At 36.2% G+C, this 141,620-nt stretch overlaps 14 protein-coding genes, 1 long non-coding RNA gene and 2 pseudogenes across 27 annotated transcripts in view; 8 read left to right on the plus strand and 9 right to left on the minus strand.

The window, feature by feature from the left end:
* LOC133676512 (uncharacterized) overlaps positions 1-1,504 on the plus strand; it is a 3,329-nt gene extending 1,825 nt beyond the window's left edge. For both annotated transcript variants that reach the window (XM_062098191.1, XM_062098190.1), the window contains exons 4-6: positions 1-20; positions 279-423; positions 1,133-1,504. The exon at positions 1-20 is cut by the window's left edge and continues 168 nt beyond it. In XM_062098191.1, the coding sequence (XP_061954175.1) occupies positions 1-20; positions 279-404 (146 nt within the window). In that variant the 3' untranslated portion in view covers positions 405-423; positions 1,133-1,504. The remainder of the gene's footprint in view (positions 21-278; positions 424-1,132) is intronic.
* Positions 1,505-4,116: 2,612 nt separating this feature from the next.
* On the minus strand, positions 4,117-10,831 carry LOC133677520 (hydroxyproline O-galactosyltransferase GALT2-like). Of its 2 annotated transcripts, XM_062099599.1 has the most exons (8): positions 10,656-10,831; positions 9,385-10,316; positions 8,144-8,376; positions 7,428-7,718; positions 6,513-6,641; positions 6,206-6,379; positions 4,788-4,895; positions 4,117-4,645 (listed from the first exon to the last, which is right to left on the minus strand). In XM_062099599.1, the coding sequence occupies exons 2-8, from the start codon at positions 10,295-10,297 to the stop codon at positions 4,439-4,441; spliced, it is 2,055 nt and encodes a 684-aa protein (XP_061955583.1). In that variant the 5' UTR covers positions 10,298-10,316; positions 10,656-10,831; the 3' UTR covers positions 4,117-4,438. The 2 variants fall into 2 exon arrangements, with proteins under 2 accessions (XP_061955583.1, XP_061955582.1); XM_062099598.1 differs by having other exon boundaries at positions 9,385-10,831.
* Positions 10,832-12,614: 1,783 nt separating this feature from the next.
* LOC133677124 (uncharacterized) lies at positions 12,615-14,912 on the minus strand. Of its 3 annotated transcripts, XR_009835694.1 has the most exons (6): positions 14,412-14,909; positions 14,201-14,312; positions 13,813-13,847; positions 13,583-13,664; positions 13,044-13,095; positions 12,886-12,920 (listed from the first exon to the last, which is right to left on the minus strand). XR_009835694.1 is itself a non-coding variant. In XM_062098959.1 (5 exons), the coding sequence occupies exons 1-5, from the start codon at positions 14,823-14,825 to the stop codon at positions 12,783-12,785; spliced, it is 798 nt and encodes a 265-aa protein (XP_061954943.1). In that variant the 5' UTR covers positions 14,826-14,904; the 3' UTR covers positions 12,615-12,782. The 3 variants fall into 3 exon arrangements, 1 of the variants encoding a protein (XP_061954943.1); XM_062098959.1 differs by lacking the exon at positions 13,813-13,847 and having other exon boundaries at positions 12,615-12,920; positions 14,412-14,904; XR_009835693.1 differs by lacking the exon at positions 12,886-12,920 and having other exon boundaries at positions 13,583-13,847; positions 14,412-14,912.
* Positions 14,913-24,086: 9,174 nt separating this feature from the next.
* On the plus strand, positions 24,087-29,077 carry LOC133677652 (uncharacterized). The gene is made up of 8 exons (XM_062099770.1): positions 24,087-24,374; positions 24,632-24,725; positions 25,099-25,218; positions 25,311-25,359; positions 25,536-25,635; positions 25,754-25,815; positions 25,991-26,049; positions 28,668-29,077. The coding sequence occupies exons 1-8, from the start codon at positions 24,223-24,225 to the stop codon at positions 28,770-28,772; spliced, it is 741 nt and encodes a 246-aa protein (XP_061955754.1). The 5' UTR covers positions 24,087-24,222; the 3' UTR covers positions 28,773-29,077.
* A 5,872-nt stretch (positions 29,078-34,949) lies between these two features.
* LOC133676437 (major latex allergen Hev b 5-like) lies at positions 34,950-36,505 on the plus strand. The gene is made up of 2 exons (XM_062098081.1): positions 34,950-35,106; positions 35,698-36,505. The coding sequence occupies exons 1-2, from the start codon at positions 35,092-35,094 to the stop codon at positions 36,115-36,117; spliced, it is 435 nt and encodes a 144-aa protein (XP_061954065.1). The 5' UTR covers positions 34,950-35,091; the 3' UTR covers positions 36,118-36,505.
* A 1,642-nt stretch (positions 36,506-38,147) lies between these two features.
* LOC133677293 (E3 ubiquitin-protein ligase UPL5-like) lies at positions 38,148-45,188 on the minus strand. Its single transcript, XM_062099231.1, has 3 exons — positions 43,113-45,188; positions 41,022-41,611; positions 38,148-38,735 (listed from the first exon to the last, which is right to left on the minus strand). Exons 1-3 carry the CDS (start codon positions 44,953-44,955, stop codon positions 38,472-38,474), a joined length of 2,697 nt encoding a protein of 898 aa, XP_061955215.1. The 5' UTR covers positions 44,956-45,188; the 3' UTR covers positions 38,148-38,471.
* Positions 45,189-48,775: 3,587 nt separating this feature from the next.
* On the plus strand, positions 48,776-50,154 carry LOC133676621 (cyclin-dependent kinase F-4-like; annotated as a pseudogene).
* A 736-nt stretch (positions 50,155-50,890) lies between these two features.
* LOC133676664 (F-box protein CPR1-like) lies at positions 50,891-56,568 on the minus strand. The gene is made up of 2 exons (XM_062098378.1): positions 56,457-56,568; positions 50,891-54,394 (listed from the first exon to the last, which is right to left on the minus strand). Exon 2 carries the CDS (start codon positions 52,472-52,474, stop codon positions 51,182-51,184), a length of 1,293 nt encoding a protein of 430 aa, XP_061954362.1. The 5' UTR covers positions 52,475-54,394; positions 56,457-56,568; the 3' UTR covers positions 50,891-51,181.
* On the minus strand, positions 54,682-59,327 carry LOC133677001 (F-box protein CPR1-like; annotated as a pseudogene).
* Positions 57,741-61,144, minus strand: LOC133677406 (F-box protein CPR1-like). 5 transcript variants are annotated; one of them, XR_009835775.1, is made up of 3 exons: positions 59,829-61,144; positions 58,936-59,403; positions 57,741-58,528 (listed from the first exon to the last, which is right to left on the minus strand). XR_009835775.1 is itself a non-coding variant. In XM_062099453.1 (3 exons), the coding sequence occupies exons 1-2, from the start codon at positions 61,049-61,051 to the stop codon at positions 59,364-59,366; spliced, it is 1,263 nt and encodes a 420-aa protein (XP_061955437.1). In that variant the 5' UTR covers positions 61,052-61,144; the 3' UTR covers positions 58,865-59,145; positions 59,318-59,363. The 5 variants fall into 5 exon arrangements, 4 of the variants coding, with proteins under 4 accessions (XP_061955437.1, XP_061955435.1, XP_061955436.1 ...); XM_062099453.1 differs by lacking the exon at positions 57,741-58,528 and having other exon boundaries at positions 58,865-59,145; positions 59,318-59,403; XM_062099451.1 differs by lacking the exon at positions 57,741-58,528 and having other exon boundaries at positions 58,865-59,184; positions 59,318-59,403.
* A 1,486-nt stretch (positions 61,145-62,630) lies between these two features.
* LOC133677101 (uncharacterized) lies at positions 62,631-65,410 on the minus strand. The gene is made up of 3 exons (XR_009835691.1): positions 65,247-65,410; positions 64,762-64,900; positions 62,631-64,021 (listed from the first exon to the last, which is right to left on the minus strand). It is a non-coding gene; the product is annotated as an uncharacterized LOC133677101 (long non-coding RNA).
* Positions 65,411-68,421: 3,011 nt separating this feature from the next.
* Positions 68,422-71,561, minus strand: LOC133677174 (uncharacterized). 2 transcript variants are annotated; one of them, XM_062099038.1, is made up of 2 exons: positions 71,188-71,561; positions 68,422-70,742 (listed from the first exon to the last, which is right to left on the minus strand). In XM_062099038.1, exon 2 carries the CDS (start codon positions 70,721-70,723, stop codon positions 68,597-68,599), a length of 2,127 nt encoding a protein of 708 aa, XP_061955022.1. In that variant the 5' UTR covers positions 70,724-70,742; positions 71,188-71,561; the 3' UTR covers positions 68,422-68,596. The 2 variants fall into 2 exon arrangements, with proteins under 2 accessions (XP_061955022.1, XP_061955021.1); XM_062099037.1 differs by having other exon boundaries at positions 68,422-70,757; positions 71,188-71,560.
* A 1,585-nt stretch (positions 71,562-73,146) lies between these two features.
* Positions 73,147-82,840, plus strand: LOC133677002 (probable LRR receptor-like serine/threonine-protein kinase At1g53440). Its single transcript, XM_062098824.1, has 24 exons — positions 73,147-73,303; positions 74,151-74,164; positions 74,265-74,336; positions 75,619-75,690; positions 76,040-76,113; positions 76,207-76,278; positions 76,493-76,564; positions 76,646-76,717; positions 76,850-76,921; positions 77,003-77,077; positions 77,326-77,397; positions 78,019-78,081; positions 78,161-78,235; positions 78,853-78,924; positions 79,058-79,069; positions 79,150-79,193; positions 79,302-79,669; positions 79,742-79,934; positions 80,066-80,185; positions 80,295-80,410; positions 80,505-80,718; positions 81,567-81,778; positions 82,112-82,262; positions 82,405-82,840. The coding sequence occupies exons 1-22, from the start codon at positions 73,147-73,149 to the stop codon at positions 81,749-81,751; spliced, it is 2,286 nt and encodes a 761-aa protein (XP_061954808.1). The 3' UTR covers positions 81,752-81,778; positions 82,112-82,262; positions 82,405-82,840.
* Positions 82,119-95,666, plus strand: LOC133677003 (receptor-like kinase LIP1). Its single transcript, XM_062098825.1, has 6 exons — positions 82,119-82,262; positions 82,405-82,563; positions 85,912-86,209; positions 86,301-86,434; positions 95,123-95,420; positions 95,512-95,666. Exons 1-6 carry the CDS (start codon positions 82,119-82,121, stop codon positions 95,664-95,666), a joined length of 1,188 nt encoding a protein of 395 aa, XP_061954809.1.
* A 2,801-nt stretch (positions 95,667-98,467) lies between these two features.
* LOC133676957 (probable LRR receptor-like serine/threonine-protein kinase At1g53440) lies at positions 98,468-107,155 on the plus strand. Of its 4 annotated transcripts, XM_062098777.1 has the most exons (26): positions 98,469-98,744; positions 99,851-99,998; positions 100,089-100,160; positions 100,930-101,001; positions 101,080-101,151; positions 101,250-101,321; positions 101,452-101,523; positions 101,627-101,698; positions 101,788-101,859; positions 101,956-102,027; positions 102,684-102,755; positions 102,848-102,919; positions 103,501-103,575; positions 103,692-103,751; positions 103,849-103,911; positions 104,038-104,145; positions 104,270-104,284; positions 104,367-104,407; positions 104,495-104,859; positions 104,931-105,123; positions 105,223-105,354; positions 105,466-105,581; positions 105,663-105,876; positions 105,985-106,240; positions 106,324-106,474; positions 106,560-107,155. In XM_062098777.1, the coding sequence occupies exons 1-26, from the start codon at positions 98,510-98,512 to the stop codon at positions 106,770-106,772; spliced, it is 3,105 nt and encodes a 1,034-aa protein (XP_061954761.1). In that variant the 5' UTR covers positions 98,469-98,509; the 3' UTR covers positions 106,773-107,155. The 4 variants fall into 4 exon arrangements, with proteins under 4 accessions (XP_061954762.1, XP_061954761.1, XP_061954763.1 ...); XM_062098778.1 differs by lacking the exon at positions 104,270-104,284 and having other exon boundaries at positions 98,468-98,744; XM_062098779.1 differs by lacking the exon at positions 102,684-102,755.
* Positions 107,156-117,266: 10,111 nt separating this feature from the next.
* On the minus strand, positions 117,267-118,715 carry LOC133677004 (uncharacterized). The gene has a single exon (XM_062098826.1). The coding sequence runs from the start codon at positions 118,713-118,715 to the stop codon at positions 117,267-117,269; it is 1,449 nt and encodes a 482-aa protein (XP_061954810.1).
* Positions 118,716-128,830: 10,115 nt separating this feature from the next.
* Positions 128,831-132,594, plus strand: LOC133676516 (uncharacterized). The gene is made up of 4 exons (XM_062098196.1): positions 128,831-129,003; positions 129,314-129,467; positions 129,595-129,669; positions 129,795-132,594. Exons 1-4 carry the CDS (start codon positions 128,850-128,852, stop codon positions 130,090-130,092), a joined length of 681 nt encoding a protein of 226 aa, XP_061954180.1. The 5' UTR covers positions 128,831-128,849; the 3' UTR covers positions 130,093-132,594.
* Positions 132,595-141,620: the final 9,026 nt, after the last annotated feature.

Genomic DNA, 141,620 nt, shown 5'->3' on the forward strand with positions numbered 1-141,620 from the left:
TAAAGCTAAAACAGTTGGAGGTGGGTAATGAGTGTATATATTCATCCCTTTCCCTACTCATGACTTTCCATATTGGGAGCACTTAAAGTTTACTACATCCATTTCCCTCAACTAATTTTCCTGCATATACCTCTTGTTTTGTGCAAATCTCTCTGTTATTATACACTGCCTTTTTTGTCCAACAAACCGTATTTGTAGTGCATCGATGTCTAAACACAGTTCTTTTATAGATAAGTTAACTTTAATGTAAAAGTTCAATGGTTTTCATGTGTTTTTAGGATCCGTTAAATTCAATGGTGATACAATGTGATACAAAGCTTCGTGATCTTCTTGGATGTGAAAGCATATCTGCTGTGGGGGTAGGAGAGGTGTTAGCACGTCATCATTTATTCAAACGGTCATGATGTTCTGTGGTGATGACTGGTTAGTATGTTCAACAAGCTCCCATATTGCGTGTGGCTCCTGTGCTTGTGATTTAGTTGGTGGGAAAAAAAAACTGATTATAAAACTTCTTGTATACATGCTGAATTTCTCAATGGTGGATGTGAGTCCCTTCTCTTTTTATTTTTGATTGGGTATATAATACTGAGTTATTTTAATGCATTTTTTGGTCTTTTCTTGAGAGCTGGGCTGGTTTTCTGCATCAAACTATCGGTCTCATGATATCAAGCCTTTTTAAAGCTTGTAAAATTCTCAAAAAGTTCATTTTTCCACGTGTTCTGTTTTCTATTCTGTCCTTTGATTTGACAACTTAAATATCATGTCAGGTTCAGGACCAAACCATAGCCCCTTGGTAGTCAAAGTACAGGTTTCTTGTAGTGTAACTTTCTTCCTGTTAATGATTTCCCTCCAGGTGTGATTTGATCACCCTGCTGCTTAGTTGTAAATCATCATCCGAGTAGTTTAGCTTTAGAATCTCTGTTGTTCCTGAATCCCTTTTGCTTCCCTTTATGTGTTGACGCCTCCTTTTGAATTATGTACGTTTATGGACTCTGTCATCCATTGGGTTTAAGACTTTATGTGTACCTGCTATCTTTTCTGCTCTTAATATGCTGATTAATTTGCGTGCAATTTGATGTATACCAAACAAGTAACCTTATGTTTTTTGTTTTCCCTTTCTTGTTACTTGTAGGTGCATGGAACAATGACCACCTGCTCACTTCTGATAGTAGAACAGATAGTGAAGAACTTATTTAGTTTATCGTTCGTTTATTTTTTTTCATGTCCTTTGTGAATTACTGTGATTAGATGACATGGTGATTTACTCTACTATGATCAGAATGAAAATGTAACAACGGTCAATGGCAGGGGTTATCTTTGTAGTTATGCTGCCATAGCCTGGATGTAGTAGGCTTTCTTGCTAATTTTGTTGTCAGTTTGACCTCCCAATGCCTAACCCCCTCATAGTAGAATGAAGGAAACCACAGTCAAATTGTAAAATCTTATTAACTTGAAAAAGACAAATATGTATCCTTTCATATAGGCTGTTGTTTTCCTACTGCAACTGGCTTTGTTCCTTCTTTTCTTTGTGGTCTGCTTGGAATTACTTACATGGAGGCATGTGTTCTACAGCTTCTGACAGATCGAAATCATGTCGCTATTTATTTGTTCTCAATCACCAGAAAATTTATTCAGCTTTGGATGTTTCCTGCGTAACGATCTCGTTTCAAGTAAAACAGCGAAGCAGAGGTAACTGTTAAGGTGAACGCAGCTGGAGGACAAACTTCTCTCTCGTTGAAATTTCACTTAAAACTGGAATTAAAGGAAAGTCCAAAGCAGAGAATTTTGATTTTGATCATCATAACTTATATCATAGGAGCGGCATCGGTCAAACATCCGACATTGTATAATAATGAGCAGCCTAATTAGGTGAATTTCAGGAGTTGAACTAAGAACTGAATGCACGTGAAAGATATGCCGGATCATTAAACCTGGCTTGGTGGATTAATGTTGGAAATAGAGACTCGAATCCTTTTTACTTAAATCAGGTTTTTAGTTGAACCGGATAAAAAAGTCGGGTTTATATATAAAAAATAACAAAACAATATTATTTTGATAAAAACATACAAGCCACTCGCTTTAGAATTGACCCGTGACCTGAACCCTTCTCTCGATAAGTTCTGGATGAGTTCTGATAACTATTATCTAGACCAGGAAACAAATACCTGACGCAAAGATAGGAAAGCTGTCAAGAGTGGTTTCACTTCAAGTCCGAGGAAATCAGAGTGCGGTGATTCAGACATTTTGTCTTTCGTGCCGGCTTCTCAGGTTTTCAATTCTGTAAGACCATGATAAGAGATTGTCATCTAGTTCGGATTCAAAAGTGCCCAGGTGGTGGTATTGACACCCACCAAGTAGAGCCACCACACGGTATAAAAGTTAAAGAACCAGGCTGAGCAGCAGGGCTTGAAGAGTCGTTTGTAAATAGACCTTAGCCATTACAGAGCACACCAGATTCAGAGCAAGCTCCCAGCTAGCTACATACTGCGTTAAACCATTGATAGCAGAACCATTAAAGAGTACACCAGATTCAGAGCAAGCTCCCAGCTAGCTACATACTGCGTTAAACCATTGATAGCAGAACCTCGAGGAAAGTTGCAGAGAAACAAAAATGATGGTGTTTGAGATCTGACCTTCCACATGTCTCTTCCTATGCATGTAATTAAAGTGGTCAGTCTTGAAGAGAAGTAAAAGGATGTAAGTGCTAGACAACCGTGCTGCAGCACGTTATAGTCTCAAAACTCCCATGAAAATGCTTTTGAGTGGATTATCCTTGATACAATAACTTGCTATAAGAATCACAACCTGTTTTTCTAGGTGTTCAGTTGAAGAGATGGAAACAAATGAAAAAAAGTTGTTTATGAGATAATTTTAAATTGAATTTCTACTTTTTAATACATTTCTTTTGTCTTCACTATCTATGGCAACAAAACACTTTCTAAAGTTTCAAATTCTTATCATAAACAGTGCATCCACTAAAAAGAGCAAGCATTTCGCAATTCAATCATCAATTCCAAGAGTCCAAGTAAAGCAAGGTCAAGCAATACCTCTTCCTTTTCATAGCCTTCTTTTGCTCTTTCGGTGGTTGCTGACTGATAACAATTCTGTCATTATCATCAGGTTGAACAAGGGAATTCAAACATGAAATTGCTTCCGAGCACTCTTTCTCCTTTCCTTTAATCACATTATCCGCTACTCTTTTACTTTTTACTAGTGTACACGGCGCCACTTGAATAAAAAGTATTTTGATTGTAAAAGAAAATATTTATGCCATAAAAACCTATTTTGGTATTATTATTAAATTTAATTCAATGGACCAATCTTGAAATTTTTCAATTCAAATAAAAGTTATCCCAATATAACCAAGTCTACTTAAAGATTTCAAAAATAATCCGGATAATTAATAGAAAAACATGGTTTGACTTGAAAAAAAAAATTATTCTAATTTTTTTTTAATATTAAAATTATAATATATTGAATGGATCTGGATTTCATGACTTAAATAATAAAATCTATGATCCGAGTAATGAACTTCACCAGATTTAAGAATTTTTTTAAAATATATTATTTTTCGCTTAATTAAACAATAATAAAAATAAAAATAATCATTCATAAAATTAAATTAAATATAAACTTGACTACACAAATCAAATGTAAAGATATTGATATTTATTTAAAAGTATAGTAATCTAACCTTATAAAAGAAAAACTAAAATAATTTATAAAGCAAATTCAAAATCAAGAAGGAAGTGTTAAATATTAAATGATGAAGTTTCTATTCATTCCTCAGTGTAATAATTCCTTTAAGGTTATGTTTTATAAAGGTTTAGCTTGCTCTATATGCGCTTGTGTGTGTTGGGGGTGGAGAAGCTGACAAATTTTTGTACACACCAGATAGGAAGTGATACCCAAAAATCTGTCAGCTTCTCCACCCACAACACACACCACACAAGCGCATATAGAGCAACCTAAACCTTCATAAACAAAACCTTATAGGAATTATTACACTGAAGAATGACTAGCAATATGTGCACGACTTCGAACAAGTTAGTCCCTCAAATTTTCCAAACTATATCTGCAACAGAAGCATGTAATGAGTCGAAAGGATTTTCTCACTTATGCACCAACAGAATCGATACTTGTAATAGAAAGATGGGGTATATACAATTTCTCCAGCTTTTAGTTCAGGCCGAGATGTTTTGACCTTGGCTAGAAGCCATTTCAAGTACAAGATGAAAAGTCCGTTCTTCAAAAATCAAAGGCTGCAATTAAAAAACAGCCCTCTCTAGAGCCCACTTAAATGAACAAAATCGGCGAAGGTGACCTGACCAGAGGGTCCAAGCATAAAATAAGGACAAGAATATGAACATGTGTCGACCAGTGTAATAAAGCTGCCGCCATCATCTAAAGGCTCCTCGGAGACATCTGATAAAATATGTCATCTGAAGTTGCAACATTGAGCCCGACCTCTCGCCAACTTGTCCCATAGACAGATCATCTGCCTTGGGGATTGGTAATGTGCAGTATAATAGTTCTCCATGCATCCATATTGACAGAATTTCCAGTTGTGGGAGTACTGGACAGGGGTGGAGCTGTTGAATTGTTCAACCCACATTCCCATACTAACATCTTCCATCTTGAAGAGCTGCAATGAAATTAACATATTTTACAATACAGTCTGACTGCAAAGATAGCTGTCAAAGAATTTCTAAAAGAAAAGGAGAGGAAGGGAGAGCATCCTCCAACAGAAAAAAAAAGTATCAAATAAGATTTGTAGTATCACTAACCCTGAGGCTTTGTTTGCCATGTTGAGCGATGACAAATTTAGCAATATCAGTAGAAATTACATATCCAGGTCCATTAGCGTAAGGAGGGTATACTGCTTCAGGCCATTCCTGTTACAATAGGCAATAACCTTCAAATGACAGAAGTGAAAATAGAAAAACAATTATATCATTCATGTCATACTCATCCAGAAACACAGAGAAATCAAATTTTGAACTCATTAAGAGCAGGAACATTGCGAACCACATCTAGAATACTAGTTTCTTTTCCATTTTACACTCCCAGTCAAAGCAACAATATGTATCGTATGTTCAGGACTATCTGATTCATGAAAGGAGCTTAACTAGAGCGTGGTCCCTAAGACCTGACGTACCAAAATCATAAAAAAGAACTAAGTTTAAGGATAACTCTGGTAGCAGATTAGGGACGATGTTTGAATTCTTTAACTACCACAAAAAAACCCCTTATCAACTCTAACCAAGAAGCACAAACAGCCTTCTCAAAGCTGTCTTCTGTCTAAGGGTGAGCAAAAAAACCAAAAAACCAATTAAACTGAGAAAACAGGAAAAAAAATAACCGAAAAAACCGATTAAAAAAAACCGATTAAACCGATTAAAATTTTAAAAAAACCAGCCGGTTCAGTTCAGTTTCGGTTTTATAAGAAAAAAACCAAAAAAACCGAACTGAAAAAAACCGAGCCAAACCGGAAAAACCGATCCAAAACCGGAAAAAACTGAGTCAAACCGGGAAACCGAGCCAAACCGGTTTTTTCCCTAAAAAACCAAACCGAAACCGGTCGGTTTGACCCGATTTAGGTTCGGTTTCGGGTTTTTTTTATAAAAAAATTCGATTTGGTTACTTTTTTTTATAAAAACCAAACCGATCCGAAAATGATCACCCCTACTTTTGCCATTCTATGCCCAGAACAAGTTTCTGAACCTATACCCATTACATTCCAAGAATATCAAATGCGGTAAAAAATTGTAAAGGAGAAGGGTAAAAAGAAAGACAAAGGTAGGCAACTCTTGCAAATAATGCAAGAATGTAGATAGTATTTCCAATAATGCTCCTTCAATGAGAAAGAAGCTGGTTAATTCATATGGTAACTCAGTCAAGTAATTCAAAAGTGCCATGATCAGTATCACCAAGGTTGTTTCTAGTAAAACAGAGGATGGTGTGCCAGATAAGCAATTATAAATTCTTTCATTTTCTGAATGTTCAGGTTATATGATCTCGTAGAAGAGATTGTTAAGATGTATATTTTGTAGAGATTCTAATAATTTGCCTTTGTCCCCCATTCTCCAGAAATTATAACGTTTTAGTTTGTTTTTTAAGGGAAAAAAGAACAAGACAATTGAATTAATATAAGCAAAGACACTGCTGCCAGGGATTTTAAGAAATCAGAATTCACATGACATACCTCAAAAGTAACTGCCCATTTGCCATTTCTTAGAGGACGATGTAATAGATTGAGATTGCCCATATAAAGTGACTTGGAGGGAGAGGTACGGTCAATTTCTTTCAAGACAGTGTCAACCCTAACAAATGTATCATCATCACATTTCATAATGTACGCAGCAGAAACATTCTGAACCTGCATGAAATATATTCAGATGTGTTAAAAAAATATATTCAGGAGATAGAAATAAATACACAATTACTAGTTCTCAAAGATCCTATTTAAAAGATTCAATGAAAAATGCCAATTGAATGAATCATAGACTTACCCCAAACTCACAAATAGCAATAGTTTTAAGAACCACAAGCTCATATCGATCCATAAACGGCAAAACCACAATATCACCAAAGTATGCTGCCTCCTTTTTTAGCACTGCATTCACCTCCTTCCTTGGATTCTGTGGTTTTCATGAACAGGTGAACAGGTACAAAGATAAATAAGAGTATGAATTCTACATAACAGATGGATGGAAAAAAAGAAAAAAAGAATAGTTAATAACCATAGTTCTGCTTCCTCTGTTCCAAAACAATGGTCCATCTTACAGAATGCACAATATTACTTTAAGTAGATTAAATAATTTGACAATGAAAGACACACACACACTCTTGCAAATTCACAATGCTCCCATGTACATGAATATTGTTTTTCTTGCTCTTCATTGTATTTTCTTGTTTATATTTCAACACAAAATATCTAGGGCAATGATAAAGATAGATCCTTGCATCCAAGCTCTCTGGACTTGTAAAATTATATCAAGCAATTAAATCATCAACAACAAAAGGTGGGGTAAGGTTGTTAATTGTGTCAGTGGACCATCAACTATTACTCAACTTAAATTCCTCAATTTCAAATCATTTAATGCAATTTCAACTTTCTTTGAAATTTTTATTGCAGTCCTTTGATCCAAATTTCCATTAACTTTTTTTGATGTGGCCATACATCAACTAGAGCGTCACTTTTTAGAATGGCATTATTTAAGGATAATGTTAGCAGAAAGAAACAGAAGTTGGATAAAAAGACTTTGGTAAACTTGCAAAGAAGATGAAAGAATACATAAAAGATTCAATAATTGAAGTATGTTTCTCAAATCAGGGAATAGTTGAGTGACTGTTGATACAATTAAACATTGCTACTTAAAAAACAAATAAAATTGAGGGTTAAGAAATCAATGTGGAGATCTTACCAATGCAACAAAAAAACGAGCAACTACATTTGATGACTTGATTGCTGATGATTGCATCCAAGTTTTTCTAACTGCCATGCGTTCTGCAAAGTGATTTGTAGCTGATAGAATCCCAATAAAAACTTGAATTGGCCTCTTTGGTAAAGGATGAGCTTTCCACTTTTCTGACATTTCCAATACTCTTTGAGGAGAGAAGCTTGGATGTGATCTGGGTAGAGAAGTGGCAAAAATTGAATGAACATCCATGTCTCCTTTGATTGCTAATCCCGTTGCATCTTCAAGGGTAAATCCCTAAAGCCACGGAAAAATGTTGTAGGAAATATTTTGAGCTTATTATATAATTGAACAAAACATACTACTACTCTAACAAACATAACTATTAAGATTATGCACTGCAAAATCTACAGGGACTATAATGAAGAAATCCAGTGGAAAGCAAAGGGAATCAAGAAAAGGGCAAGCTTAAAAAGATGATGAACAGGTATAAGGTTAGTTCATGGAAATCTTCATAAAAAAAATGTCAATGTCACAAATATTTTGAAATTGCTATTTCTCCCAAGTGGGTGGATAGAACAGCTAGAAAGCCCATTGTGCATCAGATATGCAAATATCATTTTCCAAATCCACAAGGCCAAGGTTCACCATTTGAGTTGGAGAAACAGAAAGAATTGTCAAAGGGTATAATAATCACTTTTTTCTCATCTATATCAACTTACCGGACGATATGGAAATGAGGTCACATGCCGCCCCCCAACACTAATATGGTATCCATCAACACCAGCACGCAAGGTCAGGACAAACAATTTTCCCTCCACGAAAGGAAATGGCCAGGTCACTTCAGGTTTCTGTTCACGCCCTATAAATCTCTTAAACCACGATGTTGTCTTGGATTCTTTTGAGTCTACATTATCATCCCGCATCCATTTCTCACATCTCAAATGTTCATCAACTGCCGAATACATGCATTAGAAAAATTATACAATTCAATTTTCTAAAATAGAGTAGGGAGAATCAAAATTCACAAAGAACTTCAGGGTGCGGGCTTAAATGTGGTTATTAACAAGGAAGCTGAACAATTAAGAACTTCAACAAATATTAGGTAAGTATGACAATAAAGACAAATGCTTCAGAAATCATACAGTTTAACACAAACCAGACCAGCAAAAACTCTTCACCAACTCTGACCCACCTTTATGTCATTTACACCCATGAGGAAATTAATCTAAGCTTAATGATACTCTAAACCTACTTTTCAAATCTAGTTCACATTCATTAACAAGTTAACCATAGGAAAGCTAGAATCCGTCTGCAAAGTGCTAAATTATAAATTCTGGCAAGTGCATCATTTTCTAATTTCTACATGCAAAGGAAAGGTGGTGCAGAAATTGGCATCAATATAAGAAACAATGTCATGGTGCTTAATAAGAAAACAGAGGAAGAAAACAAAGATAATAGTTAGATCTGAATATTGCATCTCAGTTGAGACATTTCTTCGACTATATATTAACTAAAAACCATGTACTATCGAAGTAGAAACTAAAGCATAACTAGATAGGATCTTACCAGCATCCTAGCATAAAATCAAGGGGTCAATGGTCGAGAACCAACCTGATGTAAATGGTCATCAACACAAATTTTAATCTGAACTAGGGCTATATGCAGTTTTCACTTATGCCCCTAGCACTAACTGGATTGTCTAGAAAGATTTAGGAAGGCAATCACATCTCTTTCACCTCACACAACTTATGTGAAGAAAAGTGTAGAGAATGTCTAACAAAACATCAATTCTAGGGACTTGAGTCCCCTCAATGTAAGCGCCCCCCCCCATTGCATCATCTTTCTTTAATAAAAGTATACATTAAGTAATCATCTTTCCAAGTTGCATTTAACTTAGCATACATAAGCAAACAAGGAAAATGAGTTAACCAAGACTATTAAAAAACAAGGTAGCTCTTACCCAGCATGTCCTCATCTTTCTTGGATGGCAAACCATCACACCTCTGAGCTGTCCCCCATTGCATCCTATAGCAGGTATTATGCTCAATGACAGGATGCCGACTCCAATCTCCCCTCAATCGAGGATTTAAATGTAGAATCTTCGGTGGATCCTCCCCCTCCACTGACTTCAACCCCTGCAACTCAATCATGAACTGTGAAATCATAACAGTGCCATCACCATTCCTCAACCTTGTAAGCTGGGGTACATACTCCTGGTGTGCATGATGGGGTGTTCCCACAATGGTTATAGATGACCCTGCTGCTAAACCACATGGAAGAAGCATCAACTTTTCCCCTCCAGCTAACTCCTCGCCACTCATGGATACCCACAGAGGACATGACTCAATCTTCCCCTCGTATAAAGAACTCTGTCCAAACTCCTTCCCATCATAATTTTCCACTTCTTCCCATGCCTTTAATCCAAGCAGCCAAGCCTCATCTGCCATTCTCTCAAATGGTGAAAAATTCCTAGTTGCATTCCTTCGCCTCATAAATTCTCCTGTTATTCGACCATAGGGATACTGAATTGGTTTTATAGTTTTTGTCCCCCCTCTTTTCTCCTCTTCCAAAGGTTCCTTACTGGGCATCATCGGTGCGTTTTGGTTTCGATTATCTTCTAATTTCCGGTGAAACGTATCCTTATAAACCGAACTAAAAAACGATTTGCTTAAATCAGAATCTTCAACATCTTTTACCATGGAAAACGAATCCAATCCAACATAACTATCACCCCCACTCACCATTGCTGCAATCTCTAAAAAATGTCGAAACTTGAATGCTAAAAACACCAAGTACAATGCTCCTATAACCAACAACAAATGCGACAGCTTGCACCTCCTAGTACTAGAAGGTTCATTCTTTAACCTCTTCATCTTATTCCCACCCAAGAAGCTACAATGCAAGCAAAAATAAAACACTCTATAAAACCCAAAAACCTCCCATTTCTCTAAATCATCATAAAAAACAGAACATGCTTAAAACTTTCTAAAATGAGCAAAACTAAAAAAAAAAAATCCTAATGTACCAATTTCTCTAAACAACCACAAAAAAACCCAGATTCCAAAATACGCTAAATAAACTAAAAAAGCTCAAAATCTTCTAAAAAATAGACCCTTTGCACCAAATTCAACGGAGAATCCAAAAATATCCGAGAACAATTTCAGAAATCCATCAAAGAAGCCAGAAAACCAAAAGTGTACAAAAAGAAAACCAAATTCTTGAAAACTGTACCTTGAGATCAGAATCGAACAAAACCCATCAAAGTTTGAGATTTTTTTTTTAAGGAGATGGAAAGAGATTACTTGATCGATCAAAGAAACCGAGACCAAATGTGAATGCGGGCTTAGAAAAGGAAATGGCAGAGAGAGAGGGAGAGATACAGTTTGGTGGGGAGTTTGCAATCTATAACGTGTGTATGGGGGTGCATTATTAACAGCACGGCAACAAAAGAAACTAATTACTGGAAAAATATGAAATTACATATATTACCCTAAATCTTTCAAATTTTTACTTGTTGGATCAAGTCGAGTTACAACATTTTTTATATGGTTGATAATGATGATTTAATTCATGGATCAGATTTTATTTTATTTTATTTATATTATATTTATTATTTACCTGATATAACATTTAAATATTAAAATCAGTTTTGAATATTTACAAAAGGATTTATTATTTAAGTAATATATATCAAGTTATGAATGAGTTGATATTTATTGGATAAAATAACTATAAAACAATCTCATTAATTCAAGTCAATTCCGGTAAAACTGCATTCCTTAAATCTTTCTCATTTGTTTTTTTTATAATTTAAAATGATTTTTTTTTATTTTTCATGGTAGTAAATAAAAATAATAAATTACATGAAAAATAATACATTAGATTATGATATCAAGATTACGAGATTAATTAAGGATTTATGCAGCATTTCATTGTTATTTTGAATATATTTTTGAACCAAAAACTTGATTGATTGGGCACTAAAATTTTGCGTACATGGACCCATATTTTCTTCTTATTAAAAAAATTAATTAAAGCTTGATTTATTTTTGAGAAAAGAGAATCATTGGTGTTTAATGCCTACTTATTAAGATAGTTATCAAGTCTTGTAAATACACTATCATCTTAAAAACTAAGTATGAGGTCTTAAATATATAAATTTCATATCAAAATAATTCATATGTCTTTGATTGCTTTTTAAAATAGTTTTTTAATTAAAAATATATTAAAATAAAATTTTTATATTTTTTTCAGTTAAAAATATTTTTAAAATGTACTTAAAAATAAAAGTATTCTCAAACACTCTGTTTATTTTTGCGATGCAATCTGCAGTTATATGAGTTTATATTTAATTACAGATTTAAAAGTGTTTAATTAATCAAAAAATACTACAGTTTTGTGTGGTCTTACTAAATTTTTTTTGAAATATTAATTAAAAAACTATAATTTATAACTTTTCTTAAATTTATATTTTCAAACCGCAACCATTATAATGTCAAAAACACACTAAAAAAAAAGATTTATCAATATGCTATTGATATTTTTAAAATGCAACTCTACATCCATTATACTTGGTATTAAACTAAGATTTTATTTGATAGTGTGGTAAAAGTTGTTTTCAAAATATATTTTTTCTTATAAATACATCAAAAATATATATATTTTTAATTTTTTAAAATTTATTCTTAATATCAACCCATCAAAACAATCCAAAACACTAAAAAACATTAATTTATAACAAAAAAATCAAAATTTAATAAAAAACTATTTCAACTATAGCCCCAAACAATATCTATAAAAGAAAAGGACATGAAAATTACACTATCCAATGGAATTGGACCTACAATATTACCTTGCATATAAAAACTCCTAATATATAAAGACGAATTTATTAAGAAAGTATTTAATATAGTACTATGGAACCCTATTTGCCTCTCTCTCTCTCTCTCTCTCTCTCTCTCTATGGAAGTGGCCTTACTTCCGCTTTCGTTTCTACTTGGAATTCCCCCCCACTTATTGGGAAGCACATCACTTGTTCATCAAAATGTTTTTTTTTTTGTTTGTTTATTATACCGTGGACATTCCCTTTTTTCATTAAATTAATGTATAAAATATGGCTTTTGTGCCATGGATCTATTCGGTTTAGGACCTGGTTTACGAGGTGGTTTCACATGTCTCTAGGCCTGTGTGTTTTTTAGTCTAATATGCTGTTATTTTATTTTTTAATTATTTTAGAATTAATCTAATCAAATCTCATACAGAAATTCTGAGCATCTCTGGGCACACTACCACATGGTACAGTACTAACTGAAACAGGAGATGCTGTGATTGCATCATCTTACAGGGTTTATGCTTCCCCTAATACATCCCTGGCATTAAGAAGATCAAGATGACAGCGAGCAAAACCAGAACAAGCACAGCTTTCTTCACCTTGTCTCTGGACAATTTACAGGAGCTCATCTTTTCCACAATGCTCATGGCGAATCCCATCATTTTCTGCAAAAGAAAGAAAAAGGGTGTCTATGATACGCCAGAAGGAGTCATGATCAGTATCCTTAATTCCCTTACTTCTGATTTGCACCGGATTCAGTGAATAAGAAAATCGGGATTGCAAATTACCAGTCTAGAAGGCTCAATATGAAGAAGTGGTTCCATGAACATCTCCACATTCCTGTAATATATAGTACTGTCATTCATGAGATGGACAAATGGAAAGCTCATGCATCATCAATATTATTAATTAGCTCATGTAATATTAATTATACAGTAAATCCAACCATTATTGCTAAAGCTAGTGATCAGATTTTTTTTATACTATATATTGGCTCAATCCATATAATAATTAATTTGTCACATATAATTATGTACAAATACCAAATATAAAGTTAACAAAGACGGAAAAGTGTATGATTGAAGACTTAAAAACGAAGACATAAAATGAATATATATATATATATATTTTGGAATAAATTTCTATATTTTCAAATAAAAAAAATACAATGAGACGTATCTTTGCCATCTTTTTTATCTTTCAATTAATTTTCTATCTCAAAGATAATAACTAAGTGATTAATTTATATATTATATTAAATGAGTGTTTCTCTTTTTTGAAATTTGAGGTTAATGGATAATCTTGTGGAGATGTTTTGATCACACACCTTATGACGATCCTCCCTTGGTATACTTGGAGAATGTAGAAGCTGAAACCCTTTCCGAAAGGCACATGTGTCTTGCTCCAGTCTACAAATTACAAAATAAATTAACCAAACATTAAAAAAAAAAATGGTAAGAAAAGCTTCCCTTGCAACTCCTCAAAACTGTGATAATTTCCCTGTGAAGAGATGGCAATGACAACATATATAGCCAATTGCTGTAGTTGGTTGTGTACCTTGTCCCCTCCCCAAGTCTCCACTTGGAGCCCTCCTAATTATCAAGGAAAAAGGAGGAGGAAGAAGAAGAAGAACCTCATTTGTGTTCCTAACATATTATTTGATTCTTAATTTCATCCCCAACTGATTAATTTTATCGATTTCTCATCCCAAACTTATTTGAATTAAACAATGTTTCCCTCCCATGCTAGAATACCCAGGTGTTTTCTGAACGTGTTTTGGCTATGGAAAGGAAGCATTGCTTAATTTTTAATAGGTTTTGAATGAGGAATTCATAAAATTAATCGGTTTAGGATGGCAATATTGAGAAAGAGGTAAAATATTAGGGATGTTAATGAAGTTTTCCCAAAAAACCAACAAAGAGAGATAAAAGGCAGTGGCATATACTTAGTCTCCAAGCTACGCCAACATTCAGTCCATCATGGAAGGTAGGTTGCACGACAAATTCAAAATTGTTTCCCAAGAATTTGATCAGAATTTTGAAAAAATTCAACACTTGCTGCAAAAGGAAAACAAAAGGAATCACATATATATCATTTGTGTGATGCTACAACTCTAGGTAAAAGAATTTAGCAAGTTGGAAACTTAATGGGCATGCCTGTTTCCCTTGGAAGGGTTGGAAGAAGGAGAAGAAATTGCAAACACATCGGCATTCATCACCAATTATATCAGACAATTCCCTGATATTTTTGTTCTTGATTGATGTGTAAAGCTTGAGAACTGTTTCTACAGCTGGGTTATCTTCCTCTCCTGATCCTGATGATGTCTTACCATTGGATGGCACTAGTGGCAATAAGTCTCTATGCCTTGAAGAGAAGCTAGTTTCAATCAAAGGTTGGTGCAAGAATTGTGGATGGCATTTCGCAACACAAGCACAAATTCTTGTACGTATATTTTTATGACTAGTAGTAGGACTGTAGGAATTCCTTGCTTGTGGGGTGAGTTTTGGAGGTGAATTTGAGACGAATAGTCTAGTTCCGTTTAACAAGGTGGGGAGAGAGACAATGGCCATTGGAATGTTGAAGGAATGAAGATCATAAGCATGTGGGATGCATCATAAACATAAGTTTTGAGGATATAGAATTATTTTGAGGAACCTTTGGAACAAAGAAAGGTTAAGTAACATGCAAGAAAAGAATTCTTTGTTTTTTGGGGGTTTCATTGCAAGAAAAGAATTTGAAACAATACTTTCAATTGCTTCAAGCAGTAATCTAAGGAGGTTCCTTATCTTCTCAAGAAAATAGTAGATCGGAATCTACTCAGATATCTTTCATTAATGAAAGTATGGCCAATGAGCCCTCCTTCTTTGTCCATATATACTCCCATCTTCTCCCATCCTTAGATACAGCTAATCTGACAACATATATGCCTATAGCCAAAAATGAGTTCACCAAGCTCAGCAGCATCCACCAGCAACTATACATTCACTGAAATGTCATCTAACATTCCTAGTGATATATCATCACTGACATTTTTGCTAGACTGCCTGTCAAGTCAATGTTGGCAATATTCCTTGGCAGTCTAGAATTTGTTAAGTAGCATCCAAATAGCAAATTTGAAGAACCCAAATCTTGTCCTGAAGCTTGACTCCAAGCTTTATTGTGTTGAAGATGAAGAATGGAGCAAGGCAAGAAGCTGGCTGTCATTGCCTTTTTCATTAAGCATAGAAAACGTAGAGATTTCTGGTTCATGCAAGGGCATACTTAATTTGCATTTCGGACCAAAAGTGCTATCGAGATATCTTTCTCTTGAATCCCTCTATTGGGGTTTTCAAATTACTCCTTCCATTCTCGGGTTTCAATATCGCTACAGTTGAGAACTCTTTCGGTTTGGTTATCTTCAAGAAGAAGATGATTACAACTTTACAAGGTCATAAGATGTGTTCATATAATGATAAGCCATTCATTGACATCGACTCATTTGAACGTGAGGCCCTAGAGTCTACTCTTTGAAAGCTGATGGGTGGAAGGACATTGGACGTATTCCATTATTCCATCTGAATTACAAAGCTGCTATTTGGCTTGGCAATGATTTTCTTATCCAGAAAGCAACTAGCATGATCGGAAGGACGGGGTGGTATTTGATAGTTTCATATGACATGAGCAGAGAAGAGTTCAAGGAGATAACCAGAGTCTATTTTGAATTACAATGAGGGAATTCACATGGAGACAAGTATATATGCTTGATGAATTGATATCAGCCTTCTATCTTTCAAAAGTTGACGAGGCTTACATTTGGTCCATGAAGGATTCATGGGAATTGCGGTTTGTGATTAAGCTGCCTCAGAGAGTTGAGGGCTATAACTACATATTTTTGAAGCCCCTGCTTACTTCGAAAAATGCTGAAATTCTGATAGTGGCAGGTGAGAAGGCAAGCATTCTGCATGATCCCAAGAATGATACCTACAGAATGATACCTTGCAGTAAACCATACGTAATTAAGCAGTCGGATTAGCGTTAGCAATTAGTAGTCAACGTTGGGTTATTTAATTTGGGATTTTGGATGGATTTACCTTGTAATTTTTACTTTCTCATATAAATTTTGTTTTTTGATTGTCTTGTCTATGAAAATAAGACATAAGTTATTAAATTACGTAAATTTTGTACATAATCTTGTGTGATTGATTGCATTTATTTTTTATATATTTTTATATTTTTATGCCTTGTAATTGATTTGGGATTTTAAGCTGATTCTACTACAACTACTTTAACATGATGCTTATCAAGGAAAGCTTCATTCCCAGCGGATTCGAACTTGAATGTAATTAGAGAAAACTCACCCCATTGAGAAGGCAGGCTGCCCCCCTTTTTTTTTTAAGATAATATTCTAAATTTTATTACCTTTACCTAATAAGAAGACAGTCAAAGAAGTAGAAAAAAAAGGAAACAACAGAAACAAGACAAAAAAAAAAAAAAAGAAGCCATAAAGGTAAGGCTGCTGCAACGAAAAAAAGGGAATGAAGACCAGGCAAAAGAAAAGATGGTAAAAGTCAGCTATGAGTTATTCTGTTATTCCAGAATTTGATCCTAGATCCAATCCAATATTCCGGTGTAAGCAAAAGTGTTTCTATCAATCTTCAACCATAAGATCTGGAGTAGCTAGCATCATTAAAGATTACATCATTCCGATGAAGCCACAGACTCCAAACAATACAAGTAAAGAGAGGTTGCCATGAATGTTTCTGAATTTTCCTGGCACCAATGTAGATCATTACTAACACATATCATCAGCAGTTTTTGGGAAGCAGCCACTAATACCCCACCAAGCTAGGAATTCCATCCACAACTTCCAAGCAAAAACACATTGAATGAAAAGATGGCTAGAAGTTCCAATACTTCTTTTACAGAACACACATCGAGCTTGCAGAAGTGAAAGCAAACTACGCCGAAACACTTTTGCTTTGTTAGCCGAATCAGAAAAGCCTTGATACACACTCTAACAACACACAGCACTGTTAGCAAGTGGAAGACAAACAATGTCCCACCATATGCAAGTGGGAATACCTAATCTCCCACTTGACACATGGTGGAGGACACAAACGGTGGGCATAAATCAAGGCATGATTTATGCCCCTTCACTCCCATCTTGTATATATATAAGCTCAGTGAAGAGCTGCGTGTGTGTGTGAAAAACACAGAGAGAACAGAAGAAAAGTGAGAGCAGCAGAGAGAGCTTGAGTGAGTAGAGTTGAGTTAAGAAGAGTTTTTTCTCCTCCTCCTTTGTTTGTATTGTTTCTTTGAAGTGATTAATACAAACCAGTAGCTCCGTGGAGTAGGCAGGTTGCCGAACCACGTAAATTGATGTGTGTTTGAGTTCTGGAATTTCCCAACAACTGGTATCAGAGCTTGTTCTTGAAAAAGAGGGTGTTTGATCCAAACTCAAAAATCAAAGTTCTCAAAACGTGTTTTTGACATTACCATAGCGTAGAGGAAGAAGAGACGAATTCACTGGTGAAAACCCGGCGAAGAACCGACGTCCTGCATGCCCGCACGCGCCAACACGCGCCGACGACAGCACTGCCCACGCGCGACCACTCGCGCCACGCTCTTCACGCGTCGTCTTCACCCGATTGTCTGCAACTGAACCGGGTTGACCCGCCACGCAAGCAGCCAGTCATCAGCCACGCAAGCAACCCTGCACAGTCATCCGCCACGTCATCCGTCCAGTCAGCAGACACGTCATCAACTGCCACGTCAGCAACAATTACGCGTGCTTTTGCCACGTCAGCAAACGTGGGTCCCAGTTGGCCTACGTGGATGCCACGTCATCTTGACACGTCAGCAAAAGTGAGTTTTGATCCAGTGCTTCGCAGACACTATTCTGGACTGACACGCGGCTTCATCTGCACCGTCCGTTGATCCAAAACTTTGACTGTTAAGATCTGAGCCATCCGAAGTCCGATTGGGGTGATCTCAGTGTCGTTTCCAATATTTTTGGCCGTTCCGGACACATCTGTAAGGTCAGATTTGACAAATTCAAATCGGAGATACAGTAAAAATGGCAGATGAAATAAAGGCTGCGGGAATTGAAAAATTTGATGGATCAGATTTTGGATATTGGAAAATGCAAATTGAAGACTATTTATATGGGAAGAAACTTCATCTTCCTCTGTTGGGGAGCAAACCAGAAAATATGCCAGAAGAAGATTGGTTGCTTCTTGATAGACAAGTTTTGGGTATTATCCGGCTATCCTTATCAAGAAGAGTTGCGCACAATGTTACAAAAGAAAGATCCACTGCAAGACTAATGGAAGCTTTGTCTGGGATGTATGAGAAGCCCTCGGCAAACAATAAAGTGCACTTGATGAAGAAGTTGTTCAACCTGAAAATGACAGAAGGCACCTCCGTCACGCAACATCTCAACAACTTCAATACTATCACAAATCAATTGTCATCTGTAGAGATTGAGTTTGATGATGAGATCCGTGCACTCATTTTACTAGCTTCACTTCCAAGCAGTTGGGAAGGTATGAGGACAGCCGTGAGCAACTCAGCTGGAAAATCCAAACTGAAATATGATGATATCCGAGACTTGATTTTAGCTGAAGAAGTGCGAAGGAAAGACTCAGGAGAAAGTTCAAGTTCAGGATCAGCTCTCAACATTAACACTCGAGGGAGGAGACAAGATAGAGGTTTATCTAGAGGCAGATCCAAATCAAGATACAGAAGTAAAAGCAAGTTCGGACCCAGAAAGCAGGTTGAATGTTGGAATTGTGGCAAACCTGGTCATTTCATGAGGAATTGCACAAAACCGAAAAAACCTGAAGCTGACTCTGCAAACGCTACCACAGATGAGGTGCAAGACGCTTTGATTCTTGCTGTACAAAGTCCAATTGATGATTGGATTCTTGATTCTGGTGCTTCATTCCATTGTACACCACACCATGAGATGATGCAAAACTATGTTGCTGGAGATCACGGTGTAGTCTATCTGGCCGATGGACAACCAATGAAGATTGTGGGTATAGGAGAAGTGCAGATCAAGACAATGAATGGATCTACATGGAACTTGCAAAATGTAAGGCATGTTCCTGGACTAAAGAAGAAGCTGATCTCAGTCGGACAACTTGATGAGAGTGGTCATTCAATCCTTTTTTCTGGAGGTATGTGGAAGGTATCAAAGGGAGCAATGGTTTTGGCTCGTGGAAAGAAAACCGGCACCCTGTATATGACCACAAGATTTGCAGACATTATTGCCTCTACTGAAGCAGAAAATCAAGCACAGCTATGGCACTGTAGACTCGGCCATATGAGTCAAAAAGGGATGAAGATACTTCAGTCGAAGGGAAAACTGCCAGAGCTTAAAAATGTTGATCTAGACATTTGTGAAAGCTGTGTTCTTGGAAAACAGAAGAAGCTTAGTTTCTTAAAGGTTGGCAGGGCCTTAAGACCAAGAAAGCTAGAACTAGTGCACACAGATTTATGGGGACCGTCTCCAGTGGCATCTCTTGGAGGTTCTCGGTATTACGTAACTTTCATTGATGATTTCAGCAGAAAGGTATGGGTCTACTTTCTGAAAAATAAATCTGATGTGTTCGAAACATTCAAGAAGTGGAAGGCTATGGTTGAAAATGAATCAGGTTTAAAGTTGAAATGCTTAAGATCTGATAATGGAGGAGAATACATTGATGGAGGTTTCAAGGAGTATTGCGCTGTTAATGGTATCAGAATGGAAAAGACCATTCCAGGCACACCACAACAGAATGGCATTGCTGAAAGAATGAACCGGACCATCAATGAACGAGCTAGAAGCATGAGGCTGCATTCAGGGCTACCTCAAACATTCTGGGCTGACGCAGTTCATACTGCAGTTTACTTGATCAACCGTGGACCATCAGTTCCTTTGGAGTTCAGATTGCCCGAGGAAGTATGGAGAGGAAAAGAGGTACAACTTTCTCATTTAAAGGTCTTTGGGTGTGTTTCCTATGTGCATATAGATTCTGATGCTCGCAACAAGCTAGATGCCAAATCCAAGAAATGTTTCTTCATTGGCTATGGAGATGAAGAATTTGGATTTCGGTTCTGGGATGATCAGAACAGAAAGATTATCAGAAGCAGGAACGTGATCTTCAATGAGAAAGTTTTGTACAAAGACAGATCAAGTGCAGAAACAGATATGACTGATTCAGATACAAGTCCACAAAAATCTGAATTCATCAGATTAGAAGGGCTTCCCGATGTTACCGAGCAAAACAAAACTCAAGAGTCTTTACAAGAAGATTCAAGCACATCTGTACCCACCACTACACAAGATGATGCAGAGCCAAGTGAACCAATTGTTTATGTTCGCAGGTCTTCAAGGACTGTAAAGCCCCCACAACGGTTCACACTTCTACTGAATTATATTTTGCTGACAGATGGTGGTGAGCCGCTAAGTTATGAAGAATCCTTACAAGATGGAAACTCAAGCAAGTGGGAGTTAGCCATGAAGGATGAGATGAGTTCGTTGCTGAAGAACAAGACCTGGGAGCTGACCACACTACCTGAAGGAAAGAAGGCTTTGCAAAACAAGTGGGTCTACAGAGTAAAGACTGAGCATGATGGAAGCAAACGGTTCAAGGCAAGACTTGTTGTAAAAGGGTTTCAACAAAAGAAAGGGATTGACTACTCTGAGATATTTTCTCCAGTTGTGAAGCTTACAACAATCAGAGTTGTTCTGGAGATAGTAGCAGCAGAGAATTTACATCTTGAACAATTAGATGTAAAAACAGCTTTTCTTCATGGAGAATTGGAGGAAGACATTTACATGCAACAACCAGAGGGGTTTGAAATACCAGGAAAGGAGAACCAAGTCTGCAAGCTAAAGAAAAGCCTATACGGTTTGAAGCAAGCTCCAAGACAGTGGTACAAGAAGTTTGACAACTTCATGTGTAGTTCGGGATACACAAGATGCCAGGCTGATCACTGTTGCTATGTCAAACATTTTGACAACTCCTACATCATTCTACTATTATATGTGGATGATATGTTGATTGCAGGATCCAACATTGAGGAGATTGACAAGCTGAAACAACAATTGTCAAAACAGTTTGAAATGAAGGATCTGGGAGCTGCTAAACAAATACTTGGCATGAGAATCATCAGAGATCAAGACAAAGGCATACTAAAGCTTTCACAAACAGAGTATGTCAAGAAGGTTCTCAGCAGGTTTAGTATGGATAATGCTAAACCAGTAAGTACACCTCTGGGGAATCATTTCAAGCTCAGCAAAGACCAGTCACCAAAAACTGAGCTAGAAAGTGGATACATGGATAAGATTCCATACGCCTCAGCTATCGGCTCTTTGATGTATGCTATGGTATGTACTAGACCAGACATTGCCCATGCAGTGGGAGTTGTAAGCCGATATATGAGCAATCCTGGAAAGCAACATTGGGAGGCGGTGAAATGGATCATGAGATACTTAAAAGGTTCATCAGAGACATGTCTTATCTTCACAGCTGGTGATTTGAAACTTGAAGGTTTTGTAGACGCTGATCTAGCAGGAGATGTTGATAGCAGAAAGAGCACTACAGGATATGTATATACTCTAGGAGGTACTGCTGTTTCCTGGAGTTCTACCTTGCAAAAGATCGTCGCTCTTTCAACAACCGAAGCTGAATATGTTGCAGTTTCAGAATCTGCAAAAGAGATAGTATGGCTACAGAGTTTCCTGAAAGAATTGGGCAAGATGAATGAAAAGGGTACTTTGTACAGCGACAGTCAGAGTGCAATCTTCCTTGCCAAGAATCCAGCATTTCACTCCAGGACGAAGCATATTCAGATCAAATATCACTTCATCCGACAATTGCTAGACGAGGAGCAACTACTGCTAGAAAAGGTCTGCGGAAGCAAGAATCCAGCTGACATGTTAACCAAAGGAGTTACACTTGATAAACTGAAGTTGTGCAAAACTTCAGTTGGTCTTCAAGGATAAAAGATGATTTCATTGTTTGTCTCCAAGTGGGAGATTGTTAGCAAGTGGAAGACAAACAATGTCCCACCATATGCAAGTGGGAATACCTAATCTCCCACTTGACACATGGTGGAGGACACAAACGGTGGGCATAAATCAAGGCATGATTTATGCCCCTTCACTCCCATCTTGTATATATATAAGCTCAGTGAAGAGCTGCGTGTGTGTGTGAAAAACACAGAGAGAACAGAAGAAAAGTGAGAGCAGCAGAGAGAGCTTGAGTGAGTAGAGTTGAGTTAAGAAGAGTTTTTTCTCCTCCTCCTTTGTTTGTATTGTTTCTTTGAAGTGATTAATACAAACCAGTAGCTCCGTGGAGTAGGCAGGTTGCCGAACCACGTAAATTGATGTGTGTTTGAGTTCTGGAATTTCCCAACAACCAGCCGAATCGAATCAAATCAATTGAAACCATTACGAGTCTACCAGAGGATATACATGTACTGGCTCTGATCATGTTATGCCACTTAACAGGCTAGTCCCTTTTTGCTTTTCCTTTCGCCATCGAGGTGCTTATGTTTTGAACTCTACGGACACTTCAACCATGACAGGATTTTCCTCGGTTTTGAACAAACTCCAATTACTGTTGTTAAACTCAGCAAGTTCAAGTTTTGTGCTCAGGGAGGGACTAGTTTCGTAGTGTGGCAACTGGAAACTTCAAGGGACTTGTCAGAGAAAAATTTACGCCCTTCTTCGAACCTCAATCCTTAAAATTGATTTACAAAAAGGATCACCCTTTGACTTAATTATTATTATCCGATAATAAGTAACAAGTCATGTATCAAGCAGGTTTAGTGAGCGGTATTTTTTGATTTTGGGTGCTTTTTTAAAATAATTTTGATGTGAAAAATTATCAAATTTGATGCTTTTATGTGTTTTTTAAAAGTGAGTTTGATGTGAAAAAACATCAAATTGATTTAATATTTTTTTTATAATTTTAATGTATTGATGTTAAAATTTTTAAAAAATATAAAACAATTATTTTGATATATTTTTTTTAAAAAAACTTTTTAAAAAATATTTATACTAAAATACCAAAAACTTCCCAAGCTATACTTTACTTGGATTTCATGAAAGATTAATAAAGAGCATGAAACATTCATTTTTAACTAATTAAGTAAACTCTCATATCTAATGAATGATATATTGAATAGATCAATAGAAGAATTATAAGTTTTTACAAACACTTCTTGCACGAGTCCAAACCACAGTTGCCTATTTTAGGGCTTGAATCATTAGTTTATCATGTTATTTTATAGTTCAAAAAGTCAATTAGAATGAATATTAAAATTAAAAATTAAAATAATATTATCTTAAATAAAATTAAAAAAAAAAGTTAAAGTTAACTTAAACAGGTTTTTTATAGATTGAGTTAGGTTACTTAAATTATAGGTGAGTCAATTAAAATACTTAAATTTGATCGGGTCAAAATCAAAAACAGTTTAAAATAAAATTTTATTTGATCAAATTTTGGATTAATGAGTCTTGTCAAATGACTTAAGTTTTATTTTTTATTTTAAATTAATTTTTTTAGATTGTTTTGATATGTTAATGTCAAAAATAAATTTTAAAAAATAAAATAAATATTATTTTAATTCATTTTCAAATAAAATATATTTTGGAAAGTAAGCGCGGTTAGAATACCAAACAAATTTTTTTAAAATTTAAAATTTAAAATTTAAAAATATAAAATAATCTTAAATTAAAAAATTTCAAACTTTTTTAAAAATAAATTTTAAATAAAAAAAAAAAACACATTGAAACCCTGCGTTTTGAATCTCAGCTACTCTAAAAGACAACAACACCCCTAATCTATTCCAACAAAGACACTCACATCCCTTCTCCTTCAATCACAAACAAACCAGAGACCAGAACTAAAGAGCAAAAGACTGTACATTAGTCTCTCGAAAGATCAGGACTTTGTGTCTGATTTTGGTGGGTTCCGTCCACTCAAGAAATCAATGGCAGAAGATCTAGTGCTAGACACAGCTATAAGAGATTGGGTGCTGATCCCATTAACAGTAGTGATGATTCTTATTGGGATCCTTCGTTACTTTGTTTCAAAGCTTATGCAATCTCAGCAAACTCCGGATGCTAAAATTGTTAAAGAAGGGTTAGTCATCAAAAACCCATGTCACATAATCTCTGTTTAGCGTTAAAGCTTGTTTCTTTTTGTGATTTAGATTGTTTTGTGCTGGTTTTGGTGAACTTTGGCTAGTTATTGAATGCCCATGTCATAAACTCTCTCTTTAGTGCTAAATTCTGGTTCTTTTTGTGATTTTTCATGTTTTTGTTTACGTTATTGAAAACGTATGTCAGAATTTGTTTTATTTGTATTAAAGTTTGTTTGTTTTTGTGATTTTATTGCAGGCAAGTTGTTGTGAGAGCAAGGAATTTGCGAGCTGGAGCTAACTTTATACCTGCTAAGTCGTTTCGAGCTCGAAGGGCTTATTTTAGCAATGAGGTTTTGATTTATTTTTATTGTTTTTGGTTTGTTTGGTTTAGGGTGATTGAATGTTGGATTTGTTAATTGTTTGTAGAAGTATCTAAATTGGTTATGTTTTGTGGTTAATTTTGTGAAAGAGATTTGAGATTTGGTTGTTTTTTTTTAAGTACATTTTCTTTCAATTTCCAAGCAGGTCTGACATGATTCGAATTGTATTTTTTTTTAATGTATTGGAGGGGTTTAGATATATGATATGTTGCATTGCTTTGCTTGTGCACCTCAGATTTGGTATGTGAGAGCTACATTTAGGGTCATAATTCTGATGCTAGCTTGAAATTTTCCATTTCCAGTAGGTAAGATGCTAACGTAAAAGTTAATTACTCTTGATTAGGAAAATGGATTGTTGCATGTTCCCAAGGGCCAGGGTCAGAATCCACAAGCACAAATGTTCTCTGACCCAAATATGGCCATGGATATGATGAAGAAAAACCTTTCTATGATTATACCCCAGGTATTAACAGTTCAAGAGCTTTTTGGCCTTGTCTAATGTCTTTTCAAACAAGATAATTTAGCATATTGATTTGTGATTTTTTCTTCTTCCAGACTCTTACCTTTGCATGGGTCAACTTTTTCTTCTCTGGATTTGTTGCAGGTCAGTCTTTTTTTTTTTGCTTTTTGATTCTTAAACTACGTTTCATGTCCTTCATGCCAAAATATGGTTTATCTCTATATTTTATAAGTAATTTATGAGTATATGACCTTTGTCGATCTTAAATTCCTTCTGGATTTGATCTTTACAACTTTGTTATGATCTCTTATTCCATGCAGCCAAGATACCATTTCCACTGACTCAGAGATTCAGATCAATGCTGCAAAATGGGATTGATTTGAGCACTGTGGATGTTAGCTATGTTAGCAGTCGATCATGGTATTTGTCTATATGAGAAATTGTATTCTGAAAAATTGCTGAGAAGCTTTTTCTAGAGAATTCTGGACTTGTGCTTAGTTTAATATCTCTATTTGTCCACAATCCCTTTCTGTTGCAGGTATTTCCTTAATTTGTTTGGATTAAGGGGTTTATTTAGTCTCATTCTGGGTGAAGAAAATGGTTAGTATTAGTTCATAAATCTTCGTAGTTATATCTGTTTTGTCTGAGATCTGAATTGCTGCTTCTCTTGCAAAATCATTGGTGCCAGAGTCTAGAAGCATAAATTGGACTTTAGCATACTTTAGGATTTCTGGATATATTCTCTAGATGCTCAAATACGATATTTGTAATGCAGCTATGGATGATACCCAGCGGATGATGCAAATGGGTGGTTTTGGTTTTGATCCAACCAAGGTACAAACTTAACTGGCCCTCTATTGATCATTTTAGCTTGCAAAACCGAACTGTTTAAATGGTTAAACATTATAGATATTTTCAGTCCTTTTTGACTACTATCTATAATGAGTATACCATACATGATCTTTTTGAACAGATTTAGTTATTAATAATAATGTCCTTAATACATCGATTGCAGTATGACTGTTATTGTGTCCAAAGAATTGCCCTTGTGTATTGATCTGCTGGTTTCTATTTTACTGTCCTAAATCTAGACCATGTAGATTGATACTGCCAAGGTTGTACTAATGGGAATAGATGGATACTGTCACTGGGACTATACGGCTTTGTAGTTAAGTAGTTGCCATTTATTTAATTGTGATCCCATCATTGTGTGAAAAAGGCAAAGGCATGATACATCTTTATGATTCTATCATGAACAAAATCTTTAGATTCAGTGGTTTTACTAGCAACTCAGATTTGAATAGAGATGATTGGGAGTTGAATCAATCTTTCCCATTGGAATTGCTATTTAGATACATCTTAACAGCTAAGTCTTTTTATTTAAATGAGTAAAAGAAATTATGAAACTGTTGGACCATATTTAAATTGGACAATTTAAACCTCTACAAGTACAACTAGAATTTTAGACCTGGTGATTTAATGGTGCTAGAGGCAACAAGTGTCTTCCAACTACGAACTAAGCAAGACTACCAAGTTCTTTTATGAGTTGTTGATGGCTGATGGGGTTTCAAGGGTCCATTAGAAGTAGACAGCTTCCATATAGACTTGTTGCAAGCACTGGTGCTGGTGTTTAGGTAACAGGTATCCATTGTCTACCAAGTACCAACTAAGCAAGACTACCATGTCCTTTCATGAGTTGTTGATGGCTGATGGGGTTTCAAGGGTCCATTAGAAGTAGACAGCTTCCATATAGACTTGTTGCAAGCACTGGTGCTGGTGTTTAGGTAACAGGTATCCATTGTCTACCAAGTACCAACTAAGCAAAACTACCATGTCCTTTCATGAGTTGTTCATGGCTGATGGGGTTTCAAGGGTTCATTAGAAGTAGATAGCTTCCATATAGCTTATTGCAAGCACTGGTGCTGGTGTTTAGGTAACAGGTATCTGGGTGGGTTCCTTATTGTGTCCTGCCTGTTGTCAATGCTGTCCAAAAATACTATGATGCTGTAGGTCATTGGCTGCACCATTTCATTATTATCACTTGCAGGCATTGCTTATCATATTGAGTTCTTAAGTGGTCCAGTTAGCTCAACTGTCTGTTATGCAGCTTGCCTTTTTTTTTTCCTTGATACTTTTTTCTTTTCTGGGAAAAGCCAAATAGCAGATGATTTGGAATTAAAGGAAGTCCTTATATGATATATCTTTGATATAGGTTCTTAGATTTCTCTATGATAGAAATAGCTATGGATCCCCAGTTATATTTCAGAAGACTATAACTTCGTCAATTGAAGGGCTTCAGATTGCACTTGAACTTGTCCTTGTGATTAGCATTGTGTATAGAGCTCTTTTTATTATTATTATCTGCCCCCACTTCCTACGAAAATAGAAGGCTTTTTGCTAGCACTATGCCGAGAATGGGTTGTGATTAGACTGATTTGACTGGTGGGTTGTAAAAGGAATATTGCAGGCAGGAATATTCAAGACACTGAGTAAAGGAGATGACAGCCTTGAGGTTGCCCTTGGCCAGCTTAATTTTCTCAGTACTGGGCCTAGGTTTGCCATTGTGGGTTGGGTTTGGTCAGTTCTGGATAACTGCATGTCTGGATCCTCTTATCATTTTGCACCAATTGAAGCGAACGCCAAAAGAATAACATTGGAGATTCTTTACAGAACCCCCAATCACCTTCACCCACTGCACACACCAAAAAGAAAGCATAATGTGGGATTTGATTCATAATAATGAGGTCAACACTATAAAGTTAGGCCTTGCTTGGTTCAGGTCAACGCTGTAATGTTCATTCTCTATTTGGCTAGCCTCTCTTATGGCTGCTGCCATCATTTCCAGCTGTCCATTTTGCTGCCTTGGCCACTCTTTTGCTCCTCAGGTGGTGCAGTTATGATACTCTTATGAAATGGTCATAGGTATACATGATTAGGCATGTGGGGCATCCATGATGCCTGCTTTAATTTGTTTTAAATTTTCTAAGCATGTCACCATAATTACTAACCTGCTTTTCTGAACAGCATTGGCTTCTTTTTCTTTGTTACTTTAGAAATGTCTTGTGCATGATTAGGGTTTTGATTTTTTATTGTTGAGAATCTTTCTTAAGGGACCCCGACAACATACTTGATCCCCGTTTTCATCGGTTGAATTTTAGCCAGGTAATGGAAGATCTGGAAAGGTGTGAATATATTGCATTTTCCAAAGGGATTGGAATTGTTGGGACTGATTTGTACTTTATAAATCTAAATTAAATTTTATGGGCAAGAATGTCCACTGGCCTTGCCTTGTAATCAGTTAAATATATGGTTCAAGTATGAGATGTACCAAGAAAGAATTTTGTACCATACAACTTCTCTTTCATATTTTAACTCGGTGAGTATATATCTGTACGTATAATGTTAAGCAAAAACTATTGACTACTAATCTTATCTATCTGTATTCTCCTCAGAACTTGAGTGCTGAGAAAGATGGCCTTGACATAATTCAGCATGAATGGGCCCTACCAAAATTTGAGCAGCGTGCTGAAGCAGTGTTGAAAAAACTTGTTAGCTGAACTTCGGCAACAAGCGCCAGCTGCCAAATGGGTTTATGCTCAACAAGGCTTCCTTGTTCTTTCATGGATTCTTACTGGAGTTTTGCTTGTTCGCTGTCAGTGCGTTGGCTAACAATTATAAGAACCAGCGAATCCATCATTGTAGCATTTAGATTGAATTCGAATTTTATTACAGCCATTGGAGAAATTTTCCACACTGCTGGTGGTAATATCATACTTTCCCTGTAAACGCATATCTTTCAGCTTGCTGTCCAAGAACATTTGAAACATATTAATGACTTGACAATGAAATCAATTACCAGGTAGTGTGTTATGATGCTAGGTTTTAGATAATGCTTGATTTTTGTATCTTTTCTTTCTTTTTTCTACGAGTGGACGAGCCAGTGATGCCTTTATCTAGTGGGTTGAGCAATCCTATGGTGTTTGTTTCCTTTTCTCCAGGGTTTACAGTAAATTGCATTATTACTTGATAGCCATCATATATGGTGGGAACTATACAAGATTCAAAAGATAAACAGATTCAGCTTAAGCTGACATTCTGTGTTGGAAACTTCTGTCACTTCGAACCTTCATTGATGTATCCTGTCGGAGCTGCCCCCCATCTTTGTTAAACACTTTCTCTATTGACCAGGTGGATTGCTAAGTTATAGCAGAAAATTTAGCAGCATAAAGCTGTCCCTGGGCCACCCTCAGAGTGGATTTCCCTCTCAAGTTCCAAATACTGAAATTTCATATCTAGAGGAGCAATTATCTATTTCTGTACTGTACTCTGTGCTCTCCCTTTCATATCAATGAGATTCATTTACAAGATTTGCTTACAAATTTCAGTTTAATTTTAGAGAAGGAAGAACTATGTGTCTCTGAACCTGGCAAGGTTTGAAACTTCAAACCTGTACGTCCTGAGATGCTCCTTCTGGGCTCTTGCATGCTTGGACACGGTATGGGCTTGTGTTACGCTTGTTACATACATGCTTAAAAACATTGACATGCTGAATCTAGATGGCAGTAAAATGTTACCTCCTGCTATAAAGTTTCCTGATATGGCGGCATTGAAAGCTCCTTTTACACCAACCTTGTTGGAATCTTAGCAGCCAAAATACAAGACATAATTAATACGATGATCTTGGCTTAAATTCGATACATAATTGGTCTTCTACAATGTGTTGTTTTGACTCCTAGATTTATAGTGGGTTTTGTTTTGAAAATGTTTTTTTTTTTTTTTTTGAGGAGAGAGGTGATCATATTCGAAGCTTCTATACTACTTAGGTTCTTGATTCCTGATCCCTAGTTGAGAGGCTTAAGAGCTGAAAATACATAGCCATGCGATACTACAAATGATGTTAGATCAAATCCGATATATAGCTAATCTTTCAAGAAGTATTATTTCATGTTTACATCATCTTCTGTGGATTTTATCTAAAATCTATAAGCTATGATCTACACCTTCGATTATACTGTATATACATATGATCATTAAAGTATAAACAATCCAACAGGTGTTTAGGTATTAAAGCTGAAACACTGTTTATCTAATTTTTTTAAAAAATTATTTTGATGTGCAAACACGCAGGTATATATTATACCAGTGAGTGAAACTCCCGATCTCTACAGAAACGCATCAAATGCAAGCCTAGCGTAGCCTAGCCTAGATGGTGCACACATGCAGACGACGACCTTTTAAATGGTGAGAAGCATAGTCGAAGGAATGTTGATTTATGGCCCCCACAGAAAGCTTGATAGAAATGGTTCACCTGTCAAGAACCTAAATGATTCACTACACAGTCCACAGCTTCCTCTGTGTACAAATCATGGCCATTGGGGTGTTGATGTAATCAATAACAAGAAGCCATTAGGGTTAGCCCATGCTGTCCCATGTCAAGCCATCCAATGTGCCATGTTCCTACCTGCTCAACGGCTCATAATCTCATGGGGTCACGTATTTAGGATCCCTCTTAAACCTCCCATCTCTTCTTTCTCACTTTACAGTGTGTCCATGTACAGGCAACGAGAAGATGACACACGCACCGTTCCTATCTGTCGTTCTCTTTTTAGAAGAAAATTCTTTATGGGCCAATATATTTTTAAATTAGTTTTATACACCAAGTGTTTGTTTGCGTAGATAAACCTGTTTTTTAAAGTGCTCTTTAATTTTTTTTCTGAAAAAAAAAACACTAATTTAATTTTTAGTTGTTTTTGGATTAAAAATACATTCTTAGCATGCCAAAAGTTTTTATTTTCCTTGTCCTTTTCTTTTTCTTTAAATTTAAATATGAACGATAATTAATGTTAGAAACAAACCAATTCATAGCTGAATTAATCAACAAACATTCTTTCTTGTATTTTTATAATTTGATTACTTTCTTCTCCTATCAACATTTCAAGTGTGTGTGTATATATTTTGATCATTATTTCTCACATTTATATGTGTGTTTATTTATTTATTTATTTATTTATTGATATAAACACATTTATGGTATTTTAATTACCACTAGAAGTTTGGAAGTCTTGATCAACATGTACATGAATTTAAATTGAGATGCGATGCACATTTATTTTGTTCTTTTTTCTTTTCTGGTAAATTACCTTTTCATCGTGTTGTTTTGAATTTTGGATGTCTAGCTTTTTTTAGAAAAAAAAATAGATTGTCTTAATCAACATACAAGTTGGACCTATAATATTTTTAACATTGAAAAGAAAATATATTTTTAATTAATTTTTAGATAGATTAATTATGTATCCATAATGAATTTTTTAATATATTTTTTTCATAAATATAGTAGATGATATTAAAATACAAGATTTTTAACCTAAAAAATGCCATTTTTTTTAATTAATGTGGGTGTTCGGACCAGATTGAGTGCACTTCGACTTCATAATCCTTAAAATTAATGACTATATAAATCTCTAATGGTCTTGAAAAAATTTAAAATTATTAGAGATTAAATTCAAAATCTGATGCATTAAAAAACTATTATATTTTAAAGACATGGAATGGAAGGTTTTTTTTTTTTTTTTTTGGTATTGGAGGAATGAGATGGCATTGTACGAAGACATGATCAGATCAATGACTGTGATCAAGCGTGGCAAATCAGACGGCTGAAAGTGGGTCCCAACATCACGAGAGTCCTACCTGGAAAGCATGTAGACGTTGGCCCACCAAAAGCTCCATCTTTAGGAAGGTCGGTTTCCAAGGCTATATATATATATATATATATATATATATATATATATATAAAGAAGGAAAAAAAAGAAGCAAAATCATGGTCCATGGTACTTCTTTCTGGTACTATAATTCAAATCTCTTTTTTTTTTCCTTTTTTTTTAAGTTAAATCTCCATCAATCTCTTAATTTCAATCAAATCATACTTAAAATGAAACCATCAAGAGATAATAAGGTTATATTTATTTATTTATAATCTTGACATGTTTTTTGCGTTCAATAATAATTTTTTTTTATTATGAATCTTTAAATTATATTTAGTAATTGTTTTAAAACAAAAAATAATAGCTGAGATAGTAAAGACATATTTTTTATTTTTCATGTTTTGAAAGGAAAAAAACTTATTTCAAAACTATTTTAAAAAGAAGTTTATTTTTATGTATTTGTTTTTTTATCTTTGCGAATACGCAAGTTTTTATTCTAATTAAAAACATAAAGTAAAATGAAATTAATATATAAAAACAACTTGAGAACATCACCATGAAAAGAAAAAAACCAAGGCACCAAAATTGGTTCAATTTTGATTGTGGGGGCCATCCAACAGGAGTCATTTGGATGGTAATGATCATAGCCGGTGATTGAAGGCCCCACTTCAGGCACCGGCCTAGACACCATTGCTGGCTTTTGTTGGGCTCCACGTCGATACTAAAATATGAAAATGTTTGTGGTTTGTGGAAAGTGAAAAAGTGAAAAACCTTAAAAATGGCAAATTATTTGACCACAACAGTAAAAGGCAGGCCCTTAATTAGTGTTTTCATGCCCTAAAAGTGCCTTCAATTAGCCTTTCTTTGGCCTAATACTATCATTATATCTGTAGATACCAAAGCTGCCGCAAATATTTGTTGAATATATATATATATATATATATATATATATATATATATATATTAATTTTAAGTATCAGGTTAGGGTATTTTACGCGTATCTTAATTAATTTATAGAGATTTTAAAGTTAATAACCATATAAACTTCTAATAATCTTGAGACTTGTGGCATTCAAATTGATAATTTTTAGAAGCAAATTCAAAATCTGACCAATTAAACCACATCTTCATAATTAATATTTGTTGAATATTACTTTAGAGAAAAGTACACTTAACTTTTTTCAATGAATCACATTAACATATGAGGTATGTTTTTTTAAATCATATAAGAATAATACTTAGAATTTGTTTGGGTAACAATAGCATGACTGCTGTTGCAATTTTATTTTTGAATAAAAAATATTATTTTAATGATTTTAGTTCGAAAACAAGGATATAATTGTGCTCGTACATGCATATTTTTAATATAACTTGTTATTAAAATTAAATTGAGAATAATATTTAATATGTGTTTGGAAATACAGATATGGTTATGGTTATATTTATATTTTTAAATTAAAAAATATTATTTTAATATTTTTAGTTTGAAAGTGAAGATATCATGGTTGATACAGAAACTTGTTTGAAGATATTCCTTACTCTTGAACAAAAAAAATCTCATTAATTTCTATATAATAACTGATATCTATACTAAAAGTGATTAAAAAGAATCATATATATATATATATATATATATATATATTTGTTTTCATTATAAAAGTATTTCAAGTTAGTTTAAATATGTCAAGATTAAGTTATTTTTCTATCAATTTTTAAACACATCATTCATATATATTTAAATTTATGATAGTTGTTTTCCCTTATAACCTTCATATAAATTTGAATTCAAAATGGTGAAATGATAAAATAAAAGGTAAGCATAATTAGGGTTCGACTGAAAAACATTATGCATGCATCAATATGCTAGCTTCCCAAATCCTCATTCCAATCTATATATGCAAAAAAAAAAAAATTAATAAAAAAAAATAAACGAAAACTCGTCTCTTTAAGTTTAGTACTTAATTAGAATAATTGGGAATAATTAAACAAAACAATTATGGACAAGATCTGCATTCAGCTATAACGTGGATGGCTGAAGATCTTGATGTTCACAAATGGCAAAACTATTTTAATTTGTACTCCATTAGTACATACAAATATATTGCTTGGCATGTGATTATGTCAAAATATGAAATAAATTTGTCATTACTTGTACGCCACTGGTTTTGATTATCATGAAGATTAGCACTAAGGAGCCTTCATTCTTGGATGAGACACCATTTCTGTCTTTTTTAGGGTTTGCAATAGTGTATGCATCATTTTTTTTATTTCAATAATTACAGAGTTTATTTGATTATTATTTTTTTTCTTTTTTAATATTTTTTGGTAGAATCTTGCACCTTCTTTGCATTATATATATAAAAAAAGTGGGGTTTGATTTCTAATTTTTTAAGATCATGAAAAACAAATAAATCTTATATAAACAACTTTTATTTTATCCTAGAGTATTTGTGTTTGATATTGAATATTAATTTGTACATGAATAATGGATCGAATACAAATATTAATCCAAACACATAAATTGAAAAGTAAAATAACATAAAGTCATATCGATTTAGATATCAACACGATTTAACAGCAGCGAATATTCCACTAAAATATTAAAAGATTAAATAAAAAAATACAAGGTTAATTAGAATATTACCAATTAACAGAAGATCAAATAGAAATCCTACACAGAAACATGAATGCATCATATGGGATTTAAGCAGTAATTAACCTACATTATGCCCTACTGGGGAAAAAAAAACACATAGGAACCCACTCAAAAGAAAGATATGATGCTGATATGAGAAATGGCCTCCACCATATGGCATTGCCAATTCATTGTTGGATCAAGTATTTGTCAATCCTAGCTATTAAAATCATATAAAAAAAAACCCTTATCTCAAAATTAAAAAAGAAATAAAATATTTACAACTAGCAAGACATGCCACTGTGTCTTGACAGCAATATGAGGTGTCTATGTTGAAAGATTCTTCAAGTGAGCATGCTCCCTATGATCTCATGATCTCATGCTCTCATTCTCTTATTAATCTATACATTTCACTCCTCTATAAATAGCTCTCTCATTGATCATCTCTTCACTTCACTAGCTCACAAGCATCCTCTTGTGCCTGCACCAACCCTCCTTACTCCTTTTCTCCAATCTTTCTTCCTGTTAGCTTTTAACCAAATGGCTACTGTTGAGGTAAAAATCTCTTCTAAAATATTTCTTAGTGGAATGCTATTACAACCCATCTTGATCTTGCTCAAGTGATATATCACTCAGTCTCATTTTAGTCTTACAATAATATCTGATATTCATCAACTTGTATTAATTGATTAGCCCTTTTGTATAATATTATCTTATTGATCAAGTTATAATTTGTTGTTTACTACTTTTATGATCAAATAAGTTTCATAACCTGTTCTTGTTATATTGATGATGATCAAATTTCTACCTCTAGCTCAAGTGATAGACCAATCCAATATTGTCTATGCTAGATTTCATCCGATCCTTCTGTTTATATGAGGATTAATTGCGATGGAGAGGATTGAATCTTACAGTTTATTGCAACTTCTTTTCTTGATGATCAACCTTCAGGTTTCTTTATGTTCTAGCAAGAATTCTACATATTCTAAGCTTTTGTTGATTGTTGTTAAAGGAAACTACTTCTGTAGATAGAATGGATGATCAGCAGATGATTAAGAAAAAATGAATCTTAAAGAACCCTTCTTCTAGCTTTCTTCCATTGGATTATACATTTTGGGATAAATATCAGTATGCTTACTGTTGCAGGTTGCAGCTGCTCCAGCAATTCCAGAGGCTGAGGTACCTGAGGTGACCAAGACCGAGGAGACAACCACTGAAACTGCACCACCCGCCTCTGAGCCAGTAGCCGAAGAACTAACAGAAGCAGCACCCGCTGTTGCCCCGGCCGCAGAACCTGAAGCTGAACCTGCAGTTGAGGTTGAAACCAAGGAGGTTGTTGAAGAACCAGCAAAAGCTGAGCCTGAAGAGGTTGCAACTCCAGCAGTAGAAGAAACTCCTGAGGAGACTCCTGCAGAAACTGTTACTGAGGAGCCCAAAGAAGAGACCAAGGAGGAGGCAGCACCAGCTCCTGTTGAGGAAGAGAAACCAGCAGCAGAAGAGAAGCCAGCTGAAGCACCAGCTGCAGAGACAACCAGCACAGAAGTTCCAGTGGAGATCACTGAGTGAATAGATTCTATGAAGTGAATGATAGTACTGGTGGGGGTCTTTGTTTCTGTTAGGTTGCATTGTCAAAGTCCTCATGAGGTTTCTGTTTTGTTTCATTTCTCTCTTTATTGATTTATGATTATGGCTAAAGAAAAGGGTTTTGGGTGGGATTATGGGATGTGGAAGCTACAGAGTCAATATTAAGCACTTGGATCCGCATCAGGTTGCCAGCCCAGGTCAGAATACACAACAAGGATGGTCGCTATTGAAGTGTAATGGTCATGAGCCATGACTCATGATGATGGCATGGGGTTTGGATCTATGTGGGTTCCAATAGGTTCTACTGGTTTTGAAATGGTGTGATGATGTGATCTCTAGGCTTGATAATAAAAATTATAATTTATGTTTAGTTGATGAGCACTTGCTATTGCTATTTTTCTTTGCTTCTATTTATTGAAAAACATGGCTTCCCAAGGTTTTAGTATAAAGTCCAATGCATACATAGATCTTGAATGTAGGTGTGAATCTTCCCTCAGTATCTGTTTGCAGCAGTAGATTTCTAGGCCAGTTGGGATCCAATCCTTCTCATGGAGGAAACATGGAGAGTTGAGTAGAACATGTTGCCAAATCAACTGGGATGTTCTTCCTAGCTGTGGAAGTTACAAGATTTGCTTTGTGTATTTGGTAATTCAGCTGGAAAAGCTTTTCTAAAGTACCTTTGTATTGAAAATCGATAAATTGTTGCTTTTTTAAGTATTTTTCTAGTAGTTATATGTTATTAAAATAAATAAAACACACCTAAAAAAAAATTAATATAATTTTGCTTTGATTCGAACACACTTCGAAATTTTTTATTAAACATTACCAAGCAATGCCTTGTGAAGGCATAAAACCTATCTTCTTTAAAAAAGGTTCGAGTCATGATGTATATATCTAAACACCAAAAAATGAGAATAGGCTAGGTTTATGAATTTATAATCTATAATCCAGTAGATTATAAGTTTATATTTAATATATCTAAACACTTAAAAAGTAAAAATAAGCTAGGGTTATGAATTTATAATCTATAATCAAGTCGATTAAAAAATAAAATTATACCATTCTCACAGCATCTAAATAAAAACTACATTCACATATAGACAGACACCCATCGCTACATTCCATGCAACATCATTGCATCAAATGGCATAATTTTGATGAAATAAGCAGCTTCTGTAGCTTTTCAAAGTCGTTTTATAGGAAATCACAAGGTCCCAATTAATCCTTCCCGTCCTTTTAATCTACTTTTTTCGACATGACAAATTAGCAAAGGCAATCTTGATTGCACTTGTATGACATCATGGCATGTGAACTTGAACCTGTGAAGGCCAAGACAAGTTTACACTGGCTTATTTCCAATGGAAAGATGTGTAATGTCAGGTGGCTCAGGTCCCTTCCATGAATGGCGACAACAACTTGGTGCCGCAACGATGAGAAATATACCAGTCAATTTTAACTCCTGTAGGATAAGCTTCATCATGCAATTCAATAATTGGAAATGACATATCAAAGAAAAACTCCACGCGACTCGCAAATCCACAACAAGATTCATACAGGATCAGGCATGACAAAAGGCAAAAGACAATGTCAGATCGATTGTGATAAAGAGAAACCTAGATGCTTGATTGAATCTAAAAGTGGGAATGTGCAGTGGACCTATATTTGTAAGTGCTTTCATGGGAAAAGGTTGTTCCATCATGTGCCTTCACATGATGAAGATAGCCTTTCAGATGACCTGATAATCTGTGAATCACAAAGGATCATTAGCAAAATAAAACCCTAAGTTGATAGAGCTCAAATTAGACGAAAGCTAACACTGTTCCATCTCAGCTGATTTGGGAAAGAAAATACGAGGGGAGAAAATCGGAAGCACAGGAAGAGTAGTTCGACAGATACGAAGCACAAATATAGATGCTGAATGGAAGAATGACTTACAGATTTTTCTCAAAGAGAAACCTTTGAATCTTCCACCATTTTTGGACTTGCAAGAGAGAGAAGAGAGAATAATCACCTTTCTATGAACTTGGATGTCATTGCATAATCTGTGTACTTACATGACATGAAAAAACAGCTACTGTTACTGATGAAGGAAGTCCATTGGGAGGATAGAGATTTTCTTCCTTCTAGCCCCCAGCATTATTTATGCTATACATATATTAACAGTTGGACAAAAAGAACAATGACATCTCAACTTTACTGGAGGAAACATAAATTAACTACGGGACCTTACATGGTCTAATAAAACTGACAACATAAACCTATCTGTACAAACTGACTTGAAATCTATGTGCAGTTAAAAAAACCCCTTTAACATTAAAGTGGATGTAACCAATGCATCACCAGGTGCCGAAACTGCATCCAACATGTTCTTGAGTGATGAGACGGAGGCGATCTTGCATAATAGCCATGGAGGGATAAGGTGGGAAACACAATCGGTAAAAGCATGTATGAGATGAAGGGAGGTGATTGTGAGGCTCTGTGGACTTGTAAATGTAAAGTCGCGAGGCCAGACCGCGGAAACCCTCAATAGGTAGATACTTCACTGAGGTCCAAAAGAAGAGCAGAACCTTTCTCTGATCTGGTGACATTTCCCCAATGATCTGCAAAATATTCAAGCACAAGATAAATAAAATAACAAGCAATGCTTTTCCTCTGACAGAACTCTACTATTAAGTAGCAGAGGTGGGACTATCTCAACTGCAGCTGACTGGTAAAAACTCAAGGTCCAGGAGTGCAAATACAAGCACATTCGCATGAATATTTTTAAGATCAAAGATATAACTAATACCGCGAAGACTTCAGGAATAAAACTCGGTATATTGCATGCTAATCTAGCTCTCTAGGGGGCAAAAGGCTTTAATACCTTCCATTGAGTGCATGTGTATTTACTGGTTTCTTTCAAGTCCCTTGAGTATCATTCGTTGAGTATGTGAATAAAAAAATAATGCACCAACCAAGAGACAGCCATCCTACTATTGCTGATAAATCAAAGTTCAAGGGAAACCCACATCCTCAGTTTTCGATGAGTAACAAATTAATAAGGTCAACTCCACACTAGTAATGGGATAAAGGACTTACAAGAAACACAGGTATAAATAGAGAAGAGCACCTATTAAAGACCTAAATGGACATGACAAACTTGCTCAAAAGCAGTGCCTTGACAATGAGCATCACTCCAACCACACATTGTTATCAAAGATACGCTTATAAGGCTGATTTTCAAAACACTAGTAATGGGATAAAGGACTTACAAGAAACACAGGTATAAAGAGAGAAGAGCACCTATTATAGACCTAAATGGACATGGCAAACTTGCTCAAAAGCAGTGCCTTGACAATGAGCATCACTCCAACCACGCATTGTTATCAAAGATATGCTAAGGCTGATATCCAAAACAATATGTATCTTATTTCTGCTTTGCACAGGTCACTCTGCAAACAAAGGAAGTAAAACAACAAAATCTACCCTCATTCCAACTCTCACCATGGACTGCTTGGGTTTTGACTAGTTTATTTCAAGTACCTGGAATATTATTTATGAGTACAACAAAACCTAATGGATCATACCAAGAACCAGGCATTCTATCATTGGTGGCGCAACAAAACTGAAAGGAAACCACACACTCAATTTTATCACCTAACAAATAAATAAGATCAACTCCACAATGTTGATGGGATAAAGAGACCATCCAACACAAAAGAAAAACCCAAAAACTTACAGAGAATTCAATCATGGATATAATAAGCTTGCTCAAAAGTAGTGTTTTTTGACAAATGAATCCCCCCTCCCAGGGCCCACCCATTCCCAACCACAAAATGTAATTGAAAATTAAAAAAAAACATAATTCAAGGTTGATTTCCAAGATAAAATATTTATTTATTTTCCATGTATCCCTCATTTTGTTTCAGTTTTCAATTTGTATCCGTATCTAAAACATTTCTTCCCCAACCAACCACACAGACATGCACAGAAAGAGTAAAAAAAAATATTGAAACAAAATCTACACTCGTTCAACTCTGTCTGTACCCCCTCCCAAACCTGGCACGCTTATTAAGGTAAGTATGACATCCTAACCACACCCCCTATGCTCTAATTCCACAGCAGCAACCTTCTGCCCTTTCATGCATAAGTGCAATCAAAATAACATGAATGTTCAACACTTTGGCATTTGTTTTCATTTAAATGCCTGCATGAATACCATGTGTTCAAACTTCAACACAAAACTTCGTATAATGACATAACTTAAAAACTCTTAAATGTTATCTTCAAGAACCCAAACCAAGTTCCTTATGTTCTTCCTTATTCAACCACGACATCATCAGTATGCTGAGGAATTCATGACACAACCTTGAGCATTTGAGATTCAAAATGAGTTGTAAATTTGACAAGACAAACATGGACAGCACTTTGAATTGCTTTGGTATTTTTTGTATGTCTAGAACTTAGTCATACATCTTTCAGCTTCAAAGAAATTGACCAAAGAGATAAACTGACATGCAGCTGTAAAATGGTGAACTGCCACGCAACCTTGCATGTCCTATTTTCCACAGCCTCATACAATAGAAAGGATTGCATTCACATAGTATTTAGGCTTTACTTAATTAGAGAAACAGCAGTACACCTGGTAAGGATACGCAGATAGGGATTGTTCTGCCATGGTAGAAAATAATGAACCAAAGATACTTCCAAGAAATATACAAGGAAAAGAGCAACAGTGTGCACTCTGCAGATAGGTATTTTTCCAAGGAAATATATTATCCAGCACATAAAGATTATAACTCATATCATGAAATCCAGATATATGGGAAGAAAGAGCAAAGTACATGGTAAAAGAAAGCAACTTTATAGTTGAGATATGACAGGAACATAAGAATGCAAGGACATACCTTCCAGAACCAGGATATCTGAGGATCAGTTTCCTTGTAGCCATTGTACTCAGTGTGTGCCTTCCAATCTTCCACACAGATAGCATTTTCACTTCCATATAGCATCCAATCAAGATCCTCAAGCTCTAAACTCTGGAAGAAGAGCTTTGGTTGCCCAGAGTTTGAAAGAATATCAGCAAAACCACGTGCAAATCTAGATACTGGTTCAGAGATAGATGTGACAAAGCGATGCTGAATGAGAAGATCGACATATTTCTCCCGATTCTTGCTATTTACAACGATACTCTTCCCACCAGAGCAAAGTTCCAAAACTTTCCTGGATCCTAGTTCCTCAACTTCTCTAACGAATGTCAGACTCAAAGCATCTGAATCAATGAACTCAGGATCCATTTGCAGAATCTGTTTGCAACTGCTATACAAGCATGGATCTGCATCCCGTATGTCTTCCAAAGTAATATGCATCCCGGCCAATTGCAAGAAAAATGCCCGATCAAATACAATGCCGACTTGCACTTTATGCATCAAAGCTAAAGCCATCACTCGACCAGAGAATGTGAAATAGTCAAGGTGCATGGGATTCACCTTGGATGCTGCATATAAAATGAATACAATGAAGTCCATATATATACTTTTGTTTGTTAGTGGTTATCCATGCCAACAATTGAATCCAAGCAAGATGATGCAACTTAATTCAAGTCCAGAAACAGAAGACAATAACAAACCTCAATTATGATTCTTCAAAGAGGTATTTCAGAACTAACCAATTGCAATTTTAATGCAGTGGAAGAATTAGACATGTTAATCCCCATAGGAACCAATAACATATTAGTGAAACACGGAATTCAGGCAACAGAGTTGGAGAAACATGGGAAATATTCCTGTATAATAACCCTAGGGACTCAGGTATTCCACAATAAAATATTTGTGACACACAAGGTTCAGGAATTTTCCCTTTAACAAACCTATGCTAGTGAGCCTATTGTACAGGATGTAATGCCCTTATCCCACGTCCATCAGGAACTCACATGGTAAACAACTTTTCTACATGTAAATGTTAGAGAAAGAACACTAAGAGAATGCAGTGAATGATCTCTCGTACAGTTAAAATCCAAGCAATATTAGTGAAATATCTTTGATTAAGTCACTGAGAAGGTTCCACCACGTTAAGCCACCCAGTATTACATCACGTGTAGGAAAACTGTCGAACTTCTAAAAAATGTTAATTCAATCCTGACTATGCCTAAAATTGAATATTAAATGTCACATTCTCCAGATTTAGGCGTAACACTTCCAGATGTCCTCCCACTAACATATATCAAAACAATGAAGAATAATAGTCCAATGGTTGTAAGTGATTGATACAGCATCGACACATATTAGTGTCAACTCATATAAACTGTTGGAGCTCTCCACCACCATTTAGTGAATGTTTACTTTCCAGTGTAAATTAAAACAAATACTCAGCCCACAATCTGAAACATTAGACACACGGCAATGAAAACGTATTGTTTACATAGTCAGTATCACCTGGGAATAAAAATTCAGTTGAGAAGAGAGAAAATCCAACTTACAGAATAAAACATTCACGAACCTAATTGCAACTGTTGTTCAAAAAAATATCCTACTCTCAGAAAAACATGAACGGTTAATTACATGAAGTTTGGGTGAAACAATTCCAGATGAGCTCATCTCACCCACTAGCAACATAAACTAAATGAAGTACAAGTGCTTCTTGCATGGTTGTAGGTGATGGATACAGCATCATTACACATTATATGTAAGTTCCTATAGATTGCAGGAACTGCACATTTTGGTCATCTGAGTATATTTTTATTATCCAGTGAGAATATATGCAACAATGTTCCAAACTCTATGCTAGAGTGACACATTAGACACAAGGCAATCCAATATATTGTTTAACCATTCGTATCATCAAAAACTATATTCAATTGAGAAAAGAGAGAACCCTGTAGCATTGTTCATGTAAGGCATTCATGATTAGGGTTTTCTCGTTTTGTTACCAGGATTGGTAGCCCTGTATCCAATCAAGAAAAGAGAAAACCCAATAGCATTCAGGCAGCAGAAGCTTACCAGGATTAGGATAGAACCTTCTGCGATCACTTGGGCATGCCACAAAAAGAGCATTTTGAGGATCAAATAGAGCTTGTGTGACCAAGAAAAACCACTCCCGCAATACACCAGGACCAGTAGCTTCCTCGTTTTTAAATTCCAGAAATAGACCACCACGCAGTGCATCTGAGTCGGCATGCACTATGTACTCAAATGACTCTGCCAACAATTGTGACCGATCAATGAGCATCTCGTGAAGCTCCTCATAATCTTCTTTCACCTCAGGGAACATCATCATAGCCAAATGCCTCCTAGACTCAAAATCAGTCACATCCTTGTTCCGAAGAAGCCACTGATGATCTTCAGTTCTTTTTGCATATCTAACAATCAGCACACACAAGGAAGCCTTTCTAAGTCTCAAAACTGTCCAAAACTTTTCCTCAGCACCCTTATAGAGTTTAGCAATGTTATTCAACTCCTTCAAAATAGCCAAATATTGAGACCAACCTGTATGATTCAACTCACCCTCTCCATTCATTTTCAAATGTGAAGAATCCTGCATTTTCTCAAGACATTTCTCCATAATATTCAGCAAATCAAAAAATATCACATGAAGATGCTCAATCTCCTTCGCATACAATGGATAATTAAATGCCCTCTTGTTTAACGGCATCGAAACCGGACCCCTACATGCCCCTTGCTCTGAAATCATACTATGCAACGGTACCAAAAAGGCTGAAAAATCCTTCACATCAGCTACTGATGGCCCCACACTCCCCTTCAAATCTTTAGACAACTTACTCCCCAGCTCACTAACAAACGGAAAAATCTCCTGCATAACAACAGCTCCCTTCCCCTCCTCCCCTCCTCGATATCTCCACCCACACGCACCCCCACCATTCTCCAACAACGAACCAAGACAACTCCTACACACAATATACAATGGATCATCACTCCCAACCTTCCTCAACAAATTACAAAACTCCATCACAATCGGAACACACTGCAAATGCAAACTCTTTGGCAGCGAAGTCCTACATGAATTCAAAAAATGCCTAATCGAACCCTCCGCGCACTCCTTATTCCCTTTAACACTCGAAACATAGAGTGTAACCAACGCAGCTGGCGCACTATTCGATAAAAACACATTCAAATGTCCTAAAGCATCCTCATTATCATCTTTCGGTGTCAAGCTAAAGAACTCATTCATCAACTCTTTTATATGCTTTGAAACATATGGATGAAAACCACACGGCAAAATAGACTTACAAATTCGACAAATGTAGGAAACCATATCATTGATCAATTGACAAGTACGGGGATGCCTTGTGCTACGCATTCGGCCAACTAAATGAAGAATCGAATCCTTCTCGATAGAGTAATCGGAGAGTTTGTTTTCGTATTGCAATTGCTTACCTTTGTAGATTAGTCGTTGCTCGATCACCGGAATTCCGGTCATCACGCGAATCCGTTCATGGAGTGATTTGACGGAATCAGTCAAATTCGCGGTGATCACAATGTGAGTGCCGTCGGAGATCATTCTGATGAAGAATTGGAGCCTCGATTGAGACCGACGGAGAGGGGAGGGAGTGGAGGGAAAATCGGTGGTTGATGATGAGGCGGAGGCGTCGGAGACACGTGTGGGGAGCTGATTGGTGGAGGAGATGGAGGGAGGTTGTTGCAGGTTATGGCCGGTGGATGATTCGGTGTCGTCTTTACGCATCCTGACGGAGATTAAGTCAGATAAAACGGCGTCGTGGTCATCGACATCGTCTAGTTTGCGTTTGGAGGAGCCGCGGTGATCAACGGTGGAGGAGCGCTGCTGAGGGAGGGAATCAACGGCGGGAGATTGGGGAAGTGACATTTGATGAACGGTGGTGACTGTGTTCTCCCCGACCTGGAAGTTTTTAAGGTAGGGGAGAAGGCATGAGATCGTTGTCGTAGAGGATAAGACGGTGTGGTTTTGATACACGGAGAGAGTAAACGGCGAGGGAAGGCTTGAACGGAAATTGCGTCGTCTCTGGCTCGGTGGGGTTTTTTCTGTGTGTTTTTTTTAACAGCCGTCATCAACGAAGAGACTGGTAATCTTACGCTAGTATTATTATCATCATCTATATTATTGTGTGTGACGTTCTTCTGTGGCTAATTACCACAGTAGCCTCGAGAGCGATGGCTAGCTGTGGTTTGGCTCATGGGGTTTCTGTTAGGTTATAATATCATTACTACTTATTAAACCCGATCTAATATAATCTAATTAATAAGCTAACTTAAAATTTAACAAGTTAATTTAGGAGCCGGTCGGGGTAACCTAAAATTAACTGATTTTGGAAAGATGCCCACCTAGCTGCCTGTTTTTGGCAAGAAAATTCATCATGTGCCCCTAGACCAAAAAAAGATTAAAGAAAATGAAGCTTTATTTTTCATGGAGAGATAAAGTAAGTGGACCTTTTTGCCCTATGTTTAGGTGCCTCGTCTGCTATATAATTTGTGATTTACACAAAGCGTCCAACTAAGCAATATTGCTTTGCATGGAAGTAAGGAGCAATGGCGTCAATTTCTCTTCCAATAGCAAACACCAAGAGGGTAATTCCCAGCTATATCGCACACCATATTTCTCAAGAATTATAAAAGATTAAATAAAATAAAATGACGATTAATAATCCATGTGTATAATTGTTATAAGGGACATGTTCACAAACACAAAAATATCCATGCCACGGGCTCGTGGGGTCGAGTTTAAAAAAAAATAAGATAAAAGTTAATTTAGTTAAATTTTCAAATGAATTTATAATTCAAAATCTAGTTTGATTTTTAAAAAAGTTTTTTCCTTTTAAAATAATATTATCTTAGATTTTTTTTAATAAAATTAAAATAGTATTAGATTAACCAATATAATTTATAACCTGGTTTAGGTCATGAAATAAAATGAGTTTAATAACTTTATTAATAGAAACTGCAAATCATTGAATTATGACACTAACACTTTAAATCTGCAAATTTCATTATATATAGTCTGAGAGGTATAAAAACAAAACCCATTAAAATTAAGAGAATGGGCATACTGCAAGCCATCTCCAAAGGATAAGAGTCTATCGTTGCTTTCTCAATAAATTAATTAATTAATTAATTAATTAACTTATGAATGTGAGTTTATCATCGTGGTCTTAAATTTTATAGTATTAATTAAAAGATAATAAGAATAAGTAAAAAATATTTGTATTTTTAGCCCTTATATGTCAAACTAAACCGGTAGCCACCCTACTCCAAGGGCCAATAGAATTTAAACAAAAAAAATAATTTGATATTCAGGTCATTAACTTAACTATATCTAATAAGATCGGTTAATTTAATAATCTGATTTAAATCAAAGGCAACAATAAAAAAAATGATTAAAAGAAAAAGTAACCCTACCAAAAGTCTTTAAATTAAGTTAATTTTCAGAATCTGTGAAATTCCAAACTGAGGTTAAACAAGAAGCTCAAATCCAAATCAACTAAATATTGATGGATGAAATTGAGTATTAAAAAAAAACTAAAAACTTTAGCAAAGCAAAAAAAAACAAGGATAAAATCTAATAAGAAAAAAAAATGATTGAAAGTGAAATCATTAAAAAAGTTACACTATAAAAATGATCATAGATGACATAAATAGCAATTAAGAAATGAGATTAAATAAGACAAATTTAAAAAATAAAATGAGGATGAAATTAAAAAAAATTCATTTTTCATGAGTTATTCCAAATAAAAACAAATATCAACCAAAATATTAGGAACTAAATAACAAATAAAGAGAAGTAAAAAAATCAAATGAGGATGAAATTGAAACAAATCTTGGTTTCATAAGTTATTTGAAATAAAACAAATATCAATAAAAAAAATTAGGGATAAGATAAAAAATAAAGAGAAGCCAAGAGGCTGATTTGAAAAATTGCAGGCAGGACATGATGCAATAATAGAGGGAGGGAAAGGGAAAAAAATAAGGAGAAAAAATAGCCGCTGAAGTCAAACCGAAGCTCTATTTTCTGCACGTGTCGTTTCTACATGAAGAAGACACCGAGACAAATCTAATGACGCTCATAATGATATTTTTAGTTGCTAAAATCAGCTGCACGTACCATCCGAAGACAATATAACATTTGACATTTACCCAAGACACACCATCTTTTTTTAATAAAAAAAATCCTTCTAATTTTTTAAAAGACAAAAATAACCTTCACTTTACCTAATAACAACAAAAAAACCCAATAGTATAATAACCAAAATACCATCAAATACAAGTCATGAAAAATTAAAACCCAAGGATAAGGAGGTATTTTTACTATGCAAATAAAAAAGATAAGACAAAAACACATTTTCTAGTTGGCCAAAATATTTTTATATATAAGGTTAAATTGATTTTTTTACTATACACTTTAAAAGTAAAAATATAAATTTACCCTTAATAACACAAAACAACGAATTAATCTTAAGGATATTTATAATAATTTTTTGTGTAATTTTAAAATAAATACCCTTCATGAATTTAAAAATATCAAAATAATCCTATAAAAAAGACAATCATTTTTTAGCTCATCCTTTAGCTAAAAAGATTTTTTTAAGGATAAAATAGGAAATTTAATTTTTCTATCCACAAAAAGAAATGAATAGGAAACAATCAAATCCACAGTGTTTTTTGTTTTTTTAATGTGCAAAAGGAAATGGTTCTTCATGGAATTTGCTGAGCTACTTCCAAGTTGCTTCCTCTTTCCATTAAAATCTATGATAAAATATAAAAGATTCTCTTGTCATTCTTTGCTTCCTAACTTCCCCCCCTGTAATCACACAAGTCAAAAAAAAGCTTGAAAACTACAGGCTAGCTAGGGCTACTATTCTATGATTCTATGCAGTTACCTCTCAACATTTTCCCTCCCTATATTTGATATTCTCAAATCCATGATAGAACATAAAAGATTATGCCAATGCATGCACATGTTAATTACTTAATTAGCTTAATTATGCAAAATGCTCATTAATGTACTTTTTGTCTTGAACATCAAAATAGTATTATAGTCTTGAAACACTAATCCAACCCAAGTAAAACCAACTCAAATTAAAATAAAATAAAATCTTAACCTTAATTCTCCTATAAATGCCAATCTTAGTCAAAGCGACTTTAAGTGTTTTGCTATAATCTAGGAAGTTTTCTTGAATCGGTCCCTGCATCTATCCGTATACACACTTGGCCCTAGCCCATAAAATAGAGAGATACACTAGCCCATGAAATAACATAACATATGCTTGCATCCAACCAGTCAAACTCCTCCTTTCCTTGTCACACAAGGATTGGGTATATATTGCTACCACGAGGTTCTTTAATCAATCCAAGAAGTAGCCATCTGGGGGATTAATTCTTAGTCCTTCACGAGTTCCTTTAGGGTTTCTTGATTGTTGAAGCGTTTTGTGGTCAGTCTTGTTGCATTTAGTTAGAGATTTACACAGAAATAGATGGTTGGCTTTGTTTTCAGGGTTTTGTCCAAATGGGGTATAAATTACCACCACTAAGTTTATTAATCAATCCAAGAAGTCGCCATTCGAGGAATCTTTAGTTCTTCAAGAGTTCCTTCAGGGTTTGTTATTTTTTAAGCACTTAGTGGTAAGTCTTACAGCATTTTTCTTGTAGTAACAGTTTGGATCTTATAGTGGACCATGGAAAGGTACAGGTTAATTAAAGAACTTGGGGAGGGAACATATGGCAGTGTCCTGAAGGCGATTAATAACGAGTCTGGTGAAGTTGTTGCCATTAAGCAGATGAAGAGAAGATATGATTCATGGGAAGAATGTTTGAGTTTGAGAGAATTGAAGTCCTTGCGGAATTTGCATCATCCAAACATTGTGATGCTTAAGGAGCTTGTCCGCCAAAACAGCATCCTGTATTTCGTTTTCGAGTACATGGAACAGAACCTTTATCAGGTAATTTCTGACAGGAAAATCCTGTTCTCAGAAGTTGAAGTTCGGAACTTGTGTCGTCAGGTGTTTCAGGGTCTTGCTTACATGCATCAGAAAGGGTATTTTCACCGCGATCTTAAGCCGGAGAACCTGTTGGTTACTGAAGACGTTGTTAAGATTGCTGATTTTGGTCTTGCAAGAGAAATCGATTCGCAGCCGCCGTATACACAATATGTTAGCACCCGCTGGTATCGCGCTCCTGAAGGGATGCTGCAGTCAGATTGTTACAGTTCTAAGGTTGATATGTGGGCTATGGGCGCTATCATGGCAGAGTTATTCACTCTCCGTCCACTGTTTCCTGGTACCAATGAGGGAAACCAGATGTACAGAATATGCAGTGTCTTCGGCACTCCAACTATAGATTCATGGGCTGATGGAATTCATCTTGCGAGGACTCTTAACTACCAATTTCCGAACTTTGATGGTGTCCAGCTTGCGGCATTGATCCCATCTGCCAGTGAGGAAGCAATCGACCTTATTTCAATGCTTTGTTCTTGGAATCCTTGCAATAGGCCTACTGCTGAGGAGGCCTTGAAACATCCTTTCTTCAGGAATGACCATTACATTCCGCCTTGTCTTCACTTCACAGCCGCTGCTAAGAGACAAAATCATTCTGATGGATCAATAGAAGAATTAGAGCAGAAACGCGACATGGGATATTGCGGAGCTCTATATGATTCAAGTCTCAATTACAACTTTCCTTCCTCCAACAAGTTAGACACCGGTTCGAGTACAGTTGCAAGTTCTATAGGGTTAACCAGGATGTTTCCCTTTCTAGCGAACAGTTAGGGTTCGGACCATAATCTATCAACACAAGCAGAACAATTGTTCGTGGAGTTTCAGATGCAGCAGATTTGTCAGCAAGCTCGACCGTTCTTACATGCAATTTGTAAAGCAGCTCCAGTCAGTTCCTATGAAGGCTGGAGTAAAAGTCCTCTTAGAACGTTGATATGTTCATACATTTTCAACCTTGGCAGAATCTGTGTCTGAATGAAAAGACAAGATTGAGAGACAACTATTTTGAGACGTTTGGAAATAATAATTTCAAAGAAGGCATTGACTTTGAGTTCTTCTCTTAGTTCTTCAATTCAGTATATGATGTTTTAGAATTGATTTGCATGCTCTTTAATCTTTGGATGAAATTCAAGTAACTGCATTGAGCTTTCCTTCAATAATTGTCATCAGTTCAGAATGTTGTAGCAGAGCAATTTCAGGGGCCTAATTGATTTGTGTATGATATCTTTTTTAAGTATATTTGGTGAGATTAAGTTTTTGTTTGATAAGTCTAAATCCCCTGCTTCTGCTGGGAACCTGAACCAGCAAGCATATAGGACTGAGGATCGGTTCAAATAATTAAGTTTAGACCAAAAATACAACCAAACTGTTTTTTTTTTAATCGAAACTGAACCAAATAAACTAATCAAACCAATCGGTTTGATTTGGTTTTACATTTTAAAAAATTGACTAAGTCCAATTTAATTCATGGAACTTTTTAATTGAGCTATTTTCTACTGATTTTTATTTAATTGATTTTGATTTTTATTTTTTAGTGGTTTTTTTCGGTTGATTTTTTATTTTTAAATCAAAATCGATCCAAATTTTTTTTAAAAAATCTAATGCGAAATCATTCAAAAAAAAAATAAAAATCAAAATACCGTTCAATTCAACTAATCTTGGGTCGGCTTTTATGGATATTCCACATAATTCTGTAACTTGCTCACATCTTGCAACATTCAATTACGTTATTAAGGTTTGTTCTACAAAACTAAGGAAAACTTGTCATGGTTCAAGTGTGTGCAGAGTTCAAAACACAAATTATGAAAGAATAAACAGAAAGGGAAGCTGTATTCTAGCATATTGGAATTGCACAAGCATCTGAACATGTCATCAGTAGAAGCTGAGGCACATGCAGAGATTGGCCTTGACATGAACAAAACTATAACCACCACCACCATTCAGCATTCACAGCAAATGTAAATAGCCAAAAACAATTACCAACATTAAAACTTTGAATTGTCTTACAATCTGGGATAAACGAAGGAAAAGAAAGAAGATTTACAGGCCCTAATTGGCTATTTCTTCTCCTATTCTTCTCTTCTTGTTTGTCTAGTTCTCACATTCCTGATGTATCTTGCCATCAAGTTGTTTCTGCATTGGAGGGAGAGGAGAGACAAGGCTTCCAACAAAAATAAAGGGTTGATATAGCCATGGAGCCCCATGAATTTGGACATGTTCATATGTTTTTGGCTTTAGATCATACCATATGAGACTTTGATCAGACAGCCCTTTTAGGAGAACCTTATGATCATCATTGTTATCCTTTACATATGCTAAAGGGGCCAGATCATATGGAACAGTACTGTAGCATAGTGAAGAAGACTGTTCAAGCAAGAACAATTTAACCCATGAATCCTTCATTCCATATTCCTTCATCACCCATATCTCAACATTATGGACACTACTAGAGGCTAAGCTGAGGCATTGTCTGAGGACACCCAAATTCCTGTAGTAAAGAGAAGACTTACTTTCTAAGTTAGGCAGTGGCACTGTGCAATACTCTTCTCTTTGAATATCAAATGCAACAATATCAAATCCATGCCCTTGGATTAGCAACCAATGAAAAGCGTCACGGACTAGCACAGATTCTTTACTGACAATATAATGAAGATAACCAGGTGCAACAATTTCTCTCCATGAATTAGCCTTCAGGCTATAAACCATAGCTTTAAGGATAAACTTATCAGGATCAGGCATTCCAGGATTCTGCTGTACAATTCTCAAAACCCTGTAGTCGTCGTTGAACGAATCATGTCCAAATGCATATTGAAATTCAAGAGAGTCAAGAACACCATAGAGAGGACTCCATGTTGTAACTTGAATAGGTGCGAAGGGCAGGATATGCAATTTCTTTGTTAATGGGTTCCACAAGGCTATCTTCGGTGAGACGTAATACTTCCCTGATCGTTTGTACTCGACGCTGTCTTCCATGTCTGATTGACAAACGCAAAGCAAACCATTGCAAGACCCCAATATTCTGGTCCTGTAACCGAACGGGCCTCCAAGTTCGACGCATTCACTCTGCGAACCAACATCGGTAACTGAAAAGATCTTTGGCGTTGAGAAGCATGTGTCTTGAAGAATGAGGCTAAGTTTGGCACCGCTGCTATCATGGACAAAGTTTCTGAGGTGAAGTTTGATGAAATATTCACTCTCGATCAGGGAACACCATAGCCTGGAGACACACTTGAAAAGCAACAGACTCTTGACAGGTAAATAACTTAGTATGTGAGCTATGACATCCTCCGGTAGTTTCACGATGCAACTGCATTGATTCCCTCGGGGTATTGAAGGGGAACCTTGCCTTGTAATAAACCATGGTGGATTTTCGTTTTCTTGCATGTTGGATTCTTACCGGGAATCAAATTGAACTCAGCTTTTATGCTTCCTAGGACCTAAATCAATTTCCTTGAGTCGGTGTATCTCCTTGTAACACAAGGGGTGTCTCCTTGTCACGCAAGTTTGTCAAATCTTTTAGCCCCTTTATTCGGTGACTTTTGTGCTCTTTGCCTTTAAGAGAAAACTCAAGTTGCATAGAGCTTTTCCATATCATTGTCAACAGTGCAGAATGTTGTTACTTTTTAACTTGCTGTAGAGTCGTAGCGAAGCAACTTCGGGAGCAAGATTGAGGTGAGTATAGTGTTGCTTTGTAACAGCAATAACAGTCCTATTTATGGAACTACGCGATTAATGAAGGTTTAAATTCTACAAAACTAAGTTTAATAAGATTGATATTGAAAGGGAATTGACGAAGGTGGTGAAACGAAAAGAGTTTGAGAAAAAACCTAGATTCTGGAAAAAGTCTCACAATAAGAGTGAAAAATTAAATAAAACTTTGAAAAATCAAAATTGTTCTGAAATAGCTCACAAACCGAGCTAAATAGTTAGGGTAAGGAAATGTTTGGTGAAAAATTGTGAAGCTTAGATTTTTTTTTAATTTTATTTTCTCCTTTTAATGAACCCTAAAATGATTTCCAAGCTAAACAGCAGCTTTATAATAAAGACTTTATTAATATAAAAAAAAAAATTTAAAAATAAAAAAAATTTATTTTAATACATTTCTAAATAAAAAATACTTTAAACAGCTATCACTATTATAATTTCAAACATGCCAACAGCAATCTAGTAACAGTCCCCAGCCTCTACTGGGACTTGAACTTGCAGGATATAAATAACATAATAATTAAGGGTTTTCACAAAACAAAGGAAAACAAAAACATCACAAGTACCTAACATGATTGGAGGTAATTAAGGGACAATCTTTTCCTTTTATCCCCTGTTCTTACATTCTTGAAGGGTCTTGACATTTATTTGGGAGAGTTGGAGAGACTCCGTTTTTGGTTTTGTTAATGTATGTGCCTTCAGCGAGTCACTGACTTGGCACTGAGAATCAACGGTAACAGGCAGAATTGCTGCATGCGGATTTCCGTGCCCTTCACATGGACAAAAATATAAACACTACAATTCCTTGCTTGTCATCCAACAAGAAATCTAGGCAACTTCGTCTCTTCCTTTTTACCTTGTTTCTCTTCTTCATTTTCTTTTTATCACATTCTTGATGCGTTTTGTCTTTAATTTGGGAGAGACTAGGCTTCCAGCAAATGTATAGGCATCAAATAGCCGTTGATAACAAGGAATTTCTGCATCTTCATATGTTCTAGTCTTTAGATCATACCAAATAAACTTTCTTGAATATGTATGCACTTTTAGGAGAAACTCGAGATCACAATCCTTTGAATATGCTGAAGGAGCCATATGTGTAAAAGTGAAGGAGAATGGTCAGGTGACAAAAATTTCGCCCATGAATTGTTGATTCCATTTTCTTTCGTCATCTACATGTCCACGCTACTATGGACAAACATAGAAACCAAGCAAAGGCAATGTCCTAGGACACCCAAAATCCTGTAGGAATCAGCAGATCCTCCTAAGCCAGGGAGAGGCCTTGCGCAAAACTCCCCTCTTTGAATATCAAATGCAGCAATATTTGATTCATCCCCTTATGTTAACGACCATTGAAAAGCATGTGAAGTAGTACATATTGTTGCCTATTCCAGAATCCCTTTTTGTTGATAATATAGTGAAGATAACTAGGCACAACAATTGCCGCCCATGAGTTATCTATAAACCATAACTTGAGGGATATGAGTACCAGAGCATCCCTTATAAGATCCTTCTGAGAAATCATCAAAACCTTGTAGTCATCTTGAAGTCAATCATGTCTGAATGCATATTCAACGTCAACGCAATGATCATTCTGAAGCCCTGCAAATTCAATAGGTGCTTTTGGTAGGATATGAGATTTGTTGGTTAATGGGTTCCACAACCACAACGCAATCATGGGTAAGTTATGGTCTTTAGTGGGGTGTGGATTCTTTGATAGTTCCATACAAAGCAAATCGTTGCAAGAATTTATATATAGAATTTTCTTTCTCCTTACCAGCTAAGGAATCAAATAGCTGATCCAAGAGAAGGAAATAAAGAAACACTTGCAAGGAAAATAGCCAAGAGTCTCTAGAGGTTTAAAAGACAGAAAAGCAAAAAGACAACTATTATACAGCAAAATTGACGACAGTAGCAAGCAAAATTGTAAATAGCCAAGGCAGCACCACAGCAGACACTTGAGATCTATGAGCAAGCCTTAGTTGAGAAATTAACAATCTTCCTGATTTCATATAATTGAGCCCTAGATAAGCCTATAACATTTGGATATTTCACCAGCAGATCGGTAGAGACAAACACTGACGATCAGACCTATACTCCAAGCCAACCATTTGTGAATCCAAATCAAAAAACAATCTTGAATGCAACAACAGATCAATGAACCATCCTTGCAAATAATATATATTTCTTGTATATATACATTCCATATGTGATATAAAACTAAAAGCTTTCACAATGATGAATCGATATAGCCTACAAGAAGTAGCAAAAATCAAATTCTATTTGATTCCATCAAATGTCTTGAAGCTAAAAATGCAAGTGTTTGCTGCCATCTCCGAAAAAAATCTTAATCCTGAACTTATAACTTCTTTCCATAGACAAGAACCTAGAGAAAAACATATTGGCCTCCGGTAGCAACGAAGAAGAAGGAAAATCTTGGCTATTTCTTCTCTTCATCTCTTCTCATTGTCTGTCTTCTTCTCCAATTCCTGATCCGTATTGCCACTAATTTGGCTGCCATGATTGACTGGGGAAACAAGGCTTCTGTTGAATGTATATGCACGATATTTGTATGGAGCGCCCGGAAATGTAACAGCTTCAATTATTTTCATCCATAGAAACCTAATTTTGCTTTGTGCTAAGAGACCTTTCCTCTCATCTTCAGTAAGGCATATCACCAATCCTCCCCCACGATTGCCTCTTCTCATTGTCTGTCTTCTTCTCCAATTCCTGATCCGTATTGCCACTAATTTGGCTGCCATGATTGACTGGGGAAACAAGGCTTCTGTTGAATGTATATGCACGATATTTGTATGGAGCGCCCGGAAATGTAACAGCTTCAATTATTTTCATCCATAGAAACCTAATTTTGCTTTGTGCTAAGAGACCTTTCCTCTCATCTTCAGTAAGGCATATCACCAATCCTCCCCCACGATTGCCTCTTCTCATTGTCTGTCTTCTTCTCCAATTCCTGATCCGTATTGCCACTAATTTGGCTGCCATGATTGACTGGGGAAACAAGGCTTCTGTTGAATGTATATGCACGATATTTGTATGGAGCGCCCGGAAATGTAACAGCTTCAATTATTTTCATCCATAGAAACCTAATTTTGCTTTGTGCTAAGAGACCTTTCCTCTCATCTTCAGTAAGGCATATCACCAATCCTCCCCCACGATTGCCTCTTCAAACTATAAACCTTAACCTCAGACTCAAAACTCCTCTTCCCCTACCTCCAAACTGCGCCATCCTAAAAACCTTATAATCATCCCTCACACAATCATGGCCAAATCCAATCACATACACACTATAAGATTAAGTCCCAAAATACCTTTTCAGATCAATAGGCAAAAAGGCACCACACAATACTTTCTAATTGATGGGTTCCACACAGCAAAATCGTCAACAACATTAGAAACACAAAGCAACCCATTACAGAACCTAAGACTTTGATCCCATGATTATAACACATCAAAGGATGATTCAACTCTTTTAAAGTAAAACAACCACTTGAAACTAAATTTTGATCAAAACCCATGTAGTGAACATGTGAAGTAGTTCTAATGATGATGTACAGATTGGAACTTGTGTCCAAAGAGTGCTTTAAATGCAATTTTAATGAAGTTTGGACCATCAATTAAAGCACACCACGGTTTAGATACAGACCTGAAACAAGGAAGTTTCTGTGCTTGTAATCTGCAGAGGATTTCTGCAATCATTTCAAGAGGGAGACTTGACTTGCTGAGGCTGAGAAAGTCGCTGTTTTTTAAGGCCTTTGTGCTCAGTAAGAAAGAAAGTGTGAGCTTCAAGGGTAGTTATTAACGGTAACTTGGACAGTGAAGGGCAGTGAAGGGCAGCTTTGTCACTTTGATTTTTGTTAAATGAAGTGTATTTTTTGGTATCTAATGTTTCAGTGCTATTACATTTTAGTCCTGTTCTTAAGGAAATGATTCTTGCTCTTTTCCAATAATAATAATAATAATAATAATAATAATAATAATGAATAGACAGTCACAGTATTCTAAAATTATTAATAATTACAGTAACTTAACCCTACCTTAAAAAATATTAGCAATTTAGTTAAATGGGTGTTTAGTTAATTGGTAAAAAATCGCCATTTAACGTTCAAACATATTATGACGAAGTCTCACTTAGATCTCATACAGGAAAAATTAACAGAAACGGAAGGTTATCCTTCTTTTAGTTTTAGAGTTGAGTGTTTGGGAATGTGTTCATTTTTGTCTTTAGACATGTTTTAAAAATATATTTTATTTAAAAATTTATTAAACTAATAATTTTTAGTATTTTTTAATGATTTTAGTATTTTAATGTTAAAAATAAAAAAATTATTTTAATATATTTTAAATAAAAAATACTTTTTATCGTAATACTAAATACTAAGTATTTATCATTTAACATAGTCAATTTCCCTTTGAGCCAATGAAGGTATAATATTTAAGACATTATTTGATATTGCGATATAATTACATTTAAAAAATTTTGAATTTTTTTAAATTTTAAATTAATATTTTTTGAAAACTCAATAAAAAACCTGATTTTGATTTTTTTTAAACTGGTGAAAACTACATTTTGATTTTGAATTTTTTTAAAGATAAACATGAATTAATAACGTGATGTGAGTGGTCTTGTATTGATAACTATGAACAACGCCCATGTTAGTTAGCTTATGTGGATTTTTTACATCCACAAATGCTCAAAGTTTAAATATAAAACATGATTAATTATCTAGGAGGTGGTTCAATAATAAAAATTTAAGATTAAAAAGTTTGTTCTTTATGTAATTCCAAGTTTGAGTCTTGTAGTTGCTTATTTGATGGCCATTGGATGTTTACATAATTGTTAATTTTAAAACCTTTAAAATTAGTTGAGACATACACAAACTGATCTGGATATACAAATTAATCTTAAAAAAAACATAGAGCGTGACCCAAGGTGAACATGAGGCTTTTTTATTTTTAATTCAAGGAAGGAACACAACCCCTGAACAATGACACATGTCAATTTGTTACTGGTAGTTAACCTTAAGCTTTTAGATTAATGACAAGTTGATTGATCCACTTGCAAGATGTCCAATACGAAAGCTCACTTTATTAATGCCTAAGGAAGCAGCAACCATCACAAATGGCCCATGATATTACTTTGGAAGCATCTTCTTGACACTTCGCTTAAAGCAGCAGCCTGTAAGCATTGTAGCTAGGCAAAGAAATCGCTTTCCACTTTTGGCATCATTGAGGAAATGGGAGCTTGCCCTAGATGGCAAATAAAGGCTGAAGCGGGTCTGATGAGTAGTACACAGAGTATTTGTATAAGAGAGAACCATTCCCTATGGAATGAAATGCGTTCGAAGAAATCTGCAGCATTCGCCAAAAAAAGCTTGCATTTTGTTCGAACAAGCAATCATTCCATGAATCTTGAACTATTGGGGTTGGCAATTGACATTGTTCAAGTTTGGATTGTCCTTGCATTGATGCTCGAAGAACTGTACACTAAAACCATCTAAGCACATCGAATTAAACAGCTTGAGAAGGAAGTAACCAAGTTCAATTATAGGACAAAACCAGATGTTTCCCAGAAAGTTCATGATTCCATTTCCACATCACAAGAACAGAAAGGTTGCTTCACAGCCAGGCCAGTGGATTTGGATCTAATGGTCCTAGTGAGTCCTTTGATATCTTGCTCAAATCCAATAGCCCTAAATGACTTCCCCCAAAATGAATCTACACGGCAAAGTACAGGTGAATTGTTATTTCCACAGCAAGTCTCCTGTGAAATGTTCCTATCATGTCCAGTCATCTACCAGATGCCTTGTGAAATTTATAAACAGTCATGATATATCAATTTCTTTTCAAAATATTTTTTTATCTAGAAAAACATTAAAATAATATTTTTTTTTATTTTTTAAAAATTATTTTTTACATTAACACATCAAAATAATAAAAAAAACTAAATAAATATTAATTTTAAAAAATAAAATTTAAATTTTTTCAAACAAACTTTTACAACGCAAAAGAAACGTCCACCCCCGTACACTTGCGGAAAAAAAACACCATAAATTTGTAGGCTAATGACTTCATTTTATCATTTCTGAAAAGTTTCCTACAACTTCAAAAAGTACATAGACTACCTTCTCTGTCTTGAAATGCTATACATGAGTTCCAGAGTTTTTCTTGCACCGGTAAGGCATAAAGTATCTGATTTTTCTTATCAGAATGCCCTCAAACCAAATCTAACATTGTATAGTACTTTCAGCATAAGGCACAGTATACACTGCTTGGAGCCTTCTTCTCCACATTTTCTGTCTTCAAACTGGCATGTGTAGTCTTCAGTATCAACCCTGGGTCAAACAGAAAAGAAGAAAAAGGAGCAAGAATATCTGGCGAAACGGAAGTAGCTATCAGCCCTCTGAAACATGAAAACTTAAAAATCTAATTGCCTTGATCTTTACATTGCTTAATCCAGACAGCAGAATAAAAGCATTAGTTCAATGGCCAAGCTAAAAAGCTCACCTTCTTCCATTTCGCCTTTGTGCGGTATCCTCTTTCTCTGGTGGTCCTACAACTTCAGCTTGAACCCCACAGACAGGAAATTATCCCTGAGAGACACAACTGACATAAGGTACTAAATAAAAATAAACAAATGACCACATGAAGCCTTTGACGGAACAATACAAAATAAGAACTTAAATATACACAAACTTGCATAAAAATTATTGCTAGAGAGCCAATCAAAAACTGTTATAATGGCTTGTCACCCAAATTGAAAATGTTGACTGACTTTTCATCACTTGCTACTCAAATAAACATAACCTGGAAAAATTATTTAACTTATAAAGAGAGAAAGCAACACCATCCATCCATGAGTCCACGACCATGACTACAAAGTTATTTTTTTGTGAACCAAAATTAAAAACTTAACAGACTACCTATGAACATTACTTGGATTTCTATTTTATTGATGACGATAGGATTAAATGGCTTCAAAAGAATCAAACACATAAAAAAATTCACACTATCTTACCTCTTCTTCCTATCTGCCTTCCTCTTCTCCTTTTCCTCATCTATCTCTTGCTGCTTCTTCCAGCCGTTTCGATCACCATCATTGATCCTAACAAGGCTTTCCACATACATTTCAGAACCATATGACTTCGGTCCACCACGGATCTTTACAACCTTAGCATGCTTATTTTTCCAATCATACCACACAAGCTTTTCATCATTCACTTCCAACAACACCTTACCACCATCCTTAGAATAAATCAAAGGTCTCAAAAACATAAAAGCACCAATCCACTTGATCCCTTTAACAGAAAACATCTTGCACCAAGATTCTTTCGTGCCATACTCCCTCATGACCCAAACATCAACACAAGCATGCTCATAATTACACATTACACACAAATTCCCTTCCAAAACCCCAACATCAACCTGAAAGCTCATTCCTTTGCTCTCATAATTGGGTTGCGGTAATTCGAAAAACTTATCGTTCCTAATATCAAACCCAAGAACACAATCTCTAATACCAAGTTGACGCCTTTGAGGGACAATCCAATGCAAAGCATGACCAGCAAAAACACCATACCCTCTCCTATGCAAAACATGAAAAAATTGCTTGCTTAATAACTTGAGACAAATTGGCAAATCTTCAATTTTCTTCCACTTATCATTCTTCAAACTATAAACCCTAACTTCATATTCACAACCCAAACTACCACCACCACCACCACCACCACCACCTCCGCCGCCACAGCCCTCATCTTCTCTAACGAATTGTGCCATCCTCACCACTTTATAATCATCGCCAACAGAATCATAACCAAACCCATAATATACATACCCCGTAATCAAATCTCTTCTGGGAGGCTTAATTTCTACCACGAAACATTTCTTCCACTCCCTCGTAGACAAATTATACACCGCAAGATTCCTCTCCGAATGTCTCAAAAACACCAACCCATTAACCGAACCAATCACCTCCGTGCCCCCAGCTGCGTAAAGGGGGTGGTGCTTAACCTCCACAGCGTCTGAAAGGGTGTCAAAATCGACAGTGAAAAGATCCCATTCTTTGAGGATGACACTGTGATTCGATTTGGCGGCGATGGAATGGTATAGATGGACCTTGATGAAATCTGGGCCGTCGATTAAGGAGCAAATCGGCTTTGATAGAGATCTGAACCGGAGGAGAGATTTGACGGGAAGTTGTTGGAAAATATCGGTTATGATTTCGTGTGGGATTTTCGACATTTTCTTAAGGTATTTTTTGAGGTTGGAGAGAAAGAAATTGTTGCCCCGGCGGAGATGTTTGTTGGGCTTCCGCTATCTAGAGGAGAGGAGAGAGTGGACAGCTGGAAGGTAAGCAATCACACGTGACAACGTCTTGACGTGTGGGCCTACAAAATCTGTTGTGCTATGGGGCCCATAAAAAAGGGGCTACGTGTATCGTTGCAGAAAAGCTCTGAACTATTATCGATTTATATTTTTTATTTTAATTGTTCAATTTTAATTGTTTTTTAAATTTTAATAGTTAAATTATTACATGTTTTGATTTTTTTTTAAGTTATGTTAATAAATATGTTGAAAAGTGACTGAAAATAACGTGTATAATAACAAAAGTGAAAATAATTGATAAATAAAATATTAAATAATATAAAAACCAAATGTTTATATAAAGGAATAAATAATTGGAATAATAATCCTAAACAAGAATAATAGAGAAATAAAACTAATTTTAGCTTGCATATGATTTGATTTCTTCATTTTAATTATTATTGGATTGGGGGATTCATGAGAAGAAGGATTTTATTCTATTATTTATTCCTTCATTTGTTTTTAACATTGTTTAATGTATAATTTCTCATTTATTAATTACTTTTACTTTTTAATTTTGTGCATGTGATTTTCATATATTTTTAACATATTTATTACCGGAATCTGAAAAAATGATGTAAATATAAACATGTAATTAATAGCTCAACTATTAATAAAATAAACTCTTTTGGGGGTGTAAATCTAAATGAGCAATAGTTCAAGGGTTTATTTTGATTTTGTTTTTTGTTTTGCTATGCTTGTGATTTTCATGTGCTTTTAATGAGTTTATTAATGGAACCTAATAGAAGGGTTATAAATCAAAATATGCCATAGTTCAACTACCTATTAAGATAAAAACAAAAATCTTAAATGAAAACGGGAAATAATAAACATAATCTTAGCCACGTGTCCCGTATCAACAAAATCTAAGGTTGTTTAAAAATAATTATTTACATGGGACACTATTTTTTAATTTTGTAGCATAATTGTTTTAATGTAATATTTATTTAATTATTAATATTTATAAATATTTTTTTTTTAATTTGGGAATATTAATGTTAATTGGATTCTATTATTTATGTAGTTTTATTTAATAATATTTTTTAACTATGATTTTAGATCTATGACCGTTGTTTAAGATAATACGATTAACAATTAAGTTTAAGATGATGAACCAGGAAATACACCATGTGATTAATTAGATAATTAATTTGGATCGAGGTTATTACCAACACTATTTTTTTAAACATTTTTTATGATAATTGTGGTAAAAAAAGCTGTAAAATCAATTGACAAATAAAAAAATATAAAAATAAAAAACGGTCAATCATACAATAGCACTCATCCATATAATTTATATATTTCAGTAATTTAGGCCGACTAAATAAATTTACTATGTGAAAATAAAAAATTATATAAATTTTTTTTTTTACCCAAAATCCTAAAATAATCTAAAAATTATTTTTTCTATACTCTTTATAGCCACAAAAATATAGAAAATAAAAACATTTACAAATAAACCTTACACTGAAATATAACAGCATTAAAATTTTATATGAAATAATTACATGGCTATTTATTTTCTCCCACTCAAGGACACAATTTATCACAGACCCAACAATAACAGACACGAGTAACAATGTGCCACGAAAGGAGGCTATTAATGAATTCTACACCAACCACCCTCCATCCAATTTTTTCAAAGAAATCCTTCCTTCGAAATGTGCCACGTCACCTCTCTCTGCTAATTATTATAGCTGCTTCAGGACGTTGAAATCACTGGTATCCTTGAACGTTTATGCAAGGCATGATTGATGAAGATCAATTCTTTTAAAGCATCATCCACATCCTCCCTGCCATGAACGTTCCAGTTTTCCAGGCAAATGCTTGCTAAGAACCTTGATCACTGGTTTACTAAACAGGGTACTTAGAATTAGGTCATGTTGAGCCATGGATCCTGACTATCTTTTGTGATTCTTAAACAAACCATTGGTTCCATAAAGAAAATTACCCGCTATCTGACCACTACTAAGCCAAAGCACTGTCTTGTCCGACCAAAAAAACACGATGATAGATTAACTCTCAAGCAAGATAGCTCCGAGCAGCAACAAGTAAGATAGCATCGTATCGCTATTAGAATAGACGTTCTTCTTTGTGGTTATTGTTGAGAAGGCAACTAATGCAGAAACAGAGGATAAGAAGGTGATAGAATGGAGGCTGATGCGTGGAAAAGAAACCTTTTTCACCTTAGAATAGTGCAGATCATACATGAATATTCCCACCTGGACTTCTATCAACTTAAGCCTTCTTAATTTGGTATATATTCTTTTTGGAAATCAAATCGTAGGTTTTCTTTTGATCATCAATGCCAAGAACTAAATTTGTGAACAGCATCCTGAACAAAAGACGAGCTTCATAGAGATATCTATCCTCATACGCTGTTGGTGCATACAAATTCGGAAGCGATGTTCTAACAGAAGCGTGGCTGGAAGAATAATTGATTGTCTGTGTAGTGCTCAAAAGTCTGGGAACTTGCTAATTAACCTGAAAGCCCGTATCCTTTCTCCATACTTGATTATTCCTGAAATAAAGACGGGAATGGCTACTAGCATGATGGCATTCCTGCTCCGTAACCTGAACAAGACATAAGAAGCCACACCGACTTGGACTGCTAGCTCAAGAAGGTGCCTTTGCTATAATTCGTTGTCTTCCATAGAATAAGCTGTGACAATTAATCAAGGACCACCAAGCTGAAGAAGTAGGGTTGGAAGCCGAATTATTGGAATCAACTTCGGATTTGCAGAGTTGGCTTGGCTGAGAGCAAGGATACCCAATGATAAAGTTGCCACTGCTGAGGATTGATGATTGTCCAGCTTTTGTAACATGGTTTTAAGTGTTATTTACCCACTGCAAATATGGACGTTATTAGGATAAAACAAATATATTTTGAGGAGTAATAGAAAGATCTCAAGAGTTTTAGGTAGTAAAATAATAACCTTTCCAAGAACTCTTCAAAGAACTTGTTTAATTTAATGTAAAATGAAGAAAGGAGTTGTTTCAAAACATTGAAGACTTATTGTATATATAGTATTGAGCAACCAAAAACTGTTATTTTACCGTTATTTATCGAGAAGGTACAACAATTTCTTCAAAAACCATAATTTTTGGACCAAAAAAATATGAAAAAACCACTTTTAAAATCGAAATTTCAGTTAAAATATCGATGTTTGAAACATGTGGTTGAAACTCAACTAGATGTTTTAACGAAAATCTCTTATAACCAGTAAGAAAATAGCTATATATTCAAAAGAAAAAGAAAAAGAAAAAGAAAAAGAAAACTAAAACCAAGCAGCTAGATCTGTTTTTTTATAGACCTTTTGCTTTGCCAAATAATCCGCGACAGATATTTGTCCTTTTTTAATCTTATTAACACATCTGGTTGAAGTTTCAACCGTTATGTTATAAAACACAGGTTTGAAAACGTAACTTTTCAAACCTTTCATTCTTCATATATACTTTGTTCTTCAAGCTTTTAAATGATTTTCATTTTGTTTTCTACTTTGTTAGCATTACAATCTAACCCTTGGATTCAATTTTTCTTAAACCTTAAATTTAACGGCAACCCAGTTTGTGATAGGTATACTAACCAAACAGCAGTACCAAGTCAGAATCCGATAGTATTCGAAGAAAGAGATTGCGTAGCTTCAATGCACGAAGCCCACATCCGCTCCATAGTTCCTCAACAGTTTGAGACAATCATGCATGCCCATCTTTGACCACAAGACCCTAAAAAGAAAACATTTTCAAAAATAAATAAATCTACCAAAATCATTATATGTATATAAAAGAACTTAATTAAACTAGAGAAATCAAATACGATACAGATGTCGTTTTTCTTCTTTCTTTTTTCCTGTTGATATGCAATATATATTCATTTTATGCTTATCATTAGTCAGTTGTAGGATGTAAGCCCTCGAGTTTTATGCTTTCTAATACTTTCTTATCATCACCGCAAGAGAAAAGAATGGTTCCTCGATGTGCATAGTGTGAAGCAGCCATACACCTTGAGAGATTTAGAGTTCAAAACATGTCAAAAAACAGTTCAGATACACATACAAACAGAGACACATACTCACAACTTTGCAGCCCAAACGTTTGGTGAATGTCTGCGGACTCTGCTTCCCTTCAACCAGCTTATGTCGCCAGCCAATCCTGGTGCCACAAATCTGTGTTTTAGTTATAGAGATTGTGATTTATTTATGGAGATTGTGCAACTCTATAAACTTGAAAATAAAATTCCTACTAGTACCCAAAATGAAGTCAGTCAAACGTTCTTATATACTTGATAGAAGATACAGGATAAAGTATTGCTCTCATCACAAGCCAAAACTCTAGGCAAGGTGTATATAGTGGTTAATGTTTCAAGATAGAATCAACTAACACATATTATCAGAAAAAGAATGAACTAACACAAAAGAAATAAAACGTTTTTGGTTGAAGAGATATATGAAATAAATTTGTCTCAAACAGTTTTGAAGTGAATTTTTGTAATTTTAAAATAAAAAAATACAGGAAAATATATTCCCTCTCTCCATTATCTCCGTCTCTTTTGTCTAGAGATTGTTTCCCAACGTTATCTAAGCATATCGTAGAGGTTATTGCAAAAGAAAAATATATAGAATAAATTACTTTCTGTATTCACAAGTTACACCTTTAAGAAAAGCCTTCGGCATGAACGAAAATAGAAAGAACAGAGTGTTGGGAAAACAGAGGTTTTTCCTCGGATTGACTAAAGTATACAGTTCTCAAATTCTTTGCTTTAATTCCTATCAGACTAAAGAAAACAAAAACTGTTTCAAAAGAGATATATAGCATGATTCACAACATTCGGATGCGTTACAAACAAGTCGTTTAGGATATTTATTCTTAAAATATTTCTCAGGTTAACTTTCATGTTCTTTATTCGAAGATTAATTTGCAAGTTCTCTACCTTAGTCTCATCAGCGCTCGCAAATATTCTAAAGTTTCATAGACAAGAGCATCAATTGCCCTCCTTGGAAACTAAAGTAAAATTATTCCTCGAGCAATTAGATTGAATGAAGAAGAATCTTGTAGTTTTTTATTTTATTTGATTTCAATAGATTTTTTTATTACTTTATGTAAAAGCGTCCCCCAATTTGATGGCAAGGATTCTTAGACACAAATAAGTTGATGTGGAGCTTAAAATTGAAATTAAGAAATAAAATTACAAATTCCTCCCCCAATTTTTTATGGGATTTCAAAAGTTCAAGGTTAAGTAATTTTACCCTAAACCATGATTATCGATCTGACTCAACGCTCGACATCAAGTAATATCACCTAAAGCTGTCCCCCATCGAGAATATAGTGTTTCGAGCCCTTATGCCTCAAAACTGTGCTTTTGTTTTTTAGAGATTTTGCGACGCTATAAACTTGATAATGTAGCATATAAATATAGTAAATTGTTTATTCTCATCACAATTCAAACCTTTATAAAGGGATCTTTGCAAGAAAAAATATAGAATAAATTACTTTCTCTATTCACAAGCAAAAGTTTATGAAAAGTTTATGCCATGGATAAGAAAATTAATAAAATTAATCATTTTTTTAGGATTTTAGTAATTTTTATCATGGAGTTAATACTAGTTATCGTGTTAACACTACGCTGCAAGAATAATTCAAAGTTAATTTTAAATTATTTCATTAAAATCCTAATTTTTAATTTATGTATTTTTTTATCTTTATGAAACATGTGTTTTTTTTTTTTTATTAATAGCATGATTTTTGAACTACAAACACCTAAATTTCATCTTGTAATAACATAAAAATATATTGGAAACCATAGTAACCTCCTTCTCAACCTTAAAATAGCCTTTAATAAGTCTAAAAAAAAATCAAATAAAAAAACTTAATGAACATGAGTTGTTTTAGAAATATTGCTGGTTCCATCGCTGCTCGAAAATCTTGTAAAGAATTCCTGTAGAACGATGATATTTACTTACAAGGTACAAAAGAGAGGAAATGTTGGACTTCCAGAATAAATTACTTTCCCTTTGGTCGCAAGGTAAGCCTTTATTCTGCAGGCATCGATCTACTTAGCTCCTGATTTTCATGGCAACACTTCCTGTTTAATTTGGAATAAAATCCTTTGTACGTACACATATAATAAGTAGAGTACTGCAGTCAAACAATATTCACTGAGTCCGTGCGTGAGTGTATGAATTTGTTTTCATTGTTGAAGCCATTTTTATTATTTAATGTTTTATTTTAGATTTTAAGTTTAATTTCATATTTAATTTATTAATTTATTAATTTAATTTAATCTAGGATTTTGAGTTTTCTACCATGTAAAGATTGATTTCTGAACCATTTAAAGTGGTGTGAGATTTTTAAAGGGACAGATTGATTAGTAGATCTTTTCTACGATCAACTTTTGCAAGTGTTTATGTTAAGCCTCGTGGCTTGTCAAAATACTCCCGGATTTCCGGCGAGAAAATGAACGGAGATGATGTGTGGACGTTGAATTATCCATTGTTCATGAATGATTTTTTTATTTTTTTTTTGTTAAAAGAGTTAAATACACTTGGACGCTAGCCCAAATTCACCTCCTTAGACAGAGGCTGGACGCATTTGGGCTCAGGTCTAGGCCCATCTCCTCTTACTTCTTTCATATTATTATTTCTAAGTTTTTTAATAATTTAATTTGTTGAATTTCTTTTTTGTGTTTTTTTTATTTAAATTATAAATACAATAAAACATATCATCCTTCTTTTTGCGTGTACCTTTATGTTTTTTTTTGTTTTTTTATTTTATTCAAGATTTTATACATGATATATTGTTTTATTTATTTGTAAAATTAAGATCATATTCAATTAGTTAATGTCACCTTTTCATTATTGAAATTTTGTGGAAATATCCAATTAAGAAAATTTTAATTTTTAAAAAATCATTCTAGTTCAATATATATAATTTAAAACCTCAAACAATAACTTTTTTCTCTTAAAAAAAATATGACCATTAAATAATCTTTAATGATCAGCTTGGAAAAAAGAAGAAGGAAGCGAATATGCTTGATTTATTTATTTTAAAGTGTTCTAATTATGGGCTTTTCTGTTTTCTTGGTATTTGATTGGTTGAGCTCCAACCCTTATCTGTGGCTTTATGCCTTCTGTTCCCCCAAATCAAATCAGACTGTTGCAAAAACTTTTATCAAGTAATTTCTAATACACTTCAATTTTGCATATCTTCCTTAAGATTTCTGGGTTTTTTTTTTTTTTCCTTCAAGGGAGTGCCAAGCCTGATGCAGGCAACAGGGCCGCATTTTTATTTAAAAAAAATTACAAAATTTCACACAAGAAAACCCCACACCAAACTACAGTACTAATGATGAAATGAAATAAAGACAATATTTCAAACATGGAAAAAGAGCAACCAACTGAAAATTTATAGTAGCAAGACTCGAAACTATGGATCTTGAGCTTCCCTGGAACTGGTGCTTGCACGTGGCAGACACTGCTCGCTTAAACCCAAATGCGCCATGAGAAGGCACACACGAGTGAGGAGCTCCCCGCCACGTGTAAGTGCTTGACCATGCTCTTTCCATCCACAATTAGATGCTGCATAAGTCAACATCTCCACCCATATTTTACTTATCATCCTCCACTTTTCTTCGTTGGTCCACTTCTTTTCTGGTGTCTCCAGAAATTGTAATTCCTTGGCGAGCTTGCAAGCATCATGTAGGACTGACACGTCGCTTTCATGTTTTTTTATTTCATCCATAAACTCTTCGGAATCCCAATGAGTAGGTGTTCTTTTTTCCGATCTCCAACACCACGAGAATTCGGTGAGTTGAATGCCGGTTTGCTTGTACCTTGCCTCACCAATCCCTTTAGGCAGCATATTTGGACGTTCACTTAGAAGATACAACATGTAATTAGACAAGGATCTGCTCATTTTGCAAAGTTGATTATTTGCATCAACTTTGTTATTAGATAAGGATCTGCTCATTTTGCAAAGTTGATTATTTGCATCAACTTTCTTATTGTGAATATCATCATGATAGCAAATATCAGTGGCAATGTGCCATAAAAGGAGGCTCCCATGAAAGTCTATTTCAACCACAGCCCAACGAAATTCTTCCAAGCATCCCATGCTTTTCAGCACATGATCACCTCTTTCTGCCAATATCTCCTTCAAATCATTCATGACAGGATCAGGTTGAGGCATTTCATGACTATATCTCGAACGTTTGTCTATGAGGTATTCCCAAATTAATTCTTTTAATTCGTCACTGATAACCTCCCAACTTTGAATGTTATCCTTGCCTATCAACTTCAGAAAACAAACTTTGGGTGTTGGTCTACATACCAACGAATTTATGACCATCTTCCACAAAGCTCCGTTCTTGGTAATATGAGCATTTGTTAAGTCGTGTTGTGCCATGTCTCTTTCCCACCTTTTGTTGTTGTCAGAATAGATAGCTTTATGAACAGCCTTATAGAGAGCATTGGCCCAAGGCTTTTTTAGCAAGCTAAGCCGAAACATAGCCCATTCAGATAAGAGAAGCATTATGAATCCATATATCTCAAGAACAACTCCTCCTCCCAGCAAGATGTATGATATAATTACCTCGGTTTCTGTATAGGCACACTTGTTCGCGACCATCAACGAGAACGCGACCAATGCAGAAGCAGAAGACAGGAAACTGATGGAGCGAAGAATAGTACGCGTTGAACAAACACTTGTCACCTTTGTAAAAAGCACATCGTACATAAATCCCAACTCGACTTCTATCACTTTGAAGGCTTCCGTGGCTTTCTTCTTGCTACTCAGGATACGATAGCTTGCCATATGGCTAGAATGGCCAAGCGCGAGATCTGCATAAAATATCTTGAACATTTGAAACAAAAAATGTGCTTCATGGAGATACACAGCCTCAGGTATTATGTTGTTAAATTCTAAACCTTTAGTCAAGTCTTCCTCAGACATGTCAAAAAAGCCAACAGATGGAAATTTCTTGCCAAATTCGCTCTGGAAAGTATCCACTTCTTCACTTTGGATGTCCCTAAACTTCTTGGAGCTTGCTAGCCAGAGAACCAAAACCCTGTCTCCATACTTGGTAATTCCAGCAACAAAGATGGGAATGGCTATATATATGAGTGGATCCTTACCCCATGATTTGAACAGGGAATAAGAAGTTGTAGAAGCTTGAATTGCTAGCTGGAGAAGGTGCCGTAACCACAATTCGTTGTCTTCCAGTGCATAAGCAGTAATAGTGTCAGGGCCACCAAGGTGTACAAGGAGAATTGGTGCCCAAAATGCTGGAATATTGTTTGGAGTTGGATTGATGCGATTTGTTCCCGAACCTCCTTGGCTACGGGAAACACTACTCAATGCATAAGTTGCCACCCAATCCGCGGACAGGTATGCTATCCAGACAAGGCCTCCAAGCACGATTCGAGTGTGGTACTTCCGCCGATTTCCAATGACGATGAGCAAGATTTGGAGAAAGAGACTTAACAAAATCAGTGAGCGAATCTCCCATTCATTCCACAATTCTTGAGCACGTTTGGACAAGTTGTTGATATCCATCCTGTTTCCTTTTGTTCTCCTTCAACACAAGGTGCTACGTAAATTAAAATTTCCAATAATGAAATCAGCTTTAGTTAAGATTCCAACCAAGCCAGAAACAATATTCAACTAACGCAACAATGAACCGAGTTCTAGATAGTACGAATCACAGAAACAATCACAAATTATTTGAAAAACAATTACATTACTGCAAATTATGGAGCTTAACTAATTGGCCATCTTCAGCTTCTTGCATACATAGTGGTTTTAGTTACCTCAGCTAATACAAAAATCACTAAATTAAAAGCATAAATATCATTGGAATTGATTTGTGCTTAGAGCTACTCTAATGAAATTAATTACACCCTAAAACTCATGTTAATTGGATGGAAAAAAAAATAACAATCTACAAACACATGTATAGCATATGCAATTCATGATTTTTCAGGCCAACTCACTTCTAGAATTAATAGCCAAAACAATACCTGGAGATTTTATGTGGGAGGGCAATGATGGGAACCGTGCTGCTTAGTTATAATTTGTCCGTCGACTTGAGTTGGTTTTAGAAGTGCTGGTTCAACAAATACTTTAAAAGTACAAAGTTTTGATATATTCCTGTAGAACGATGATTACTTACAAGGTACAAAAGAGAGGAAATGTTCTTCTTCCAGAATAGTTACCTTTCCCTTGTCGCAAGGTAAAATTTTATTCTTCAGGCATCTACTTAGCCCGTGATTTTCATGGAAACACTTCCTGTTTTTGAAGAAAATTATTTGTACGTACATATATATAAAATACGTGAAGAAGTTTATGGTGGAAGCTTTGAGAGAAAAAGAAGTTTCAATGGTACTAGGCAATGGAGGATTTGTATCCCTAAGTGATATTGTTCGGATAGTGGATTGTAGCTGCACTTTTTGCTCTGTTAGTCTCACGTTTCTTTCTTCTAGCATTTGGAAAAGAAGTAGGAGATGTTGGAGATAGGTGCGTGAGTACAGAAATGGAATACATTTGTTTTGGTTACCAGAGAAAGACAAACTTCTCGAGAGAGAAATTTGGTGTATTTCTATACTTTTAATATGAGAGGATAGACGTACGGAGGTGAGGATATACAATATTATGAATTTTTTTTCTAAAATTGTTCTTATAAATTAAATTTTCAAAACTACAAGTTATGTCCTTTACTTGTTAATAATGACCATTAATTTTGTATGCATCATTCATGACCATTGGATTTGATTTAACAAAAATAGTAAAAAATATGAAATTCATAATCATAAAAAATAAAAATAAAAACAAAAAAAGAGAGAAGTTAAAAAATATATATATATTGTTGAGATTTTCAAAATTTTTGTCAATTAATATGAAATCATTGTTGAAGTATTACCAAATAATTTAAGATAATGATGATCATCGAGATTCTTGTTGTGATATATACAACATCACATGACAGAGTTGTTTTCTGAAATTGAAGTGGGATTTTAAGTTTGATCATACTTTAAAATTTTGCATGTTTTACAATTTGATTCTAAATTTCTGATTTATTCAATGAAGTTTCTAATTTTTCATCAAACTTCAATACTTTTATTATAATTAAACTTTTAATAAATTCAATTAAACCTTGAAAAATTTTAATTGAGTCTTTAAATATATAATTTTGAATTTTATTTTTTAAATTAAATTTTCTTTGCTAATAAAATTTTTATTAGTAAAAATATATAATTAAAATTTTTAATTTTATATATTTTAGTTCTCCACAACTACTCCTTAATAATTTCCTGGATGTTTTGATATATATATTTTTATTTATTAGACAGCAAATCTGATCATATCCGAAACTAAATGCAATGATAAAAGTCCTCAAGCTCGACAGAGAAACACATGTGAGGCACACCCTATCGGCATGACAGCGCTATCAGACCAAGCGACTACGCCTAGCAGGCAGGAAAAAAAAAATCACTGGGGTCTGGCCTTGGTGAGAGCCAATAGCGCGTGAAATGAATAAATAAAAGATATTACTTCAATATTCGTTTCTTTAATCATTTCTATTGCGCACTTTTCCCTTGTCTTCGTCTTCTCTCTTTTTTCTTTGTGTTCAAATCAGAGGCAATTTAAAGGAACGAAACACGAGTAGTATAGAATCCAAAAGGCATTACTGTATCCACAAGCAATTGTTACTTTGGTAGCTTTCCTAAAGAAGGCTTCCTCTTCAGTCGCTATCCAATACTTATCAGTACCAAGTTCCCCACCTTGACGTAGTGGAATGATTTCATTCATTTGATGAAAACTTCTGGACAAAGAATATAATAAAAGTAGTTAAAGATAACAAAATATTAGTTTCCTCCTTGTTGAGAATCTCTTTTTCATTAGGTATGTTTTTATTCATGTGTTTATATAAATATACGCAGTGGCATCCACGTACATAAACCCAAACTGGAGGTAGAATTATGTCGAAACCAACAGGTTCTGAATGGTCAGTAATGCTCATCAGTATACTCTTTCTTGTTAACTATCTTCTTCTCTGGCAACTTGGCTCTGGGACTATTACTTTTGATGATGGCATCGAAGATGTCGTACGCAGTGGATCCCTTCCAGATTATGAAGGTACAGATTAATCTCCTTCTTATTCGTTCAAAGATGTATCAATACGTGTTTAATTTAATTACTAATTATCGATGTGGGATAGGGTGGAGGGAATCAGATAGAAGGCCATTGATTTTCTCATGAATAAATTGATTACGAAAGGAAAGCTGCACGAATATGTAGATTACGGGATTTTTTTTACACTGACCAATAAATTCTAACCCATCTACGTAGGTATATAATAAGGTCGATTGAGTATTTTTATATTAATATTAGAAGATCCTAGTGGGATTTAATAAGTTTTTTTCCTCTGTTTTTCAAACCCTCTGCAGTAAGTGCTCTTCAACTCCTTTCCAAGAATTTGCTGTCCAAAGACACAACGCAGTTAACTCTCACGCATCCAATTTGTTCTACCGAACCGGATTCCGAGATCAAGTGCTCCTGCAACAGAAAAAAAAATCAATCGGTTTGTTCGGTCACTGAAATGTATGTACAAAACTTGATAAATTCAAAATCTGATTGTCATTAACAAAAACAAACAATATAAAAATGAATGCATGAAACCTGTTTAAAACAATCCTTTCTATGTGAACCACTTCAATTTCTTGGACAGAAACTTGCCAAGCAAAAACTTGGATGGATCTATTGACCCTTCAATAGATCTCTTTGAAAAATTGGAAGCACTGTAAGTATCATAACTCCACATATATTTCTCTTTTCAGTATTGAAACTGAAGTTTTATGTGTTAAAATAAAAACCTACAGTCGTCGCCATTGATGAAATTGACGTTTGATCATATTGCCACACCATCTATCTTTTCAATAATCAGCTTTCTGGTGAGATTCCTGCGACGCTGGGGAATTTACAGCATCTCAAGATTTTGTATGTAAAGCTTTGATTCCTTGTTCTATATTTATAAATGATGGCATGCATAGGCTATGTTTATTTCTAATCATGGTACAATGACTGTGCTAAACATCAGGAACCTTTCAAGCAATTCGTTGACCGGTTCTATACCTCCAAACCTGACAAAGTTGCACAATCTGATTTATCTGTAAGTCTGTCATGATTGCTTCCAATTAACGGTATTGCAATTCCTTAGAACTCATGGTAGACAACCCTTCTAATGATGACTGAATTGATACATCACAGCATAGCAAGACAAAACAAGCACCCTCCATCCAATTTTTCATATGCCATTAGATGATTGCCATCAAATTTAAAGGAAGAACGAATAATATTAAAGAGATAAACTTAGATGAACAGAATGAAGAATTGTAGCACACGCCACTTGATTGTATATCTAATATTTATTTAATTAATAAATGAATCTAAATTGGAACGAGTTGTTGTGGTGAAAGTTTTTAATATTTATTCTTCTTTTGGCTTTGGTATAATATTTATTTAATTTGCTATAAATAACAAATTTTACCATTGTTTGAAAGTATTATAAACTTATTCCGAAGATTCTGTACACTATTTTAAACTTTTAATTAAAATAATTGAGAGTTTTGCTAATAAATAGTTATGTATTTAAATTTTACAAAAATTTAATTTTAAAAATAATAAAAATATTTTGTTGATGATCTATTAAAGTTTCAATCCAAAACGAACAAGAGTTTATTAAAAAGTAATATATAAAAATATTTATGAAAACTAGCCTAGTTTAAAATTTTGAATTGAAACAATTGTTTTTTAATAATATATAATCCTAAGACATTGATATTATAATGCAATCTTTTTCTAAAATTACCTGTAGATTTTCCAAAAATAAAAATTTTATTAACTTTTTTAAACAATTCCACAAAAATCGGGAATATCTATCAAGATTCGCGAAACAGAGTATATAGCCTCCACATAAACTGCATAAAGACCTTTCTACATTACACTTATGCTAATAATTTTGAATTGCTATTTTCTTAAAATTTCCATTAACCCCAAAGTTCAATAAAGTATTAACTGAAAGTTCTTATCTTCTGAGATGTGTCTGGTGATTTCACCTGAACAGTTCTCTATCCAACAATGATCTTGATGGTACAATCCCTCAGAATCTGACGGGTTTACAATCGCTTTTGTTTTTGCAAGTCAAAGCTATATACGCAAGATATTTTTTGGTTCTACATATATCTGTGTGTGTGTGTATTCATTCTGATATATGTGGTAAAAATCAGGGGTCTTTCCAACAATCAATTGACCGGGCCAATACCAGACAGCATACGATTCTGTAAAAAGTTGATAGAGATGTAAGTATTTCTTCTTACAGATTAAAACAGTCTTGCATCTATATATGGACAGCTTAATTCTTACCCAAATATCTGTGCATCTTCCTGTCACAGCCATCTTCGCCTCAACTTCCTCAGTGGTACTATAAACGAAAATTTGGGGAAACTCTCTTCACTGATGTTTCTGTAAGGGAGTTCACAACCAGTTATTACGTTACTTGGATACTCTATAGTCTTGTTAGTTTTGGCTATGAGATCTTTCTATATATATATATATATATATATATATATATATATTATTGCATGGTTTTTACTTCTTTTTGGCCTTTATATATTTAACTTTTGTTTTTCTCGATAGTTTGTCATTAGCTTAATGGCACTAGCACCAGTTAATAATAAATCCTCGACTAATTACATTACTTGGATATGGTTCTATGTGATTGCACAGAATCATTCGGATTTTTCACTGATATTTTCATTCTACATGATATTCGTGCCTTGATTGCTCTTATACATTATATCATTCTATTTGCAGGGATCTTTTTATAGTAACAAGTTGTCAGGCATTATTCCAAAAGAATTAGGAAAGCTGTCTTTTCTCATCTCTCTGTAAGAAAAATCTATTTACTGCTTCTTCAAGTCTCTTTTTCATGAGTACTACAAATTTATCTACTTATTTGTCTGTTTCTCCGGAGGGAAAAGGAACCTAGATGACAATGATCTTCATGGTGAACTTCCGAAGGAGCTTGGAAACTTAACCAATCTTATACAGCTGTAATTTTCCCGTTTTACTCTTGTCATTTTGATCATAGATTGCTTTAACTTTAGATGAGGTCCCATGTGAAAAATTTGGAACGTACGTATAGCCACCTAAGTAGTGCACAAGTTATGCGACGATAAAGCACAATCCATTTGAACTTAAGATTGACAAGAGGCTATTTAGTAAGAAGCATTTTGGTTTTTACCTAACAGCCCTAATTTCTTGTAGATACTTGACAGCAAATAAATTTACTGGGACAATTCCTACGACATATGCGAAACTGACCAATCTTGAAGAGTTGTGAGTTTCTTGCTTTTATTTTCTCTTGCAATTTAGTTCTACGCTATGATACAATTAAAGGAAGCATTTGGGTCAATGCAGTGCAGTGGGTGGAAACTATTTGTCTGGTCCAATACCTGATTATTTTGGAAAATGGGTGAAACTCACCAAACTGTAAGTCTTTGTTAATTATTTTTTTCCTTACATATTCAAGTTCAATGTTATGATCTATAGAGGATTTAATTAAATTTATCAAGCAAAACAATTTGGTGCATTGAGCTGACTGTTTCATTGTGTGCTTGTCAGGGTTCTGATAGGAAATAATTTTGAAGGGAAACTGCCACCACAAACTTTTAGTCTGCCAAGTTTAAAGAGATTGTATGTGCACTCATGTGATGCCGGCATGTTATTTAATTTTAATGTGAAGATAGACATGAAAGTGTTGTTTAATGATTCCAGGTGGGTCAGTGATGTAAGCAATCCAGGAATCTCATTCCCAGAAGAAGTACCGGAACAAAATTCTCTATTTTCTGTGTGAGTGTTTTTCTTCAGATTTATTATGGAATTAATCTGGTAAAATCTAGATTAATGCTCATGGATTTGATCATAAATCTTTAGGCGTTGAGGTTTTCCAAGTCCATGAGCACTTCAATGACAAATATTTTATTTCATATGAGAGTAACATTGTAAAGATCTTTTCGACATTGCTTCCGTCTTCTCAATTTCTAACATTTAATTGGTTACAAATATAGAGTCTCTTACTTCTTCTATTGTTTGTGCAGGGTCCTGAGAAATTGCAAAATTAACGGCTCAATACCCAAATACATTGGCAATTGGTCACAGTTAAAATATCTGTATGTTTACCCTTTTAGAAATTTCCAGTAACTGTTCCATCTTAGGTAGTTTATTTTTCTCTACTGTGTTGGATTAGTCTGCTCCAAAATGGTTTAACTTTTTCTTTTCATAAGTAATAAATTGCATTACAACACCATAAAGAGAGGCAAAAAAAAGTGACGATAACAAATTTGCAAATATATGGGCCAGCAGTTGTTTGAATCAAGAGAAAATGCATGACCAGAACACCATAGCAACAAATTAAGGATACAGTTTCATGTCTATACTATACACTTTTCTGGAAGATCAAAGCCATGCCACACATTCACGCAAAACATGAGAGAAAAACACAGAAACCTAAATATAAAGAAAATCTACATGCAATGATCGATGAAAAGCTTGTCAAATCTCTAAGACCTATTCGATGGCTTATTCATCCAGAAAACCATAACAGCTAAAATGGTTAAACTCCATCGTATAAGCTCAACACTTATATGCATTGATCTCATTTGTTGTTTCTTTTTCCTTCAGCTGACTGTTTGATCTACATTCCCAATTGAGTCTATATGCTTCAAAATTTAATATCAATTTCGAGTACTATTAGAACTAATATTTGATATGCGTTTTGCTTTGTCTCCCAGAGATTTGAGCTTCAACAACTTAAGTGGTAGCGTTCCGGAAACATTTCAGAGACTGAATAAGTTGTACGTGTTTAAGTTGTTTATAGATATATTGTATAGCTGGCAAACCATTGTTGCTGATGGGTTGAAGTTTCCTGCTTAGATTTTTAACGAACAACACGCTCAGTGGGCTTCCTAACTGGACCAATAACTCAATGACAAATGTCTATCCTACAGCGTAAGACACTAGATTAACATCCGATTAATGCAAGCTTTTCTTCAACCGTCTACATAATTTCTTTTTAATTACTCCATTGCTGAAGTCGGAAATAGGATATAATTATACCTTCTTTTGTCAGTGAAAACTATTCTTAGGAATTTATCAAACAATTGGATTCATTTTTTTTCTTGACACTCTTCAATAGATAAGGTATGACGATTAAAAATTAAATTAGAGATACAAATTATCATTTTTCAGTGTGTTCTTCAGCTTTTTTTCTTAGCTCATCATACCTTGATTAAGCATACAACAATTCTAATTTTAGGTGACATTTGTTAATGTATAACACTTGGCAGTTTAACAAGGTGACATTTGTTAAAAATAAGTTTAAGTGCTAAATTGTTCTCATATCAACTTAATTCTAATTTTTGTCTTTTTATTATTATTTTAGGTTATTTATGCCTCTCTACTATGTCTTTTTACTCGTTAAATCCCTTAATTAAGATGACAACAAATCATGGTTAGTATAGAATAAGTGGCATGCTAAGAAGTTGACACGTGTTAAAAAATAATTTAGATTAATTATTAACTGAGGAAAAAATTTCAAATCAATTTTATGAACTGTTAACTTGCAGGGATCTTTCGTACAATAACTTCAACGTGACATGTGAAAATGTAACATGCTTGGGATTGCAGAATGTAAACATGTAAGGGATGGACCAAACCCTATCCATTTTGTTTTCTTTTTGACAAATCTATTGACTTTCATAAATCACTACTGAATATTTCTCATTGATATTTATTTCCTTGGTTTAATTTCATGATCTTGGTGCTTTTCAGTCACCCGACTAGGTATGTGGTACCATAATTTTCTGCGATAAGAGTGATGTTCTTGAAGCATGTCTAACAAATTTCTGTGTGTAAACTCTTAGGTTTTTCATAGATGAGATGCGGAAGAAAAAATGTGGTCGAAGGCGTAAGTTCATTCTTTTTATTAGATAGAGAATTTCTCTCTTCTAATTATACTGGCTGAGTTTCTTATGGTAAATAATCATGTTTGTACTGAGAATAAGTTTTCTTGCAGATAATTCCTTGTTTATAAATAGTGGTGGTGAGGAAGTAGATGACGGAAAAAATCGTTATCATAACGATACCTCATTATCAAGTTTTAATCTTAGTCCATCTGAGGATTGGGCTTATAGCTATGCTGGGGACTACCTCTGGGCAAAAGTCAATGCCAGTACTTTAGTAAGAAACTTGACGTGTGAAATTACTAACTCCAAGGCAAACATAGATAACAATTTTCGCCTTGCTCCCGTCTCTCTAACGTATTATGGCCTCTGCTTGCGTAAAGGCAAGTACATTGTGACACTTCACTTTGCTGAAGCATTATATTCTAAGAGTGAAGATTACAGCACATCAGGAAAACGAGTGTTTGATATATATATTCAGGTAAGTATTTCACTTGTCCAGAAAACTAATTTACGTGCTAATGACACACTCTTAAGGAAGTCTTGGTTGCAGGGAATGATTGTAAAGAAAGATGTCAACATAAAGGAAATCCCTGGGAAAGAACATGAAGAAAGACGACTACAATTCAAGGTTAAAATAAATGATGGTTCGTTAGAGATCAAGTTCTTCTGGGCTGGCAAGGGATCTCTATACAACCCACCTGCTCTCAATGGACCTCTCATATCAGCTGTTTCGATCACTCGTGGTAGGAAGCGCAAACTTCAATACTATTCATTTTGTCTGCTAAAACCCACGATTCTGTTGCTCACTTCACTATCTGTGTGAGAATAGTTTATTGCTTGGCTGACAACCATTGTTTTCTATATGTTCCCCAAGTTCCCAGAAAACTGCATGGTTGGGAAATTGCGTTGATTGCAGTAGGCTGTATTTTGTTTCTGCTGCTGTTGTTGGCCTTCATGTGGAGAATGGGCTGGATAGGAGACAGAGAATTGCGAGGTAAACACGAAGTGAAGAAAATCTATGAACATAATTCGTTCTCTGTCTGAATAATTCTTAAATAATTGTGGTTTGATCCACTTAACCCATGTGTTATTGCAACATATAGAAACCAAAGTGAAGATTGGAGAAAGAACTTTCACCCTTAAGCAGATCATTGATGCAACAAAAAAATTTAGTCCCAAGATGGAGCTTGGTAGCGGACGTTCTGGGATAGTATACAGGGTAAAACAAATCTCTTGTTCCTTAATTGTTTTCTTTTAAGCAATAACTTTTATGTTCTTTAACCTTTCTTCACTTTGATTTGGCATAACTGCAGGCTCAAATATTGCAAGATCTGACTGTAGCAGTGAAGAAGCTATTCGCTGAATCAAATGCAGTCGGTGAAATAGCAACTGAAGTTTATGTCAAGAAAGCCAAGGAGTTGAAACACGACAACATTGTTAAATTGCTTTATGTTTATTCAAGAAGGCACCTACATTTACTCATCTACGAATTTATGGAAGTTGGCTCGCTCGGACAAGTTTTATTTGGTAATTTCCTTTATCTCTCAGTATCGATCCATTTTGGCATTTACAAATATTGCTTCTAATTTGGTAAATATGAACAGTAAATATACTAGAAAAGATAAAAATAAAGTGTTTATACACAAAGTCATGGTCCATTAAGAAAAACTTTTGACACTTTTGAGTTAAAGAATAATATTTTTTTTTTATAAGTATTACACGTCCAGCTGATATACCGATTTAATGTGAAACTTTATGGTAATAAGAGAGTATCTAATAATATTTTATAGTTATTTTACAGTACTTCATTAAAAAAAAAAGATACAAGGAGCAGGTGAATATATTTATTATTTTTAATAAATCATAGATTTTATTATTTTATTTTATTTTATTGTGTTTTGTCTTATTTTTCAAAGTCAATCAAAAAAATAACCAATAAAATATCACATCTAAATGATTTTAGGATGGATGGTATGTTAATTTTTAAAGTTTATATGGTTTTATATTCCCTTTTATTTTCTCTATACAGCATTATCTATGGGTTTATTTGGAATTGCGGTAATAATAATGATTTAAAGTGATTTTTATTTAAAAATATATTAAAATAATTTTTTTTTATTTTTTAAAAATTATTTTTGATATTAACACATAAAAACGATTTAAAAAGAAAAAAAAAAATTTTTAATAAATTTTTTTTAAATTTTTTAAAAATGTAGTTTGAACCGGCCTATATATTTCATTCAAGTGCTCTGAATCTTTAGAATTTTCAATGAATAGTTTGATCTTTCAAGCACTGCACTTACATATTAATAGTCAACTATTTTTTCACAATCAGAACATGGCAGACTGCTGACTATTGACTTGGGGATTTGCAGGTACAAATTCCACAGTGCGAATTGATTGGCCGAAAAGATTTATAATATGCAAAGGAATAGCGAAGGGTTTGAAGTATCTTCATGAAAGGAATCCTCAAATAATACACAGAAACATAAAAGCCAATAATATCAGATTTTGGATTGGCAAAGCTTTACGAGGAGGAGGATCCACATGTTGCGGTTAGAGCAGCAGCAGCAGGAGGAGGAGATCTGTAAGTAAAAATTGACTTGACCATTTTACATGGAAAAAAATTGGTTCCAGTTTAAACTATGATTTCGTTGTTGTAGCAATCCATACATGTCACCAGAGTATTTAACCCAAATTGGGTTAGCTTTTCATTATTTATTTATTTATTTTTTCTTATTTAACTTAGGAATTTTATTTTTTCTTACCGAGTTTAGGCTTAAGAATAGAATTAATAGGATTACATAGGTTGTATTTGTACAACAACTTGGATAAATTAAATTAAATTAAATATTTTGAATATCACCACGTAGTTACGATTTTATATTATTTGATCTATCATTTCTCAATGCCTTTTCAGTTCATACATGTCACCAGAGTATGCAATCCGGAGAACCATGACAGCGAAAGCCGATGTCTACAGTTTTGGGATCCTTCTCCTTGAAATCGTTAGTGGGAGAAATAATGCTGAGTACAGAGAAAAGGAAGAAACTGTTGTTCTTCTAGATACGGTGAGAGCTGGATCGATTATTGTTCTTCTAAAATATGATCAGAAGGGATTAATTAACAATTTTTAGTATTTTTTGTACATTAAAAGTGTATAGTTATGACATTCCTTTTGGGCATATTTCTTACAAGTTCAAACAATTTCAGGCCGCTAATTTACGTGCGCGGGGAACGCTAGGAGACTTGGTTGACTCAAGGTTGGGCCGTAATTATGACGGGAACCAAACGAACATTGTTCTGAATTTGGCAATGATGTGCACCGACCAATCACCTTCTCTCAGGCCTACAATGTCTCAAGTTGTGGCTGTACTTGAAGGCGAAAAAACCCTTAAGAATATTTCTGAAGAGATCGCTCCCTCGATCTCTCCTGCTTGAGTACCGGATGGTCAATATATATAACTGGTGTGTTTTGCCATGTTTCCATATCTATTGATTCTTCTTCTTCTTGTTCTTCTTTTGTTGGTTTGTTTTCCTTGATCCTCCTTTTGATTTAAATCTTCCTAGTAAAGATTGAAGGAAAAACATGTACTGGTTCTTAAGAATTATGGCCCTGGAAATTAGAGACCTTGTTGATATTATGTGATATTTAGCAGAAGCAGTCTTCTTGCACTCGTGTATCCGAAAGGATTGCTTAAAAATCAGTAGCTCTTAGTTTCCGGCTTACACAATCAAGTCTTGAAACTCAACTTAAATCTTGGGAGACACTAGTAATTACATGAAGTGCTCTGCACGTGATTCACCTTTTTTGTTTTTAATATTTTGATAAATAAATTATTAATATAAAAGATTATTTGATAATATATCAAGTTTTAATAAAACAAATGTAAATTTTAATAATTAATTTTATAATAATGGTTATTTCTGCTGCCAATTCCACTGAATGTCGACTTTTGTATCATTTTGTTTTCTAATTTAAATCTTACATTTTGAAAGTAATCTTCATTTTAATTTTTTTTTATTATTGCTATTGGTGTTAGATTGTATATACAATACATTCTTTTATACATATTTTTTTAAAAGTTTGTATATCAATTAGAAATAAATATATACAATACATTCCTAAAGTTTTATTGGGTTCTTTATTTATTTAAGGTGCCAACAATATAGAGAAACTTTTAGTACAAAAATTATTTTCTTTTTGTAACTCCCAACTCTTAAAAATCATGTCAAGGAATAAGAATTTCATAGAGAGAATCCAAATATAAGTTATTTATACATTTTAAACTATTTGTATTTTATTAATTTCAAATTTTACTTATATTTGTTTTTCATTAAAACATATTTTGAAATTGCATTAAGAACATATACTTACAGCAACTATTCTTCTATACAAACCATAAAATTAACTATATTCTTTTATATATCAACATTTTCATAAACAAATATTAGTTAAATTTGGTAGATATCAAAATTAACACGTTTGGTTAGCTGACATACTCTTTCTGTTGTATTAATCTCTAATCATTTACCCATTAGTCCAATTCTCACAATAATAGATCAAAGGAAAGTTTCTGTACGTAGTGCTCGATCTCACACCAAAACTAAATGCTTTCTTTATGAGAAAATAGTGATTTTACCATAACAATGCTTCGGTGAAGAAAAACATGGGACGAAAGTGAAGGTATATATCATCAATAATTATAATCTTTTTGACGTGGGCAGGCCATCACGTGATGGTTTCAGTGAATCCAGTGAGGACTTTGGGGCAGTACGTAGGAGCAGGAGGAACTTACAAAGAAATTCCGATTTATCTAGTGTGACCTACGTACGTACTGTAATTTGAGATCACTTTTATATTGTTGAAAATAAAACGTGTTTATTGCACGTTTTCTACTTTGATAAAAGTACTTCTTAGAAGATGAAATGTTAGTCTATTCAAATTAAAGGAAAAGTAAAATTGATGTGAAATTAATAGAGCGCTAATCTACTTCTTAGAAGATAACTGTATATTATATTGTTCTACTTTCAAAAATTTCACAGCCAAGACTTTTCATGTGAGAATAGCATAAATAATATATTCTGAATACAAAATGGTTGAGCTATTACAAGTGCAGAAGGCTATATTTGAGCCGAATTTATACCCTACATAAATTTTAAAGATGCATTATTTCTTCTCAATGTTCACTTTCCGATTGGACCCAATAAATGCAGGGTAAGCTATCAGCTTTTGGCCTTCATACTGATGCTTTAATTAGCTTTTATTAATCTTTCTCTGCTTGACAATGCAAAAGATCGACATAATGGAAAGAAAAGATGCCGAACATAAACAAAGACTTGACCATAAATTTTAAAGATGCATTATTACTTCTCAATGTTCACTTCCGATTGGACCCAAGAAATGTAGGGTAAGATATCAGCTTTTGGCCTTCATACTGATGCTTTAGCTTTATTAAATGCAAAAGATAAACACAAGATGCTGAACATGAACAAAGACTTGACCATAAATTTTAACGATGCATTATTACTTGTCAATGTTCACTTTCTGAATGGACCCAAGAAATGGGGGTTAAGCTATCAGCTTTTGGCCTTCATACTGATGCTTTAGCTTTTATTAATCTTTCTCTGCTCGACAATGCAAAAGATCGACATAATGGAAACAAAAGATGCTGAACATAAACAAAGACTTGACCATAAATTTTAAAGATGCATTATTACTTCTCAATGTTCACTTTCCGATTGGACCCAAGAAATGTAGGGTAAGATATCAGCTTTTGGCCTTCATACTGGTGCTTTAGCTTTATTAATGCAGAAGATTAACAAAAGATGCTGAACATGAACAGAGACTTGACCATTAATTTTAAAGATTCCATGGGTTCTGTTGCTACCCAATTTTTGACCCATGTTTTAATAAATTTTCAGAAAAAATCCAAAAATAGCGAAAAGCATTGAAAACCCAAAAAATACATTTTTTAATACATTTGCATCGTTTTTAGCTTTTTCAGCGTCGTCTAAAAAGAATTTAAATTTTCAAAGGTCTTTCGAACGCGTTCAACTTTTAACGCGTTAATTTTAAAATCATTGATTTTTCTCATTGAGTCGACGTTGATATTTGCTCGCTTTCAAAAATACAAAAAAAATAAGAAAAATCAAAATTTACAAAAAAAAAGAGGAAAAGAGAAGGAAAGGAAAAGTTGAGGGACTAGTTTGAAAACCTAGCAAAATTTTTCCTATAAATACCATGCTATACTGAATTTTCAGAAGGGGGGGCAATTTTGACAAGTAAAAAGGGAAAGAAAAACCCTAAACCTATCTCTTTCACACCCAGCCGCCAGCCTTCTCCTACCCCTACCCCTGTTTTGATTTTTTTTTTTTTTCTCTTCTTCCCTCTCAGCCGTCCCCTCAATCTTCAACCCTACAGCCCCCACATTTTGCTTTCCTTTGGACAGAATCCGGGAGGTAAACCTTCACCCCCGGCCAATTTCATCTTCTCCACTCAACCTCCACACCGTTCCCCATCTTCTTTTCCTTTTCCAGCCAACAACACATAGCCAAGGACCCCCCTTTGCCGTTTCAGCTCCACCAGACCTCTCCACCCTCACAGCAGACCACCACAACTTCTACCCACAAACCAGCCACAAGCCTCACGTCTGCCCCTGACATCTCCTCCCTACGTTTCCTTCTCTTCCCCAAATCAGTTCTTCCCTCTCAACACAGAACAGCCTTTCCCTCATCAACAACCGCCTTCAGCATTTCCTTCCTTCAGCAGCCCACAGGCGGCTCCCCCTCACAGATCGTCTCCTCAGACCCACGGTCTCCCTCACCGGCCAGCAGCAGTCCTTCTTCCTCCACCAGCAGACCCCACGGACGACAGCAACAAGGCCAACCACCGCTGCCACCAACAGGAGCGAAGACCACCGACGCGCCACCAACCCCGACAGCTTCTCTTCCGATCTTCAACCATCCAGATGGCAACAAGCAACGGCGGCGTTGGCCCCAGATGAAGAAGGGAAGAGTAGAAAATCAAGAGGAAGAAGGGAGGCCGAGACAGATCTAAAAAAAAAGGAGAACCGGAAACTGTTTGTGTTGGTTGGGTTGCTTTGCAGGTGATTGGGAGATGCACCGCCGGTACGGACGGGAAGAGAAGAAGGAGACGATCCCGATCCAGCAGCTTGCTGGTCTTCGCCGGCGGCGGCGCGTGGGTCAACGCGCAGCCGCTTGTTCAGACGGCACCAAGGCTGTGCAGCACTGTTCCCGATGATTTCTTTGTGTTTTTGTTGTAACTTTCAGATGATGTGTATATTTAGATATTATTATATTTGATTTATTTTGAATTTTTGTTATCTGTTTTACATGTAAAAATGGTGTATGTAAAAAAAAAAAAACAAAAAAAAGAAAAGGAAAGGAAAAGAAAAAGAAAATATAATGAAAGTGTATAGGTGTGTTTGTATTTGTTTCATGGATGTTTTATTTTTATTTCAGATAAAATTGTAAAGATTAAAGAAGAATTTAATATTTTGATTGGATCACGGTTAAGATTTATTAACTTACATGTAAGTTGTATTTCTAATATCCGATGAAAAGACAATTATTAAAACTTCTTTGACACGTCAAAGCCACGAAGCAGCTTACCTCAGGTAGGGTGTGTTAGGGGTGCTAATACCTTCCCTAACCACAACCAGTCCCTTACCCGCGAATCTCTGACAAGACCAGTACAACCGGGTTTTCTAGTAGCCCTCGAATAAATTACTAGGTGGCGACTCCAACGAACCAATCAAATCAAACAGCAAACAACGATAAGATCGCCAGCCGACGCCGCGCTGATTTTTTATGACGTGCGACAGAATGGCGACTCCACTGGGGAAGGTACTGTTTCTAACAATATTGGACTAAGCTTTGTGTAATTGATGTGTTTAAGTTTTTGCATTTTTATCTGGTTTATTTTTGTTTTATCCATGCATTTTTAGAATTGTTTCATGCATCACTTGTATTTATTTTTGAAAGCACACACAAGCTTCTAAGTTAGGTGGTGAATTAGCGATCTGCCCTATGACTATTGGTCAGGGTTCAGATGCGTGAAAAACCGAACTCATATCTGAGTGCCTGCTTGGTAATGGTGGGTAGACGTACCTTAACTATTCCTTGCAACGCCCCCATACTGTCTTTACAAAGAACGTCACTGGGCAGATATGAGACCCTTTTGAGACCAGGTAGAAAACCTACCCATGATCACATAATGAATAGAACCTGTCCTTAGGTTGTATGTGCTATTTTTATTTGCATCAGGGCAAACCCTTTTTGAAGCATCTTGAACTCAAGACTTGTGGGTGACTCAATGGCCGTCATTCAGAAAATTTTCATTGTAGAGTTTGGGCAAGAATCAAGATTCTTGTTTCACCATACAAGAGTTACGACCATATGTCACCCCTCGAAGGGTGAGTTCTTCATATAGATTACATGTTCATACATTTATCATGCATGTACCGGAGGAAAAATAGGTTCCCCCATCCAAGCTGTGCTACACGTGATTGAAGATGGAAGCAAAGAAAGATGTCAGAGAGAGGCACAAAGTCAAAAGAAAGTTGAGAGCATCAAAGGGGAAGTAGCTAGGCTCAGATCTACCTGAACAAGTGTAGAGCATCAAATGGAAAGGGAATGTCTGTACAGTCTTCTAGGGGAACACTGCTCGTCCACGTCCCATTGAAGCTGCACCTCTTCTTTTTAGTCATGAACAACGACAACAATGCCTTCAGTCATCAACTAATGACAACTTTTGTTCTTCGTCAATTGCCCTGTTAATTATTCATCGCCTCCACATCTTTCAATGGCACCAAATAACTACTAGCCTTCGGTGCATGGTGCATTAGCCTTCTTTGAAGTTACCCCCACTGTGAGCTCAATTCCAGTTCAGCAGCACAAGATGCAAAAACAAAAAAAAAAAAAAAAAAAAAAAAAAAAAAAAAACCGAGAAAAAACCCATGATTAGACACTAAACGTCTATGTTGCAGAGCTCTCTCTGTAGAGATTTATTTGTGGACCTGCCAGTGGGGAACGCAAGAGGGGGTGTAGTAATTTCATATGCTTTGAAACTTTCTCCCACCAGTGGCACCAACAAAACATTGTGGCGGGCAGAAGAGTCAGACCTGGTCTGAAAATATTAGCAGTCGTCAAACTTCAATGTGGCAGAGCTCCCTCTACAAAAATCCGTTGGTGGATCTGCCAGTGGGGCATGCAAGAGGGGATGCAGTACTTCCACACGCTACAAAACTTTGTCTCATCAGTTTCAGCACCGAAACACTGCAGTAGGCCGAAGAGTCAGACTTAGTCTGAAAACATGAGCAGTCATCGAACTTTGACGTGGCAGAGCTCTCTCTATAAAAAAACCGTTTGTGGCTCTGCAAGTGGGAATTCAAGAGGGGATGTAGTAGTTTCAGACAATGTGAAAATTTATGCCACCAGTTTCAGCATCAAAACACTGCAGTAGGCAGAAAAGCCAAATTTGAGCTAGAAAACAAGAGCAAATATAGAACTTCACCGTGGCAGAGCTCTCTCTCCAGAAATCTGTTTGTAGATTTGCAAGTGGAGAATCCAAGAAGGAATGAAGTAGTTTCATATCACCTACAATTTTCTCCTACCAGTGTCAGCATTAAAAAGCGGAAGTAGGGAGAAGAGACAGACCTTGGCTGAAAAATAGGAAGAAGATTGAAACTTCAACAGAGCAGAGCTCCCTCTGCAGGTGTCTGTTTGCTGCACCGTCAGTGAGGAATCAAAGAGGAGACAAAAGGGTTTCAGATTCATCAATTTCTCTTCCAATTGAGACAACGCGTGACCCCGCACGTCGGCAGTGACAATGCTGCAAGTCTCCGGGTGCTGCCAAGATTACCTAGCTACTGGAAGGTTTCCAACAATTCTCATACAACCGCAACAACATTGGAAGATTGACATGATGTTGTGAGGATTGCCAAAAGAATTGAGCGAGCCATGAAGAAGTGAAAGATTGAAGGTTCTGCCATGAATTCCAGAACAATGAAGAGAGATGAATAAGAAGATAACTCTAAAGGTGGAAAACCTTATTCATGTGGTTTAGCCAGGTCTCACTGTAGCATCAACTACTTAAATGTTTTTGCCAAGATTGACATCCCACTACCACTCAAGTTTGTCTACTACCATCTGCCAGATTCTAGACTTTTTGCCTGACTCCGTTAAATCACATGCAACCACTGTTTCCTAAGTGGTATAAGCCAGGCGAGATGTGAAAATCATTACGGGTTCCTCGGCCATTTCAGTTGAACAAATGCAAGAGTTTCAAGAATCGAGCTCAGTTTGTGAAAGATGATGTCATCGATCATTTTGTCACCAGAACATCCTCAAAATGACGAGTGATCGGAATTGCTTGGCAAAACACAGATATTGCCAGAGAAGCTGATCTAAGAAGGGGTTAAACTGTCAATCATCTTTGTTTTGGATTTTGCCCTTCTGCATTTTGTTTTGGGATCACATCTCACCCTTCAACGAAACATGTCTTCTCTTTGTCTTCTTGTTGTTTTGAAATCAACCGATGTTTCTTTCAAAGGCTATTTTGAAAAATATTTTGATCAAACTCCAACATGCAAAGTTTAATCCTGAACATTAAAAGTATTTTGATTGCAAAAATGTCTCGATGCCTGAAAATGACATGAGGTGACCAAACAATTTTGAACTCATACCTCCTGAAACTAAACCACACATCATATAGCTAGTTTTAGCAGTATGCATAATGACATGTAGTGGATTCAATAGTTATGGACTCGTGAATCATGATTCTTACAAGTCCAAATCATTACACTGGACGAGGTCAAAATTTATCGGTTCTAACCGACCTTGCTTGAAATGAGAAAAGGCCATCTTTGTTATCCCTTCACTTTCTAAAGATTATATCCCTTGCAGTCCCATGTTGAGCCTGATAAAATATTTTCTTTCAAAAAGAAACCTTGACTAGGATCACACCCCACACTGGGGGCAATGAGAGATATGTTATTAGGAAGGATGAAGACACTGATAGAATCAATGATAAAAGAAAGGCTTAGAATAAAAGCCCAATGATTGAGAAAGGGAAGACAAGAAAAGCCATAGATTGAGGGCCATCCAAGAAAACTTTGAGGAAGGTTAGGTAAAAGCAAAAAAAGTGAAAATGAAGGAGAATGCCTATCAATTCTAATAGGGGCAAAAGGGGTTTCAATTGAAGAAAGACACAACAAATGTCAAAAGTCAACACAAAAAATCAAGTTTCATGTCTTTTGGTGTGTCTAGGATAAAGCCTTTAGTGTCTTCCAAAGGATTAGATTGATTATTCATCAAAGAAAAGTTGGATTAGCACTATGACTTATGTTAAGAGAAGTCTGATCTTTGATATTAACAAGGTTATATGTCACTTTCTCCACAAAGACAACAATAGAAAAGGAGTTGATGAATAGTGGATGTTGATCCTAGGTCTTTAAAACCCTCAAACACCTTTTGAGCCTGTGAATTTCCTTTCTTTCATAGCCATGAACCATAGCCTGCATTACGTGCTTTTAAAAGCCCTTTTTGATCAAGTAAGCAATTTGAACTGATAAATGGCGCTCTCAAAACTTGAAGAGCCTTTCCATAAGAGTCGTGGCTTCATGGATTAAGCTACTTGTTATTATGCATGCTAATAAAATTGGTGCTAAAAAAAGAAAACAATCTTTCTTGATGAATCCTCAAGTTTTGACTTGAGCCTTTTGTTTCTTGAAATTCACAGAAGGTCACCTCATCATAGACCATCAAAAGATATACCGGAAATCAGAGTCTAAAATGGATACAAAGAACCATGAAAAAAAAAAACATTTTAGTCTTACAACGGGTCAATTTCTGTTTTCAAAATACATGACAATCAAAGGACTGTATATTTCGAATAACGTGTGTTGGATCTTTGAAAAAAAGCTTGATTTTCAAAAGGTCTTTTCAAAAAAGGACATCTCTGATTTCATTTCAACAAACTAGACTTTGAATATGACATGATCTTTGAAGTATGAGAGTTGATTCCAGAATAGAAAGATTGTCAAACAAGAAGAATATCGATCGAGTTTGCAAAATCCTTAACAAGAATGACGTCAACACTTCTTGACACTCCTTGAAAAGTTGACCACCTAGGGGCAATACAGTGGACCCTGAGAAGGAAAAACAAGCAGTATTCAGATCAGCTATGAGGCAATGAAAGATGATTAAATGATGAATCAATGCACTGAGGACAATGGTGTTTAAAGAAAGCTAATCAGCAGAACGAGCACATTCAGATCATTACCGGGGGAAATGTTGTTCAAAGATATGTCCATGATCTAGTGAACCCCGTCAACAATCAGGAAAGCAAAGATATACTTGAAGGATGTGGGCATACAATTGCATTTGAATGAATATCGAAAAGATGTGCACACCACCAAGACTGACGGTGGATCAAAGCTGCACTTAAAGGAGAATCTCATATTGTCATCTTTTGAAACATGGTTATCGACAGATGTTATCACACAATTGCATTGAATGAATGTCGGAAAGGCACCCACCCCGAAGACTGACTGTGGGACCATCTATTTTGAAGCCAAATGCGCACTTCACCATATGAATATGGGGGATAACATGAACATCATTGATGATGTCAAGACATTTCTTTCCACTATCTGATTTGACAAGCTAAGAGGAATCCATGAGAAAGAACATTGAGCATACAATGATGAGTCTTTCACTGCAAGCTATGAGATGCATGTGTGGACGACTGGATGATTTCCATGAAGACTGGTGATAACATATACTTGAAGAGTATTGTTTCAACTTTAGGCAAGTTCATGACTGGTTGACAATCTTGATGGGTGTTGGCATGATGCACACAATCAATCAGAGGATAATTCTCAGAAGAATCCAAAAGACAAAATCCTTCATGATGAATCAAGCAACACCGCACTTGGGGGCAGAGTCAAGCTTGATAAACAACAAGAGCAGTAACCGTCGAAGACAGCCCAGGATGGGCACTGCACTTACAACTGAGTGAATGGCTAGCACATGAATGAGCCAATGCATCGAAAGAACCAATAAAGCTTTGGAATGCAAACAAAGGCACCCTATGACGATGGAACATCGAAGAGAGGGGGACCTATATTTCAAATCAGGTAAGGATGCATGCATGTCATCTAACGTTAAAACATTGCACATATTTTTTATTTTTGTTGCAGGAAAAATCCTCAATGTAGTTTAGCAAGATTGGGGAACAAAAAAAAAAAAAAAACAACAAAAGAAAAAAAGGGAGAATCATTGAGCTGATAATAACAGAGAATCATGGTTGTGACCTTGAAACGGGAAGAAGATGAGATAAACCTCTCTGTTAGGAAAATCTCAAAGAAATGAAAAGATCAACCTTGCAATCAGGAAGCATTGAGTTTTCGAAGTCCTGCGATCAGGAATTATCAAGAAGCACCAAGTTTTTTCGGCCCTTCTTCTATCATCCCTTCAGGACTTCGCCAGGTAAGTCCCATTTTTCACACTTGTCACATCACATCTTTCATTTGGGTAGGTCACCCATTACAATGAGACCATTCTCCATGTTTTTTATCTGGGTAGGTCACCCATTACAATGAGGCCATTCTTCCACTTGGGTAGGTCACCCATCACAATGAGACCACCATCTTCCACTTGGGTAGGTCACCCATTATAACGCGACCACTTCACATTTTTTCTATCTTCCACCTGGGTAGGTCACCCATTATAACGCGACCACTTCACATTTTTCTATCTTCCATCTGGGTAGGTCACCCATTATAACGCGACCACTTCATATTTTTTCTATCTTCCACCTGGGTAGGTCACCCATAACAATGAGACCACTTCATATTTTTTCTATCCTCCACCTGGGTAGGTGACCCATAATAATGAGACCACTTCATATTTTTCTCATCTTCCATCTGGGTAGGTCACCCATTACAATGAGACCACACTTCATATTTTTTCTATCTTCCATCTGGGTAGGTCACCCATTACAATGAGACCACTTTTTACACATTTTTTTAGTTCCACTTGAATGAGGTCGCCAGATGGGATCTCATGTAGCTTTGGTTAAAGGGAATTGCCAGATGGGATTTCAGGTTGACCGAGCTACCACACTTTTTTCTAAGTTCCAGTTGAATGAGGTCGCCAGATGGGATCTCATGTAGCTTTGGTTAAAGGGAATCGCCAGATGGGATTTCAGGTTGACCGAGCTACCACACATTTTTTAGTTCCACTTGAATGAGATTGCCAGATGGAATCTCATGTAGCTTTGGTTAAAGGGAATCGCCAGATGGGATTTCAGGTTGACCGAGCTACCATATTTTTTAGTTCCACTTTAATGAGGTCGCCAGATGGGATCTCATGTAGCTTTGGTTAAAGGGAATCGCCAGATGGGATTTCAGGTTGACCGAGCTACCACACATTTTTTAGTTCCACTTGAATGAGATTGCCAGATGGAATCTCATGTAGCTTTGGTTAAAGGGAATCGCCAGATGGGATTTCAGGTTGACCGAGCTACCACATTTTTTAGTTCCACTTTAATGAGGTCGCCAGATGGGATCTCATGTAGCTTTGGTTAAAGGGAATCGCCAGATGGGATTTCAGGTTGACCGAGCTACCACACATTTTTCTAAGTTCCAGTTGAATGAGGTCGCCAGATGGGATCTCATGTAGCTTTGGTTAAAGGGAATCTCCAGATGGGATTTCAGGTTGACCGAGCTACACACATTTTTTAGTTTTGGTTTAATGAGGTCGCCAGATGGGATCTCATGTTGGTTCTGGTTAAAGGGGATCGCCGGATGGGATCTCAGGTTAGCCCAACCACGCAGATTTTGATTTTGGTTCAAGGAGATCGCCAGATGGGATCTCAAGTTAACAAAAAAAAAAAAAAAGAGAGAAAAAAAAGAGAGTGAAAGAAAGAAAGAAAGAAGAGGAAGAAAGGAGAAAAAAAAAAGGAAAAAAAAAAAAGAGAAAGAAACAGTTAGAGTTTTTCTTTACAAAGTTTACTACGCAAAACATTGAGGAGTTTTGTTTCGTAAGCATTGTAAAGAGGGGGCATCTGTTGCTACCCAATTTTTGACCCATGTTTTAATAAATTTTCAGAAAAAATCCAAAAATAGCGAAAAGCATTGAAAACCCAAAAAATACATTTTTTAATACATTTGCATCGTTTTTAGCTTTTTCAGCGTCGTCTAAAAAGAATTTAAATTTTCAAAGGTCTTTCGAACGCGTTCAACTTTTAACGCGTTAATTTTAAAATCATTGATTTTCCTCATTGAGTCGACGTTGATATTTGCTCGCTTTCAAAAATACAAAAAAAATAAGAAAAATCAAAATTTACAAAAAAAAAGAGGAAAAGAGAAGGAAAGGAAAAGTTGAGGGACTAGTTTGAAAACCTAGCAAAATTTTTCCTATAAATACCATGCTATACTGAATTTTCAGAAGGGGGGGCAATTTTGACAAGTAAAAAGGGAAAGAAAAACCCTAAACCTATCTCTTTCACACCCAGCCGCCAGCCTTCTCCTACCCCTACCCCTGTTTTGATTTTTTTTTTTTCTCTTCTTCCCTCTCAGCCGTCCCCTCAATCTTCAACCCTACAGCCCCCACATTTTGCTTTCCTTTGGACAGAATCCGGGAGGTAAACCTTCACCCCCGGCCAATTTCATCTTCTCCACTCAACCTCCACACCGTTCCCCATTTTCTTTTCCTTTTCCAGCCAACAACACATAGCCAAGGACCCCCCTTTGCCGTTTCAGCTCCACCAGACCTCTCCACCCTCACAGCAGACCACCACAACTTCTACCCACAAACCAGCCACAAGCCTCACGTCTGCCCCTGACATCTCCTCCCTACGTTTCCTTCTCTTCCCCAAATCAGTTCTTCCCTCTCAACACAGAACAGCCTTTCCCTCATCAACAACCGCCTTCAGCATTTCCTTCCTTCAGCAGCCCACAGGCGGCTCCCCCTCACAGATCGTCTCCTCAGACCCACGGTCTCCCTCACCGGCCAGCAGCAGTCCTTCTTCCTCCACCAGCAGACCCCACGGACGACAGCAACAAGGCCAACCACCGCTGCCACCAACAGGAGCGAAGACCACCGACGCGCCACCAACCCCGACAGCTTCTCTTCCGATCTTCAACCATCCAGATGGCAACAAGCAACGGCGGCGTTGGCCCCAGATGAAGAAGGGAAGAGTAGAAAATCAAGAGGAAGAAGGGAGGCCGAGACAGATCTAAAAAAAAAGGAGAACCGGAAACTGTTTGTGTTGGTTGGGTTGCTTTGCAGGTGATTGGGAGATGCACCGCCGGTACGGACGGGAAGAGAAGAAGGAGACGATCCCGATCCAGCAGCTTGCTGGTCTTCGCCGGCGGCGGCGCGTGGGTCAACGCGCAGCCGCTTGTTCAGACGGCACCAAGGCTGTGCAGCACTGTTCCCGATGATTTCTTTGTGTTTTTGTTGTAACTTTCAGATGATGTGTATATTTAGATATTATTATATTTGATTTATTTTGAATTTTTGTTATCTGTTTTACATGTAAAAATGGTGTATGTAAAAAAAAAAAAACAAAAAAAAGAAAAGGAAAGGAAAAGAAAAAGAAAATATAATGAAAGTGTATAGGTGTGTTTGTATTTGTTTCATGGATGTTTTATTTTTATTTCAGATAAAATTGTAAAGATTAAAGAAGAATTTAATATTTTGATTGGATCACGGTTAAGATTTATTAACTTACATGTAAGTTGTATTTCTAATATCCGATGAAAAGACAATTATTAAAACTTCTTTGACACGTCAAAGCCACGAAGCAGCTTACCTCAGGTAGGGTGTGTTAGGGGTGCTAATACCTTCCCTAACCACAACCAGTCCCTTACCCGCGAATCTCTGACAAGACCAGTACAACCGGGTTTTCTAGTAGCCCTCGAATAAATTACTAGGTGGCGACTCCAACGAACCAATCAAATCAAACAGCAAACAACGATAAGATCGCCAGCCGACGCCGCGCTGATTTTTTATGACGTGCGACAGGTTCAATCATATACATTATTAATTTTTTGATAACGACAAAAGATCAATTCATTTTATGATGTATCAGCAATTTAGCAGAGCCGTTAGCTGGGCATAGAAAAGACAGAAAACCATGTCAAGTCTTTCACTTAATAAGGCATGACCTTTATTACTTTTCAATGTTCACATTCTGATTGGACCAAGAAATGTAGATTCACTATCAACTTGTGGCCTTCGTACTGATGCATTAGCTTTATAAATCTTTATCTGCTTGACGAGGCAAAAAATTGATGTTGAACACGAACAAAGACTTGACCATAAATTTTAAAGATGCATTATTACTTGAATTCTTGATCCTCTTTGGCAACAAGCTATGGATGAGGAACTTTCTGCTTTGCGTTAGACAGATACTTGAGATTTGGTTCCTCTACCTCCTGGTAAGAGTGTTGTTGGTTATCGTTGGGTGTATAAAATCAAGACTAATTCTGATGGGTTTATTGAGCGATACAAAGCTAGGTTGGTTGCAAAAGGATACTCTCAACAGTATGGTATGGATTATGAGGAGACATTTGTCTCTGTTGCAAAAATGACTACTATTCATACGCTTATTGTTGTAGCTTCAGTTTGTCAATGGCATATCTCATAACTTGATATTAAAAATGCTTTCTTGAATGGAGATCTTTAAGAAAGTTTGTATGGCGCCTCCTCCTGGTGTTTCACATGACTCTGGGTATGTATGTAAGCTCAAGAAAGCGTTATATGGTCTCAAACAAGCACCTCGTGCTTGGTTTGAGAAATTTTCTGTTGTGATCTCATCTCTTGGATTTGTTTCTAATAGTCATGATTCTACTCTTTTTATTAAGTGCACTGCTGCAGGTCGTATCATTCTGTTTTTATATATTGATGACATGATTATTACTGGTGATGACATTGATGGTATCTCAATTTTGAAGACAGAGCTGATTAGACAGTTTGAAATGAAGGATTTAGGTTCTCTTCGATATTTCCTGGGTATTGAGATACTCATCTAGAGATTACCTTTTTTCTCAATCAAAATATGTTACAAATATTCTTGAGCGGGCTAGACTTACTGATAACAAAACTGTAGACACTCCTACTGAAGTTAACGCAAGATACTTTTCTTCTGTTGGTTTACCTTTGATAGTTCCTACTTTATACCGTATTATTGTTGGGAGCTTGATATATCTCATCATTACTTGTCCATATATTGCATATGTTGTTCATGTTGTTAGTCAGTTTGTTGCTTCTCCTACTACTGTTCACTGGGTAGCTGTTCTTCATATTTTGCGATATCTTCAGGGTACTGTTTTTCAGAGTCTTTTACTTTCATCCACCTCTTCCTTGGAGCTGCGTGCATACTCTGATGCTGATCATGGTAGTGATCCCACATATCGCAAGTCTGTTACCAGGTTCTGTATCTTTTTAAGTGATTTTCTTATTTCTTGGAAAAGCCAGAAACAATCTATAGTTTCTCAATCATCCACTGAAGCAGAATATCGTGCCATGACATCTACTACCAAAGAGATTGTTTAGTTATGTTGGTTACTTGCTGATATAGGAGTTTTCTTTTATCATCATACTCCTATGTATTGCGACAACCAGAGTTCTATTCAGATTGCTTACAACTCGGTTTTTCATGAGAGAACTAAGCACATTGAAATCGATTGTCATTTTACTCGTCATCATCTCATGCATGACACCATTACTTTGCCTTTTGTTTCTTCTTCTTTGCAGATTGCAAATTTCTTTACTAAGACACATTTCATTTCTCGTTTTTATTTTCTAGTTAGCAAACATGCTTGTAACTGCCGCATCGTGAGTTTGAGAGGAGATGTTAAATAATATTTATTTAGTTTTATTTATTAAGGATAGAATAATATTTTCAGTTTAACCTATATATAATTTTTTTGTATTTAGGTTAACCCTAAGCACTTATAATAAACAGATTATTGAGAATTCTAATCTCCTTTTTCTGTTTAATTTGAATTATTTTAACCATCACTAATATTAAAAAAATATCAAGATATTACATTATTGTATATGTTTTCAGATTTTTATCCCCTTGCCCTTAATGCTATTCCCCAACATAAACACTGTGGTTACTTTTTTGAGGGCCAGGAACACAGATTGAAAGTTCAAAAGCAGTCTTGCACTAGTCTTTTATAAATCATGATAGTACATTCTTGGATGTGGGGAATCTTTTTGTCCATAATAAGCCAATATCTTCCACATTGTAGATTAACTGGGAAAAAAAAAAAAAATGGGAGTTCCTTTCTTTCTCTCCGTTCTTCTTCTTCTTCTCCTTTGTCAACATGGCTTTGGATTCAGATTTCGGAGCACTGCAGTTCTAGGGTATGGGAGAGGTGATGGATATCCCAGTGAAGGTAGATCTTGTGCTTATTCTCGCGATCGTCGTTGTAGGGATGCAGTTCCATACCAGCGTGCTAGGAACGAGTTCAATTGCGGTGCAGATGAAGGCTTACCTTGTGAAGAAGGTGAGTAATATCGTCTGACTCCAAAAAAATTTTAATTGTTCAAAATCTAAAAAAAAAGTTGAAAATTGTTTTTTTCTTGTTTTCTCTTGTCGAAACCTTAAAACCTTGTCACCTCATGGAAAGAGAAAGAGAAGGTTTTTGACTTTCCCTCCACAAGTTCATGGCTAGAGATGATTTTAGATCTTTAAATATTCTAACTTTTGTAAGAAAAGTCAGTACGTATATATATGATGGAGATTCTAAATGCTTTCTAAATTTATATCCATTATTGTTTGCAGAGTTAATGATATTTTTTTATTTAAGTGTATGAACTTTTATTTTTTCTACGTATGTATGTGAAATTTTAATACATATTTTTCTAATAAGTGTTTTAGGTAGACTCTATTGAACACATGTGAACAGCATGCTGATGAATCGATCAGCCGTGTGTGAAAGAGTATTCCACTTTACTTTCAATCGAGTGTATATATTTTTAATTCTTCTTTTATTTGACTGTACGGACTTTTATCTTTACTATCTAAGTAGGTACACTTTTAAACAATTATCAATTGAGTATTTAATTTTTATTTTAAAAACTAACAAATATCTACTTTGCATGATTATTATGTAGCCCGTGTTAGACTACGTTAAATAAAATTAATAATTAATAACAATGATTGAAAAAGAAAAAATAGGAACAAAGGCTGATATATCCAGACAAAAAATTAATTAATAAAGACCTATAACATAATTAGGTTTGTTTTATAGGGTTCAAAATAATCATATATATTAGATAAAAATAGTACAACTATCAACTCAAGTGCAAGTCGGGTAATTGGTCAATTGACCCATCAACTCTATAACGATATGTTAGGCGATGCACTATAGCTTATATTGCTAATTAAGTACATGGAAAAGCTTTATTGAAACCAACTACAATGACCATTTATAAATTTCAAGATTTATTTTACCGACAATACACACTATTTTGGTTCAATATAATTAAAATCTAAATTCAAGTAATAACTTTTGAAGAAAATATTTGCGTTTTTTTTTCCAGGCATATTTTTATCTATTGAACTAATTAGCCCAAGAATTAATTATTTGTAAAACTATCTGGCATGCAGTTTATGCTCTTAGAGCAGTCATCTCCAAGTTGGGGTTACCAAAACCCTCAATTTCTCGTTCTTACTGCTCAGAGTCCGATGATAATAGCATTTCCATCCAATGTGACTGCGATAAAACGGCCACCAATATTTGTCACATCACTTCTGTGTAAATATTTTCCTGAACTTGGAGTACAGGTACAAATAAATTACTTGGTCAATGATTCCAAACTTCACTGAATTATTTTTTGGTTGGCAGAGTTACATTCAGCATGAGCTTGAGTGGAAATATTCATGAGCGTTTATGTGAGCTCACATACCTGGAAAATATGTACGTATATGTTGTGGGGTTGATCTAAAACCACCGCATACTATTTTTTTCAGCAGTAGAAAAAACAAGAAGAAATTACAGGACTTCGTTTTATGAAATATACCATTCAAAATAAATGGGCGATTGTTTTCCCTATTTTTTTTCCTTTAAAATGTAACTAGTTAAATAAAAGATATTAATATATCTACCATGCCCGCTATGGCTCGGTTTAGAAATTCTTAGCTATGACTTTCGATGTGGTTGGTACTATTAACAGCAGTTTGATTGTATTTTGTAAAAAAGTTTTGATGTGACTTCAAATAGTTGTATGTAACACTAGATCAAAGCCTGAAAGCAGGTGATATTGCCTCAAAATGGTTTGCCATTTCTAGTTTTTTAAGCCGACATCATATAACCTACAAAGTCTTTCAATGACATAGATGTGCTTCTAGCGTGTTTTTCTTGTCTTTAGCCGCATAATTTTTGGATAGCCTTTGAAAACTCGAAAGCTAAAACCCTTGGTTTTGTACCTCTTAGTTTTTCACTTCAAAGTGACTTTCAAAACATTTTTGAAAATTTTACCAAACATCTCTTAATATTATCCCAATAAGAATAATGCGACTATAAGAATGTTCAAGAGCTTTTTTGCTTATGTTGTTGTTGTGTCAAAGGTGATCTCGATCCCATAGATTTTCTCATGAATTGATCCTAAACGTGCTTAAATTTGGGCCAATTCAGCATTTTATAATTTTCAAGGCAACATGTTTATTTTATGGGCTTACCTCAACAGTGATTTTTCCAACAACCAACTTCATGGTACCATTCCAGAGTCCCTGGGGAACTTGACTCGGCTAAAAACTTTGTAAGTGATCCAGCATTGATCGTATCTTTTATTTTATTTTTCCATGTGATAGTCAAAAACTTATCTGATACTTATCAGAAATCTTGGACTCAATCAATTATCTGGGCCAATACCGCCAACCTTAGGGAAGCTGGTGGCTCTGGAAACACTGTAAGCTGTGTTGCCCTTTATCTTGTTGTCTTTAACCTTCTCTAAATTAATTAAATACTAATTGACTGAATGGTTACTGTCCTGCTTACTGACCATAGTGATCTGCATAAGAACTTCTTGACTGAATCCATACCCACATCTTTGGGTAATTTTATAAACCTCAGTACTCTGTAAGTAACGCCTCCATCATAGTCTCTTCTGTTACTTACTTACCAATGTTGATTTGTATAATTGTTGCAATATTTTTTTAATGTTCTTGCAGTTCTGAGGCTTATTTTTAATTTTTTTTTTTTTTCCCAGGTCTTTGGAGAATAATATGTTATCAGGTCCAATTCCTAAAGAATTGGGCAACCTCTTAAATCTCACTACACTGTAAATAATCTTAACTCAACCTGCCCGATTTCCTTTAATTTATCTTGTATTATTATTTCATTTCTGCTCGTTATGAATCCCTTAATTTCCTTGATTTAATTAGGAGATTGGAAGAGAATCAACTCTCTGGTTATATTCCACCAGAACTTGGAAATTTGAGTAATCTTGAAGAACTGTAAGTTGCTAGAGATAACAACTTATCCTATGTTAAAAATATATCTAAAAAAAAAGTAAAGAAATTCAGGAGTCATTGTTTTGTTACAGTTCTTTGCATTCCAACAATTTGACTGGACGATTGCCAGAAAGTTTTGTCGATCTTACATCTCTGCGTCTCTTGTAAGTGCATTTGTGCATGTTTTTTTAGCCTCATTCCAACAATTCAGGAGTCATTTGGTCCCTTTTGCTTAATAGAAACTCTGCTGGTCTTCGCAGTAATGTTGCTGGGAACAAGTTGAATGGTGCGATACCACCGTTCATCGCAAATTTGACGAATCTCTATTCCCTGTAAGATTATTTGCACAGATCCATATTTTAAAGTTAATTTTAAGCGTAAATCATTCAATATATATATATATATATATATATTAACAGAGGTATATCAAGGAAAGACTTTTATACAAACTTTATTTAATTTTAAAAAATTATTATTAGTTAAAATATAAAATTAATAATATGAAACATTTAATTATGATGGTGAACTAGTGGCATCATTGTGGTGGCATGGTAATTGTGGTGGGTAGTATGGTGCTAATAATATTTTCACTATCCTTGTATGGTAATATTTTCACTTTCCCAGCCTAGCTAGAATGAAATAATGTTTGTCGATCTAGATAATTTTTTTAAGCAGGAAAATTAACAGCTAACAAATAATGATGATAATATTTATAGTTATATTAAAATAGAGGGTGGTAGCGAAGAAGTGACAATAAAAATGGTGATTGTGATGTCCATGGTAATGATACTGATATTATTAAAATTGTGGTGGTCTTGATTATGATATGAAGGTGATATTAATTAGTGGTGGGATGGTGATTGTGTGTGGTGATATTGATAACAAAAAACTTTGCGTATAAAAATATCAAAAACCAAAAACAGGAAATAAAAACCAACATTTTTATTGTTCGGAGAAGAAAATAAAAGCAAAAGTTTATTGATCACAGGTACCTCATGGGAAATGATTTTGAAGGGAAGCTGCCTCCTGGAATTTTTAATATGCCCAGTCTTCAATATTTGTAATTGCTGTTCTGTCTTGTACTTCTTTATTTCCCTCATCAAATAAAGATTTTCTCTTTCCTAAATGTTTCTATTTTTTTTTCCCCTACAGGTGGGTGAGTGATCTTAATAACTCTGGTTTCTCTTTCCCTGAATTTGCAAATCTGACAAACATATATAACCTGTGAGTGATCTGTTCTTTGTTGCTCATGATCATTTTAATTAAGGGCCTGAAACTTTATAACCCCACAGTTAGAATTTGAGAAGAATGGAAAGAAATAACAATTCCTTGAGGTAGGTTTAGTTACCATCTTAGAACAGAATAGCAGGGATATTGGAAGCAGCAGGGATGTTTCCATGTAATTTCTGTTTTGGAACTACAACAATTCACTCCAAAACTGTTCCACAGACATATTTATTTTATGTTTCTGTTTCCCCAGCCAAACATGTTTCTGTTGAGAGATAACAAAGGGTAGTTGTATATGATTATATTTATAGTATAGGATTTTACATGTATATATATGTGCAAACTCCAGTACAATCTTTATATAAACATAGGCAAACTGAAATAGGAAAAAGTCTCTTTCAGGAGAGATAGGGCTGGCTGCCTTGGTTTGTTTCCTTCTAGGCCTCAGTATTATGCTCTATTATCCGCTAATACTATCTTGACATGGTTGTGACACTTGACAAATAAATTATTTTACATGCACAAATCACAGTCAATAGATAAATCCAAACTAAAAACATATTAAATGTTTTTAACAGGATACTGAGGAATTGCTCACTTACTGGTGGAATCCCCGAATACATTGGTAATAATTGGACATCATTAAATTACCTGTAAGTTTCTTTTTCGTTATATAAATCAGTAATGATTTTTTTTTCAATTTCCATAGTTTTTTATAGTTTTTGTTTTATCAGTATGCAATGTTACTGCTTTGATGTACTTCGTGCAGTGACTTGAGCTTTAACAGCTTGACCGGTTCGATCCCACGATCTTTGGATTTGGATAGACTGTATGTGAATTAAATTCTTCAACTCAAGTAAATCAAACTCAACGTAAGTTGTTTTTTAGAATCCATTATGAGATTGGGGTATTTTACTTTTTAACAGGTTACTCACAAACAATAAGCTTAATGGGCAAATTCCTCCATGGATTCAGGACATAGATGAAGTGTAAGTTTCCATAACCTCAAGTTTGAGACGATGCATCCATTTTACATGTACAGGATGTTATTGAATAATCTTCATCCAGCAAACAAAAAGAAAATGTCGTCTCTTAAGAAAATTATTATGTTGCAGGGATTTGTCGTATAATAACTTCACAGATTTCAGCATAGATAACATTCCAGGTCCGCCCCACCCTAATTCAACAGAAGTCAAGATCCCAGGCCCTGGAAAGCCAAATATGTATGTGCTGTGATTTTGGTTTCTCTTGTGTCCTCCGCAATTTTCTTTCATTGCAAATTTCAACTTGTGAGTATGTGTTCTTATTTCCTTTGAACTTGTTTACATGCTGCTGTTGTTCAACTAGTACTGAACCAAACAGGTATGCTGGTACATTCTGTATTGTAGGAGTGCTTGCTGATGAGTTTTAATTTTCTCACAAGCGTGTTTTCTGTTCTTTATAGGGATTCTATACTTGCATTGAGCAAGAACTGCACATCAAAATGTATGTTTTATACGTCTATTCATGGAATTTAAATTAAGATTATAGGATCTGAGTCTTTCAGCTTCTAATGGAAATAATGTTTTGCAGATCATTCCTTGTTCATAAACTGCGGTGGGGCACGCACTCTCGCTGAAGGGAATCAATATGATGAAGATAATGCAACAGAAAATTTTTACAGCATTCCAGGAAAGTGGGCTTATTCTTGTGCTGGAGGCTTCATCTCAACAACCAGCAGCCCAAGCGATTATGTCAAAAACATGACCTGTGGAGTTTCTGTTTCAGAAGAATCATTATATAAAACAGCTCGGCTTTGCCCTGTTTCTCTGACATACTACGGGTTCTGTCTGCATAAAGGAAATTACACGGTGGAACTTCACTTTGCTGAAACTGTTTATACGCAGGATGAAGACTATAGCAGCTTAGGGACTCGTATTTTCGATGTATATATTCAGGTAATTATTCTGCGCAACAGCTTCATTGTGCTAGCAATTTCCATCATGTAAGGTACTCGTTCTCTTTACAGGGTGAGAGAAAACTGAAGGATTTCAACATAAAAGAGAAGGCCAAAGGTACAAATGAAGCGTGGAAAAAAAAGTTCCCTGCAATTGTGGATGACCATCCATTGGAAATTCATTTTTTCTGGGCTGGCAAAGGATCTCTATTTAACCCACCAGCTCTGAATGGACCTCTTGTATCTGCCATCTCTGTAACACCAAGTAAAAAAAGCATATATCTCTTAATTTTTTTGTTGCTTAAATATGTTTTATCCCTTCACATATGCAAAAAAATTACATTTTGATGTCTGATATACACAGACTTCGATGTTCATGATCGGAAGCTGTCTGCTTCTCAAATAGCCGGGATCACCATAGGTTGTGCATTTGCTCCGTTACTTCTATTTCTTTTCATATGGAAAATGGGATTTCTAGGGAATAGAGAGTTGCGAGGTGAGACTATATGAAAATCTATATCCATTTTGCATTTTATTGCTTGAAAGATTGTTACTGGGTAATGTGTCTGTTAATGCAATTCTCTGATGGTTTTTTCATTGCAAATAGAAAAACAAATAGAAGTCCAGAAAAGATCTTTCACCCTTCAACAGATAATAGATGGTACTAAAAATTTCAGCTCCAAAATGGAGATTGGTAGAGGACGTTTCGGCGTAGTATACAAGGTTATATTTATTGATAATCAGTTAAATTTGTTAAGTTGTCATGAAACAATTGTATCTTACATTTTCAGTATCAATTTGCAGGCTGAATTGCCCTATCAGATTAAACTAGCAGTGAAAAAGATTTCTCCGCAATCAAAACAGCAAGACAAAGATGAATTAAAAAGTGAAATCGGCAACCTGATGTCCTTGAGTCATGAAAATCTTGTTCAACTGTTGGGTGGCTATTCCAATAAAGACCTGCATCTGCTATTTTATGAATACATGGAATCTGGTTCCCTTCATCAAGCCTTGTTTGGTAATATTTTCACTATCCTAGCCTAGCTAGAATGAAATAATGTTTGTCGATCTAGATAATTTTTTTAAGCAGGAAAATTAACAGCTAACAAATTCCTTGAATTTACAGAACAAAAAATTACAAACTCTGAGACAGAACTTCATTGGAGAGCTAGATATGATATTTGCCTAGGAATAGCAAAAGGTTTGAAGTATCTACACGAAGAAGAAGAAAAAAGGATCAAAATCAAGATTGTTCATGGGAATATAAATGCCAAGAACATTTTGCTTGATAAAACTCATACCGCAAAGTTATCAGACTTCGGATTGGCAACAATTTACAATGAGGAAGATCCATTTACAACCATCAAAGCAAGGGGATCGCGGTAGGCAAAAAAATACATCCTCAAAAAGTTTTAATCTTATTTATCGTTCTCTAACTATTAATTAATCTCTCAAACTATCACAGAGTATACATGGCACCTGAGCATGCATTGGGGAAAGCCATAACAGTTAAAGCAGATGTGTACAGTTATGGGGTTGTAGTACTTGAAATAGTCAGCGGGAGAAGTAATACTGAATATATTCCAAACCAGGAAGCTGACTTCCTTTTAGATACTGTAAGTGAATTTTGGCAGGATTACATGCGCCCTAGTGACAATTCTTGTTCAAAAGCAGTAAGGCAATCCTGTTTTGCAATTTCAGGCTGGTCGTTTACACCAAGCTGGAAGGATTCGGGATTTGGTTGATAAGAAGTTAGGATCCAGATTTGATAATAAACAGGCTCTCACTCTTTTGCACTTGGCCATGGAGTGCATCAATCAGTCCCCTACTCTCAGGCCTAGCATGTCCAAAGTTGTTACTATCCTTTCCAATCCCAAAGACAATGCTCTCTCATCAAATTCCGAAGTTGTGTGATCAAGACTGGGTTGATGACGTTGAGAATTAATACATTTCTCAAGTATGGTGGATGCTTCTTCTAGTAAAGAAAGTATATCATGTCTTGAATAATAATCTAGAATTGTCTACTATAAGTCGATTGCCTAGTGATGAATTCTACACTAGTACTAAAAGTTGTATAATAAGAAATGTCTAGAACATGCGTGGATCAGATACTGTTGTCTATAAATAGCCATGCTTGTATAGCTATGTGAATGTGCCAGAACGGACACCAAATGCTTGCTTCAAATTCTAATGGTGTGCCATCTTCTAGGCATCTAGCTTAGCAACCTTGAGCATCATCCTTGTTTCCTATATAATTAACCTAGATGTTCCCCTCTCTTCTATTCCTTTTAACTAAATCTTCAACTATAATCTGTAATCCTAAAGAGCAACTCTACATCTACTCATCCTATACTACTAATCTCAAAAGATAAGTAGTGTTGGACGCTTGGCTTTTTACTTGTTTCTTCTTTTATGTAGAAATGTGCATATTTTTGTGTCAGGCTGCCTGCAACTTCCAAGCTCGCCCAAAACGCCTTGTTGGCATTGGCATGGATTCGATCAAGAAGTCACTCTTATTGCAAGAGTTGATTCTGAAAAAAGTAAATAAAAAAACCCTGGTTTGTATAACGACTTACACTCTTCTTAAGTGATTGATTTGTTCCTCTTATACAAGATCCAATCAATGTTTTGTTGCTTTGAGAGATGGATTTCGTTTCACTAGAGATGGATTTCGTTCCTCTTATACAAGCTCCAAAACGCCTTGTGTGCAATTCTGGAAGGATATCTTGATTGGTTGATTGGGAATTCAGCGTCAAAACTTGCCTTCCCAGGTCTCTTTAGGTTTGTAGAGAACAAATAGTATACGGTGGCACATATGCGAGAATGGAATGGTGATAAATAAATAGTCAATTACAAAATAAAAATAAGTAAAATTTTCTAGATTTTTTTCATAAGTTCCCGGTTATTAATAAAGAAAATTTTCCACGCTTCCTAATAAGTATTTGTTAATTTTTTTTTTCTAAAAAACATAGTCAAGTTCAATGTTATAGTCTATAGAGGATTTAATTAAATTTATCAAGCAAAACAATTTGGTGCATGCATTGAGCTGACTGTTTCATTGTGTACTTGTCAGGGTTCTGATAGGAAATAATTTTGAAGGGAACTGCCAGCCCAAACTTTTAGTCTGCCAAGATTAAAGAGATTGTACGTAAGTGCAATCATGTGATGCCGGCATGTTATTTAATTTTAATGTGAAGATAGACATGAAAGTGTTGTTTAATGATTCCAGGTGGGTCAGTGATGTGAGCAATCCAGGAATATCAGATTCGTCCTTGTTGAGAATCTCTTTTTTATTAGGTATGTTTTTATTCATGTGTTTATGCAAATATACGCAGTGGCATCCACATACACACAGCACGAAACGCAAACTAGAGGTAGAGTGATGTCGAAACCAATAGGTTCTGAATGGTCAGTAATGCTCATCTGTATACGTTTTCTTCTTAACTATCTTCTTCTCTGGCAACTTGGCTCTGGGGCTTTGCAAGCGACGCCTCCATTGGCCACCTCTCCCAGCGCCGTGACAGACCAGGGGAACTGTGCCCCCCATGCATGGGTAGCGATGGGACAGGGCAGGGTCGATCCCGCTCCCCCTGTCCCTATAAATACTGTCCCGAAAGAGGAGAAAAAAAGGGGAAGGGGGACCGAGAGAGAGAAACAAAAGGGTTTTTGAGACAGAAAGGAGGAAAAGAAAGGGGGACCGAGAGAGAGAAACATAAGGGTTTTTGAGAGAGAAAAGAGGAGAAAAGAGAGAGACAAGAGGATTTTTTTTCGATAGAGAAAGGAGTGAAGAGAAACGGACCAAAACAGTAGAAACTAGAGGGAAGAAGAAAAGAAAAACAGGGGAGAACAGAGGAGGGAAAGAGAAGGAAAGAGAAAGAGAAAAAAGAGAGGGATAGAGAAGAGAGGAAGGTGATAACAGAAAGGGGAGAGGAAAAAAAAGAAAAGAAAAGAAAAGAAAAGAAAAGAAAAAAAGAATGAAAGGGACAATAGAGAGAAAGGAGAGAGAACAGAGATGAACAGCGGGAAGCATAAGGTAGAGGGGCAGTTTATTGTTTATGTTCGGGAAGAACAAAGAGAAGGAAATAAAGGGGAGTCTTTGCTGAGAAAGAGAGAAACAAGGAAAAGAGGGAAGTATAGCAGGTGTTGTCACATAAGTGGCAATATCTCAACAATCACCCCCTTTGCCATTTATGTGGGCAATTGTCTTTTTGCTTCTTCAGCACATGCTTGCATCTTGCAACTATTCCAAGCTTACGATTCTGAGAGCATCTTTGACCAAGTTTACAGGTACTTGCTAAACCTTTCAATCATCAGAGTAACCAAAGCACACCTTTTCTCACACAAAATGATCACTACAACCAGATGGTCTGTCACATCACATCTAAAGAGTGTTAACGCTTGTCTCTGGGACAACATTCCCCTTCGAGCGTATCAATCATGCTCGATCTGGAATGATTTATCAAGCCTCACATCAAGGCTTACAACACCCCCTCAAACGAAAATTTCTATTTCCAAGTGCGACAGTCATAGAGTATTTCAATGTGATCATGAGCTCACCACTCTTCCAAGAGTCTACTCATCCCGGAGTTGCGTTTGCCCTTTGTTCCACTCAGCGGAGACACCTTAGATAGAAGGTGTGCGGGCCATAATATGAGCCCAAGTTCAAACCGCCACATGAAGACGAGTTGAGACACCTCAGATAGAAGGTGTGAGAGCCATGAAAGGAGCCCAGTTCAGAACGCCCCAAAGTCGATGTAATGGCTAGATATGAATGGACAAGTGTATAGCCAATAGAGTGGCTATGATGAGTATCAAGACAAATATGGATCAACCTTTAATGGGCTGCCCCCATGGTTAAAGGTGGAGAGCTACCTGGACTCTTAGAACTAAGAGCGAGAGACTCACGGAGAAGTAAGGCGTGGTTCCTAGAGTGGAACAGAGGGCAAACGCAACTCCAGGATGAGTAGACTCTTGGAAGAGTGGTGAGCTCGTGATCACATTGAAATACTCTATGACTGTCGTACTTGGAAATAGAAATTTCTGTTTGAGGGGGGTGTTGTAAGCCTTGATGTGAGGCTTGATAAATCATTCCAGACCGAGCATGGTTGATACGCTCGAAGGGGAATGTTGTCCCAGAGACAAGCGTTAACACTCTTCAGATGTGATGTGACAGACCATCTGGTTGTAGTGATCCTTTTGTGTGAGAAAAGGTGTGCTTTGGTTACTCTAATGATTGAAAGGTTTAGCAAGTACCTGTAAACTTGGTCAAAGATGCTCTCAGAATGGTAAGCTTGGAATAGCTGCAAGATGCAAGCATGTGCTGAAGAAGCAAGAAGACAATTGCCCACATAAATGGCAAAGGGGGTGATTGTTGAGATATTGCCACTTATGTGACAACATTTGCAGTCTCTTGACATTGTCACAGAAGGAGGCTACAATGGTGGCTTGTTGGTGGCAGCCACCAACCATTGACTAATGTCAAAGTTTGGTAAGTTTGGTAAGTTTGGCAGCCACCATTGTTGGCAAAGAAGCAAGAGGAGTTGTCATTGAAGCCTATAAATAGACACCAAGAGTGCAGTACAAAATGAGGGAGTGTGAGAGAGAGCAAGAACAAAAAAGAGAAGAAGAGAGAAAGAAAGAGAAGGGCTGCTACCAGCAGCCTTGCTGCCCTATGCAGCTGCTGCCCTATGCAGCTGCCGCCCTATGTAGCAATGAGATGGGAGTTGAGTGGATGTGATCCTCCTCCGTGTATTGTATTGTTTCTCTATCTCTAATAATATAGACTACTTCCGTGGATTTAGGCGATTTGCCGAACCACGTTAAATATTGTGTGTCAGTGTGCTTAGCCTCCTTTGAGCAACTATCATGAACACCACCGTTCCGCATGGGGAGAAATCCCAAACAGCAGGAAATAGGGAAGATAACAGAGAGTAGGGAAGAACCGTGACCTCTCACTCTCTGGTCTCTCCCTCTACTGTTTGAAACAAAAAATAGTTGCCGCTGCCCCGACCACCTTCCACCACCGCTGACGACCACAACCATGCTTTCCCGCTCCAGGTAACTTTCTCCCCTCCCCTGCCATTTTTTATTTGTTCATCTTCATTTGCATGCAGAACGTGAGCAATTCACGTTCTGCAGCAAATGAAGTTTAATTAGCTAGTTACTGTGCTGTGCACAGTAACTATCTAATTATATTTTGGCTAGTTACTGGGCGCAGCACAGTAACCAACTCTTTTGTTCTGTCGGGCTGGAACATTAGCCCAGCCCACGCGGCTGGGCTGAGTCCAACCTTGCAGCTGGGCCAATACAGGCCCAGCCCGTATAATTGGGTCAGGTCCGACCCAGTTCATTTTTTTTTATGCTGGAACATCAGCCCAGCCCATGCGGCTAGGCTGAGTCCAGCCCAATTCATTTTATTTTTTTCTATTTTTTTAAATAAAAATCTATATTCTCGAAGAAATTGCGATTTCTTTTATATACATTAGAACTACTAGGTTTTAACCTATAAGATAAGAACCTCCTTACTAAAAAGGGCTTTTCTTGAACCATAGACAGACCAACAATTACAAAACATGACAAGACCTTAGTTTTTTATCAGACAATAAAACAATGCAGCTTACCTTAGGTAGGGCGTATTCGGGGTGCTAATACCTTCTCTTTACGCAATTAGTCTCCGTACCTGATCTCTAAGACTAGTTAGGGTTCCTAGTACCAAAAAAAAAAAAACTAGGTGTCGACTCTCATTCTATTTTTCACTGATAAGAGACAAGAATTTCTTGTCTCCCTATATTTGCTGGAATTGATAGACATACAACACCTGATGAGGGTGGTGGGCGATCACCGCGACGCCGCATACGTGCGACAGAATGACGACTCCATTAGGGACCTTGTGCACTAAGCATTGTTTTGTCTGATTTTTGTGGTTGGTTTTGTGCATGTTTGTCGTTAAGATGCTTATTTTATTTACATGCTTTAATTTTTGTACATATTTGTTCATACATTGTATAGAATTGTTTCATGCATCATTCTTTTCATGTGAGAGTTTATACAGGAAAACTTTAGGTTAAGTGGGGGACTAGCAGCTTACCTTATAACTTTTAGTCTAGGTTTAAGTTTGTGTAAACCCCAACTCTTCATTGAGTTCTTAGACTGGTAATGATTGGTCCATATACCATCCCATTATCTATTGAGCCGCCATATTGCATTTACGAGGGCGATCACTAGGACAACAAGAGGCCCCTTTTAGAGCCTAAGTAGTCAACCTACCTTTTGTCTCACATAAAAGAACTAGAACTTGCCTTTAGGATGTATGCTCCCTACTTTTTGTTTTGCATCAAAACAAACCCTTCTCGAAGCATTTTGAACTTAAGACTTGTGGGTGACACAATGGCTGTCACTTAGGAAATTTTCATTGTAGAGTTTAGATAAGAATCAAGATTCTTGTTTCATCATACAAAAGTTACGACCATATGTCACCCCTTGAAGGACAAGTTTATCATATAGAACACTCATATGTTTAAACATGCATGCTCATCAGTTTGGAATAAAGGTCCCCCCCAATTCTATTTTCCACTTCAGAATTAAGATTGTCAACATCCGTCAATGTCAAGAAGGATTCGCTCAAGCCTCCAATCAAGAAACATAGCTTGTGGTAATAGGGTTCTTTGCTCTACCATGGACTCAGCTGGTGACCTATGCAGAGATGCCATCTATGAAGTGCTGACACGCTTATTAATGGAGACTGTGAGGAAATGTAGGCTTTTGTCTAAGAAGTATAACAAGTTGACCTACGAATTCCTTTTCACAAAGCTACAAAGCCAAAGAACCAACATTGTCTCTGGTTTCCTTATCCAAAGCATGAACAGGAATGAATATCAGTTTTCCTTTGTTTCAACTAACGGTTTGACTACCCATGCACAAATACCCTTTGATTTTTTCCAAAGCACATGGAGATTGTGTCATCAACAAATCAAGGAATTCTACTTTGTCGCGCACATAATAAATCATGTTATTATGTGGGCAACCTTTCTATCCAACAATGGCAAAAGATCCTGAATCCAAAGACACGATTTGATACAATAGAATATAGCCTAATGGTTGAAAGGTGAAAGCCTTTACGATACAAGATTGTGAGATTCTCGGAGCCTAAGTTTCATTCACATAAAGAATTCTCTTTGTACCACTGCATTAGAGTCGAGTTGTTTAAATCAGCAATTTGGAAATAGAAGTTGTTGGATGAAGTGAAGTAGCCTCATGAAAAGTCCCTTCATCGAATGACAAAAATATCTGTAAATGGCTCACTTCATTGGCTCACTTGGAAGAGAAACGTCTTTGTATTTGACGTAAAAAAGGAGAGTCATTGTTTGTTCCCACTTCCTCTGCCAGCCTCTGAGGGCAATGATGTTAGACTTACTGAATACCAAGGAAAGCTCGTCATGACTTGCATCGATAGGGAGAGAAATTTGATGGAAGTATGGATCATGGAGGATTATGGCAGAAAACAATGAAGTAAAAGGCATTCGATAAACATAGGGGTTTTAACAAGGAAAAACCCCCCATGTAAGTCCTTTAGTCTTCTGCAATGCTGATGTTGTGCTGATGGGAGAATATTTTCCTGATGTGATATTCTTCAACTTTAAGACTGGACACATTGATATGCTACGATTAGGGAAGGGTCTGCTCCATGGATGCTTCCCATTTCAGCTCACCTTTACCACCAAGAAAAAAGCACAGTTAGTCCATTGCCCTAGGGCCTGATTCTCTAGATGGAATAATCCAGATGAGATGTGAAGAATTGCAAGAAATTTAAAGATGAAGTCAGAAGGTTAGTGAGCAAGACATGGGCAGATTTTGTGAAAAATGATATCAACGATCATATCATCATTAGGCCATCATCAATGAATGATAACAAGACATGGATAACCGATGAAGAAGTTGTTTAGAAATGTCATGTTGTCAATTTTATTGCCCATCATTTTGTTTTGGGATCACATCTCACTTTTTAATGGATTATGCTTTATTCTTAGTCTTATTATTGTCTTGAAATAAAGAGATGTTTCGTTCAAATTTTATTTTGGCAAAATATTTTGATTGAACTCCAATATGCAAAAATTAAAAGTGTTTTGATTCCAGAAAAAACTTGATGTTAGTTAAAATAGCAAAAGATGACCGAACTAATCTTGAGCTCACACACCATATATATAAAATTGAACCACACACTGTATAGCTAAGTTTTAGCAGTATGTTTAATGACACGTAGTGGATTCACTAGTTATGGATTCGTGAATCATAACTCTTTGCAAATCCAAATCATTACACTGGATGAGGTCAAAATTTATCGGTTTTAACCGACCTTGCTTGAAATGAAAAAATGTCATCTTCTAAAGACATTATACTTTTTTCTTTTCTTTTTTTCTCCTTTCGTTCTTTCTTTTCTTTTGTTTTTTTTCTTCCTCTTGTCTTGTTATTTTTTTTTAGAATTTCCTAATGGTAGGGTTCCTCTCATTTTTCTTCCAATGCTAAGTTAATGTTGGTGGCTCGGTCAACCTGAGGTCCTGTTTGGCGACTTTCTTTAACCAAAGCTAAAATCTATGTTGTGGTTAGGTTAACCTGAGATCCTTTCTAGCGATCCCCTTTAACCAGAACCAAAGTCTGTGTGGTTGAGCTAACGTGAGATCCCTTCCAGCGATTCCCTTTAACCAGAATCAAAATCATGTGTGTAGCTCGATCAACCTGAAATCCCATCTGACGATTTCCTTTAACCAAAGCCACTTGAGATCCCACCTAGCGACCTCCTTTAACTAGAATCAAAGAATGTGTGTAGCTTGGTCAATCTGAAATCTCATCTAGTGATTCCCTTTAACCAAAGCTACCTGTAATTCCATTTGGCGACCTCCTTTAACCAAAACCAAAGAATGTTTGTAACTCGGTCAACCTGAAATCCCATCTAACGATTCCCTTTAACCAAAGCCACCTGAGATCCTATCTGGCAACCTCTTTTAACCAAAACCAAAGAAAATATGTAAAAAATGGTCTTATTGTAATGGGTGACTTACCTAGAAAAAAATGATGGTCTCATTGTAAAGGGTGACCTACCCAGTGGAAGGATTGTCTCATTATAATGGGTGGCCTACTCAGGTAAAAAAATATAAAGAATGGTCTCATTGTAATGGGTGACCTACCTAGAAAAAACAATGGCCTCATTGTGATGGGTTACCTACCCAAGGGAAAAAAGGGAAGAGTGGTTTCATTGTAATGAGTGATCTACCTAGGTGGAAGAATGGTCTTATTGTAATGGGTGACCCAGGAAAAAATATGCAGAGAATAGTCTCATTGTAATGGGTAACCTATAAAAAAAAATAATGGTCTTATTATAATGGGTGACCTACCCAGAAAAAATTCATTAATAAAATACGATTAGATTGTAATTATCAACACTCAATTTTGGAAAAAACTCTTTTTTTTTTTGTGCATAACGCTACATCATTTAATCATCCCTCAGTTATACCATAAAAACTATCTCAATAGATTACACCTATTGCACACCAGAAGTATCCAAATCTTAACATAGTTATCGTATCATGGAGCAACTTGTAAAATTAAAAGAAGTCTTGTAAAAGCAAAGGTTGGAAGCTTTGAGAGGAAAATAAATTTCATTGGTATTAGGCAGTAGATGCTTTGTATCCCTAAATGCTATTGTTCGGATAGTGGATTGTAGCGGCCCTTTTTTCTGAGTTTTAGTCTAATGTTTCTTTTTGTTAGCATTTGGAAAAGAAGTAAGAGATGTTGGAGATAGGTGCGTGAAAGAAATTGAATATATTTATTTTGGTTAATTATGAGAGATGGAGACGAGATTCTCGAGAAAGAAATTTCATACCTTATGTACTTCCAATATAAGGGGATACGAGGGATCGGGATGACAATATAAAATATTATGAAATTTTACTCTAAAATTGTCCTTGATTTTTTTTTCTTCAAAACTACAAGTTATGTCCTTTGCTTATTAATCATGGACATTGATTTATTATGTGTATGCATCAATCATGACCAGTGGATTTGATTAAAAAAAACTGTGTAAATATAAAATTCAAAATCATAAAAAAAAAAAGAGAGTAGAGAATTTTTTTTTCCCAAAGTAATCCGGCTACAATGTTGAAAACTAAAGCAATAAAAAGGAAGTTAACTTCATGATGGATCTACAAACACTAAATTTGAACCTTTTGGCCACTAGAATAAAAAGATACGTGAATTTGAATTTTACATTTTTAAAAAATTAAATTAAATTTTTGCATGGATTGGTTGTTCATAAATGTCTTTTAAGCTTAGATTTGTATTTAGAAAGATAAAAGAATTGTTTAAATACAGTTTTTTTAATGAAAAAAAATGCGAGTTTTTATGTTAAGCCTCGTGGCTTGCCAAAATCCTCCCGGATTCTGGCGAGAAAATGAACGGAGATGATGTGTGGATGTTAAATTATCCAAGTGAATGTAGCATTGTTCATGTATGAATTTTTTTTTTTTCCTTAATGAAAGTTAAATAGACTTGAACGCTAGCCCAAGTTCACCTCGCTAGACAGAGGCTGGATGCATTTGGGCTCAAGTCTAGGCTCATCTCCTCTTATTTCTTTCATATTATTATTTATAATTTTTTTAATAATTTAATTTGTTGAATTTTTTTGTGTGCTTTCCTTTATTTTTTTTCTTTTGTTATTTCATTCAAGATTTTATACATGATATATTATTTTATTTATTTGTAGACTTAATATCATATTCAATTAGTTAATGTCACCTTTTCATTATTGAAATTTTGTGGAAATATCCAATTAAGAAAATTGTAATTTTAAAAAATCATTGTAGTTCAATATATATAATTTAAAACCTCAAACAATTTTTTTCTCTTAAAAAAATATGACCATTAAATAATCTTTAATGATCAGCTTGGAAAAAAAGAAGAAAAGAAAGCAAATATGCTAGAAAATTATGGGCTTTTCATGCTGTTTTCTTAGTACTGATTGGTTGAGCTTCAACACTTGTATATAGCTTTATACCTTTTGTTCCCCAAATCAAATCAGAGAGTGTTGTAAAAACTTTAATCAAGTAATTATCAATACATATCAATTTTGCACATCTTCCTTGAGATTCCTGGGTTTTTTTTTTGTTTTGTTTTGTTTTTTTTTTCAAGTGAGTGCTAAGCCTGATGTAGGCAGCAGGGCCACATTTTTATTTTTAAAAAAAATTACAAAATTTCACGCAAGCAAATCCCACACCAAAATACAATACTAATGATGAAAGGAAAGAAAGACTCCTAAAACTAGTCTCCGTGTAAAGAAGACTCTCAAACTGGATCAAACAATATTTCAAACATAGAAAAAGAGCAACCAACTGAAATTTATAGTAGCAAGACTTAAAACTATGCATCATGAGCTTCCCTGGAACTGGTGCTTGCAGTTGTTAGACACTGCTCGCTTAAACCCAGATGCGCCATGAGAAGGCACACACGAGTGAGGAGCTCCCCACCACGTGTAAGTGCTTGAGCATGCTCTGTCCATCCACAGTTAGATGCTGCATAAGTCATCATCTCCACCCATATTTGACTTATCATCCTCCACTTTACTGGCGGCTCCAGAGATTGTAATTTCCTGGCGAGCTTGCAAGCATCATGTAGCATTGACACGTTGCTTTCATGGTTTTTGATTTCCTTCATAAACTCTTCAGAACGCCAATGAGGACGTGGTGTTTCTTTCGATCTCCACCTCTTCGAGAATTCGGTGAGTTGAATGCCGGTTTGCTTGTACCTTGCCTCACCAATCCCTTTAGGCAGCATATTTGGACGTTCAATTAGAAGATACAACATGTAATTAGATAAGGATCTGCTCATTTTGCAAAGTTGATTATTTGCATCAACTTTGTTATTGCGAATATCATCATGATAGCAAATATCAGTGGCAATGTGCCATAAAAGGAGGCTCCCATGAAAGTCTAATTCAACCACAGCCCAACGAAATTCTTCAAGGTATCCCATCTTTTTCAGCACATAATCACCTCTTTCTGCCAATATCTCCTTCAAATCATTCATGCCAGGATCAGGTTGAGGCATTTCATGACTATATCTCGAACGTTTGTCTATGAGGTATTCCCAAATTAATTCTTTTAATTCGTCACTGATAACGTCCCAACTTTGAATGTTATCCTTGCCTATCAACTTCAGAAAACAAACTTTGGGTGTTGGTTTACATACCAACGAATTTATGACCATCTTCCACAAAGCTCCGTTCTTGGTTATTTGAGCATCTGTTAAGTCGTGTTGTGCCATGTATCTTTCCCACCTTTTGTTGTTGTCAGAATAGATAGCTTTATGAACAGCCTTATAGATAGCATTGGCCCAAGGCTTTTTTAGCAAGCTAAGCCGAAACATAGCCCATTCAGATAAGAGAAGCATTATGAATCCATATATCTCAAGAACAACTCCTCCTCCCAGCAAGATGTATGATATAATTACCTCGGTTTCTGTATAGGCACACTTGTTCGCGACCATCAACGAGAAGGCGACCAATGCAGAAGCAGAAGACAGGAAACTGATGGAGCGAAGAATAGTACGCGTTGAACAAACACTTGTCATCTTTGTAAAAAGCACATCGTACATAAACCCCAACTCGACTTCTATCACTTTGAAGGCATCTGTGGCTTTCTTCTTGCTTCTCAGGATAAGATAACTTTCCATATGGCTAGAATGGCTAAGCGCGAGATCTGCATAAAATATCTTGAACATTTGGAACAAAAAATGTGCTTCATGGAGATACAAAGCCTCAGGTATTATGTTGTTAAATTCTAAACCTTCATTCAAGTCTTCGTCAGACATGTCAAAAAAGCCAACAGATGGAAATTTATTGTCAAATTTGTTCTAGAAAGTATCCACTTCTTCACTTTGTGTTAAGCTATGTCAATTGATTAACATGATCTATAATTCTGCAAAAAGAAAAAAGAAACAGAGAGATAGGAGCAGTAGAGAATACTTGATAATAGTTCTTATTTTGCATAATACCATATACCACGAGATAGTTGTGTTTATATATCTGTTTTTAATAGACTAACAGACTTGGGCTAATTAACTAACTATCCACTATATTAAGATTGTGACAAGTGTCACAATCTAAAGCAATGTACTCTAATATACTCTAACACCCCCCCGCAAGATCAAGCGGTGAGGAACCAAGCATGAGATTGCAACAATGAGTGTGGAACAGAGGAGCACTTAGCCCCTTTGTAAGGATATCAGCAAACTGCTCCTGGGAAGACACAAACTGTACTGAGAGTTGTTGACGTGAGACTCTTTCGCGGACAAAATGAACATCCACTTCGATATGCTTAGTCTTTTGATGCTGAACAGGATTGAAAGACAAAGCAATGGTAGACAAATTGTCACAAAATAGAACAGGCACGCCAGGCAACGAAATGTGCAGAAAGGCTAATAATTGTTTTATCCAATCCAACTCAGCTGAGGTGAAGGATAAGGCACGATACTCAGCTTCGGTGGAAGATCGAGAAACAGTTTGTTGCTTCTTAGAGGACCACGAAATGGGATTGTTACCCAAGAAGACCAATCCAGTAGTAGATCTCCTGTCATTAGGATCCCCTGCCCAATCAGCATCATTAAATGCCTTTAACTGTAAATCTCCTCGAGTATATGAGAGACCAAACTTAAGAGTACCTTTTAGGTATCGTAGGATTCTCTTAATAGCAGTAAAGTGAGACATCATAGGGTGCTGCATAAACTGGCAGACCTGATGTACAGAAAAAGCAATATCCGGCCTGGTGAAAGTGAGGTATTGCAGAGCTCCTACAAGACTTCTGTACAGCTGAGGATTTGGATAAGGCTCCCCATCGTCTTTGAGGAGTTGATGATAAGGTAGACAAGGAGTATCACACGGTTTAGCCTCACTCATTTCAGATTTAGCTAACAAGTCCTCAACGTATTTGGTCTGGGACAGAAATAAACCAGCAGCAGTATGAGTAATTTGGATGCCCAAGAAATAATGGAGGGAGCCTAAATCTGTGAGATCAAATTCAGAAGTAAGAGCACTAATGACTTGCTGAATCACACCAGATGCACTCCCAGTGATAATGATATCATCCACGTAGAGAAGCAGCACCACAATCTCATGACCAGCATGTTTGACAAATAACGAAGAATCAGAATAAGTGGTTTCAAAACCCAAAGAAGGAAGGAACTGAGTAAACCTGTCATTCCAAGCGCGAGGAGCCTGTTTGAGGCCATACAGGGATTTATGCAGTTTACAGACGAGTTGAGGATGATTGAGATTTTCAAAACCAGGAGTTTGAGACATGTAGACTTCCTCTTGGAGAATACCATGCAAAAATGCATTTTTGACATCTAACTGTCTTAGAGACCAGTTAAAATGTGCAGCAAGAGCCAAAACTAACCTGACTGTGGTAGGTTTCACCACAGGACTAAACATCTCCCCATAGTCCAATCCAGGTTCCTGACTGAAGCCCTTAGCAACTAACCTTGCTTTGTGCCTGGCAAGAGAACCATCAGAATGTCTTTTGATCTTAAAAATCCACTTACAGCCAACAAGGTTCCTGTTTGCTGGCAATGAAACTAAACTCCAAGTGCCTTGAGTATGTAAGGCATCAACTTCTTCTTTCATGGCCTGTAGCCACACAGGAATTTTAAGGGCAGCCTTGTAATTGGTTGGTTCAACCAACTGCATTTCAGGGGTCGCAGGAACCTAGATAGTGGCTAAGAGAGCCTTCCTTTTTATAATCCCACTCTTGCTTCGAGTCTGCATCGAATGAAGATTAAGTGGAGGAATGGACATCACCACTTGTAGATTATCAGGAATAAAGCCATGAGAATCTAAATCAGATTGCATACTGATATCAGGTGCCACAGGGAGCAGAGGAGAGGCTGAAAGTGGAGCAGTAATGGACTGTGGACTAACAGAGTTTGTAGATGGGACATGTGTATGAGTGGTAGAGGGGTGAGAAGGAGACACTGAGCTGGTGGAGACAATGGAATTTGCTGTATTGACAATAGTCACAGGACAAGAAGACAGCGGACTAGATTGGAGTGTGTTTGAAGGTGTAGACACTAAATCTGAGTATGGGAACTGATGCTCATCAAAGATAACATGCCTAGACACAAACATTCTCATTGTTGGTACATGATAGCATAGATAACCTTTATATTTTGTGGCATATCCAAGAAACACACATTTTGTAGTTTTGGCCTGCAATTTGGTGCTATTATAAGGCTTGAGAAGAGGAAAACAAGCACATCCAAAAATTCGAAGGTGTGTAATAGTTGGAGAGGATCCAAATAACATCTCAAATGGTGAGCTATTATGAAGAACAACAGTAGGCATACGATTGATTAGATAAGTGGCTGTTTGACAGGCATAAGACCAGAATTTGGATGGCAATTTAGCGGTTCGTAATAAGGTGATAGTGGTTTCAATTATGTGTCTATGTTTCCTCTCTGCAACCCCATTTTGTTCAGGAGTATATGGACAAGAAAGGCGATGGGAAATGCCCTTGTTAAGAAGAAAAAGTTTCAATCGATTGCTGGTATACTCACCCCCTCCATCAGTTTGAAGAATTTTAATGGTGGAGGCAAATTGAGTAGAAACAAAGGAATAAAAATCAACAAAGGTAGAAAACAAATCAGATTTATTTACTAAAGGGAAAATCCAGCAATATCTAGTACATTCATCAACAAAGATAGTGTAGTATCTATAACCATCAACTGAAATAGATGGTGCAGGACCCCACAAATCAGTATGAATAGTATGAAATGGAATTACAGACTTATTGACATGCTGTGGAAAAGGTAGTTTACTAAACTTTCCTTTAAGACATGGATGACACATGAGAGGTGTAGGTGTTTTGGAGGCATGCACGTGAGCTTTATTTAATATCAAGGAAACAATATTATTTATAGGATGACCTAACCTATGATGCCACAAGGTGGACTGAACGAGTTGACCAAGATAAGCTGTAGCTTGATAAGGCTGTTGGGAGGTTGCAGGCGAGAAAGAGTGGATAGGATACAATCCATTACTGCACAGCCCTTTGTAAAGGATCCTCCCTGTGGCTTTGTCCTGAATCCAAAAACAGAGAGCATCAAATATGAGCCGACAGTTATTATCAAGACAAAGACGGTGTACTGATAGCAGATTCTGAGTAATTTGAGGAACACAAAGCACATAATGCAATTTGATTGGAGAAATGGATGAATGAAGAGTAGAATGACCAATGTGGTATACTGTCAAACCTTCACCATTGGCAGTATGAATGGTTTCAGTGGATGGATATGGGGAGGCCAACGATAGATTCGCCAAATCAGCCATCATATGATTCGTGGCACCAGAATCGGTGAGCCACACTTGAGAAGATCCTGAGGAACAAGATGCTGGAGAGGCAGAGTGAATCACTGTATGCATAGCTTGTATGAGAGATTGTGGTACTTCCCGGTTCTGTGAGGATGACGCCTGATATGGAGTATATTGCTGCATAACTTGCATAGGAGATTGATGTACTTCCCTGTTCTGTGAAGAGGGAGCCGGATATGAAGGATACTGCAGAGACTGTGGCTGCAGAGAAAAGGATGACTGTGGAGAATACGAAGCAATGTAATTTGGACCCTTATCATTATAGAAACAATACCAGGAGGTATGATTGCTTCTACCACAGATGTTGCATCTGGTTCTCTTAGGAGGAGAAGCTCCACAGAAGGGAGCAGTGTGTCCCTCAGAGTTGCATAGCTGACAGATTGGAACCATGAGTGCAGAAGGATGTCGAAATTGCTGAGTAGGGGATTGACCAAGGAGTCTAGAATTTGAGTTGGGAAGCACAGGTGCCATGGAGGAAAAACCTGGTCTAGAAGCAAAGAATCGAGAGCCCTGAGTAAATCGACCTTTACCCCTGTTCTTGTTTCCATTATATGGCTGAAACTGTCTAGTAGGCACCTGAGACTGCCCATGATGTGGAGAGAAACTCCCTTGTGTGTATGTATCACCTGTACTAGCAACCATAACTGACAGGAATGGAGAATTAACTGAAGTGTCAATAATCACTTCCTCTGCAAGCAATTGTGAGCGAAAGTCCTTCAATGAGATCACACTTTCTCTTCCCCTTATAACACATCTAAAAGTATTATACTCAGCAGGTAAGCCATTCAAGGCAAGAATCACAATGTCTTCATCTGCAAAATATACCCCAGCAGCAGACAAGTAGTCCCTAGCCTCTTTAATTCGATGAAGATACTGTGAAACTGAATCTGAACCCTTTTTAATGGTTTGCAGATTGGATTTCATCTGAAAAATACTAGTCCTAGACACAGTGGAAAATTGTTCCTTTAATCTAATCCACAAATCTTTAGAGCTAGTGCTACCAATTGCACAGGACATAGCAATCGGTGATAATGTGGCAGTAATCAATTGCATAATCGCTCTATCATGCATTTTCCATACTATATATTCATCAGATTGAGAGGAAGAAGAGGTGATACCAGATTCAGCTGAGATTGAACAATGTTGAGGTGGACAGGGGAGCAAACCATCAACATACCCCATAATTCCATTACTTTCAAGTAAAAGTTGCATCTGGAAGTTCCAATTGAGGTAATTCGATTCATCAAGTTTGACATTGACTGATGTAGGAATGGAGGAAATGAGAGCTATAACTGGAGATTGAAGCAACTGGAGTTGCGAAGCAATCACCATCAGGATTTCAAGTGTAATCCGTAGATGAGACAATACACCAAACACTTGATGTGCAAGTTGCAGAAAGAAATAGAACTCAAGATAAAGATCACAACGAAGCACTATATACTCCAAATATGAAGAACAATATGTGAATGCAGAGAAAATAACAGTAAAATGCGGAAGCAACAGAGGATCTAGAAATTTCAAGCGTGAGCAATAATCAGCTCTGATACCATGTTAAGCAATGTCAATTGATTAACAGGATCTATAATTCTGCAGAAAGAAAGAAGAAACAGAGAGATAGGAGCAGCAGAGAATACTTGATAATAGTTCTTATTTTGCATAATACCATATACCACGAGATAGTTGTGTTTATATATCTGTTTTTAACAGACTAACAGACTTGGGCTAATTAACTAACTATCCACTATATTAAGATTGTGACAAGTGTCACAATCTAAAGCAATGTACTCTAATATACTCTAACACTTTGGATGTCCCTAAACTTCTTGGAGCTTGCTAGCCAGAGAACCAAAACCCTGTCTCCATACTTGGTAATTCCAGCAACAAAGATGGGAATGGCTATATATATGAGTGGATCCTTACCCCATGATTTGAACAGGGAATAAGAAGCTGTAGGAGCTTGAATTACTAGATGGAGAAGGTGCCTTAACCACAATTCGTTGTCCTCCAGTGCATAAGCAGTAATAGTGTCAGGGCCACCAAGGTGTAAAAGGAGAATTGGTGCCCAAAATGCTGGAATATTGTTTGGAGTTGGATTGATGCGATTCGTTCCCGAACCTCCTTGGCTACGGGAAACACTACCCAATGCATAAGTTGTCACCCAATCCGCGGACAAGTATGCTATCCAGACAAGGCCTCCAAGCACGATTCCAGTGTGGTACTTCCGCCGGTTTCCAATGACGATGAGCAAGATTTGGAGAAAGAGACTTAACAAAATCAGTGAGCGAATCTCCCATTCATTCCACAATTCTTGAGCACGTTTGGACAAGTTGTTGATATCCATCCTGTTTCCTTTTGTTCTCCTTCAACACAAGGTGCTGTGTAAATTAAAATTTCCAATAATGAAATCAGCTTTAGTTAAGATTCCAACCAAGCCAGAAACAATATTCAACTAACGCAACAATAAACCGAGTACTAGCTAGTACTAATCACAGAAACAGTCACAAATTATTTGAAAAACAAAATCATTACATTACTGCAAATTATGGAGCTTAACTAATTGACCATTTTCAACTTCTTGCAGACATAGTGGTTTTGGTTACTTCAGCTAATACAAAAATCATAAATATCATTGGAATTGATTTGTGCTTAGAGCTACTCTAATTAAATTAATTACACCCTAAAACTCATGTTAATTGGATGGGAAAAAATAACAATCTACAAACACATGTATAACATACGCAGTTCATGATTTTTCAGGCCAACTCACTTCTACAATAGCCAAAACAATACCTTGAGATTTTATGTGGCAATGGCAATGATGGGGACTCTGCTGCTTAGTTATAATCTTTCCGTCGACTTGAGTTGGTTTTAGAAGTGCTGGTTCCACAGGTACTTTACAAGTACAAAGTTTTGATATATTCCTGTAGAACGATGATTACTTACAAGGTACAAAAGAGAGGAAATGTTCTTCTTCCAGAATAGTTACCTTTCCCTTGTCGCAAGGTAAAATTTTATTCTTCAGGCATCTACTTAGCCCGTGATTTTCATGGAAACACTTCCTGTTTTGGAAGAAAATTATTTGTACGTACGTATATATATAAAATAAGTGAAGAAGTTTATGGTGGAAGCTTTGAGAGAAAAAGAAGTTTCAATGGTACTAGGCAATGGATGATTTGTATCCCTAAGTGATTTTGTTCGGATAGTGGATTGTAGCTGCACCTTTTGCTCTGTTAGTCTCAAGTTTCTTTCTGCTAGCATTTGGAAAAGAAGTAGGAGATGTTGGAGATAGGTGCGTGGCAGAAATGAAATATATTTGTTTTGGTTACCGGAGAAAGACAAAATTGTCGAGAAAGAAATTTGGTGTATTTCTATACTTTTAATATGAGAGGATAGACAGAGATGAGGATATACAATATTGTGAAATTTTATTCTAAAATTGTTCTTATAAACTAAATTTCTCAAAACTACAAGTTGTATCCTTTACTTGTTAATAATGACCATTAATTTTGTATTCATCATTCATCACCGTTGGATTTGATTTAACAAAAATAGTTAGAAGTATGAAATTCAAAATTATAAAAAAATAAAATAAAAACAAAAAAAGAGAGAACAGTAAAAAAAATTGTTGAGATTTTCAAAATTTTTGTTAATTAACATGAAATCATTGTTAAAGTATTACCAAATAATTTAAGATTTTGATGATTATCTAAAATACTATGAAATTCTTGTCGTGATATGCACAATGTCACATGACAGAGTTATTTTTTGAAATTGAAGAGGGATTTTAAATTTAATCATAAGGTTATGATTATGAATTCAGGAGTCACAATCAAGTATTATTTCAAATCTTAGAGTTTTGCATGTTTTATAATTTGGTCATAAGTTTCTGATTTATTCAATTAAATTTCTAATTTTCCATCAAATTTCAATACTTTTATTGTAATTAAACCCTTAATAAATTCAATATTTGTTTAATAAAGTCCCTAATTTCCCATCAAACTTTAATACTTTTATTATAAATAACCTCTCAATAAATTCAATTAAACCTTGAAAATTTTTAATTGAGTTCTTAAACATACAATTTTGAATTTTACTTCACAAATTAAATTTTTTTTGCTAATAGGATTTTCAATGTTTTTAATTTTGTATATTTTGATCCTCCTTAATTAATCAAAGATTTTTTTTAATTTATTAATATAGCAAATTCCACTATATCTGAGATGTGATGATAAAAATCCTCATACTCGACACTTTTGAAAAACAAATGTCAGGCCCATCCTATTAGCATGACAGCGCTATCAGACCAAGCTACTACGCCTAGCCGGCAGGAGAAAAAAATATCACTTGGGTCTGGCCTTTGTGAGAACCATGAATAAGTGCATAAAATATCTTGAACATTTTGAACAAAAAATGTGCTTCATGGAGATACAAAGCCTCAGATATTATTTTGTTAAATTCTAAACCTTCATTCAGGTCTTCCTCAGACATGTCAACGAAGACAGAAGATTGAAATTTCTTGCCAAATTTGCTCTGGAAAGTATCCACTTCTTCACTTTGGATGTCCCTAAACTTCTTGGAGCTTGCTAGCCAGAGAACCAAAACCCTTTCTCCATACTTGGTAATTCCAGCAACGAAGATGGGAATGGCTATATATATGAGTGGATCCTTACCCCATGATTTGAACAGGGAATAAGAAGTTGTAGAAGCTTGAATTGCTAGCTGGAGAAGGTGCCTTAACCACAATTCGTTGTCTTCCAGTGCATAAGCAGTAATAGTGTCAGGACCACCAAGGTGTACAAGGAGAATTGGTGCCCAAAATGCTGGAATATTGTTTGGAGTTGGATTGATGCGATTCGTTCCCGAACCTCCTTGGCTACGGGAAACACTACCCAATGCATAAGTTGTCACCCAATACGCGGACAAGTATGCTATCCAGACAAGGCCTCCAAGCACGATTCCAGTGTGGTACTTCCGCCGATTTCCAATGACGATGAGCAAGATTTGGAGAAAGAGACTTAACAAAATCAGTGAGCGAATCTCCCATTCATTCCACAATTCTTGAGCACGTTTGGACAAGTTGTTGATATCCATCTTGTTTCCTTAATTTTGTTCTCCTTCAACAGAAATGGAATATATTTGTTTTGGTTACCAGAGAAAGACAAAATTCTCGAGAAAGAAATTTGGTGTATTTCTATACTTTTAATATGAGAGGATAGACGTACGGAGGTGAGGATATACAATATTATGAAATTTTATTCTAAAATTGTTCTTATAAATTAAATTTTCAAAACTACAAGTTATGTCCTTTACTTGTTAATAATGACCATTAATTTTGTATGCATCATTCATGACCATTGGATTTGATTTAACAAAAATAGTAAAAAGTATGAAATTCATAATCATAAAAAAATAATAATAAAATAATAATAATAAAAATTGTTGTCGAGATTTTCAAAATTTTTGTTTATTAATATGAAATCAATATTGTTGAAGTATTACCAAATAATTTAAGATTTTAGCAGGGTTGTTTTTTGAAATTAAAGGTGGATTTTAAGTTTAATCATAATGTTATGATTATGAAGTTCAGGAATCACCACCGAGTATTATTTCAAACCTTAAAGTTTTGCGTGTTTTACAATTTGGTTCTAGGTTTCTGATTTATTCAATGAAGTTTCTAATTTTTCATCAAACTTCAATACTTTTATTGTAATTAAGCTCTCAATAAATTCAATTAAACCTTGAAAATTTTCAATTGAGTCTTTAAATATATTTTGAATTTTACTTTTCAAATTGAATTTTCTTTGCTAATAGGATTTTTATTAGTCGAAAATATGCTGATAAATTTTTTAATTTTATATATTTTAATTCTTCTTAACTAGAACTAGTCTTTTGATAATTTTCTGAATTTTCTGATATATTTTTTTTATTAGTATAGCAAATCTAACCATATCCGAAATGAAATGCAATGATAAAAGTCCTCAAGCTCGACAGAGAAACACATGTGAGGCACACCCAATTGGCATGACAGCGCTATCAGACCAAGCTACTACGCCTCGCAGGCAGGAAAAAAAATATATCACTGGGTCTGGCCTTGGCGAGAACCAATAGCGCGTGAAATGAATAAATAAAAGATATTACTTAAATATTCGTTTCTTTAATCATTTCTAATGCGCCCCTTTTCCTTGTCTTCGTCTTCTCTCTTTTTTCTGTGTGTTCAAATCAGAGACAATTTAAAGGAACGAAACACGAGTAGTATAGAATCCAAAAGGCATTACTGTATCCACAAGCAATTGTTACTTTGGTAGCTTTCCTAAAGAAGGCTTCCTCTTCAGTCGCTATCTAATACTTATCAGTACCAAGTTCGATCCCCACCTTGACGTAGTGGAATGATTTCATTCATTTGATGAAAACTTCTGGACAAAGAAAATAATAAAGTAGTTAAAGAGAACAAAATATTAGATTCCTCCTTGTTGAGAATCTCTTTTTTATTAGGTATGTTTTTATTCATGTGTTTATATAAATATACGCAGTGGCATCCACGTACATACACACAGCACGAAACGCAAACTGGAGGTAGAGTTATGTCGAAACCAATAGGTTCTGAATGGTCAGTAATGCTCATCAGTATACTCTTTCTTCTTAACTATCTTCTTCTCTGGCAACTTGGCTCTGGGGCTTCTTTTGATGATCGCATCGACGAAGCCGCACGTAGTGGATCCCTTCCAGATGATGAAGGTAAAGATTAATCGTTTTATTATTCATTCAAAGATGTATCAATACATGTTTAGTTTAATTACTAATAGATGTGGGATAGGGTGGAAGGAATCATATAGAAGGCCATTGATTTTCTCATGAAGAAATTGATTACGAAAGAAAAGCTATACGAATATGTAGATTACGTTTTTTTTTTTTTACACAGACCAATAAATTCTAACCCATCTACGTAGGTATATAATAAGGTCGATTGAGTATGTTTATATTAATATTAGAAGATCCTGGTGGGATTTAATAAGTTTTTTTCCTCTTTTTTGCAAACCCTCTGCAGTAAGTGCTCTTCGACTCCTTTCCAAGAATTTGCTGTCCAAAGACACAACGCAGTTAACTCTCACGTATCCAGTTTGTTCTACCGAACCGGATTCCGAGATCAAGTGCTCCTGCCACAGCATAAGAAATCAATCGGTTTGTTCCGTCACTGGAATGTATGTACAAAACTTGATAAATTCAAAATCTGGTTGTCATTAACAAAAACAAACAATATAAAAAGGAATGCATGAAACCTGTTTAAAACAATCCTTTCTATGTGAACCACTTCAATTTCTTTGACAGAAACTTGCCAAGCAAAAACTTGGATGGATCTATTGACCCTTCATCAATAGGTCTCTTTGCAAACTTGGTAGGATTGTAAGTATCATAACTCCACATATATTTCTCTTTTCAGTATTGAAACTGCTGTTTTATGTGTTAAAAAAAAGACCTACAGTTGTTGCCATTGATGAAATTGATGTTTGATCATATTTCCACACCAGTAATCTTTTCAATAATCAGCTTTCTGGTGAGATTCCTTCGACGCTGGGGAATTTACAGCATCTCAAGTATTTGTATGTTAAAGCTTTGATTCCTTGTTCTATATTTATAAATGATGGCATGCATAGGCTATGCTTATTTCTAAATAATGGTACAATGACTGTTGTCGCAGGTGTGCGGCGTCGCGGCGATCGTCCACCCTTAAATATGTATGGGGGGATATATATATCTGGTAAATATGGGGAGACAAGGAATTCTTTGTCTCTTAGCAAAAAAAATGGTGTGGGAGTCGCCACCTAGTATTTTGGTCACTAGGAACCCTAACTGGTCTCAGAGATCGGGCACGGGGACTGGTTGCGTAAAGGGAAGGTATTAGCACCCCAAATACGCCCTACCTAAGGTAAGCTGCATTGTTTATTTGTCTGATAAAATTCAAGGTCCCGTTGTGTTTCCTAGTTGTTGGTCCGTCTATGGTTCAAGAAAAGTCTTCCTCAATAATGAGGTCCTTATCTTATCGGGTAAAACCTAAACGTTCTAACGTCTATGTATGTTGGTCCGTCTATGGTTCAAGAAAAGTCCTCCTCAATAAGGAGGTCCTTATCTTATCGGGTAAAACCTAACCGTTCTAACGTCTATGTATGTTGGTCCGTCTATGGTTCAAGAAAAGTCCTCCTCAATAAGGAGGTCCTTATCTTATCGGGTAAAACCTAACCGTTCTAATGTCTAAAACAAACCATATTTTTAATATCAGGAATACGTTTTATGTTTAAATTCGTAATCCCATATACTAAAATAAAACAAAAAGATTTTTTAGAATTTTTGAAATATTGGCCTAATTCTCATGGCTTGAATAAACTGGTTATTAAAGCCAAAATGCATACTAATACTATATTGTTTTGAAATTTTCTTTGTTGTATGAAAAATATGATGTTATAATATTTATATATATATATTGGAGAGACTAGGCCGTATGCATGAAAACAAAATATTTTTAAATTATTTTATTTTTTTATGTCTTGAAGAAAACCAGGTATTTTAATACCGGATTTGTATCTTTACAGTATAAAAATATAAACCGATATTGATCAAAATACAGTAATAAAATTACATAAAATCACATATTTTTTGAAATAATTTTTGAAGAATTTACAAAATTTTTCTATATTTGTTTTTTTGGGCCGGACCTAGCTCGGCTCATGTGGCTGGGCTGAACCCAGCAGGCCTTACCAGGTCGCGAATTATATTTCACGTGAACAGTGAAATAGCATTTCACTGTTCACGTGAATTATATTTGACATGAACAGTGAAATAGCATTTCACTGTTCAAGTGAATTATATTTCACTTGAACAGTGAAATACGAGAAAATGGTCTATGCACAGCGACGAGAAAGAGGACGAACCTGGTGGCTGAAACAATGTTGAAGACGATGGCAAACACTCCTAGTGATGCTGATGGCAGTGGTGAGGCAGCCGACGAGGTCTTCCGGTGGTTCTGACGGTGGTTCTAGGCGGCGACTTCTCCTCCTTTCTCCCCTGTTTCTGCTTTTCCTCTGTCTGTCTCTGTTTTTGCTTCTTCTGCTTCTTCTCACGGTACAGGGCTGTTATCAATGACAGGGAGGGAGGCAGCAGCTAGCAGTGGCTCTTCCTCTTCTCTGCTGCGTTTTGTGTGGCTTCTTTCCAGTGATGGTGCTGCTGTTATTGGCAGTATTGATGAAAGAGAATGGCAGCGGTTCCAGGAGTGAGGCACCGTTCTTCTTCTCCTTGCAGAGGAGATGGTTGCTGCCTTTTCTTCAATGGTGCTGCGGCTGCTCCTCCTCCTGGTGTGGCTGCTGGAACGAAGGAGTGATGAGCTGGTGCGGTTGGTGGTGTTGTTGCCGCTGCTCCTCCTCTTGGTGTTGCTGCTGCTGCTGGGATGGAGGAGATGATGAGGGCGTTGGCGAAAGGGCTGCAGCCGATAGAGGGATGGCGGGGGGAGGCTCTGAAATGGCCGGCCTCAGGGGAGAAAAGCAGAGAAGAGGGGGATTTTTGTTCTCTGGTTTTTTCTTGTTGCCAAATGAGAGGGAGACGGTTCAGGAGAGGAAAATGAGGACGTGTGTAGGGGGGAAATTGGAAGAGAATCAGGGCTCTCGGGGGCTGTCTTGTGCTCTGGTTCGGTGCTAGGAGAAGGAAGATGGATCAATGTGCAAGCAAGGGGGTGGCTGCTTTGATTCTGGCAGAAAAACAAGCAGGGGCAGCGCCCAGAAGAAGAAAATCAAAATGGAGGGGGCCTGGTTTGGTTCTCTCTTTCTCGTTCAAAACTGAACTCTCTCACTTCCCTCTAAAAACCCCCCCCATTTGCAGCTGCTAAGAGCAGTATTTATAGGTGAAGGGGGAGCGGACGTTGCTGTTGTGCGTGGGGAGCAGGGGAGCGGCCTGCTGTTGTGCATGGGGAGCAGGGCACGCGGCGGTTGGTCGGCCAGACAAGGGGCATGGGGCTTTAGGTTCGGCCACTGTTCCATGTTTTAAGGGGCCTGGGGCTTTAGGTAGTGTGTGGAGAGAGAGAGATGAACAGTGTTCTATGTTTTTTTTTTCTTTTTCTTTTTAACTTATTTGTGGGGACCCAAAAATGGGTTACAACAGATGCCCCCTCTTTATAATGCTTACGGAGCAGCATGGGTTTTGCGTAGTAAGTTTTATAAAGATAAACAAAACTGAACTTCCGAAACTGATATTGTCGAAGCTTGATCTATCTGAAACTGTCTTTACAGCAACTCCCCTTCAACCCGAAACAATGATCAAAACTTAGTCATCTTGAGATCCCAATTCGGCGATCCCTTGACCTCTAACTTGGATTAGATTAACCTGGCATTCACACGAGATCCCATCTGGCGATCTCTTTTAACTAAAAATCCATATTTGTAGTTTGGCCAAACTGAAATCCCATCTGGCGATTTCCCTTAGCTAATATCGATGTTACAGTTGGGCTAACCTGAGATCCCTTCCGGCGATCCCTTTTAACCAGAGCCATTATTTTATGTGTGGTTGGGCTAACCTGAGATCCCATTTGGCGATCCCCTTTAACCAGAACCATTATTCTGTGTGTGGTTGGGCTAACCTAAGATCCCATCTGGCGATCCCCTTTAACCAGAACCATTATTTTGTGTGTGGTTGGGCTAACCTGAGATCCCATCTAGCGATCCCCTTTAACCAAAACCAAAATCCTGTGTGTGGTTGGGCTAACCTGAGATCCCATCTGGCGATCCTCTTTAACCAGAACCATTATTCTGTGTGTGGTTGGGCTAACCTGAGATCTCATTTGGCAATCCCCTTTAACCAGAACCAAAAAATCTGTATGGTTGGGCTAACCTGAGATCCCATCTGACGATCCCCTTTAACCAGAACCATTATTCTTTGTGTGGTTGGGCTAACATGAGATCCCATCTGGCGATCCCCTTTAACCAGAACCAAAATCCTGTGTGTGGTTGGGCTAACCTGAGATCCCATCTGGCGATCCCCTTTAACCAGAACCAAAAAGTCTGTGTGTGGTTGAGCTAACCTGAGATCCCATCTGGCGATCCCCTTTAACCAGAACCATTATCTTGTGTGTGGTTGGGCTAACCTGAGATCCCATCTGGCGATCCCCTTTAAACAGAACCAAAATTCTGTGTGTGGTTGGGCTAACCTGAGATCCCATCTGGCAATCCCCTTTAACCAGAACCATTATCCTGTGTGTGGTTGGGCTAACCTGAGATCCCATCTGGCCATCCCCTTTAACCAGAACCAAAAAAATCTGTGTGTGGTTGGGCTAACCTGAGATCCCATCTGGCGATCCCCTTTAACCAGAACCAAAATTCTGTGTGTGGTTGGGCTAACCTGAGATCCCATCTGGCGATCCCCTTTAACCAGAACCACAAAATCTATGTTTGTAGCCCGGTCAACCTGGAATCTCATCTGGCGATTCCCTTTAACCAAAGCTAAAATCGATGTCGTTCTTCCTGATGGCAGGGTTTGAACCTTTCATTTTATTTTGGAGATTTCCTAATAGGTTCTTCTCACTTTATTGTTGTTCCAAAATCAAAACCGTGATTCTTTGCTATCATCAACTCAATGATCAATCTGGAATTTCTTGTTGGATTACATTAAGGATTCCTCCTGCAACGTTTACAAAAACTGGTTTTGAAACATAGGTCCCATCATCTTCTTCTATTTCATGAAACTCTCTCTTGACATGAGCTTGCTTTTGAAGTCGTATGCTGGATTCATTTCTCGTGCTGCCCTATCATATCTTTGAGAAGAAGTCTTCGACTTTTTACAAGTAGCCCCCTTTTTTTTTTTTAATGTATGACTTGTCATTGCCTTCTTTGTCATGCTTTTGTCAAATGCTTTAACTTATCTTTTTCAAATCTACGGGCTCTTATCCCGTTTTCATGAAATGTCTTTTATTGCCCCCAGTGTGGGGATGTGATCCTGATCCGGGCTTTTATGAAGAAGAAATTCATTTCGCCTATTTCTCCTTCAAGTGAGCTGGGTCCTTTCTAATGTCAATGCGTACAAGTTGTACCTTATACTCGAGATCAATGGTAGTCATAACCGTTAGTGTGGCCAAAACATCCGCGACATGGTTCCCTTCTCTTCCTAGATGGGTGATTTTTTTAATCTCTTCAAATTCTTTAGATAGGTATCCCTGGTATGAACTCAGCTTTTCTTCCTTGGTTTGCCATTCCCCTTTTACCTAATAGATAATCAACATCGAATCCCCATATACATCTATCTTATCTTTAACTCTAATGCAGCTTCTTATTAGGAGAGATTATTATTGCACTGGCCCTGTTACCATATACATTCAATGCCTCATAAAAAAACATAGTCCACCAATCTGTCTTCCCTTCTTCTTTCTCTATTGACAATATATCTTCCTCGGGGAAATCTCAAATCCCAAAGGTTCGTAATCTTCAACAACATTATCAGTCAAATGGTCCACACTTGCACTTCCTTTTAGGGCTTTCCTTGTCATATACGTTATGTCATATTCTGCTAATAAAACCCATCACGTTGCAATTCGACTTGAGAAGAAGGGTTTGTTCCACTTTTGAAATCTGCCAAGCGGTATAACATATAATGTCGTAATCTCTTTGCCGCCCTCACCAGCGCACAAACAAAGCCTTTCTATCTCAGTGTATCTATACCCACATTCGGTGAGTTTCTTACTTTAAATAATAAATACGATGTTGTAAGAGATCTGCTTTCAGGATTCATTTTGAAAACTACTAGGGCTTCTTAGGTCACTCAATTCTGAAACTTCTCACCTTGGGCTAACTTGCGCACAAAGGTCTTGGCGGAGACTTCTTCTAGTGTGTGGACAATTAGTTGTGGCAGTGCTTCATCTTCCTTCCCCACCTGTGTTTTCTTATCATCTCTTTCGATCTCACCTTCTTCATCATTGACAATTCTTGACCGGGGTTTCCCAATCCTTCATCCATTATTACTTGTGTCATAACCAAGCAATGACTTTGAATTGATGTTGGGTGTGTCTTCAAATGACACCCATCCTATCATGATGAGCTCCGACAACCTTTTCTTGAAAGCGTAGCACGTTTCAAGACCATGCCCGGGAATACCAGCATGGTACTCGCAAGTCAACTCGGGCTTGTACCAGATGGGGAATGGTGGTTGTAGTGGTAATGTGGGGGATATGAGCTATTTGTCCAATGCTTAGTAGTTTGGCATACATGTCCTTCAAAGGCATGGGTAATGGCGGTAATTGTTTTGAAATGTATCTTGTGTTTGGTCTTTGGTGGTTGTTTGACTGGTTATTTGCTCGATTAGAGGAAAAAGGTTTGTTAAAGTTTATGTGGGCAACATGAGAGGTAGGTATTTGTGGGTTATGTGAATCCACTATCTTGCCCTTGGACCCAACTTTGAAGTTGTTAACGTGACCTTCCATTTTTCTTCCAATAAAACCCTTCGTTTGCAATGGCTTAGCTATGCGTCCAGCTTTAATCCCTTGCTCTATTCTTTCCGCTATGCGTACAACATCATAGAAATGCTGAGATGAGCTACCCATTAAATGCTCATAATATGGTGCCTTGAAGGTATTGGCAAACAAAGTCACCATCTCTGTTTCTATTAAAGGGGGTTGGACATGCATTGCCTCATCTCTCCACCTTTGCGTATATGCCCTTACTGACTCTTGGCTTCTTTTCTCCATTGACATTAGACTTGTTCGATCTGGAGCGATTTCTAGGTTAAACTTGTATTGCTTAAGGAACGTTTCTACCAAATCTCTCCAGCTCCTGATCCTAACACTGTCTAACCTCATGTACCAGCTCAAAGCAGATCCTTCGAGGTTATCTTAAAAGAAATAGATTAGCAATTTATCATCACGGATTACTTCTGCCATCTTGTTGCAATAAGATCAAAGGTGAGTGTTTGGGCATCCCAAACCGGTGTACTTAATGAACTCTGGCATCCTAAAATCCTTTGGCACCGTGATGTTTGGTACCAGACATACTTCGGTTGCTCAAACCAGTCATTACCCTCAACTGCCCTTAATCCTTCTTCCAAAGCAAACAACTTATCCTGGTCCATCAAACTGGGAGACCTATTATCCAGGGTTCCTTCTGCTGTTAAGTCCACAGTGATTGGAGCATGAGTTGGCTGGATAGGGGCGATAGGCATAAAATGTTGTTCATTGGCCAAGTTTGCCCCCTGGTTTTGAGATGCTTGAGGGATGTGAGCTGCTGGCGCAACTTTAGGCGGTTGTGCTGATGTTCCTTCCCCATTCTTAGCTGTTAGAAGTTGCTCGAATAGGTCGGTCAGCCGAGCAACTTTATTTTTTACGAATTCTAACTCGGTCTGGTAATGTGACTTTAAGTGAGCTCTTTCTTTGTTCTCCATCCTTGTTCTGGAACGGGTGTGGTAGACTAGAAGGAGGATCTATGTTTCTAGGTCTGTGGTGTGCATAGATGTATAAGAAAATGCATGACATAATGCATTTTTGTCATAAGAATGCTTTGTATATTGGGTATGGATGCAGCCTTCTTGTGAACGAATAACAGCCACCACCTTATAAACATAGGCTCTCTTATCACATTGCTAGGAGTACTGCCTTTCAAGTCGTTTGCTTGAATCATGTTCACCAAGAGATAGATTTTGCATAAGAAGATAGGTCAACACCCTTTTCATTAATGCTTGATAAGTTTATTACCTTTCCTCCACAAACTCTTTAGCCAAAGGTAAAAAAACAAAGCCGCGGTTCTCAATCTTCCCTAGAAAGGCATCAATTTTAGCTAGGCTTCGGCGCTAGCGAATGATGTCCCCTCCCACTCTTTACGCATTGATTCTAATAATCCGAGCATGTGCAGCAGCTTCGTCCATTTGCTCATCTGTTTTGGTCATCTTTTCTATGAGCAACACATTGGTTCTGTTCAAAACGGTATTGTTAGCGTCGATTTGATCCCTGTATTTTTCCATTGCTGCTAGTTTATTGTCCAAATACTTCACCTTTTCGCGTTCCTTGTCAAGTTTTATCCCCATAACTTTTTATCTCATTCTTCTTAACCGCTAACTCCGCTTCAATAGCCTGAAAACCTTTCCTTTTACTCTCTTCCTTTACAATCTCTGTCAAACGGTTTTCCAACTCAATATATTTCTTGTCCAAATCCTCATACTTCCTAATCTTATCCATCTGTTCGAATTGAACTTGTGCATATTTTTCTTGGTAATATTTTGTGCTTCCTCGGCAATCTTTAAAGTCAATCTCCAATGCTTCAAGTTCAAAGCAACTGTGCATCCAATCAAAACTCATCCCTCCTAGCTCCTTCTCACTTCTTTCCTAACAATCTTCTCTTCACTTAGCTTTAACTCAAGCTTTGTTATTCTCGCATCTCTAGATTGTGTTTGTTCATCTAGAAATGCTCTTCTTTTATCTCCTTCCAGCAATCATTTCTTCCAACATTGCTTTATCTTCTCAACTCCTCTTCATTATTGTCCTTTTTTCTCTTGATAGGCTCTTTTATAATTTGGGGAGATTTGACTCCTACATAAGGCATGGCTGAAGCTGGCATATCCTTCACTTTCACTTGGATCCTTTAAACCTTCTATCTCAACCAAAACCAGATGCTTCCAATCCCGTTTGATGATCTCCAAAACTTCTTGTGCAATAGGATCTTTGAACAAACCAAAGAATTGAGCAATTCCCATAGTCCTTGGAACAAACTGCATGCCCCCAAGTTGCCTTATGACCAGGGCAGGAGCATAACTCACATAGTCTATAATCCCCACCAATGGCACCCAACGTCTCTGTCCACAACTCATTAGGACTTTCACTGTCGTTACCCATGGGGCTCTCCACTTGAAATCACTATTAGGCAAACCTTCTAATTTGTCCACCCAACCTTGGTTGTCTAGATCTCCCCATTCTTCTTCTTCTACCAACTTCAGGGGTCTTTGGGTGAACCACCAAAAATTATTGAAGACAGGTTTTTTTTTGTATTCGATATGGCTAACCATCCAGATATACAACAACTGCGTGCAACATCTCATTGCCCTTTTTCCGGTCCTCTTACAATGATTAATCGTCAAGATGGTTTCAGCTAAAACAGCAGCCACTGGATTGATTTGTGTATACTCTACATAAGCAGCAGCGGCCTCCAAACTCACTAAACCCGTCTGACTTGGGAACAACACCAGGCCAAATATGCTCAAGGCAATCAATTTCTTTTTAGCATTCTCCATTTCAGTCTGGTAGCATTCTTTTCCAAAAACTTTTCCAAGTTGGAGATTCTGAGCAGTTTTGACAGTTCGGGGATGATCTTGTCAGATCTCAAAGGCAAATAAATCCGATACAGATTGTTTGGAAACTCAGTCAACAATTCATATTCCTCCATAGTGGGACGTAGGTCTATGCTTCCAAAAGAAAAACACCAGTAGTCTGGATCCCAAAAGTGAACTATGGTTCGCACAGCTGGGTTTAAAACTTCTACCCTTGCAATTTCCATTAGACGTCCGTATCTACTAGAAAATGCATCCTTATCCACATTCTGAAAGTGAGTCGTTAACTTGTTGACCTTATTCATAATGCAATTCAAGTTCTTGATTGGTGACAGCTTCTTAGCATCGCTTCTAAGGCAGTCTCCTTCAGTCAATTGTGACATTTCAGAATTTTTTCATATTCTATGATGGAAAATTTAGCAATGGTGGCCATTTCATTCACAAGTCCTAGGATTCAAAATGCCTTTAGGTTTAGACTTGTTTTGATGCAAAAGAGATTATGGAGCATACAACCTAAAGGTAGGTTCTAGTTCCTTTACGTGAGACATAGGGTAGGTTTACTACTTGGTCTCTAAAAAGGGTCTCTTGCTGTCCCAGTGATTGCCCTCGTGGAGGCAATATGGGGGCTTGTAGGCAGTGAGATGGCACATGTACCAACTATTGCCAGTCTAAGCACTCAGCGAAGAGTTGGGGTTTACACAAACTTAAACCTTGACTAACAGTCTTAAGGTAAGTTGCTAGTCCCCCACTTAACTTAAAAGTTTGTGTGTGCTCTCAATAATCAAAGTATGTGATGCATGAGACACTTCTATATAATGCATGAACAATATGTGAAATATGTGTAAAATATTTAAATCATATACGCATGAGACAGTTCTATATTTAACAATAAACACACGAAAGCAAAAACAAATCAGACAAAAACAAAGCTTAGTCCACAAGGTCCCCAGTGGAGTCGCCATTCTGTCGCAGGTGTGCGGCGTCGCGGCGATCGTCCACCCTTAAATGTGTATGGGGGGATATATATATCTGGTAAATATGGGGAGACAAGGAATTCTTTGTCTCTTAGCAAAAAAAAATAGTGTGGGAGTCGCCACCTAGTATTTTGGTCACTAGGAACCCTAACTGGTCTCAGAGATCGGGCACGGGGACTTGTTGCGTAAAGGAAAGGTATTAGCACCCCAAATACGCCCTACCTAAGGTAAGCTGCATTGTTTATTTGTCTGATAAAATTCAAGGTCCCGTTGTGTTTCCTAGTTGTTGGTCCGTCTATGGTTCAAGAAAAGTCTTCCTCAATAATGAGGTCCTTATCTTATCGGGTAAAACCTAACCGTTCTAACGTCTATGTATGTTGGTCCGTCTATGGTTCAAGAAAAGTCCTCCTCAATAAGGAGGTCCTTATCTTATCGGGTAAACCTAACCGTTCTAACGTCTATGTATGTTGGTCCGTCTATGGTTCAAGAAAAGTCCTCCTCAATAAGGAGGTCTTTATCTTATCGGGTAAAACCTAACCGTTCTAATGTCTAAAAAAAACCATATTTTTAATATCAGGAATATGTTTTATGTTTAAATTCGTAATCCCATATACTAAAATAAAACAAAAAGATTTTTTAGAATTTTTGAAATATTGGCCTAGTTCTCATGGCTTGAATAAACTGGTTATTAAAGCCAAAATGCATGCTAATACATATATTGTTTTGAAATTTTCTTTGTTGTATGAAAAATATGATGTTATAATATTTATATATATATATTGGAGAGACTAGGCCGTATGCATGAAAACAAAACATTTTTAAATTATTTTATTTTTTTATGTCTTGATGAAAACCGGGTATTTTAATACCGGATTTGTATCTTTACAGTATAAAAATATAAACCGATATTGATCAAAATACAGTAATAAAATTACATAAAATCACATATTTTTTGAAATAATTTTTGAAGAATTTACAAAATTTTTCAATATTTGTTTTTTTGGGCCGGACCTAGCTCGACCCATGTGGCTGGGCTGAACCCAGCAGGCCTTACCAGGTCGCGAATTATATTTCACGTGAACAGTGAAATAGCATTTCACTGTTCAAGTGAATTATATTTCACTTGAACAGTGAAATGCGAGAAAATGGTCTATGCACAGCGACGAGAAAGAGGACGAACCTGGTGGCTGAAACAATGTTGAAGACGATGGCGAACACTCCTAGTGATGCTGATGGCAGTGGTGAGGCAGCCGACGAGGTCTTCCGGTGGTTCTGACGGTGGTTCTAGGCGGCGACTTCTCCTTTCTCCCCTGTTTCTGCTTTTCCTCTGTCTGTCTCTGTTTTTGCTTCTTCTGCTTCTTCTCACGATACAGGGCTGTTATCAATGACAGGGAGGGAGGCAGCAGCTGGCAGTGGCTCTTCCTCTTCTCTGCTGCGTTTTGCGTGGCTTCTTTCCAGTGATGGTGCTGCTGTTATTGGCAGTATTGATGAAAGGGAATGGCAGCGGTTCCAAGAGTGAGGCACCGTTCTTCTTCTCCTTGCAGAGGAGCTGGTTGCTGCCTTTTCATCAATGGTGTTGCGGCTCCTCCTCCTCCTGGTGTGGCTGCTGGAACGAAGGAGTGATGAGCTGGTGTGGTTGGTGGTGTTGCTGCCGCTGCTCCTCCTCCTGGTGTTGCTGCTGCCGCTGGGATGGAGGAGATGATGAGGGCGTTGGCGAAAGGGCTGCAGCCGATAGAGGGATGGCGGGGAGAGGCTCTGAAATGGCCGGCCTCAGGGGAGAAAAGCAGAGAAGAGGGGGATTTTTGTTCTCTGGTTTTTTCTTGTTGCCAAATGAGAGGGAGACGGTTCAGGAGAGGAAAATGAGGACGTGTGTAGGGGGGAAATTGGAAGAGAATCAGGGCTCTCGGGGGCTGTCTTGTGCTCTGGTTCGGTGCTAGGAGAAGGAAGATGGATCAATGTGCAAGCAAGGGGGTGGCTGCTGTGATTCTGGCAGAAAAACAAGCAGGGGCAGCGCCCAGAAGAAGAAAATCAAAATGGAGGGGGGCTGGTTTGGTTCTCTCTTTCTCGTTCAAAACTGAACTCTCTCACTTCCCTCTAAACCCC

Source organism: Populus nigra, chromosome 17 (genome assembly GCF_951802175.1).
Source record: "Populus nigra chromosome 17, ddPopNigr1.1, whole genome shotgun sequence".
NCBI classification, from domain to species: Eukaryota; Viridiplantae; Streptophyta; class Magnoliopsida; order Malpighiales; family Salicaceae; genus Populus; species Populus nigra.

Excerpts from the sequence above, each read along its gene's own strand:
- LOC133677520 (XM_062099599.1), bottom strand. The coding sequence starts at position 10,297 with ATGAAGAGGTTAAAGAATGAACCTTCTAGTACTAGGAGGTGCAAGCTG. Across the intron at positions 7,719-8,143 it reads CCTCATTTCCATATCGTCCG|GGATTTACCCTTGAAGATGC; the intron begins GTAAGTTGATAT and ends CCGTGGCTTTAG. Across the intron at positions 6,380-6,512 it reads TTGCTATTTGTGAGTTTGGG|GTTCAGAATGTTTCTGCTGC; the intron begins GTAAGTCTATGA and ends TATTTCATGCAG.
- LOC133677124 (XM_062098959.1), bottom strand. The coding sequence starts at position 14,825 with ATGGCCATTGTCTCTCTCCCCACCTTGTTAAACGGAACTAGACTATTC. Across the intron at positions 13,096-13,582 it reads CAAGGGAGGATCGTCATAAG|GAATGTGGAGATGTTCATGG; the intron begins GTGTGTGATCAA and ends TATATATTACAG. Across the intron at positions 12,921-13,043 it reads ATATTGAGCCTTCTAGACTG|AAAATGATGGGATTCGCCAT; the intron begins GTAATTTGCAAT and ends TTTCTTTTGCAG.
- LOC133677652 (XM_062099770.1), top strand. The coding sequence starts at position 24,223 with ATGGCAGAAGATCTAGTGCTAGACACAGCTATAAGAGATTGGGTGCTG. Across the intron at positions 24,375-24,631 it reads GCTAAAATTGTTAAAGAAGG|GCAAGTTGTTGTGAGAGCAA; the intron begins GTTAGTCATCAA and ends ATTTTATTGCAG. Across the intron at positions 25,816-25,990 it reads CATTCTGGGTGAAGAAAATG|CTATGGATGATACCCAGCGG; the intron begins GTTAGTATTAGT and ends TTTGTAATGCAG.
- LOC133677293 (XM_062099231.1), bottom strand. The coding sequence starts at position 44,955 with ATGTCACTTCCCCAATCTCCCGCCGTTGATTCCCTCCCTCAGCAGCGC. Across the intron at positions 41,612-43,112 it reads AAGGTTCTATCCTAATCCTG|CATCCAAGGTGAATCCCATG; the intron begins GTAAGCTTCTGC and ends TTTTATATGCAG. Across the intron at positions 38,736-41,021 it reads AGATATCCTGGTTCTGGAAG|ATCATTGGGGAAATGTCACC; the intron begins GTATGTCCTTGC and ends AATATTTTGCAG.
- LOC133676664 (XM_062098378.1), bottom strand. The coding sequence starts at position 52,474 with ATGCAAGAAAACGAAAATCCACCATGGTTTATTACAAGGCAAGGTTCC.
- LOC133677406 (XM_062099453.1), bottom strand. The coding sequence starts at position 61,051 with ATGTCGAAAATCCCACACGAAATCATAACCGATATTTTCCAACAACTT. Across the intron at positions 59,404-59,828 it reads AAGGCAGATAGGAAGAAGAG|GGATAATTTCCTGTCTGTGG; the intron begins GTAAGATAGTGT and ends TGTGTCTCTCAG.
- LOC133677174 (XM_062099038.1), bottom strand. The coding sequence starts at position 70,723 with ATGGATATCAACAACTTGTCCAAACGTGCTCAAGAATTGTGGAATGAA.
- LOC133677002 (XM_062098824.1), top strand. The coding sequence starts at position 73,147 with ATGTCGAAACCAACAGGTTCTGAATGGTCAGTAATGCTCATCAGTATA. Across the intron at positions 76,922-77,002 it reads CTGCCAAGTTTAAAGAGATT|GTGGGTCAGTGATGTAAGCA; the intron begins GTATGTGCACTC and ends TAATGATTCCAG. Across the intron at positions 79,935-80,065 it reads AGCTGTTTCGATCACTCGTG|TTCCCAGAAAACTGCATGGT; the intron begins GTAGGAAGCGCA and ends ATGTTCCCCAAG.
- LOC133677003 (XM_062098825.1), top strand. The coding sequence starts at position 82,119 with ATGTCACCAGAGTATGCAATCCGGAGAACCATGACAGCGAAAGCCGAT. Across the intron at positions 82,564-85,911 it reads CAATGTCTCAAGTTGTGGCT|AACAGCCTTTCCCTCATCAA; the intron begins GTACTTGAAGGC and ends CTCTCAACACAG. Across the intron at positions 95,421-95,511 it reads CCCAGATGAAGAAGGGAAGA|GTGATTGGGAGATGCACCGC; the intron begins GTAGAAAATCAA and ends GTTGCTTTGCAG.
- LOC133676957 (XM_062098777.1), top strand. The coding sequence starts at position 98,510 with ATGGGAGTTCCTTTCTTTCTCTCCGTTCTTCTTCTTCTTCTCCTTTGT. Across the intron at positions 98,745-99,850 it reads AGGCTTACCTTGTGAAGAAG|TTTATGCTCTTAGAGCAGTC; the intron begins GTGAGTAATATC and ends TCTGGCATGCAG. Across the intron at positions 104,408-104,494 it reads CAAGAACTGCACATCAAAAT|ATCATTCCTTGTTCATAAAC; the intron begins GTATGTTTTATA and ends AATGTTTTGCAG.
- LOC133677004 (XM_062098826.1), bottom strand. The coding sequence starts at position 118,715 with ATGTCTGACGAAGACTTGAATGAAGGTTTAGAATTTAACAACATAATA.
- LOC133676516 (XM_062098196.1), top strand. The coding sequence starts at position 128,850 with ATGTCGAAACCAATAGGTTCTGAATGGTCAGTAATGCTCATCAGTATA. Across the intron at positions 129,004-129,313 it reads ATCCCTTCCAGATGATGAAG|TAAGTGCTCTTCGACTCCTT; the intron begins GTAAAGATTAAT and ends AACCCTCTGCAG. Across the intron at positions 129,468-129,594 it reads GTTTGTTCCGTCACTGGAAT|AAACTTGCCAAGCAAAAACT; the intron begins GTATGTACAAAA and ends TTTCTTTGACAG.